This window comes from Amblyomma mixtum, chromosome 5, assembly GCF_055824585.1.
Source record: "Amblyomma mixtum isolate Tamu chromosome 5, ASM5582458v1, whole genome shotgun sequence".
NCBI classification, from domain to species: Eukaryota; Metazoa; Arthropoda; class Arachnida; order Ixodida; family Ixodidae; genus Amblyomma; species Amblyomma mixtum.
This window is the reverse complement of record NC_143016.1, coordinates 19429233-19572232: the sequence shown is the minus strand read 5'-3', so window position 1 is coordinate 19572232 and position 143000 is coordinate 19429233. Positions and strand designations below refer to the sequence as shown.

Genomic DNA, 143000 nt, shown 5'->3' with positions numbered 1-143000 from the left:
CAATAGGATGCATGTATCTGTGTGCATCGTCTGCTGCTGAAATAAATAAAAAACACAAAAGAATATAAATTTGTCTGCCAATGACTCTGCAAAACCGTGTTGCTACATGCGTTAATACATTACCATAGTGCCAATTAAAAATTCTTGTAGTGCTTCTCTAAGGGCTTTATAACAATTTTTTTTCTTTCTATGACTGCCGAATCAGCTCTATATTACTGCAGAGCCGTTATACGACTTCATATGCGACGATGAGCTACAAATGAGTTAGAGCTCATCAGCTTTTCGAACGAAGGTTTTGCTCTAACTGCTGTGTCATGTGCCGTCATCCCATTAAGAGTTTCTTGGAGAGAGTGGGGCAGAGCGCCAATTCAAGGGTGGGTATTTTTAATGGAATCTTTTTGGAAAGCTCCAGGCCAGCATGCTGCCTTAGGACATGCAGTCTGTGGTTAAATAGTTTGCCCTTGCACACAGTTATTGGACGCCAGCGGTTAGATTTGGTTAGTGCGCTAACAGCCACCTTCAGGAAGGAGGGTGATTAATGACGCAGGGCATCGTGACAATCTTATCAGAGCACACAGCAGCAGAGGCGCTTCCACAGTGAAGGATATCTAGGCAATCCTCCTCACTTTCTCCATCCTCTGGCCTAGTTTCTGTACGACGTACAATAACACTGCATGAAAACTACTCTTGGCAGGTCGAGTCTGCAACTTGTAACTCCCTTAGCTTGGAGTTATATCGTATAGACAGTATGATAACTTTGCCACCAATAATCCTGGTTATGTCCAGGCTACTATTAGAACGTACAAACTGCGTCGGAATTCTCACTGACTGAACTATTCAGAGGGGAGGCCTTACAACTCCCATTACAACAACGCCCTACCTTCGGGAATTGCACTGAAAGAGACAGATATCGGCATACGGACACATTCCCAACTTGGACCTTTTTCATTCATGTTGTTCTCTCGAAAAACTTCTAAATGAATAGGTAGCGCGCAATTTCGTGGGCATACCGGGTACGTAGGCGGCTTCAGCTTTGGTGAACAGCCTGTCAACGATCTCCCTAAACTCATTAAATAAGACTTCGATTCTCTTCTCCCTTCTGCGGTACAAAAGTGCCAGCCAGGGCGCGATGTCGCTCGGAAGGCCATTGGGCGCAACCTCGAGGAACTCGTGGTCGATCTCTTCAAGGCGACGTATCTCTTTGCTGTCGTCGTCGAGCCTGACAAAAAAACCCGACACGGTTCAAAAATGTTATTAAGGGAGTTTTATTGACAGTTGTTAGAACGACTGAGTGGCAAAGTACTCTGGCAACCACATGCAGCAAACGTGCCATTATGTTCCCGCCGAACTTGGCGTAAATGTGTATGTTCGTACAAATACAAAGGCAAATAACACCGAAAGCTAATATTTTACTTGCAGTCGTTTGGTACTACGTGCTTCGAAGGTGAAGTTGAATAAATTATGCCGTTAAAACGTGAATGCTTATCAGAAAATTACTCCGAATGGCAAATGATAAAGATCTGTGCCTAGATCACGAATAATTCCTGCAAAGATCTTGCTTACTCATCTAATAACATGTCCACTACGGAAGCTCTTAAAAACATCCACTTCATTCAATAATTATTAGGCGACGTCGAGCTTCTTCTTGAGTCTATGTGTTTTCAGTTTGTGTTTTTTTTTTTGCCTGGAGACGGGCGTATGAGCTCAGGTTCTCCACTTCCCTATGCATGTGAGCAATTGATGAGGCGCAGATACATGCGCCGCGTTGTCTTGAGTTCACGCTGCACGCTTCTAATATTGTCACGTTGGTAATCGGCGGCTGAGGGTCCACAGCGGGTCAACAGACGTGCGCTTCCAGATCACTTTCACTTTCACACCCACACTTCCTCTTCTTCTTGAGAGGCGCTTCCTTCTGCACGAGCGCTGGCGTCATTAGCCCCCCTCCTGCGAAGGCATCGACCCGATGCCTCCACGAACGCAGGGGTGGTCTCGAGAAGAGTCAGTGCTCCCTTGCGTAGTAGGGCTTCAGGCGAACGACGTGGACCACCTCGGGGCGGGGGTGGCGGCGAGATTGTTGGGGCTCGTGAGGGACGACTTCATAATTCAGGGCTCCAAGGCGTCGCACAATTCGGTAAGGACCGAAATAGCGGCGCAAGAGCTTTTCACTTAGGCCGCGTCGTCGGATTGGGGACCAAACCCAGACGAGGTCACCCGGGAGGTATTCAACAAGCCGCCTCCGTAGGTTGTAGCGTTGCGCGTCCTGGCCCTGTTGATCTTGAATGCGAAGCCGTGCGAGTTGGCGGGCAGCTTCGGCGCGTTGTAAGAAGGATGCAACGTCGTCATTTGGGTGGTCTTCGTCATGGGGCAGCATGGCATCGAGTGTTGTCGTCACGTGACGGCCATAAACGAGGCTAAAGGGCGTCATGTTGGTGGTTTCTTGTACGGCTGTATTATACGCGAACGTGACATAGGGCAGGACGTCGTCCCAGGTTTTATGTTCCACGTCCACGTACATGAAAAGCATGTCTGTAAGCGTCTTGTTTAGACGTTCCGTCAGTCCGTTAGTTTGGGGATGATAGGAAGTCGTCCTACGGTGACTGGTGTGACTAAAAACTAGAATATGGTGCAAGAGCTCAGAGGAGAAGGCAGCACCTCTGTCCGTAATCAAAACTTGTGGTGCTCCATGACGTAAGACGATTTGATGCACAAAGAACTGGGCTACTTCGAGGGCGGTGCTACTCGGAAGGGATGCTGTCTCTGCATAACGCGTGAGATAATCAGTGGCTACGATTATCCACCTTTTCCCGGAGCCTGATGTAGGGAAAGGTCCCAGCAAGTCCATGCCGACTTGTTGAAATGCTTGCGAAGGCGGCTCAACGGGCTTGAGGAATCCGGCTGGCTTCACGGGCGGGACCTTACGGCGCTGGCAATCCCGGCAAGTGCGGACGTAGTGTGCAACGTCATGACCCAGGCGCGGCCAGTAGTACTTCTCTTGAATTCTGGCTTGTGTTCTAGTAATCCCAAGGTGGCCGGAAGCTGGTTCGTCATGGCAGGCGTGAAGAATTTCATTGTGTAGGGACACGGGGACGACCAGCAAGTACGGCCTAGTGTTGGCAGCGAAGTTCTTTTTAAAGAGAACACCGTTACGTATGCAGAGAGACGACAAGGAGCGCCTGAAGGCTTTAGGAACTGTGCTGCTGGCTCCTTCCAGATAACGAATGACGTCACGAAGATCGGGGTCGGCGCGTTGATGCTCGGCGAAATCGTTGGTATGGACGGCACTCAGGAATATTTCTTCGTCCTCAGCAGCATCATCCGGAGCTGGGTGCACGGGAGCACGAGATAAACAGTCTGCGTCTGCATGTGTGTGACCGGATTTGTAGATGACGGTGATATCGAACTCTTGAAGTCGAAGGCTCCATCAGTCGAAGGCGGCCGGAAGGATCCTTGAGATTGGTCAGCCAGTATAGGGCGTGATGATCGGTCACTACTTTGAAGGATCGGCCGTAAAGGTATGGTCTGAACTTGGAAACTGCCCACACGATGGCGAGGCACTCTTTTTCAGAGGCAGAGTAGTTGGCCTCTGTCTTGGAGAGTGCACGGCTGGCATAGGCGATGACACGTTCTTGGTCCCGCTGAACTTGAACAAGGACAGCACCCAAACCAACGTTGCTCGCATCGGTGTGGACCCGTGTTTCAGCAAGCTCATCAAAGTGCGCCAGCACGGGGGGTGACTTTAGGCGGCGTTGAAGCTCTTGAAACGCCTTCTGCTGCGGAGGTTCCCACTTGAACGGTACATGCGCTTTTGTCAGATCAGTAAGGAGTGAAGCAATTTTAGAGAAATTCTCCACGAAGCGGCGGTAATATGCGCATAGCCCGAGGAAGCGACGAACTGCCTTTTGGTCACGCGGCGGTGGAAAATTGGCGATGGCGAATGTTTTTTCAGGATCCGGAAGAACTCTTTCTTGGTTGACGACATGGCCTAAAAACTTTAGCTCTTCATAAGCAAAATGGCATTTTTCGGCTTTGAGAGTAAGGCCTGATGACGTGATGGCCTGCAAGACCTCCTCGAGGCGACGAAGGTGCTCCTCGAAAGACGGGGAAAAAACGATGACGTCGTCCAGGTAGACCAGACAAGTTTGCCACTTCAAATCCGCAAGGATGGTGTCCATGAGCCTTTGGAATGTCGCGGGTGTCGAGCAAAGACCAAATGGCATCACCTGAAATTCATACAACCCGTCTGGAGTGATGAATGCCGTCTTTTCGCGGTCTCTGTCGTCTACCTCAATTTGCCAATATCCGGACTTCAAATCCATGGAAGAAAAATATCTGGTGTTGCATAAGCGATCCAAGGCGTCGTCAATTCGGGGCAGCGGATACACATCCTTTTTGGTGATGTTGTTTAACCGAAGGTAGTCAACGCAGAATCGTAAGGTGCCGTTCTTCTTCTTCACAAGCACTACAGGGGCCGCCCATGGGCTCCTAGAAGGGCGAATAACGTCGTTTGCGAGCATTTCTTTCACCTGTGTGGTAATAGCCTCACGTTCTTTGGTAGACACTCGATAAGGTGACTGTCGGAGTGGCGGAACATTTTCGTCTGTAATAATGCGATGTTTCGCAAGATGCGTCCGCCCGACGCGTGGCGAGGACGCGAAGGCACCACGGTAGCGACTGAGCAGTTCCCGTACTTTGTCTCGCTGGTCGGGCGGCAAGGTTGGGTTAATATCGTACTTAACACCAGCAAGTCCGTCGGGCTCAGTTGTTGAAGCAGATGTTAAACTGTGCACACACCTATTTTCACTAAGAGCGTCAATATACGCCACAGTCGTTCCCTTGTTAAGGTGTTGGTGTCCGTTGCTGAAGTTGGTGAGAAGAACGTTGACCTTACTATCTTCAAGGAAAACAACCGCCCTGGCGACGGAAATTCCTCGGTCCAGTAGCAACAGCTGCTTGCTTTCGACGACACCCTCAATTTCCCGTATGTGCTTTGAGCCGACGGTTATCATCACACTGGAACGTGGAGGCACGGTCACGTGTTCGTCCAGAATGTGCAGCGCCGCAGGGAGAACACTATCCACGGATGTGGCCTTCTCGGTCGAGAACTTGACGGACTGCGATTGCAGATCAATAACTGCACCGTTTTCGGCCAGAAAGTCCATACCGAGTATGACGTCCCGGGAGCACTCGGCTAACACTACGAACGTTGCCAAGAATGTTTGGCCTTGCACGGTTACCCTCGACGTGCACGTTCCCGTAGGTGTAATTAAATGTCCGCCTGCAGTACGCATATGTGGGCCATCCCAAGCGGTTGTGACCTTTTTTAGTGCCGCGGCGAATTGTCCACTAAGTACTGAATAATCGGCACCAGTATCCACCAGCGCGGTAACATCGGCGCCGTCAACCAAAATCTCCAAGTCGGCAGTTGGTGGTGTCTTACTTTGGGGATGTCGAGGCGTTCGGTCTTGGCTGCGGTGCGTCGAAGGAGGTCGGCATCGAGGAAAGGCGTCGTGGCCATGGAGGGGTGCGTCAGGACATCGGCTAGTTTTGAGGTACGTGGGCTCAAGAATCGTCGGGACGGCTACGGAATTCGGCGTTGTTTGAGAACTGTCTTGCGGCGATGGGGGATCTTGTATACTTTGTCTTTGAGCAGCCGCACCTCCAGAGGCTGCTGTATCTAGTTTCCCCTACGGGGACTCGGAGACTGGCCTCGCCCTGGGGAACTGTAGCGACGCGGCGATGGAGATCGAGAGAAACGGCGCTGTACGGAGTCCGCTTGCGAGATGTAGTCCGCGATCTCCTGCGGTCGTTCTCCACACATCGGACGATGACACCCGACGGGGAATCCTCGAAGGCCCATCTCCCTGTATGGGCAGCGACGATAAACATGTCCAGCCTCACCGCAATGGTAGCACAGCGGCTGATTGTCTGGCGCTCTCCAGACATCCGTTCTGCGGCGTCCTAGCCGCTGTGGAGAATTCGGCTGGGGAGGTGGAGTTCGTGCAGCGGCGGAGGCAGGTGTGTCGTAACGTCGGTTCGGCTGCGATGGAATAAAACGGCGTGTGACGGCGGCGTAGCTGAGATTCGGCGGCTGAGGCTGCACAGGGCCGGCAACAGGTAGTGCTGTACAAGTGCCTAGAGCTTGCTGCACCTCCTCACGGACAACGTCAGCAAGAGTGCTAGGCTGAGGTTTTTCCTTGTCCGGAAAGAGCTTTGCCAGTTCCTCCCTCACAATACATCGTATCATCTCACGCAAGGAGTCTCCCGACTTCACCGTGGCGTCCTCCACAGTGGCCGTGAGCATCGACGCTGTTGTACGGTCGTACTGCCGGGCCCTCATGTCCAAGGACTTTTCGATGGTGCTCGCCTCCTTCACGAAGTCAGCTACAGTGACTGGAGGACTTCGAACCAGGCCGGCGAACAGCTGCTCCTTGACACCTTTCATAAGGAAGCTCACCTTCCTCTCCTCCGACATGTTTGGGTCGGCACGCCAGAACAGCCTCTTCATTTCCTCAACATACACCGTCACACTCTCGCTGGGGAGTTGATGTCTGGCTTTTAAAAGCAGGTCGGCCTTCTCCCTGCGCGACGTGCTGTCCTTGAAAGTTTGGAGGAACTCTGTCTTGAACGTATCCCACGTTCCAAGGCCAGATTCATTGTTCAGAAACCAGGTCCTCGCGTAGTCGTCAAGGGCGAAATAAACGTGCCGCATCTTGCAGTCAGCGCCCCAACCATTGTAGATGGCCACCCGGTCATACTGGTCCAGCCAGTCTTCGGCGTCCTCGTGTGGTTGACCGCGAAAATGGGGTGGCTCTCGCTGGTGGTGGAGCAGGACCGCGTCAGTCAGTTTTTTGAGCATGCAAGAATGCCTGTTTAGTGAAACTATTAAACACATATCGCATCACGCATCTTTTGCAATAAGCATCAAAACTCCTAATTTCCCGGTCCTGTTAGCAATTATAATTTCATGTGTATGTGTGTCGTGTCAGTCTTTCATTGACACATATTTCACTTTGGCGTATGTGGCATTTCCGCAAGAAAGCGGAATATCATAGACAAGCCCGATGGACCAAGAGATAAACTTACAGAGAGAGAGAGAGATAAGTTTAATAAAAAGAAGAGAGAAGAGGTCGGCCGAAAAGATGGATATCTGGCCTGCTACTCTGCACTGGACAAGAGGAAGAGGAGAAGAAAGAGTACAGTGATGGGTGGAGATTTGAGGAGAAGAGAGTTGAGAATACGTGCACGCACATTTGATGGCATGCCAACCGCAAGCCTAGGCCCAAGTCGCTCATGAAACGTGAAAACGCCCGTATTGGCTGGAAAGATAAATTAAAACTTGCGCTTCATTTTGATAACCTTGTGCTTAATTTTGCGTGTCTTTGCCTGTCCTTTGTAGTTTTTCGCATTCATCTTGCACAGTTGTTTCAGCTGCACCGAGACTATCATCATGACTGTGAATTTGTGTTTTGCTGCAACCTTTCTGAGTCCACGTATTGCCTTGTATACGTCATACCTTACGTAAACAAGCTACCGTTGCTACCTGCGGTTGTCTCTGTGTACTTCGTCCTAACCTTTACGTTGTCTTGTCAGTTTATAAGCAGCGCAAACGTTTTACCAATATACATGTGTTCCCCCGACGCGCATAGTGACCTACGACTAATTCACTGCCGACAGCTGGGGTTTAGAGCCTCTGAAACGTTGTCGCGTCTATCAGTCCTCGGAATGTTGTGTAAAACTTGTTGAGCAAGTTCGGGCCTGATTAGATAGCCATCCGGGAACCCACACAAACAACAAGAGTGATATTGCGAATGCTTTGGTGCTTTTGGGGCACCTGTGACACGTAGCAATATGGTATGTGTGATTTTTCGTGATGCCTAATCTGATGGCCGCTGGCTTAAGCTATATCGTGCAGGGGCTGGCCGTGGGTAATGAAATCAAAGAAAAAAAGATAGCACTTCCGTGGGCGAGTTACTTTCAAGGTGTTACCGCACTGTTGAAATGACATATATTTTTTAATGCTGCACGGCACAATTATAGGCTGACCTGTATTTCCAGAAGCAACCAGACCACGGAGTTAGTTTCTAGGGGATGTAGAAGAGCACTTATGGCACCTCTTAAGATCTGAATATCTAAGATAAGGATAACCCTTTCCTTCACCTTTTGAGACGTTTTGGCTCTTAGGATTGCCGTAAGGTCTCCACTGTAAGCATTGCCGGGTTATTCCTGGCAAAGACGGTACCAACGGTATCTTTCCAGTAACCATGCCGGATTTAACGTGTTTGCTACTTCTGCGGCAGGAGTACTTGAAGTCTGATGCAATAAATGCTTGCTCGATTAGTTATTTATAGATTGGAGGCGAAATAACGCATGTATCATCCAACATAAATAGTTTACAAAAGTCAGATCGGCTTCTGCGAATTTTGTGTGTGGATGACAATAATAAAACATTGATTGATTGGTTGACTGATTGACTGAATGCTTGGCAAGCTTTGCGGGTGGTCCGTGTTGCAAGCAATATTAGTCATGTACAAATTGCGAAGTAGAAGAAAAATATTCGCGTTCTAACCTTGTCCCGTAGACCGACACTCCTATGAGGTCGTACAGGATGCGGAAAAATGGCGTCCTTGAGTCGATAGGCTGCGGCCCGTGTTGCAACGAGTCCACGAAATTGTCAACAACGTCCGTGCAAAGCTTTTCGAGTGAATCGCTGACGGCGTATTTTCTGTAACGATTGAAAGAACAGGTAGTTATGAAGGATCAGCACCCGCAACAAGGCGCACACACTGGGATGTCGCGGAAAGAAACAAAACATTGAATCTCACTGTTTGCATCATTATCAGGAGAGATGGCTTCAGTGCAAGAAGCAGGAAGCTGTAATGTCGCCAGCACTAAGTACACACTCTTTCTGATCAATTCGGTTGAGGTCAGTTACATATTCTCTTGTGTTGCATGATGCTTACCCGTAGCCTCAAACGTTTCGTGTTTGTTGACGTGAGATTTCAACGCAGGCACCCAGAAAACTTTGACTGATGCTTGTGCTACCAAGCTTGAATATTCTGATAAGTATGCTTCATATTTTGGCCTGACGCCACTTTGGGTAGAAACACCTTTCTCGTTTATTATTTGTTGGGAAATATGTATTCAAAGCCGCGCAGCTTCATACTACAAGAGGTCCATATTAAGCGTTCTCGCCACTGCCTATTTATAAGAGTGAGAAGGTTAAACGGTGCACGCAAGCATTTTAAAGGTAATGATTATCTTCCAAGCGGGTGCAAGCGTGGTAAAAATGCCTGCCCATTGCAGGGCATCAGAGAAGAAGGAAATGTCGCTGGATATGTGATCAAGAAGGACTCGCCTGACGGCGAGCAGAGCAACCTTGCGAAGTGCCTTCCATCGGGGGTTGTAGTCTTCGAAGAGAATGTCATGATGCCCTTGAAGTTGCAGTTCGCCTTGAAAGTAAGCGCACCAAATCCATGATTAGACAAAAAACGTTGAAATGGTAGTCGTGTATTGCGGATTCCAATATTGATATGTCTATGGCCCGTTTAACACGGAGTTAGCTGGCTAGTAGGAAAAAAAAAAAACTCTTTTTGGCTTCCAGGTTTGTACATCCAACCGAGGCTGAACGCGAAGAAAATAGGCATGAATGATCTAAAGCGTCTATTTAGCAACACGCAGCTTTGATAGGTGCACCTATATGTAAACCTGTTTATATATAGAATCGCGCGGTTGAACTAAGCAAGGTATGATATGCTGAGAAAAGCTGAAGTGCGATGAAAGATGTGAGTAGGTATAGTAACTTGTAGCGCTTATTATATTGTGTAACCAGAATCTCCACTGCTATGAGTTTCTGTGACTGCGGAGCGCAAGCTCTCCAGTTTTTCCGACAGCTTTGTCGACTTGTGGGAGTCGTTGGAGAACCGATCATGCACACAACAATCTTTAACGAAGTTAAGATTAAAAAAATATTTCGTATTTGTCCTTAACAGAGGATGCCATGGCCAGAAGGGTTAAAATACATACGATGAATAGGAGCCTCACCAATAATTTTATTAGAGAAGTAGCTCGCTGTGGAGGATACTAATCAATTGTCCCAGAAGAAGCACCATGTTATGAAAGTTTCGAGCCCTATAGATAAGAAACCTTGCAGAAATGTCGAAGGAAATCACTTAGCGTAGGTTAAGGGGCATAACGTAATACAATATGGAGAGGATCGAGCTAATTGTAAAGTACGAAGGTAGCTTCAAATCACTAAAGAGAACATTAGGTGGGGCGAAGATGAGATGTAAGCACTTAGAGACAAGGAGGGCGATTTAGTTCGCGAAATTTATAAGATTGGTAGAATAGTATAGGATTTCTATGAGAATTTTTGTAGTAGTAGAATTAATCATGCCTGTAGAAACACTACGTCAATTGCACATTTTTTATTCGTTGAAGTTATACCTAGGAAAAAATATGTACTTGCTAGCGAGTGGAGCTGCGCGACAAAGATTCTATAATCCATATTCGGAGCTCACCCATCCTGGTGTGGATGCGTCCGGCGAACTCGTGTCTGCGCTCAAGAAACGCCTCCCGTATGGCGTTGTGGCTGTTGAGGATCACCATGGGCTTCTCGGCCATCCAAAGCGTGAAGACGTCGCCGTATGTTTTGGCCCACTCGGTTGCTTTAGAGTGCAGGTCATTGACGTTGCGAAGCGCTGCGCGATGCATGGGCGACGTGCACGATGAGTAGGAAGAACTGCCATGGGCAATTTCTTCTACACATGCTAATAAAGTGGCAATGGCCGCCTAAGACACACTCGGCTCCATCTCCCCCAACCTGTGGGCAAGAAATGGTGCAGTGCTGTCGCAATTATGGAATGGGAATGTGCAGGACCACTGGAATTAATTCGCTTCGCAACCAAGAAACCCTGAACGTGCGAAATATCGCGAGCAATTGCTTTCCTTGGAAGTCTTTTAGCCTAAAGACATTTGTTTCGTGTGTCGGAGGTAAACTAAACTACCACCAATACACTTAGAAGCTGCAGTACAATTTACCACATCTACCCTACTGAAACATCTTTGGCGCCTATTTCGCAGTCTAGTGGAGTAAACGGTGGTTGTAGGACCTATGTCATTAAAAGACTTCGGAACTTAGAGCTTCAAGAAGGTTAATCCTTACACGTGTCCTGGCGGTTGGTAGAAAGTCGTGGTAGAAAAAGAACTTTTAAAGCTGTTGAGTACGACAGAAACCCTAAGAGTTAATCAGTGTCTTGTCTGCAGCTTTTCTTTTGTTTTCTACTGAGGTGCCTCCGAAAGATATTCATCGCTATGGCCATTTTAATGTCCGTGATGGCTATTGATTTTTCGACCTCGTCACATTCCTCGCAGTCCTGCCATTAGCTAATAGTGGCGCGGCTTTGTGGAGGCCTTTTGTAGGACACATGATCCTCTCTAAATGTTGATTTCTCGCCGGCTTTGAGTGGAACGCCTTCAGATATCGTTGTTTATGGCATTGGCCTTAGGCGGCATGTGTACATTCCACGGAATGCACGAAGGGTATTTAGGGCATTCCAATATCTGCAAAAGCAGAGAAATACTTTGTGCGGGTGTACGACGGTCATGTAGAGTGCACTTGCGTTCCTGGTACTTAAACAGTTCTTCGCTGAAAATTAGAAGTATCCCCATATAAAACAATGAAATGACATTTGCAACCACCGTTCTGCTGGAAACTGGTACTTTCATAATGACACCGCGGAAATGCTTCGAAAAATGGCATCTTTAGAAAGTCATTTGCTTTGCCCAGCCAGAATAAATTACCGAGGAGGTTCCCGACTAGCGGGAGCGGGAATGGTCCCCTTGGGTACTTGGACACCTTGTGGTAGAAGCGGCCCACCAGATAGGTCAGGGCAAAGACCAACGCCGTGGTGATCCATCGCCAGTTCCAGAGGAAAAAGGCGAGCTTCTCAAGGAGAACGCTCATGGCTGCGTTTGCTGTAAGGAATGGAGAGTAGTCGAAGTGTAGTGTGACATGTAAACGCAGTGTACGAAGTCACATTAGCACTGCATCGATCTTTAAACGTCAAGCTGTAAGCAAAAAGCGAGACATCGACGCTATTCTGTTCACTGGATTAACGATGACAGCTGATCCGGCAGGCAAAACTGCTCAGAGTGTTTTTCGCTCATTTGCTCAAGAGTCGTTTTGAGGTCCGAACGCGATGTTTCTCCACGATCTTCTCTGTGATCTTCAGCCATTTGTTTCGTGATTTTAGGAGATTTTCGGTTTTCATGCCGTGTTCTGCTATTATTTTACTGAAAAGCACGTCTTTTGTTGTTTAATAAGGACTTTTAATTTATAATTTGTACTTTTTAATTAGTGACTAATAGTTAGTTTAATCAGTACTTGTTGCCTCAGCTTATCGTTTTGTGTTAAAGTAACCACACGCCAACTGTTTGTAGTCAAGGCAGGCAGAAGGCAGGCACTTGATTTGTGACGTTGGGGAAGAGGAATCCATTCCTGAAACTGTTGGCGAAATAAACCTTAAGCCTAAGTGTGGCGTTTGTCGTAACGCCTTTTCTTACTTAAAAAACAGGCCCACTGGAACCTTCACTTAACGCTATATATATAATGGTAAATCCTGTGCCTACCTCCTTCTGAACTGTTAGGTTCAAAACAGTATAGCGAAATTCAGGGGTAATATTGCAATTTACCGCAAAAGGTGTAACAATTAGTACAACCAGTTCCTTACGAATTTTGTACTCACTACGTCAAGTGTAATAAGCAAATCAAAGAAGTTCAATGTATAAAAACTAGTACACAAAGCTGTCATTTAAATAAGTCGACTATGAGCGATTACCGGATTAACAAAAACGATGATCGCAATAGTTTCTTCAAATTCGTGACAATAGTTTCTTCAAAGTAGCCTTACTATTCGATTACGCAGTGAAGAAATTTCTCAGCCGTCAGCCTAAGAGTGATTTCCTCCTCCCCTAGATGCATAGAAACTCGAAAAATTGCTTATCTGCGCTTTCGCAAGTAGACAGTCGCCACGGCACTGTGCTCTGCCTTATTCTCCAATTTGCGAAACAAGTCTGCAGGTTTCCCCCACCCTGTTTTCGGAATAGGACGCTTATTTTTCGTAGTGCGACGTCGTCTCTATACAGCGGACAAGTGCAGGCAGTGAAGTTTTGCGCTACCAAGGGCGTCCGCAGAACTTTTTTCAGAGGGGGGGGGGGGCACCCGATGGCCGGGTATGGGGGAGGCGGTAGGTTAGCACCAAAAAGGGACTATTTGTAGTCTAAACTGCGCGCATGAAACAAAAATTAGAAAGAGCAAATTAGTGCTAGGCTTGGAGAACCTACATTGGAATTCATGAACAAAGAATTGAACTTGATAAGCAAAATACTGGAAGTTAATATTACATAAGCGTGCTAATCAAGCTGTGTAGTTGTTTTCTAGTAGTGCATAACAAATATCCGAAATTCCAGGGGGGTCAACCGCACCCCTTCTCCCCCCTTCCGGACGCTCATATGCGCTACTGCTAACTTCCATTGCGTAGGATAGCCGACTCAGTCGCTACAGTACCACAGCGCTGTCGCCTGACGATACGTTGCACAGAACGCTAGAACACGTTCGTCATGACCTTTCTGTTTGCTTTCTGTATAGAGCGTCTATGTTTACCACTGTGTTCTTTAACATTATGGCCGAAAACTGAAATGATGCTTTTTGCTTAAATGCGCGCATAAAATTTTCTTTCCGATTCGTAAAACTGAACTCCGAACAGTAACAGATTATAGAGGAGACTTGTGAAGTGACCAATATAATTTTTTGCCCGCAGGCGTTTCCAAAAGTACACAAGGACATGTATTGCGTCTGTACACCACAGCTCATGCCTGTTGTGCAGGACAGCCGATTCAGACAGTAGAGTACCTCGAAAACAATGCCTTATACTGCTTCGCGAAAAAGGCAAGAACATGAGTTGTTACTATTTTGCTGCTTGATCTAGACATTCAGAACATGAGTACATTTACGCGACCTCTAGCGACGTGAGGTTAAAAGTAAAGAGAACGTAAAAGATGCCTTTAAGCTTAAAGCCCGAATTCCAAGTTGATCCTGCATGGATAACAGAGCAGAAGAATCTTGGCATCTGTACTTGGGGTCATCTTGCATGTTAAAGAAGAAAATAAAATTAAATGACATGGTTAGGGACGGTGAACGCGTCAAAGAACGACTGCTGAAACTTACCCTGTCGAAGGCTTGCAGCACCGAGTGAAAGAAAAGCCTCGTACGCATTGGTAGGAAAAAAAAGAGAAAGCTGGAAAGACAATGGCTGTCCATTTGTGCAGATAGGCCAGATTTCAAGTGCTCAGATACCTCGCCACGCCACGTGGAATTGTGGGTCACGTCAAGCTTTTACAAATAACAAGGTGAGCCTAAAATAGCTCGCACCTCAAAATTCAGCATGCCTTATGCGGCCTTTGCGTCACGGAGGCAGGTAATAAATTTTATTTATTCGCTGTTTCTTGTTTGTTCTACCGGTGACGTCAGGCTGTTGTTAAATCTGACTACGTAAACAGAGGATTATTGCGGGATGGATGCTACCGACGTCCTCTGGACTCTCAATCGTTATCGCCTTCTTATCGAAGCTTTGGGGCCGTTATCATCAAATAGTGGTGACGGCCATTACTATTGCTCCGCAAACGATAACGGTCGAAGAACAAAGAGCCCTCTTAGAGATCAGGCTTAGAGATCTGTTCTCAACTGCGTAACCTGGTACGTCTGAATTCAGGAAACAGCGCTGGAAAACAAGCATGGCAGCTGAGTTGGAGGCTAACGAAAATGCTTGAAGTTAAACCGAGGTAACCGAGGTTGTCGAAAAGAAAATGATTACGGTATTGCTGATAGAAAAAGAGCAACATGATGGACAGAACAAGCTCGCGTCAATTTTATATCGGAAGAAAGAGGCGGAGGGAATTAACTTGAGTGGCAGTCGCAATTTGGAGATCAAATAAGCGATGGCTTGTCACTCTAACGGAATGGATTCTAAAAACAGTAGTGGAAAGCTGTGGACTACGGACGAGAGAAGGTCGTATGGACAGAATAGGTAAGGAATCTTGTGGGCATAGAGCAGCTGCAGCTAGCATGTGACAGGGATAACAGAGTATTGCGAACAGCCTTCGTACTGCCAGCAGAAGACGTAACCTTGTTTCTGCTGTTGATCCTGGTGCCGGTGATTCTGATGAGAAACTATTTTCTCTGCGCGCTGAAAAATTTTCTGGAAATGAAAAAGTTTGTTCACTCAAGACGATCTGATTTCAGTACCGAACAGTTCCGAATTTCAGAATCAATCTAAATATTGGCCAGAACATACTATAAAAACTCTGCAATTCCTTCACAGCAATGTAAAGCGAAACGTATGAACAACTCCCCATTCGAGCGGCACAATGCAGGAACCTACATAGGAAAAATAAGACAATGAAAAAAGTGGCTCTGTTCTGTGGCTTGTCCTCAGAGCGCTATACTTGCTTAGAATTGCCGGGTTTTCTCGAGATGCTCTTATATGCTTTCGTGAACTGAACTGGTATTTTCATTTTAATTTTTGTTGCTCCATTCTCTCGTTAAAATGTATTCATAATTTTTCTCTTTCATTATATACTGAACTTCTGCTCGCTTGATTTCCACTCTCAAGTTCCGACCTCAAATGCAAGTACTGAGGAGATGCATCGGTTATGTTCGTTCCTTTTCAGGGATTCTTTTCTAGAAAAACGAACGGAAAATTGCAAGAAGCGTACTGCAACACAATGCAACACCAGGAGATGGCTTCTGCAGTTGTTCACATTCTGGTGGCCCTTATTGTGCATCAGAAGTGGCTGTCACCTCCTGCTTCCGTCCGTAACTGCCACGCTCCACTCTACGACGCAGACCGGGCGGGTGACAGGTCTTTGAAGCCTGTACTCGCCATGCTGCACCGTGTTTGAAACGACTCTCTCAATTATTTGGAGCACGGATTGATTTCGGTAGCAGATTTCCCCAAAGCGAAAACTACGAATTTTTCTGTACGATTTTCATTACCTCTGCCTCCACCACCAGAAACACATCGCCACTCCCACCACACTGGCCAACACCATCGCCATCATCATCCTCGTAACAACAAGCAAACAACACACACTCTGAACCTCGCATGCGATCTGCACTTGAGTGAGTGTGTGCGCTGCACAAAAGAGAAACTGAGGATGTAAGTCTTGCTTGCACGCCTTGCTTCTTATTATGATTCCTTTAATGTGTATCCTCTTTGTGAGGACACAGACTGACGCGAGACATTCTTTAATTCTTCCTCGTGAGCACGATGTTCTGCTTCACTGGCAGCAGAAAGAGGCTTGAACCCCCGCCGTCCATCCTGACATCCGAGGGCTTCCAGGGTGCGCTGCAGCTGAGCCTCTGCATGAGTCGCACGAGGATGTAGAACATGTCCATGTGTGCCAGTTTCTCTCCGGGACAAGTGCGGGGACCCATGCCGAAGGTGAGGAGCGGCCCCAAGTCCTGACGCAGCTTCCCTGTGGAGAGGTCCAGGAATCGCTCCGGGCGGAACTCTTCTGGATCGTCCCAGATCTTGGGGTCATGGTTGGCGGCGTAGATGTTGTACATGATGCCAGTGTCCTTGGGTACAGCAAGCTCACCTGTAAAACAGTGAATGGAAGAACCGATTACAACTCCCGCCAAATATACTGGCGACGGTACGCGATTTGAAGCCCACCTGTGCAAGTTTATTTGCTTCTCTTAACTACAGTCATGCTGCCGAGCCGGGTAACTGTGAACATGCTAATGGATATGCGGCAAGAAATTGTGAAGGAACTGCTCATATTCTTATTTTCTTCTTTGTTCGAATAATGGATGATGTTAGGCATTGGGACAGTTTCCTGCTATCATGGTCGTGTTTGCTTTATGGATTGCAAGCAGTGCTGTGCCGTTGTCCTCAAGCTGGTTATAATATGGCGTTTCCTTGCTTCTGGCTAACGATTTAGTTAAGATATTTATTTAGTTAATGTGCGTAGGGCCCTTTAGGTGAGGGCCTTGCATGACGAGTGGGCTTATAAAATTGTATTAAAAGAGTGATTCGATGGCTCCTTTGATATGAACCGGGTTTGTATGGGGAATGGCACTTCTAGCAAGATTGTTCCCGTCTTGTGCTGTTGGGCCAGTAAAGGAGTTTTAAGGTGTGTCGTAGTACGGAGTCGAGATGTGTTCACGGCCTTGTGGTTACTTGTACGGACTGGAAAACGATGACCAGGTTCAATAGGAGATCAAGACGGAAAAGCACGCGCGGTAAATGTCATTACACTTTATGTCTCGCGATTTTACTGAAGTGTTGAAGGTTAGGCAAATGTGCTTTATTCTTAACGTATCACTGGTGGATTTCGAGTAATTTGTCTTGATGAATGCAACAGTGCAGTTTTGAACGAGATCAGCAGAATTCATTAGGTTAAGTTGAGCGAGGTCCCAGATGGCATATGAATGCCTAACTTCTTCCTGATCAATGTTTTATAAACTATAGTAATTAAAACTAGGTGGGAGCTAGATTTAAATTTCTACAAGAGTAGCCGTGTTAGTTCGCACTGTTATCTATACGAAAGCTATGAGCAGTGGGGTAGCAGTAAAACAAAGTTCAGCTAGTTGGAGCGTCAAGTCGGGTTCTGCGAAATGTTAACGCCTGAATACATAATAAAATTAGGTATCCTTTAACAAAAATTCTTCCGGTATTTTGATGTGAGGGCAAGGTCTCTTCAGTTAATGTCGGGCTAAGTTAATGCCACCGATTGTAAGGATTGGACAATGAGGGCACTGGATTTCGCTGAATGCACTGCGCAGATTTATTTATTTATTTATTTATTTATTTATTTACAATACTGCTGGTCTTATTGCAAGACCATAGCAGGGGCAATTAGTACAGTGCAAAAAACAAATATAAACATATTATTCAAAGGCAGCAAAGATGGCATAAAAGCAAAGGTAGGGAAAAGTGAATTGGCCATAGCAAAAGGATATACAGAACAGATCTTCGACAATGGTAGGCACAATTTCAAAATGCACTCAAAATCGCATACATGACAAGTTAGAAGGGGTTGTCTTCTTGCCTAGATTTGCAGTCACGGTTGCTGCATCGCCACTGTGCATTACGACAAATGCTCTATCTGCGACACGAATGGTGATAAGGATTGAGTGCAGGTGATGTTACGATCCAAGCGATTCCATTCACTAATGGAGAGAGGGAAAAAGGAATGCTTAAACGTGTCATTATGGCACACATACTCGGTTAGTGTGTTCGTATGTTTGTGCCGTGAAGGTGGCGATTGTGAGTACGTCACGTATTTTTTCACATCTATCCTGTACTGCTCGTGTAATAATTGAAACAAAAATTTTAAGCGCGCTTGTTTTGCTCTTGCGGATAATGTTTGGAGACCGGATGAAGCTGCAAGCAATGTTGGGGAATCTGTGCGCTTGTATTTATTGTGAATTATTCGTAGGGCTTTGCGTTGTATAGCCTCAAGTTTTGTGATGTTAGTTATTGATTGTGGGAACCAGACTGTGTTCGCGTATTCTAAGACTGGCCTTACAAGGGTTTTGTAGGCCAGGAGTTTAGAAGATACTGGTGCGGACCGCAAGCGTCTCCTGATAAAGAGAAGTTTCCGTAAAGCAGTAGACGTGATGTTAGCAATGTGAGAGTCCCACCTCAGGTCAGAAGACAGCGTAATACCTAGATATTTATGGTGTTTAGTTTTCGCTAATGGAACGCCGTTTACAGAGTAAGAAAAGCAAAACGGGAATTTTTTTCTTGTTACTGTCATACAAACGGATTTTTTAGTGTTTATTGTCATTTGCCACGTGTTACACCATTCTGTTATTTTTTTTAGAGAACTGTTTAACGACAGATGGTCTTCGCGGTTGTTAATAGTTTTGTAAAGAATGCAGTCATCTGCGAAGAGCTTAATGTTACAATCAATGTCATTAGTTATGTCATTGATGAAGAGCAGAAATAACAATGGACCAAGGACTGATCCCTGAGGAACGCCCGACGTTACTGGAACTGTTTTGGATGAAACATACTCAAAAACCACAAACTGAGACCGATTTGACAAAAAATCTTCTAACCAAGATAGTAAGTCGCCTTCCCCGATAACAGTTTTTAGTTTTCCTAGCAACTTATTGTGTGATACAGAGTCGAATGCCTTTGAAAAATCGAGCAATATTATGTCTGTCTGGCTACAGTTATTAATATTAAGTGCTAGATCGTGTACAACCTCTGTTAGTTGAGTAACGGTTGATAACCCGCGTCGGAATCCATGCTGATGGGGTGTCAATATACTATTGCGCTCCAGGAATGAGGTTATGTGCTTCGAAATTATGTGTTCCAAAATTTTACATGATGTACTTGTAAGAGAGATTGGCCTATAGTTTGAGGGTGAGGTAGTGTCCCCTGATTTATGAATAGGTATGATCTTTGCCATTTTCCAGTCTCTGGGCAGCCTTGATGATGAAATAGACTTGCGAAAGATAATACCAAGGTACTTGCTACACCATTCGGCATATCTTTTTAAAAACTCATTTGGAATATCATCCGGACCTGTTGATTTTTTTGGATCTAGGTTCAGCAGAAGATTGAAAATCCCGTCATCGGTAATTCTGAGTGGTTCAATATTTAGCAGGGGCAAATTGCAGGAGTCGGGGATGATGCCGTTATCTTTAGTAAAGACTGAAAAGAAGAAATCGTTGTACATATTAGCAGTATTGGCCTTATCTTCTACAGAGAGACCGGACTGCACCGTTTTACGGCCACGAAAATGGCTCCAAAACCTGTGTGGATTATTTCTCAAAAAACTTGGGAAAGTTACGTTGAAGTAGTAGTCTTTCGCTTGTTTCGTGACCTGTTTGAGCTTTTCAACGGCACTGCTTAATTTAGATTTCCTCACATGACTACCACCTTTGGTCTTGATAGCTCTGCGTAACCTCTTTACATGACGCTGCGCGTGAATGACGTCTCTAGTGATCCAAGGGTTATTTTTAGCGATGCGTTTGATCTTGAGCGGGACAAAGTTAGTCATACAGTACTGTACAGCGCGTTTAAAGATAAGCCACGTAGCGTCTATGTTTGTAGATCTATCTGATGCGCTCTCGGCAAAGCTGTCGAATTCATGGGCGAGATAAGTTAGGATAGCTGCGTCGTCTGCCTTTGCAAAGTTTTTTATGGTGGTGGTTGGACAGTGGCATGTCATGGTGCATTGTAGCGGTAATTCACAAACTGGGATTTTATGGTCTGAGATGCCTTCGATGACGTGGGTTGCAACACGATGGACGGGGAAATGTTCACTGATTAAAATCAAATCAAGAATGTTTTTTGTTGAGCCTTGTACGCGTGTAGGATCGAGAACTATTTGATGGAGGTTAAAGTTTATCATCAAATTAATTACAGCGTCGGAGATAATTGAAGTGTGATGCATGGTAGTCCAGTCGACATCTGGTAGGTTAAAATCGCCCATTAGAATGATTCGCGAGTTACAACAGTATTGCTGGAGGAAATCTTGAATTACCGATATGCATTCGTGTCCAGAAGAAGGGCTTCTGTAGAAGCTGCCAATTATAATGTTGGTGTTGTTGCAAATAACTTTGCAGAAAACAGCTTCAGCGCCGGTTACTTCAGGAAGCATGACAAATGGGATGCGCTTTTTTATCATAAGTGCCACGCCACCACCGCGGGAGGCGCGATCCTTTCTGACAAGTTCGTAGTTCGGTGGAACAATTTCATCGTCGCTGACATCTTGGGAGAGCCAGGTTTCAGTAATCGCAACTATATCTGGTTCGTGCTCAAGCAGAACAGTCTCTAGGGATTCGACCTTATTTATAACGCTTCTCGCATTGATGTTGATAACCGTCAATTCTTTGACCGTGCTCCCCGTCGAGTCATTGGTGGGCTTAGATCGGTAGAGTTTTTTTCCAGAGGTGGTTGTTTGGTCTTCCCATCATGTTCTTTCAGAGGTACTCGATTATTCTTCTCATAGTCCCAGACATATGCACGGCCGTTGATGAATAACTTGTCGAAGGCCAAGGACACCTTTTCTTTTCTTTCGCGTTCATCTTTCGCGCTCGCCCAAAGATTTTTCCTGATTTCACGAATTCTGGGGGAAAAATCCTCGCCAATACAGAATCTTGTGTCCTTTAGCTTCCGACCGTTCCTCAATATAGCTGTCTTCTGTCTCGAATCTAATAGTTTAAAGATAACCGGGCGGATCTTGTTGCTCTCTGGTCGTCCTAATCTATGAATTCGTTCGATGGCGACCTGGTCAAGCCCCAGAGTATCTTCAATAATTTTTTTGTTAACAGCCTGCTCTAGAGTTTCGCTGTTCTCTTCATCCTCCTCTTCTAAGCCATACACTATTAGATTCGATCTTCTGCTCCGGTTTTCCAAATCGTCAATCCGTCTTTCTAGTGTATCAATAATTTTAGTCATGCGGGAAACTTCATTCTGGCAAGACGTAATCTTGGTTTCTAACACTGACAATGCATCCAGTTTTTTATCTATTTCTGTGAGTCGTTTTTCTTTTATGTCTTTTATGTCGCAAGCAATGTCCTTTAGTTGTTTTGCAATCTGCGCAAGTTCAGGGCCAGGGTTAGTTTCCACATCACCTCCTAAAAGCAACAATTTTCCAAGAAACACTGCAGTATCGTGCACTATACTCTGAAGCTGCGGGCACGGCAGCACTAGTAGAAAGCGGTCATCTGAACGGTAACAATTTCCAAATTCTTTTCTTACCTGCACAATGAAGGCAAAATGATTATTCCACCGCATGCCGGTAGTGCCGCCGTGCCCAGTGACAGCGTGATGTTCGGGGAGGCAGTATATACTGTTGATCTGCGGTGGCGCTGGCAGATGAACAGGGTTACGAATAAGCTGTCAGAATATGGTGGGTGGTAGCATGAGGCTAAGATAATATGAGGAAGGCAGTCCTCCAGCATACAAACACAAATTTATAATGAAATTTAATTGAAAAGGTACGTGGTAGCCATTCAAGAATGATGACGCCACCCCGTCTCGTATGGCATATAAAGAAAATATTGTCAATGCTCACCAACTTTAGTGTCCGTAGACGTGTTGTGCGGGATGCCAAGTGGAACTATTGGCCGGAACCTTAGTATCTCCAACAGGCAGGCCGCGGTGAATGGAAGATTGGCTCGATCTTTGTACACAGGAGGGGTGCTTCCTGGAGAAGGCATATAAGGACGCTTTTCTGAAAAGTGGCGCTTTGCCGGACATGAAACAATGCAAGACTGATTCCAAGGTCGTAAGTTAATTTTTGAAATTGTGGACAAAATGCGATGATGCTTTGTTTTTCACATTTCACTTGGTATGCCTTGCGATGTGTTTTTCAGAATGCATGGTGCCTTAAATTTAGCAGCGTAAATACACCCAGGCTCGCATCCAGTGAAAAAAAAAAAATCTTATGCGAAATAAGATCTTGCCAATGTTTTCCTCAATTTCTTTCTGGATCTTTTCTTGAATCCTTGGTTCCTTTGCCAGAATAAGAAAGAGCCAGTGAAGTTCTCCAGCCGATGTATCGGTGGCAGCTGCAATAAAATCAAATGTAGTATAAAAGCCATTCATCAGACCCAGCTTAGGAAAGTCTTGATGGCAGTTTTATAAATGTTTTTGTACGTTGTATTTTTAGAAATCCCGTGTATTAAGGTCGGAAAATGGCCTAATATTACAGTGCTATTTATAAAACTTTTGATTTAGGAGACAGGAAGGGAGTTACGGAATGGCACACCAACAAACAAGGTTGGGATTCTGAGAAAGTCACTACGTACCGCCAAAGATGTTCAAGACAACCTGCACCATGTTGCCTCTGGTCAAGTATTCAGCGTCGCCTTTTTCCTCCTGTATGGCTTCTTCTCGAGCGGCAAGCATGGCTTGTGTGAAGTTCTCTGTTTTGCCTATACGAATCAGAAAATACTTTGGCATCGATACTGCGAAAGTCCGTAGAGAAAAACTCGCCAACAAATAAACCAATTGTTGAAGCTATGACAAAGTGGTTGTTTATAAGTAAACTTTGGCATCTACTAATTGCCTTCAGTGCCCGCAGTTTATTACAAAATTGTAACATGCAACTGCTGTTCGTCGAAAACAAATCAATCAATACACTGGCCCACGAGTGCATTGAATCACACCGTTATCTCTTTTTGATGCAGCTAAAACTTTTAGCCCATATTTCTGCATCAGACAATGTATATTGTTAACTGTTAAAAGAAGTAAAAACACAAGAATTAGATTTTTTTTTGTTTTTTAGGAAAGGAAATGGCGCAGTATCCGTCTCACATATCTCGGTGGTCACCTGAGCCGCGCCGTACAATTTTAATCTGCGCATGCTTGTGAATGTCTCTGTATGGTAAAAGGAATTGCCTCACGGCCAACTAAAGTTTCTTGTACTGCTTCTCCGGAAGCTTTAACGGATGTTAACTTTTCTCTTTTTATAAGCAGCTAATAAGCTTCAGCTGCCTGCAGATGTATTAGAGTGTTAGAGCACATTTCTATATTTCTGCTTGGATGTAGCTGAAAGAGCGGGGCAGAATGGTGTTTGAAATGTGGGTGCTTTAAAGGAGATCTCTTCCGAAAGCTCTAGTATATCATGCTGCCTTAGCAGATACTGTCTGGCGTTCAGCATGTGCCATCGTACAGAATTATCTGGACGTGAGTAGTTTTATTTGGCTAGTCCATTAGCACCGTTCTTCAGGAGCGCGAATAAATAAGCATTTCAGGGCACATCATCCCATCGGAGCGCCCAAGAACAGAAGCACATCTACAGTGAAGGATATCCAGAACATAATTTCTCATCCTAATACGTAAGAACATCCTATCGCACAGAAGTACACAAAGAACTTCACAACACTTCCTTACGCACGCATGTGCCTGAAATACAGTGCCTAACCATTATGAGTTCGCCACTTCAAAGTAGAGATGTGAAGGCCTGAAAAAAACACTGCAATTTGGGAAAAAACCCGTTTTTTTTTCGTTTTTTTCAGACGAGAAGAAATGGAAAGAAACATCGAAAATTTTACAATGCAATTTCAAGGTTTTATGATTGCTTGCTTTTTGTTTAGGTTTTTGTTTTCGCTTTGAAAACTATTACAGCGTGCATCCTTGAACGATTGGAGAGCAGTAGTCATCGCCGGTGCCAGGTAGTGCTTTTATAGCGTTCGTGCTGCGAGTACGCGGGTTGAAGGCCAGGTCACATATAATATCCAGGCTTGACTTAAAAACACTCTAATACTTGAACTCACGGCTGAAGTAGAACAAAATGGCTTCAAATTCTACAGTGCTACACACATGGCATAAATAACATAGGCTGCTGTGAACGTAAGCGGTTTTAGCCAAATACAAGCCTAGCTTCTTGATTTCCAACGTAGCAGAGTACAGGACAACCGCAGGAATTTGGTCCAAGACAGGGGTTTTCAGCGAAGCACGTGGCCCATCTACCTGGTGGCAAGGCCTTTGCACCAACCAGCCGCTAACTCGTCTGGCTTGCCGACTGCTGCAGATACCACCATCATCCGCTAGCTGCAAACGAAACTGGTCACGTTTCGGAAACGTCCGTACAAGGATTCGCAACAGGCTTTCAGGGGAACGCGTTCGAAAGCTTGTGTATGTGCAGTCGAACCTAGCTGTGGACACAGCTTCAATCCATGCTGCTGCGCGTAGTGCCGCATCCAGCGACAGTGACTCTGAGTCCGATATGGAGTGACTTATAGATCAGTTTTCATGTTCCCTTTCTCGGTGCAATAAAACAAGAAGTTCGTTACACAAATATGACATTTATATCTCCATATTCGCCTGAAGTGCAAATCATCATTTATTTTCTCGGTGCAGTAGAACAAGAAGTTCGTTTCGCAATATGACATCTATAACTGCATATTCGACTGAACTTCGGAGCATTATTATTGATCGTTGTGCTGTTGCAAATAAATCTGTTTTGGTCACGTTTTGCAAAATTTCCAATTTATCATGAAAAAAAAAGCCTGAAAAAAAAACGTTTTTTTTTCATGCCATTCAAAATTTCTTGAAATTTTACATCTCTACTTGAAAGTGCATTAGGTTGGAGTTGCATTAGATTGAGAGTGATATTGAACAAAGCGCAGAAACTGAAACATCACGAATCCTTGCGATACTGCGCTGCCGAGGCTACCCCTTCATCATACCAACTGTGTGGGAGTGCTCACAGGTAAAACTATTTATTTATAAGGCCTTACGAAAACTCTCTTTAACACTTCGTCCTAATTTTAGGAATAGTTGGCTGCACTACATAGGAATACAACCTGTGGCCATCAGCAGGAATGATGCGAAAAATTGGTGAATACGCAGAGCCAAGAAAATTAATCAATAGTATGATACGGACCAGTGCTGACAATATTGCTCCGTGAAATAATCCCTGGGTCAAATATTGAACGCGACCTGGGAATAGAATTTACAGTTGTGCTTCATGTTCAGTAAGGCGCAAGGCACATCTCAGGTGATCGAAACATTAGATACTTGGACCTTTATCATTAGTGACGTTCTATCGAAAAAATTTCTTGGTGGAAAAGAAGTGCCCAGGCCTCTGAGCATACCTGACACGTAGGTGGCTTCAGCCTTTGCGAACAGCCTTTAAACGATGTGCCTAAACTCATGAAACAAGGCTTCGATCTTCTTCTCTCTCCTATGATACAAAAATGCCAGCCAGGGCGCGATGTCGCTCGGAAGACCATTGGGCGCAACCTCGAGGAACTCGTGGTCGATCTCTTCAAGACGATATATCTCCTTGCAGTCCTCGTCAAGTCTGTAAAAGAACCCGACATGATTCGAATAAAGCTATTCAAGGGAACGTTGTTGGCGACTAGGGGAACAAGTGAGTTGCACAGTACTGTGGAAACAACTTTTAGCAAACGTGTCATGTTCCCACCGAACTCGGCATGAATGTGAATGCTTGAACAAATGTAATAGTCGATGGGAAAGAAAGACAATATTGCACGTGCCTGCCGAGTTTGTGCTCCGAACTGCGAAGGTGACGACAGAGAAACAATAATGCAGGAAAAGATGTAAACCTTGATGACATAGTTGTTCTGAATTGAGAATGATAGACTGCTGCAAGTAGCATCACGATTACCTCCTCCAAAGCGCTTGCTTGATCATCATCGTCATGATCGCCAATCTAATTATGCCCATTGCAAGGTAAAGGCCTCTCCTGTATATTTCCAAGTAATCATGTCTTGGGCCGGCTGCGACCACCTGATCTCCGTAAGCTTCCTAACCTGATTCGCACATCTGATGACCTGCCATCACCTACTGCGCTTGCCTTCTTTTGGAGTCCACCCCATTGCGCTTAACTGCCATTGGTTATCTGCCTTTTCTTCAGATGTCCTGCCCATCTGCATTTATTGTACTTGATTTTTACTAGGGTGTCATTAAGCAGCATTTTTTCTCTTACCCACCCTGGTGTTTTCTTATCTCTTAACGTTAAGCCTATCATTTTTCTTTTCATACGTCACTTCGTCGTCCTCAGTTTTGCAGTTATTTTCTTGAGGCTCCACCTTTAAGCCGCATAGAAAAGACCAGCAGGATTCAGCTTTCATATACTTCCCTCTTGAGGAATAGTGGTAAACGGGCGCACATGATCTAAGCTTAGTGACTTATTCATTAACATGTTAATTGTGTAATGTATTTTCATATCCTTGACCTACGTCAAAACGACAATTGCGTTCCGCAGCTGGTGTTTTCAGTTTCCGACTGCCTGCCGCAAATGCTTATCAGTTCTCGGTAGGCGCCGGATGTTTAAAACTTGCTGAGGAAGCTTGGGCCAGAATTTATGTTCCGGAACCCACTGCGAACCGCTAGCCTGATTGATGTCTATAATTCTTTGGGGCCTTGAAGCACCCGTGACTAGAGTAGCACTTGGTTAAGTCCGATTTTTTCTAATGCGTAGTCTGATGAGCGTAGGCATCCACTATTGCATTTTCACAGAGACTGGAAGTCGGTTGCAAAGTCGGAGAAAAAAAGACCGGGCCTTTATCTACGTCCGTTAATTTCAAACATTCAACTGGCGCACAGTGCTTATGGTATAAGTTTACGATGCGCCATGGCGACAGTGCGGGACGTACTTTACTGATACCGTGTGGCCCAGTGAACATGTTTGTAATGAAAGAATAATTATGCATTAGCAAAGGAAACGGTACGGCCTTCCCAGAAACTTTGTAGTTGGTGACAAACAACTTGTCCTGGTGCGGGGAATGAGCGCGGAACCAACACCTATTCAGGGCAGTCGCTCTACCAAATAAGTTATCCCGGACGGCTAGCAGATCGTAGGACGAAAGTGAATTGTGAATGCATCAACAACTCGACTGAGAACTGTGCTAGTCAAATGGCTTTTAAGGGGATCCCCCAAGATGGGGTGCATATTTATTAAAGGAATAATTACTCATGAGCATCCGCCCTAGCGCAGCCTTACGGCTACAGAGGAAAGCTGAAAGGAAAGCAAAAGAAAACTAGAAATCTGGAAATGAACATGTTTACCACGTCAGCTGCACGTATACTTGTATTTTGCAGCAATGAATTCGTGCGTGAAGGATCATCCACAGGCGCGAAGGGGAAGTAACATAAGCTTCTTCGAACATGAACATTTGATTACATAGCTTGTGCGACAACGCTGGGCAAACTTTGCAGAAGGTCAGTGTTGGGAGCAATTCTTATTATGTACAGACATGGACAAAACTTTGCGGAATGCGGATTCACGAAAAAAAATTATTGCTGCATTCTTTCACTGGAGCTAGTAATCTTCTGGAGTATGACGCACACATGTTTCCTAATGTTTATGTGCTTTTCTTTGACCTGCTTTGAATCGTCACAGAGAAATGAATTTTTCCTCGCTGACTCGCATCCCGCCAACTATTGTTAATGGCTGTAACGGGTTGGACACCATAACGTGAAATGACAGAGTGTTGACAGACAGAATCAGTAGCGTCTCCTTGTAGCAGCGAGAACACGATCAAACAACGAGGCACGGCGCTTCTCTGCCCTCCTGCCGGTGTTTCTCTTGCTATCCGGCTGTATTCTAGTAGTTGCACGGAGTTATCAAAGGTTAACTATCCTCGCTGCGTAATGTCACGTTAGCATGTCCAACTTTTTTCAAATTGCGAAGTTAAGAAACATCGCCGCTCCAACCTTGTCCCGTAGACCGACACTCCTATCAGGTTGTAGAGCATGTAGAAAAACGGCTCTCTTGAGTCGACGAGCTGCGGTCCATGTTGCAACGAGTCCACGAAATTGTCAACGACATCCGTGCAAAGCTTTTCCAGGGAGTCACTCACGGCGTATTTTCTGTAATGATTGAAAGGCGGGCAGTTGTCAAAGATCTGCACCAGCAGCACAGCACATTTGTATGTAATTACTTCCTTAGAAACAACTATTGCAATTACGAATAGATTACTGCGATAAACACACCAGACCTTACTTGTTTTCAGGCCGGCTACTTTTACTAGGCGTACTTAAAGAAGACGTATTTTGTGGAGGCGGAGCGGAAAGGTTCAAAAAGCCATGTGTAAGAAATGAAGGTGATTTCCCTACCCTTGTGCAATCGACGTTTATATCAAAGCGTAGATGTGTGACAGGCAACCTAAAATATGAGCGTTCAGGTGGTAAACAATAACAAACAATTTTTTTTCGCTGTTAGCATTCTTTTCAGGAGAGATGGCTGCAGTGCCAGAAACAGAAAATGTGTAAGGTCGCATACACTAGCTATACCGGGTGTCCCAATTAGTTGTAACCAGTCTTAAAAGCATGGAGTGTCCTAGCCCAGTGAAGCCAGTTGAGGGCTGTTGCGAGTCCTAGTCGGCAACTTTTTTTCGTTCTGCAAAGCGAAAAAGTTAGTAAAGGCTAACTACCTAACCTTTTATTTTAGGCTTCATAAAGAAAGTGTCATATGAGAAGTTGTAGATAGTTTTGGAAGAGAGCTGAGAAATGTTTGCGTGCATTTTTTTTTTACCGGCATTAAAAGATAATTCACACAGCTCCCGCGTGTGTCTTTGAATGTTCCGTGCATCTCGTCCCTGCTCTGTTCCCTAACCATGCAAAGGAACCAACTAGCCCGCCAACTCGCTTGTCTAAACAATGAAAAAAGCTGCTACATGACACATCTGATGCTTCGGCGTCCCAAGACGCGTGTCGGAGATCAAAATCCACTTTTTTCTGGAGAGCTGTCCCAGATGGACCTGCGTAAGCTGCGTAAGCGATACCTTGGTGCGAACACTGCGGCCAGCTGTATTTCAAGACGATCTACAACTTCTGAAATAACGCTATGCTTCTGAATCCAACAATTAAAAAGTTAACTAATTAGTATTTACTAATTAACTTTCGAGAAGAAAAAATGCTGCAGGCTGGGCTATGTGAACCTCATTAGCCTGAGTTGGTTTCACTGATTTAGGACACTTTGTCGTTTTTAAAAGCTTGGTTATATTAAGCCAGAACACCTGGATGTCCTACTTCCCAGTCATTACATTAAGGTTCGCCACATATCCAGTCGTGTTACGCGATGTATTCATGTAGTTTCTAATAAGTGTCTTTCATGGCTGTAGCGTGCTTAATAGCTTGTGGCCTGATACAACATTGGTTGGAACGCGAGTCGTTTGTTTGTTAGGAGCGGTATATCTAAAGCCGCGCATCGTTATTCCAAAAGTTCAAATTAATCATTCTCGCGGTGCCTGCTCCTGAGAGTGAAAAAGTTAAACGCAAGCATTTTCAAAGCATAAAATAGTAGCCTGCCAACGTATCATCGTGCGCATACGAGGTGAAAATGTCTCTCTACTGCAGTGCATCACAGTAGAGCTGAAATGCGCTCTATATGCGGCCAAGCAGTACTCGCCTGACTGCAAGCAGAGAAACCTTGCGAAGTGCCTTCCATCGCAGGTTGTAGTCTTCGAAGAGAATGTTATGATTTCCTTGAAGTTGCAACTCGGCTGGAATGTAAACGCATCGGACTCATCATTGGGCAACAAGCGTTGAAGCAATGGTGTGCAGGATGTGCGCTGTCGAAACAGGTGTTAATGACAGGTTTTAAGCGCCTATTCTGCAAAACGTGGCTTTAGCGTGTAGCAAAACGTTGTTCTGTTTACATATAGAAGCGCACTGTTAAATTATTGAAGGTATGAACACTGAGAAGGGATGAAGTGGGTGAAAGATACAAACCGGTATAGGAAGGAGTACAGCTTATTGATCTATGTGAACGGAATCGCCGCCGCTTAAATTTCTGTGGTTGTGCTGTAGACGTCCTCCATCGTTTCCGACAGACTCGTAGACTTGTAGCATTTGCTTGACAACCGATCGTGAACTCAACGGACTTTCACGAATAGGAGGCGTACAAACTTTTGTTTGTCCTCACTTTAGGAACCACGGCCCAATGAGATAAGGAGCAAGGGGTGAATGACAGCATTATTAATATTATTGTGCAGTATGCAAGGAAATTAGTGGGTACGGTAAATCTGAAGGATACTAAAGGGATCTCCCAGAAAATATAGGATATAATTAAGAAACACCAGAGAGTGAAAGATTGGAGCCCCATAGATATGATAGAATTGGCAGAACTGCTAAAGTTAATCCGTTTGCTTAAGATAAACGAGATAACGAAGTAAAAATTATGTTACAGAGAGGATTAAGCAAACTCAAGCTCACAGGTAGCCTCAACGAAATTCAGATTATAAAAGGCAGGAACAAAAATCAGATGTACGCAATAACAGACAACCAAGTCACTGTAGCTAGCAAATTTGGATATGGTTTTTGGAGAAGCAGATTGGTTCTATGCGGATTTTTCCTGCAGGAAGAATCATGGCATCGAGCAAGACTGCATAAATTGCGCATTCTTTATTCGTTGGCCAGTGTATGCTAGTGAGACAATCATCCATGTCTGGCGCTCACCCATTCTCGACTGGAAGCGTCCAGCAAACTCGTGCCTCCGCTCAAGAAACGCCTCTCGTATGGCGTTGTGGCTGTTGAGGATCACCATGGGTTTCTCGGCCATCCAAAGCGTGAAGACGTCGCCGTATGTTTTGGCCCACTCGCTTGCTTTAGAGTGCAGGTCATTGACGTTGCGAAGCGCTGCGCGATGAATGGAGGACGCGCACAATAGGGATGAAGAAATGCCATGGACAGGAAGAAATTGCACGTGCGATTGAAGCAGCAATGGCCACCTTATTTGGCATGTTTGAAAACTGCCCTTACAAAAATGTTCTGTAGACAATCCATAGGCTTCTTATACATTCTATTGACTTCCTATATGCATTTTATATTCTGTATTCATAGTCTGTAGACTGTCTACAAACAAATCTACTAAAATGTATGACAATAAATCTATGGATTGTCTATAGAATACCTATAAGGACTCGTATTGTCTTATACTAGTCTTTAAGGATTTTTCATAGCAGTCTATAAGCTCTGTTGACAAAAGTGCAAAGACAATCTATAGACTGTCGAAAGGAACTTTGGTAGAGAGAGGGTGTGGTAGATGGTCCTTGGCGATCACAAAATGAACAAGGGAGGGGAAAACCTCAGGTTGCTTCAGCCAACGTTTCGACAAGAGCACTTGTCTTCGTCTGGGCGCGTGAAGACGGAACTTTTGTAAGGGATGCTAGAAAATAACGATACTCCAAAAGAACGGCCCTCCTCCTCCTCTTCTTTTCTAAAATCTTGGATCTTTAGTTGCACTTAGAATCGGAATGGACAGACTCACTGGAGTTATTTCAACTCTGAAAGCCTTAACGTGTCAAACACCGCGAAACATTCGTTACTTTGGAAGTCTTTCAAGGTAAACTCATTTGTCCCGTTCAATGTTTGTAAGCTTAGCTAAATCCAGTGCTCTTAGCACATTTACACTATAGCATTTGCACATTTATTCTTGCATACTTTACCACTTCACCCTATTGGAACATCTCTGGACCTTATCTGGCGCTCAAGTTCAGCAAACTGCCGACACGCAACATGCGGCGTTGGACGAGCTTGATAACCTACCATCAAGAAACTTGATCCTTGATATCTGGGCCAACAACTGACACACAGTGTTGATTGAAAAGAAGTTTCAAAACTGTGGAGCATGTATTCTGCACAAGATGCCTTTGTAAGGTATTCGTTGCCATGACCACCATAATATGCGTGTTCAGCGCTGCCAATGCGTAAGCGGCGGTCCCCGTCTGCAATTACAAATTTTGCGGTGGCTTCGATCTAGAGCCCTTTAAAAAACTCATCGTTGACGGAATTAGTCTTAGCCTGCTATTTGCGGCGCACACAAGGCATAATGTTCACTGACACCATTTCAATGGTCACAGACATAAATAGAAGTACTTTGTATAGCGGTAAAACGGTGATACAGAGTGCATTTGTGCTCCAGGTACATCAAGAGTGGCAGTAGGAAGACAAGTTGGGCTTATGCGTGACGTTCATTTTGAATGAAAAACACAGCGCGAACGGGGGCGTTGGAAGAACAAGAAGTGCACATTACTTACTGAGTTCTCCGCTCAAAAGTACACGTACCCACTTTTAAAGCAACACAATGACATTGCAACCACCTTTCTTCTGGAAACTGGTAATGCCGAGATGATGTTGCGGAAATGTAACGTAATGGCATGTTTAGAAAGACATAAGCTTTTGCGCAGACAGATGACATTACCGAGAAGGTTCCCGACTAGCGGCAACGGGAACGGTCCCCTGGGGTACTTGGACACCTTGTGGTAGAAGCGGCCTACAAGGTACGTCACGGCAAAGACCAGCGCCGTGGTGATCCATCGCCAGCTCCACAGGAAAAAGGCGAACTTCTCAAGGAAAACGCTCATGGCTGTGTCTGCAGTAAGGGAAGGGGAGTGATTGAGGTGTGCTCTGACATGTATACGCAGTGTAGCAGTGGGATCAGCTTGGCATATTGGCGCTTCAGGGTCAAACTGTAAGCTTAACGCGAGACATTGACTCAGTTATTGTTACAGAGAAAATGAGGACGACTGTTTTAGGAAGAAAACTTACCAGCGTGTGCTTTTCACCTGCGTGCTCAGAGTACTGCGCAAGTCCCACATTTCATGTCGCTATTATCGTCTGCTATTTTCAGCCATTTACGCCACATCTTTGGAAGTTTGCAGTTTCATGGCATGTTCTCTTATTTTTATACTGCAGCCTTTGACAACCGGATTTTTGTTTAGCGCTTGTTGGCCATATTTATCATTTCCTGTCAGAAGATTCACGTGCCACTTCTGTGTTACGTCTCAGGTAAGATGTGCTGTTCCATCTTTGAATCCTTGGGGGGAGGGGGGTGCTTTTACGCTGTTTATAAATGAGTACTAATATTCAGCTATATCTAGACAGGTAGAACAGAACAGAAGAGAAATGGGTAAATGGGAGCATAGGTTAGACAGACTTCACGCAGAAGGTCAACCTTGAGGAAATGACGAGCGAAAGAAGGAAGGCACAATGTGAAAGGTACTTTTAAATAGTCCAAGGAAGTACTTTTTGAGGGAGTCGTAAAGTGTAGAGAAAGAAATGAAATGACAGGGTTCGATAAGGGGTAGTTTTCAGCATAGCGAAAGGCAGAGAAAGGCTCTCCAGATGCAACTTTCACTGGCGCTATCAGAAAGCACGCGGGGTTGTAGATTCTTGCGAGTTATGATCGAAATGGGATGTGCGTGCTGATTTGCCCTTGTGATCCGAAGAAAGAGAGACCAGGTTACGGCACTAGAGGCCAAGAACTACGCAGGAAGAAAGGTGAAACAGGAGATGCCGTCGTGCCCTACCTGTCCACACCTTTACCCGTAACTACCAAGGAGCTCAAAAATGTGTCCACACACCAGTGGGGCGTTCTAACGGCTCAGAATTTTGAACCTCTTCTGCGATATGCAAATAGTCAGCTTTCCAAGTGCGCTTCAATTATGGGCTGCGTTGGTTCGCACAAGTTCCCGCGCATCCAAGCCCACACAGCGAACATGAAAGTGGGGTTAAATGAAAAGCTGCAAGTATTCGGCTCTTCACAATCGTTGTTAATTGCAAGCCTTGACTTTGACTTGCCCGGTTGGTTTGAAATGTTCCTTTTCCGCCTTTTCTAACACTGCCGCTGATTGTGGTCAAGTTGAAGAGCTTTCTGAAAACTTAAACTAAACTAACTGCTTGAAATGCAGAAACGCGTATCGCAGTCTAATCTCTTCCTGTAGGTAGTTATTGTGATTGAAAACACTTTCTTTAAGCCCCTGCCCTGAGGCATAACTTTTGCTCCCTTCTGTAGCACGGTTTCTGACAGTGTCTTAGACTAAGATGTAAATTCCTGTGCGCTAAATGCGTTGTAGTGATTATGACACCCACAGCCACCTGGCGTTTATTCGCTGACAGCCATATGCAATGATTAGGAGTCGAGAGGTTTCCATTTGCTCACTTGAAAACTACTTTGAAACGATATATACTGAGCCCAGCCCATTCAGTGTTTTTTGTTTCAAAAAGTGAAAGCCATATTCAGAGATACTTTGGGCATTTGGTACAATAAAGGTAAAAAGTTGGGCATCCACTTCTGTGCCAGTTACAGGATATGTCCAGTGAAATCAATTAAAAAGCGAGGACAATGAATACATAGACTGATGATACACAAATCTGCCATTTAAATAAACAAACAATGGTTCATTACGGGTTTAACAAAAACGACCATCGCAACAGTTTGTTCACTTTTGTGATACCGCAGAGCCTCATTCGTCACACCGTTTAATAACGCAGTGAACGAATTTCCCAAGTGCAGCTTTTCTGCAGTTACCCCTACCCCTAGCGACGTAAAAAAAGAAAAAAAATCATCTGTGCAGTGCGTAAAGATAGACATTTAAACGGCTCTGTGTTCTGCCTTGTTCCCTAATACGTGGAAGAAGGCTACAGGTTTTTCTTCCCCGCTCCACAGTGCCGTAATAGGGCGCTTATCGTATACACTGTATGTTGTCGGCGACCTTCCGTGGAAATGTTCTGGCAGTGAAGCTTTGGGCTACTTCTCATCTCCAATCAGAGTGGGGGGGGGGGCAGGGTTCGATTTCCAGTGGCGCTTGGTACCCACCGGTGATACAATGGCGGGCACAAGCTTTCCCCTAACCTCATTCTTGGCTTTTGTAGCGAGAGCTACACTACGCCAGCCGCTTCGCGAGGTCAGCGTGGCTGCGTGGCACCATGGGCAGGGTGTCGCACCGAACGGGCGATGTCGTTCCTTCATAAAATTTAAAACTGGTTTTTGAGGCAAGGGAATACGCAGTAACTGTCTCTAATATCTCTAAGGACACCCGAACCCTGCCATAGGGGAAGAGATAAACAGTGGGATCAAATAAATGGTTTATGGTTTATGAGGGTTTAACATTCCAAAGCGACTCAGGCTATGAGGGACGCCGTTGAGAAGGGCTCCGGAAATTTCGACCACCTGGGGTCCTTCAACGTGCATTGACATCGCACGGTACACGGGCCTCTAGAATTTAGCCTCCATCGAAATTCTAGCCACCCGCCACGTCAGTTGTGCGCATGCGCGGAGTGTCGTCAGAGATGCGGCGGGTATATGTATCACAGCGATACGGAGCCTGTGGTAGAAATGGACAGCTCGGAGGAACGTAGGGCTCGTCCTAGGAACGAAGGAGGAGGCGAACCGAGGAGACCGAGGGAGAGCGCGCTAAGCGTCTTGATAAGCGACGTAAGGACAGCGTGGCTATACGGGCTCGCTTAGCCGACGACAGTGAATCCACGAAGACAGATGACGATGAATCGAGTTCTGCACCTCTGAAAGAAGCTAAACTCTCGCTACTCTACTATGTTTAACCAGGGCTAAACCACAGTCAATTTTTTTTAGGGTGAAATGCTTAGGAAATGGACCTTTGACCTCATCTTTAGTAGGTGAAAAAGCCCCTTGTGCAATGGCGCGCTATTTGGCCAGAAATGCACTTGCACCATATAAATTAATCATCATCATCATGAATGAGCTTACTTGGACATTTTTGACAGCATTAAGGATAAAAGCAGAGACGACTGTTTTCTTTTCAAATCCATGAAACAGAGCTCTGAACAGAAACAGAACAGAGTTGAGAATTATAATGTGAGAAATCGAATGACTCCTTGAGCGCACGAAAAAGAAATCAAATAAAAAATTGTGTAGGTGATGAAAGCGGTAAGTGCGTCAAAATATTAAAGTTAGAGGGAAATCGCTCGTAACGCTTACCTCTCGAAGGCTCCTCAGCAGTGTAATAAAGCACCTAGCGGGTGCTGCGTCGAAAATAATAAGAAAGGCTCGCAAGATAATACCCTCGTGTTTGGGCAGATAAGTCATATGCCAGGTATGAAGACACGCTGCCTTGACGTCATCTGTCGTTGTAGGTCACCTCCGTTTTCAGTGAATAACAGCAAAACAACATAAAAACTCACCGAGTACATTATCAGCGGGACGTATCACGGCGTTAGTGGTGCGTATGAGTTTTTCTTACCGTTTCGTCTCGTGTTATCGCTATTGTTGGGAATTTATCGAAAACACTGAGGAGGCTAGAACACAGACAAACGTGCAGTAATAGATAATATGACTGAGCTTTTGCGTTTCAATTTTTATTGTATCGTTATTGAAGCCCTTGCATTACAAATAAGAGAAACAGCGAGCGCAAGTACTGTCGCTGCTGAGATAAAACCTTATCTGGAAAGGAAAATTCTATGCTTGACGCGGAGCCTCAGCCTCGTGATTTAGAGTGCTGAATGTTTGTCGACGAAATCATGCGACAACAGTGTCGAACGATTTCTTCACTGCGCGCTTTAAAATGCTTTTTTTTTTTTCAAAATTAAAGTTGGTATCTTAGCCTAACCATGTAGCTTTTTGACAACTCAACACTTGATTATAGTTACAAATAATGACAAGAACTTGTAGTGGGGACGACTCAAGGTATTACTACAGTGAAAAATAATGACAAGAACGTGCAGAATGAGCTTAATAATTTTTCATAATTTGGAAAAGCGTAATGTAGTACACGCATTTGAGGTACTCAGTAGAGCATTCTCAAGAAAAACAATGCCGACTCTTGCCTCTCAGGCACGGCTGCTGTTCAGCGCTGGTTGGTTTGCTTAATGACTGTGCACCGATGACGGAATACAGAGGCTGAAGTTGTAGAGTGTAGATCATGCTTTGTTGGTTTTTTTATGGAATAATAAATGGTTTTAAAAAAGGGTGACGCAATGCACAATAAAGTTTGTTACTGTTGGTATACATGGTGGGTTAATGGTAAAATATTAAATGATAAATGGTTGTATTTTCTTCAACTTTCTAATTAATTATCTTCTAAGAAAAAAAATATTACAAGTACTAATTTTTTAATTAATAAACACCACAAAGACAAAAAGAAAGTCATTATTTTATACATTCTTTCATTTTTATCAGTGTTGTACTGTTGTGAAAAGCTGATTTGTGACGAGGTTCTTGTAATAGCTGACAATTATGTAGCGACCGTACTCGTAAATACCGGAGCTAATTTTTCTGTGATGAGCATCTGGCTAGCCGCGGTCCTCAAAGAGGTTATAGTGCCCTTTTCTGGAGCGCAGATCCGTACAGCCGACAGCCATGTGGAGACGCCGATTGGCATCTGCACCTCGCGAATACAGGTCCGCTGTGTCAGTTTCCCTGGCAGCTTTGCTGTGTTACCTGAGTGCTCCAATGTCTTGACACTTGCTTTTAATTTCCTTCGAGAGTACGGTGCAGAGATCGACCTTCAAGACCTAATCGTGCTTTTTCAGCCCCGCGCACGGTTGACGACGAAAATGAGCCACGCAGGAATCAGTTGCGAGTATGTGACGATCACGTATTGATAAACTGATACCGTCAAGAGGCAGCACGTTTTTCAGTGCGGAGCGCAATAACAGCTCCGGATTTCATGACACCTCTGAAGCGAACATGTCGTTGCTTCCGGGTCGCCAAGTTTGTGCAGCTCGCGGACATACTGAACTGAGCAATAGGTGAACCGAACTTTAGGCTACGAATTTTGGTTGTGAACCTCAACGTTTGACGAGAAAAACTGTGATTGCGTTGTTAAAAGAACTCGGTGAATGCGCCAGACAGTACGCGTTGTCCGGAACCACGAAATTACTCGAGGAACCGACCTCTTTATTTATTACCGACGGGAACTCGAATCTTCTGGCTTGTCAGAAGCCATGTCTGAAGAGCAGCACTGGCGACTCTCTCCACGAGTGTTACGCCTTGACCTCCAAGCTTAGACAGACACCACTCACAAAGCACCGAATTATAGCCAACAAAATCCAGACACCGTGATATCAGACGCCTTATCTGATTCCTTCACAGGTACTATCGCGCTCAATATGAGTTGCAACGCACGGTCATCGACCGGGGCTCGTTCCGTGGTGTGCCTCCTCAAAACAGTCGCTCGGAATTCTGGGAGAAACTGCTGTTCCAGGAAAAAACAGCACCCCCGCTCAGAAAAAAGTTTCTCCCAGAATTCCGAGCGACTGTTTGGAGGAGGCACACCACGGAACGAGCCCCGGTCGATGACCGCGCGTTGCAACTCATATTGAGCGCGATAGTACATGATTCCATTCTCTGGCGTGTTCAAGAAATACTCCAGTACGACGTTTTGCGGCTGTCCACGAGCCCATGGGCACCACCTCTTGTTATAGTGGCAATTAAAGATGGAACCCTACTTTTCTTCGTTGATTCAAAACGTCTAAATATTGTCGTAGATTAAATACGTTTGTCCTCTGCCAGCGAAGTCGATTTCATATTATTATGCGAAGCATACTACTTTAGCTACCACTTCAGCCCTTCACCGTGGTTATGCGCCTCCAAATCACGTGATACATGACGTCACACCTCTTGACACGATGACGTCACGACAGTGGAGAAACGGGGGCCCACCACGCGCCGTCGCTGTGGTTGTGCGCCTCCAAATCACGTGACACGATGATGCCACACCACGTGACACGATGACGTCACGACAGTGGAGAAACGGGGGCCCACCACGCGCCGTCGCTGTGGTTGTGCGCCTCCAAATCACGTGACATGATGATGCCACACCACGTGACACGATGACGTCACGGCAGTGGAGAAACGGGGGCCCACCTCGCGCCGTCGCTGCGGTTGTGCGCCTCCAAATCACGTGATACATGACGTCACACCACGTGACACGATGACGTCACGACAGTGGAGAAACGGGGGCCCACCTCGCGCCGTCGCTGTGGTTGTGCGCCTCCAAATTACGCGACAAGATGATGCTTCGCATTCTCCAGGCTTAACCAAGTTAAGCCTCAGCCATTTTTTTAAGGCGAACGCCTTTAATGGCTCATACTGTCGTGACCAAGACGTGCTAGCAAATTTGTCCGCGTTTCAGATTGGTCTAAGTGGTCGTGACGTCACTGCGCGCGAATTTTGACGGGTATGCACCGAAATATGTGACAGTTACTGCTCAATTTCCTTTCCTCAAATACAACTTTCATTTTCTTCATTACGGCCCCTCTTTCTCTTTCTTCTTTCACTCCCACTTCCTCCCTTCCTGTATGGTGCGGTTCAGGTGTCCACCGATCCACCGAGGTGACAGAGAATTACAGCGCCATTTCCTTTCCTCAAAAAGCGTTGCGTTAAAAGGGAACGCATCGCGCCGAACGGGTGGTGGCGTTCCGTGGACTCCCTGGCAGCGCTACAACACGCTGTCGCGTTCCACTCCTAAAGGCGAAGCCTAAGCGTCATTAATTGGAAGTTAATTAATGCACCAAAAGAATGTGCACTGAACAATCGCGTAGCAGAATGCAGCACTCAGGCTTTCGCCTTACACCACTTTAGCCGCTAAAGTATCTCGTAATTTTTTTTTGCCTAGCTCACTGTGCTATCCGTTACACAATCTCAAGCTCCTTCTGGCAACGTCTAATTTTCATCCTCATAGCCAGCATTTGCGGATTATACCTGTTGTATACTTTATTTTCCTGGCAGGGTAGCACCTCCTGACGGTTTTCTGTAGAGTGGTATTGGCGTATTGCTGTTTATAGCTTGCGATAGCCCATCAAGTGCCTTACAACCCTTTCCTGTCTTACCGGTAATGTACTTATTACTGTCTGCATCGGCAGTAACTACTTCTGGATATGTTTTGTTCACCCTATTGCTTCATCTCGATTCTGCTCGTATTATGTTGTTCTCTTTCCAGGGTTCGGGCTGGTGGGTAGTCAATGTGAGCAATCATTGCGCGACAAACTCGCGGGGACACAGGCGAGAAACCACAGAACAAGAGCACTAACTTCCACTAAACGCTTAAGCGAGCACAGGTTTTTTTTGTAGCCTATGTGAACAATCTAAAAGAAAACCCCGTGCGCGCCAAAAAGCGTTTAGTTGAAGTTGGCGCTCTCAATCTTTTATTTTATCACATGCGTCTCTGTGAGTTTTTTTTTGCGCTATCAGTGCTCACGTGATTTTCCCACACTACTGAGCACTAGTTTCCTTGCTATTGCACCTTGAGAGACTGGCTAATGCAAGGATCAAGACTTGTGTTCTTGCATATGCGGCAACATACACAGGAACACTAGCGCAAACTGACTGATTCCGCTACAAACGAAGAACGTTGGCTGAAAAGCGCGCGGCGATCTCGGGTACCTGTCATCCGAGCGCCGCATTTGTGCTCGTGGCTTGACTGAGCATCCCCCATTTTTCTCCCTTGACCCTTTTAGAGTTTGTTGCTTCGAAGGTTTACCTCGGCGAGACCAGAAATATACGACCGTTGGTGTGGGATGAAATTGACAACCTAATTGGGTCGTCTGACATTGTGCCCAGTACTCGTCAGGGGAGCACTGGATATAAAGAACACACACAGATTAACTGAAGAGAGCAAGTTTAAGCCCGTGCATCTGAAACTTATCAAAGACGACAGTCGGATAAGCAAGTACGACAGGTCAGATAACGAATGTGGAACTTTGATATTACAGAGAATATAGCCTAAAAATAAAAATAAACTCTTAGGCGATCATCGGTGGATAGCTTGAATGCCCTAGCAACGAAAGGTTCGTTATATCTTAGGCTAGCACACGTAAGTTCTTTATATCTGAGGTAACATACTTAAACCGGTGGGCAGTTTGCCTCCTGTAACTGGCTATTGACAAACGGCGGTCGCCGCTTCCGTTTGCGCACACCTCTGTAGAGCTAACTCATTATTATTCTAAAAATAAAAACTGAAATTTATAGAGACACCTTATGGGTCGCTTTTGAGTTCACCAATAAGGACAGGGGAGCAAACCATACTTACACATTTTTTTTAGTGCAGTGAAGGCGATGCTTTCGGCGAGTGAGTGAGTGAAAACTTTATTGTATCTTTCAAGGCATTCGCGGTTGTGAAGTCTCCGTCGTCTTCCCTGGCGCTGGCGACTTGAGGCTTCTCGTCAGCTAGGGTGGGCCCCTATTCCAAGGCTCCACTGAGTCGTGCTGCATCAGTCGCGTGCTGCACTAAGGCCCTTTGGGTCGCGAGCTCGCCGCTGGTGAGCCGACTCTCCCATTGCTCCGCACTCGGGTGTTCGTGTTGGTGGAATGCTTTGTTGCGTTCGCATTCCCACGTGATATGATAAAGTGTAGGTGTGGCATCGCACAGCTCCCGGCTCCAGAACTGTGTGTCTGCCAATTCGCTGGAATAGTGGTGAATAACACAGCTGCGGACGCTCCGCTCCTGTAGCCTTCCTTTAATTGCCAAAAAAAGCTATCTTGAAATGTAGCAAAACGATTCCCCATAAAGGTTACGTTGCAACTTTTTCATCTGTTGAGTACGAGAGTGAATACTGAAGCAAAGCTTTGTTATTTGTATTCCGAAAGTTTTCTTTACCGCTTCCATCACGCGGCCTTTTCATTGTTCCGCTTCGTGAGACCGGACCAGGGCGCTCTAGGAGTGTCACGATTACGTGTGGCGTGGCGACTTCTACAATGTTCAAGTTTTTTGTACGTCACGCACCTGATATCAGAAGTTAGATTTACATTTAAATTAAATGGTCCCCGAGAACGGCGAGCAGTCTGATCCCAAAGACCACCTTGTGCACTTGCTACTATCGCCATCGCCAAGACCTTTTCTATTATTTTCTATAAAAAGTGGCAAAGCATGTTTCTATACATTTCGTCCGGTTGCCAGATAGACGGTAAATTATGCTTGGCTGACGCTACGCAAGGACACCCTAACGTGATTACGTTCATGAGACCAAGGACTGTACGGATACCACGTCCTGAAGTACTGTCAAGGAGGAACCACTCAAAAGCTTCATTGTTTGTTTCTTTTTTTTTTGAGGGGGAGGGGAGGGGGGAAGGGGATCTTACTGCCCCAGTTCAGAGAAGCGATGAGGTTCTTGCTCCCTTTATTGATTAGCCTCCTGTAACGTGCAGCCGGCTGTTCGCAAGAACGAGCGGGCCACATAAACTTTTTAATTCCTCCTGGTAAGCACAATGTCCTGCTTTATAGGCTGCAGGACTATGCTTGAGCCACTTCCGTCCATGTTGACATCCGAGGGCTTCCCGGGTGCGCTGCAGCTAAGCCTCTGCATGAGCCGCACCAGAATGTAGAACATGTCCATGTGCGCCAACTTCTCCCCGGGACAAGTGCGGGGGCCCATGCCGAAGGTGAGCAGTGGCCCGAGGTCTTGACGCAGCTCTCCCGTGGCGATGTTCAGGAAGCGTTCGGGCCGGAACTCTTCTGGATCTTCCCAGATCTTGGGGTCATGGTTAACGGAGTAGAGATTGTACAATATACCTGTGTCTTTAGGTATGGCCAGCTTGCCTGCGGAAGAGGGAACAGCGTCTCGATCAGAACTTGTACTGAGTGAACGCCTGGCGACCCGAGTGTTCGACCTCATCTCTGATAGCCTGTTCCTAAGACAAGCACCAGCAGTTTTTAAAGCACATCGTGGTGCAAACAGCACTAATTAGTGAACTAGAAACATGCTGATAGCAACATAAACAGATTTCATGAAGGTGCGGTGAGTCGATGACGTTGGTATTTCTTCAGAGACTTTGACCAGTAAAGGACGCAATCAGAATACGCTGTTAACGATTCATGCCCTCTTGATCGAATTCACTGCGCGTAGCAAAAACAGTGATTGCCTTTTTACTTTATGCCGGTAATGACTGCTTCGGTCTTTGTTCTCACTAAAAGCTTTACTTGCGACATAATGAAGCCGCAGTGGACATGCTTACCGATTTTGGTGTCCACAGAAGTGCTGTGAGGCAAGCCAAGTGGAACTACAGGCCGGAAGCGAAGTGTCTCCATGAGGCAAGCCAATGTGAAAGGAAGCTTGGCACGGTCTTTGTACACGGGCGGAGCGCTTCCTGGACAGGGAGACAGACAACCGCCGCTGAACATGACACATTACCACACTTGGAATGCGTAAGGCTGATGCGATACGTTCTGAGCAAAATTGCGGAGAAAGTTTAGCAAAACATGTAGATGAGCAAGATAGTACATATCTTTTGGAATGAAATAATAGCGCAGGACACACTAAAGAACAAGGAAAAGTTATTGAACTTCTTGCATGATGGAAGCACATTATATGGAACTGACACCGGTTTGTGGAATCTTGATGCTTTCAAACATGGAAACTACACTGAACAATTACGAACGTACTTTGAAGCATAGCAAAGGGATTCATTCATTCATTCATTCATTCATTCATTCATTCATTCATTCATTCATTCATTCATTCATTCATTCATTCATTCATTCATTCATTCATTCATTCATTCATTCAATCAATCAATCAATCAATCAATCAATCAATCAATCAATCAATCAATCAATCAATCAATCAATCAATCAATCAATCAATACTTATTTAATATTCTTCCGCATGTAACCAAAAAAATGCTAGGACAAGAACAAACAATCTGCTACGAGCAGCTTTACGAGGTTCTTGCCCCTTATGCTGTCAGCCCAGAGTGTTATACACAAGCCAAATACATAGTGTTGAGCATTCCAACATACATAACGCACGTAACACAGAAAAGCAGGAGAAAATACATGCATGCATGCATTACATCCTACATATAGGCTCATGTGTTTAAAATCGTACAGGGTAGAAGCAAAAGATAAATGAAGAAAGTTCTAATCCAACATTGACCTTTTCTTTGAATACGTGCAGGCATACACAAAAATACTTAGCGCAAATATGCATGCTAATAAGAGACCGTAAGCAAAGTTTGTTCTTGCCGACGTTGTCCTCGATTTCTTTCTGAATCTTCTCTTGAATTTTCGGTTCTTTAGCCAGCCTCAGAAACAGCCAGTGAAGTTCCCCGGCCGAAGTGTCGGTTGCAGCTGGAAGAAAATGAAATGTCGCATAATTGCATCAAGCTTGATTAAGAGAAGTCTGGGTACATCAAACACTGTGACTTCTTTCTCTGATAGGCTTGAGCGCATCTTTCACACTTTACTTTAGTCCTTTACTAACTTGGAAAGAAAAGCTGCTTAGTGTTCCAGGTTAATAACTGTAAGTGAGAGGTGAAATAAAGTATCGTCGCCGGTGATAATGAATCTGGCGAAGAAAACAACGGAACTCTAGGGGCCATGATAAAAGGAGGGAGGTTGGGATAGTAGTTCATTTTTTTTTGTAATTTTATGGCACGATGAAAATGTGGCGATTTTTACGCTATATTCTAACTTTTGAATAATAATCATAGTAAAAGCAAAGCAAGCAAAGCAAGCAAAGCAAGCAAAGCAAGCAAAGCAAGCAAAGCAAGAAAAGCAAGCAAAGCAAGCAAAGCAAGCAAAGCAAGCAAGCAAGCAAGCAAGCAAGCAAGCAAGCAAGCAAGCAAGCAAAGCAAAGCAAAGCAAAGCAAAGCAAAGCAAAGCAAAGCAAAGCAAGCAAAGCAAGCAAAGCAAGCAAAGCAAGCAAGCAAAGCAAGCAAGTAAGCAAGCAAGCAAGCAAGCAAAAACAAGTAAACAAGCAAACAGCAAGGTCGCGAACAAACCATCGTAAAGAACTTTACAATGCTTCAAACCCTCGCAATGTACTATTTGAGATACTTGTTGAATCAAGAGCTAGAGTTCTGGCAGTGGACTCCAGAAAAGTTAAGGGCATCTTTCAGTGCCACCACATACCGCCAAAGATGTTCAGGACCACCTGTATCATGTTGCCTCTGGTGAGGTGTTCAGCGTCACCTTTCTCCTCCTGAATGGCTTCTTCTCGAGCGGAAAGCATGGCATGAGTGAAGTTCTCCGTCTTACCTACACGAAGAAAAAAATTCAATCCAGTGAGCACCGCTAAATACTGTACATCAATGGTCGTCAACCCTCTTCTGGCCGAGTGCCGCCAATATGTTGCAAACAATTTGTGAGCTCCTCCAACGAACGGGAGCGCACGAACAATACCCTTATTTCAGAGATTATTTGGAGACGTTCGACGGCCACATTATAGCGAAGTGGCAACTCACGCCTCATAAACGAAGTTCTATACTCCGTTCCTTGGACGGAAAAAAACACAACAGGAGCCCCACTTGCTTTTTTTCACTTTCATCGTCATCGCAGCAATGTGATGAACTGAAGAGCAGCAAAAGAAAACAAAAAAAAATGTATTCTAGTTCATTCGCTCCTATAGAAGATCCTCTGTTCTGGAAAAAAAAAATTAGCGCTTATGTTACATTCGGGGTTAAACTACGTTGGGAACGGTTTATTAACAGGCTAAAGGAATCATTTAGATGCATTTTTTTCTGCCTAAATTACGATTGAACACCTTGAAATCACGTTATATTAGGTAACAAACAATTTCTTTAGGTTTGAAGATGGACCCTAAGACCTTTATAGAAAAGGTGCCATGCGGAGACGAGAGTGAAAGCAGTTGTCTTAGCGATAGGGACAGGAATTGGGATAATCTTGCTGACGTAGGGGATGCTACCAATGGGCCAAACGTCGCATCGGGAGCACCTGAGGGCGAATTTTTACCTGCCCTTTGGCCAGCGGTGCTGAGTGAGGAAAAGAAAGAGCGGAAGTTACGAAGAGAAAGAAGATTAAGGTGATAGATTAGAAGTGATTATCTCAATATGGTGGGACAAATGAGGCGGAACACTAACCAGCACAAGCGATAGCGCTCTGGCAATAGGGCAACACAAGAGGTATGACAGGAAGCAAAAAAAAAATCCGGGATGTGCTCCAGCCAGCAGTTTCTACCACATACACCTCTTTTATGGTTTTGATTTACTTGGCGAACTGATGGCATGTTACAGAATTTCTCTGAAGTGGTGTTGGTTGAGAGAGACAGAGGAAAGTTGTCGAACACGGGTGAGCCTTGTAGGTCAGAGCTCCAGTGTTGAGGGCCGCGTATCGTCGGACAATAGCAAGCCATAAATGAGAAATGGCAGCACTTCAAGATGCTAAGATTCAGAGTCAACCAGGGTTCATTTGTGCTACATACAAGCGTAACTTTTGCATCAATAGCAACTGTTTCACAGGTTTCCGCACGATGGGGGTCGCAGCTCATCCAAGTAAAAGGAAGCACTGCGGTAAGCGGAAGTCACTGTATAGATGTATTTTTTTACGCCTGGTGCAGCTTTTTCGCGACAAACCTGCGAAATGAACACAATGACATCAAATGGTCAGAAAGATTTTGCATGTTCCCAGAACGCATGCAAATAGTCTGAGGAAATAATCTTTTTTTTTCTTCAGATAAAAATAATTCAGGCCATAAGAAATTAAAGGCAGCCTTTGAGACAAGCTGGATGTCCATGAGTAAACACTTCGTATGCACTTTGTTAGCAGCGTCTAGGGATTGGCAGTCTTCACCTGGAAGCTACTCGAGCCTGGCATCATGTAACCCTTGTTTTGTTATTAATAATTGTTTGTTCATTGATGAGTGAACTAAAGTGGCACTGTTATTCATACAATGAAGCATTGTATAGGCAACAGCAACATGTATTAGTGATTCAGATCTGTGAAAGCACGTCTACGCCTGCATAGGGTAAAGTTCATCATACTGTGGACTAAGGCTTGCAGTAGTGTTTGTCGCGAAGCTATAAATCAAGAAAACTTTTTCTGAACTACTGAGCGACTGTGCCACATTTGGCCAGCAGCGCTGGAATTTGTTGCAAATTACGATTTCCGAATTTAGCTTGTGCTATAATTTCGGCGTCGTGGACCATAATTGCCGTGTCGCTGTCTACCCGGGAATAGCTGAAACACTGCAACACCACGCCTATTTCAGTATCATTCCTTTGAGGACCGTCTCTGTCGACAGCGCCAGGATAACATGCCGCATCATCACATGCAGTCTGTCAGTTAACAAGATATAACCACTCAGTGACAACTGTCTTGGTGCGAGTGGCTACATCGGGTAGCTGTTAGTCCCTTGGGTGATTAACGATTTGAATCGTTTTGCAAAAATGTCAAATATGCGCCGCCGATTGGTGTGTCCGGTTTATACTTACAAACATCCAAATGGACATGAAAAAAGATAAGAAAAGTGCTAGAATTCTGCCAGCGTAGAACAGTCTCTACGCCAAATATTCAAAAGTTCAGTTATAGAGTCAGTGAAGACCTTCAGACTCATCTCGACCACAGCACAATGACGTGGCTCGGCTAACCGAAACATTCAAGACTCATATCGCAGTGAAGTTTTGATAAAAAAAGTTTAGGCGGTTTGTCGCTTTCTTCTCGACAGTAATACATAAATACCTGGAACGTAAGTGGCTTCAGCCTTGTCGAACAACCTGGAAATGATCTCCCTAAACTCGCGAAACAAGTCCTTGATCTGCTTCTCTTTCCCTCGGAAGAGAATTGCCAGCCAGGGTGCGATGTCACTTGGAAGGCCGTTGGGTGCAACTTCGAGGAACTGCCGGTCGATTTCTTCCAGGCGCCGGATCTCACTGCTTTCACCGTCCAGGCTGCGAAACGTCGTAGTTTCAGTTGCACCAGCTCTTCTTCATTTAGTGGTAAAAGCGATGGTTAGAGAAAGTCAGTGGTGCAGTACTATTGAAATGCATTGCAAACATACAAACGTTTTCAAGCTGAGCTTAGTGTGAATGCGCGCAAAACTACCAGAGAAAGAACGCTCTGCCTTAAGATGCGCGAAACAAGCCGTTCGCTGTTCATATAATACTTTATATAATTGAGCATTTATTGATACTCTGGTGGTGCTAAAAAGCGCACGACTTAATACTATCTATCTGTGGTTGTGCTCCCTACTTCGCAGATGACGTTCAAAAATTGACACCTAGATATAAGATTATAATTATAAGGTAAACTTATTACATGAGTAATGACGGGGCTTCGCCTGGGTTGCGATTAACTTCTACCGAGAGCCTCCTTACTATACTGAATAAGGAGTACATTCCATGCGCAATTTGTTTCTGTAATCTGCTCCATTTTACTGATGTCTTGTCAGCTGGAATTTCTCCAGGGCACACCGTGACTCGTCACTGTGTCACGGCCTACTACTGTTTTGTTTTTTTGGACGTCAAGCCGTGTTGCTTAAGGCCTTTAGTTTGCGGTTTCATTGAAATGTGTTTAACAAACCTTATTACAAGCTTAGCCTAGCAGACACAGCGAACTGTGGCATATTCCAACATGCCGAACAATATATGGTACACATAGTCTAGCAAACACGTTGCGCCGTCTTTTAAATAAGTTTAATACTGAAAAAGTTCGTCTATCACGAGCATGCCGCAAAGATATATACGATGTATGCGCTACGTTTTAGATTTCACCGTGCTTTCATTGCTTCTTTATCTCTTCACTGCTTCTTTATCTCTTTTGTTTCCGTATAGTGTTGACCTGATTTGAATAACCGAATTCCTGTTTTTCGATGGCGTGCATTTTTCTGTTTCCTTTTTTGTTACCATTTTTTGTGTACACTTCATTCCTTGTAATTTTTCTAATAATGCGCAAAACCATTTTTGATAACTATTGTTTGCATTTTGGGATGCTACTTGTGTAAAACATTTATATGTTACCTGCTGCCCTGCAATGTGGGGGCCGAGGGGCACGTCAAGCCACAATTTCTGACTTTTTTCCCTCGGCCCTTACCATGTGTACATGGGAAAATAAATTGAAATTGAAATTGAAAATAGGACCCGATCGGGTGGCCTATCAGCCAGTGACTATGTCTCGGCAACGCTACTAATATATCTGTCGCAAAACAGCTTTATCCTTCTCTGGCTCTGACCGGGAAAACCTTCGGTGCTTTATTTTGTATGAGCTTAAAATGAGGTTCAGTGCAGTAGCCACGTAACTGCTGCAAGGCAATATTCACAAATAGCCACATTCATTTGATGGAGAGAGAGCAACTCGAAAAATATGTGACTTAAAAAAGAACATCAAATTAGTTATATTACAAGGGTTTGTCAAAGCCCACGATTAATCACTGGCTGTGTCATTGATTACGACACATTCATTCATTTTGGACCGTTTTTATGTGTCCTCAACTCCGAATCATGCTACACTGACATTGACATGTCTTCTCCAGAGAGTAGGTTTAAAACTGAACAGCTAAGCAACGCTACGCTCCTGCTTAACAGCAATTTCGAGCGAAAAGCTATGCTGCTGCCACTCTCTGCTTCGGTTTTCATCATTATATTTCCGTTTTAGTGTTTTATTGTATTCCTTTACTTTTACTTTAATTGTTATATCCTGTCCATAGCGCTGGGTAATGCTGTTTTCTGCTCTTTGGCTGTGGCTTAGCCGTGCTTGGAACAAACATCGGGCCAGCAGTAGCTGAGGGCTCCTTGCAGAATGCTATCGCATCGCGGATAAGTTTCCTGTAATCAAAAGGGTGCGTGAGCCACCTTTAGTGGCGCTCTGCTCAAGACACCGTATCAAGTTGTTAACCAAATAAAACAGCGCAAGCTTCCTGCTGAGACCACCAGCTGCTTACTGAAGGCCGCCATCGCGGTTGATGGTTTGGTTTAATTGGGTTTAACGTCCCAGAGCGACTCAGGCTATGAGGGACGCCGTAGGGAAGGGCTCCGGAAAGTGCTTCCTATAAGAGCTTTTCGCTGTCAAATATGATGACTGCTATATGGCTACCATTTTTGTCACTCTGTTACCTGCGCTGATAAACGCTCGACAAACCGGGCCTCATATTCTAATTTTCTGGTGAAGTCTATAAGGCTGCACCAGCATGTGGGCGAACTTCTAGCGTTTGGCCCCCATGACCCACATAGTACGAGAGGAGTTGTGGTTTTTTTTGTTCTTAATCGGTCATCATATGTCACAACTACTGCACTCTAGGTTAAAAAAAATGCATCGCCTTCAATTCTCCCCAAATTCAGCTGCGGAACAACACAAGGTGTTTATGAAATTTTTGTTGGATGACAGAGAAAGTTCACTGCTTAATTTTTCACTGTCCCATAACGCAGTGAACGTGTAAAAATGGTGCTTGTAAACGTGCGAATCGATACTTTTGTGTGCATGGGTTGTGAACAGGTGGAAAGCAAGGTCGCACGTGCTTCCCCGATTTCAAAACGTGCACAAAAACATTACGGGCAAGTAGTTCTCGACAAAATTTTCTCTCACAAAATGTAGTGCCTTGTCCTGATATCTACAACGCACACAGTTTATGAGGACCGCCATGCTTACCTTGTTCCGTAGACAGACACTCCTATTACGTCGTAGAGCATGTGGAAAAATGGCTTTCTTGAGTCGACAAGCTGCGGCCCATATTGCAAGGAATCCACGTAGGCGTCAACAACGTTTGCACAAAGTTTTTGCAGGGAGTCGCTGATGGCGTACTTTCTGCAATCATTAGAAGCGTAAGCAATTATTACAGGTGTGGACATGCGAAAGGACGCAATATAGGCATTTCGCGAGTTGTATTGAGAATGTACTGTAGTCAACCTGTAGTCACACGCGCGCTAAATCCGTTTTTGTAGCAGCCAACAGTTCAATGAGATATGTGCAAAAAAACAAAAATGTTGATGTTTGTCCTTGCTTGTACGACCGACCTTGTACGAGAGACCGCCTGTGGATATACGACTTCCAGAGAAATACTTGCTCCTTACTTGTATTCTTTCATAGGACAGATACTTTGAGTGCCAGAAGCTCGGTGTCTGCTGGCGTACGCTTTCACGCGTACATTCCTTCTGATCTGTATCGATAGTGACACAAGCTGGCACATATTTCATCGCATTTCACGTTGTTCTCGTGTGACTGTGACTTAGACTCGATGCTCCGTGCTCATTAACGACGGGAGTTGTAAATGGTGAATTCCAGGTGGTTTTTTCCTCTCATGATCCACCATGTTTTAAAGCGCAGCGCTTCTGCGTCCTCTGTAAAAGGCTGAGGAGGAAATGTCGTAAAGGAAAGTACTGAAGGGATCTATGGGTCCCCCCTCCTTCCTATCACGTGCAGCTGAGAGATTCTGTACTGTGTGAACTATATAAACGAATATGGGATTAACGTTTTATTGTGAGTCCGAAAGAAAATATCTGTCCACGGCTTCTCTGACTCCCGCATTACCGCGTGTAGTAATCGTCCTGTGATTTTTACTGCATGTTATGAGTTTATCATGAACGATGGTGTCGTGATGCCCTTTGGGTTGAAACAAAGCGGCCATTTATTTCGTGGCGAACTACAGTGCAAAGTTGTATGTCCTTTTTGAACATGTATCAGGATTAATCTCGAAAAATAAAAGTACCAACAAAGACCTCTCCAATGTCTTACTCTAAAACAGCAAAAAAGAAAAAATAAAGCTGAATATAAGCACTTCAACAAATTGTCAACGTATGTAGATGTCGAAAATGGACTCAGCTGCAGTACTACAAAGAAGTGACGAAAGTTGGCCGTGTGATTTTGAGGGGTACTCGCCTGACAGCAAGAAGAGCAACCTTGCGAAGTGCCTTCCACCGGGGGTTGTAATCTTCAAATAAAATGTCGTGGTTTCCTTGAAGTTGCAGCTCTCCTGGAATGTGAACTCTGTAAATTCATCAACTCGGCAACAGCTATTTAAAGGAATAATGCAATTAAATTTTGCTGTATGATTTCTGTTCTCCTTTAAAAGAGAGCTTTTTAAAATTCGCTTAACATTAGTTTTTGAATAGGAGCCTACAGCACATTTTTCGCTCATTTATTTCTTGAACCGGCGCACCTGGTGGTGCCGCCTGGAACGACCCCGGATACAGGTGCGTGAAAGTATAGAGATACATGTGCGCATGTGTTCCTTCGATTTACTTTTCGTTAGTTGTCACTGTTACTTTCTGATGGAGCCTTCGTTTTGTGTTGCACGCCGCTGAGCAGCTGCTGCAAGACTCCATGAATCAATCAATGAAAGAAGCAAGAGTGCCGGAATTCGAGTAATAGCCGGCATATTCTAATAAACAGATGCATGGATTGCTTTCGTGGTTCGCTTAACTACCGTTGCCACTTTCTCGTCCACTTCACGCTACCCAAGGTTGTGTGGGCAGTAATGCTTGAATTTTAAGCGCTCAAGTTGCAGTATATCCCTATTCACGAACTATAGCTGGAACAATGGGCCGTTGTGAGGTGCGCATAGTTAACAGTGTGACGCTTTATTTTCCTATCTCATGTCCCTACCCCGATCACCACATATAAGCCTGTCGAGGGTGTAAAATGGATGAATTAGACTAAAACCAGATAAAATGTGAAAATAAGTTTTCTTACTCTAGGCAGAAGACCGACAAAAATAACAGCGGTGGCGTTTACGGGGAGCACCGCTTGCTTTCTTTTTAGCGCAGCGACATTTAGGAAACCGTACGCAGGTGCCATTCGGAAAGTTTCTCCCGACCGCGTGCCTGGCTGAGCAGTAAAAGTGCTCCCGTTGTGCATAAAATTGTGGCATATTTTGTACTGGCCCAAACACTAGATCTAGCGAGGTGAACGGATTTTGTGGTTGTCGGTGCTTACGTGATGGAATAGTCATATTTTTTACTCCCTTTTGTCACGATTTACGCACACACGATACACTCGGGTTCCACGGCTGCTTTCTGTGCCGACAAATTGATGAACGAAGGCGATAACGCCGGCTTCTATACTTTATTTCTATTCTGAGAAACAAATTTTGATGCTCGATCAAATGCTTTACTATGATAAGTGCACCTACCGTGTTGGTGGCCCAACACAACTGTCCTTACTGTCGCGTCTATGGATATTTGGGTCATTATCATATGACGAAACAGTGGTGTCATAGCTGTATGGCTGCACTGTGAGGTGTCTTTTCATTGGAATCACTGCGTCCGAATCGCAATCATCATTTCTGTGACAACTTTCAAGAAACGATATTCTATTGCAAACTGGCAGGAGTGGCAGATGACGTCACGGTTGGTCGTCGCGTGCATGAACGGGGACTGGCACGCACCCAAGAAAGCTTACAAATAAACGTGGTGGCGGAAAAATGTTGAACAAAAAATTGCAAGTATGCATAATGGCGACACCCCACTAAGGTTTCAACAATTGGTCGAAAAATCCCAGTTATGCAGCAGTATCCCTTTAAGTGCAGAACATCCTTTTATGGATTCCTTAAGAAGGCACTTATGGATTCTTTTCGAGGGATCAATTATTGAGCGAAAAATGTCTAATACGAGATAAAAACTAAGAGAGATCGGCGGGTTTGATTAAGGCTTATGACAGCTACTACTCTGAGGGAGCGCCTCGTAGCGCAGAAATTATCGCAGGGCTCTGAAGTTCCGGCACGAGTCTTATAATTCGCACCTCGAAAACCTTTAAGTTATCTCCACCAAAGTGATTGTTATGGATGCAGTGAAAATGAAAGCAAATGCAGACTGTGTAGTTGACGCGCAGCGACAAAGCAATCCCCTGAATACAACCTGACATAGGCCTAGCAAGGGTACATAATAGAGGACATCATTTCTCAGGAAAGTGGTGCAATCTGTGCATGTACACGACGCTTGATATCCAATTCAGAGAATGGTGCCAGAGCAGACTTTTTGAGCGAGTTGTCACAACACTGTCGACAAATTACAGCATGTAGTCTCATTATGTTATCTTGCCTGTGTGTAACGTGCCGATGGCTAGACCGTGACATCTTTATTGACCTTCTTTAAAGTTCTACAAAGCAGTTCAGTGCAAGATTAGCTTGAAGAATTTTATCTTCTTTAGCGTCACAGCTTTGCAACCATGGAGTGTTCTCTAGTCGGCCATGTCCCCGTTTCAGGAGTTTTTGGAAAGCTTCAAAACTTCCGTAGCCACTGAAGTAGGACAGAAACAACGTGACTTCAGTTATATGGAACCGTACGACTCCTCCAGCAGCAGTTCGTCGCGATTTTTTGTCTCTAAATACCTAAAGACTATCCTTCTCATATTTGTGACTGCGCACACATGTGCAGGTTAACCTGCGAGTGCCAGCGTTTACACAGCGTTTGTCGTTTATGTTGAACACTCACCCAGCTTGGTCGGGAAGCGTCCGGCGAACTCGTGCCTCCGCTCGACAGACGCCTCTCGTATGGCGCTGTGGCTGTTGAGGATCACCATAGGCTTATGGGCCATCCACAACGTGAAGACATCGCCGTATGTCTCGGCCCAATCGATTGCTTTAGAGTGCAGTTCCTTGACGTCGCGGAGAGCTGTGGTGTTAAGAGGCGACGTACCGGAGGGGCATGCATGAGGCATGGGCGTGTGCTACCGAAAGTGTCAATAAGGTAATGATAGCTTTATTTTGCTTGCCTTAAACATGTCTTTAGAAAGAACAACTGGTCACAGTTGTTATTGCGCAACTATTGCCTACATGAAAAAGATGAAGTATGGGGCTAAAGTATTATTTTCCTTCCATTGACGAGCCATTAGTGTTGTAAACGCCGATAAACACTGCGAAACATTCGTTACTTTGGAGCTTTGCAAAGGCATACGTTGTCGGCTAGCTAAAAAGACAGCATCCTCAGTATCTGTAGGTTACTAGGGCGCACGATGTGAATTAATAGCACGATGTGAATTGCTTTGTACATCGCCATTCAATTAAGCGAGTTGCGACCCCACGCTTTGTTGCTTTAAGCTTAGTGCCATGCGATACTGGACTTACACGCTCGCTTCAATATCGTTCACCGTTCCTGCAAATATCTATCGTGGTTAAAATGCTTTGAAAGTTCTGGGCTCAGCGGTCACGCTGATACAGCGATAAGTGCACTGGTCCGTCTTTGCAGTTCTGTTATTTTCTGCATCTAATAATCATCATCGTCACATAGCCTTCCTATGATATTTGTCGCTTCGGCACTTTGATATCTTTCATTAGTACTGAATTCGTTCAGCATTTTCTCACATCTCTTGCAGTGCTGGACACTGTCACTTATTCCTTTGCAGCGGCCACTACGTAAGGCAGCCAGTTCCACTATATGACGATGAAACAAGCTTCATCTATTCGGTTCGGGGTGGTTCAAGAATGCATGTTTAATTTTGTTGGTGACAGCTAGCTTGGTTTGTGTGCCACATGAAAGGCAGTGATCTCAATGAAATCATTCTAATAGAAAGTGTTGTTATAAAGCTCTATGGATGTTTGGCACACTATTTTCCTTTTAGAATGCATAAAAAGTCACGTTTGAACCTGCAACAAGTTTTGCATAAAGGAGCCTTTGTTCTGAGGAAAATCAGAGGTCCTAAAGGCATGCGATGCCTTTTATGGGATACTCAGAGGTGACAATGATTGCTTTATAAAGGCTATATCTGCTTGCAGTAGCCAGATGAAATTACCCAGAAGGTTCCCGACTAGTGGAAGCGGGAACGGTCCCTTGGGATACTTGGACACCTTGTGGTAGAAGCGGCCCGCCAGGTATGTTACGCCAAAGACCAGTGCCGTGGTGAGCCATTGCCAGTTCCACAAGATAGGCGGGATCTCCTCGAAGAGAACGCTCATAGCTGTGTCTGCAGTGTGGTATGGATAGTGGCCAAAGAGGTACACTTAAGCGACTGATGAGGTTAATGGCGCCCTGACGTATAGGCAAGTAAGGATGAAAAAAAAAACATAGTCCCTTCTCTCTTCTTACCATGAGACGACTGTTGATTGAAGACACACTTAGGCGTCAGTCTGTTCGCTTGTTTGCAGTGTACCGTAGGTATCTTCCATTACGTGGTTTCACAGTCTCTTTGCGATTTCCAAGAATTCACACCGCACTCTTTCCATCTCTGCTGTTACGTATGATTGCAGCGTTTGTGTATTTCGGTACTGGTTTGATCGTGGAAATAGAAAACTCATGGACATGATCGGCTTAAAACATTCTGTGGTGTACCCGTCGGAGAGGGGCACCTGTATAGCTGTTGAAATCAACATATGTGATAAAGCGAATAACTAGTGCTTTAAAATGTTACAGTATTGTTGATTTCATTAGAAACTGAAGCTCCTGTTGTGCGTAGTTACTGCTGTAAGCGATTGTAGATGACGATGGTTGATGATGGTGTGTGTCGTATCAAGAGAAATGGCAGAATATAGCGCTTCTGAAAGCAACTAGATCCAAGTGACCAGCACCTGCCACATGTAGGAGAACAGGAGGGGGTGCCAGCACGAGCTACACTAAACGCTGGGACTTTCCTCCCGATTCTTGGCCGATCCCCCAGTGTGGGTACGTGCCATCTTTTGAAAGGCTGACAACAACAACAACAACAACAACAACAACAACAACAACAACAACAACAACAACAACAACAACAACAACAACAACAACAACAACAACAACAACAACAACAACAACAACAACAACAACAACAACAACAACAACAACAACAACAACAACAACAACAACAACAACAACAACAACAACAACAACAACAACAACAACAACAACAACCGCCGCGGTGGCTCAGTGGCTATGGTGCTCGGCTGCTGGCCCGAAAGACGTGGGTTCGATCCCGGCCGCGGCGGTTGAATTTCTTTGGAGGAGAAATTCGAGGCCCGTGTACTGTGCGATGTCAGTGCACGTTAAAGAACCCCAGGTGGTCGAAATTTCCGGAGCCCTCCACTACGGCGTCTCTCATAGCCTTAGTCGCTTTGGGACGTTAAACCCCATAAACCATAAACCAACCACAACAACAACAACAACAGCAAAAACAGCAGCAGCAGCAACAACAACAACAAAGAACTTTGGCCGTCACCACGCAACTGCAATGAATGTGGTCGCGTTCGTGCAGCCCCCAGTGACAGCGATCTGTAGCGCGTGCTGACGCCAGCTGCTATTCTTCGGAGCCCAGCGCTGGTCACGCGGTCGCCACACCCAAAGAAGCGGCAAAGGCAACCGCGCGCAGACGCTAGTATAGATAAGCCAAGGAAAGCTAAGAAAAGTGGCTCTGGACGAAGATTCCAAGACTCGAGTGCGGCCACTATCATCTGTGAGCGATGCTAGAATGCGTTACTCATTTTCGGCAATGCATTTTATGCTTAAAGCTGCCCTCAACGACGAGATAGGCTACATTTTCGTACGTCTTTTAAACTAATATATGAGGTGCCAGTGGCGTATTTAATTGCTCCGCTTACCTTCGGTGTGAAAACTGACGCTGACCCGTCGGCTCTTCTACCCACTTGCCCAAAGCTTTCGACGTGGCTTTTCTTTCAGTACTCGCTGTTGAATCTATTCCTCCAAAGTTGTTTGTGCTCCTGAGTGTGAAGCTACGATCCTTTAGAGTACGGTGTGCGCATAAACGCTTTCTAGTTTTTTTTTGTGACAGCTGCATTGAATTCAGTTGAATACAAGGCCACGTGAGTGCGTGACAGGAGCAATTTATTTCTTTATGACACCGCGATTTTCCAGGACTGGCAGTACGACGCGCCGTACGTCGAGAGATAAAAATGCATTGCTAGCTGTCATTTCTCTTCCATGTAAACGCAGATGTGCTGCTGTCCTTGATGTAGAGGCTGCGTCACCCTTGTTGTAGAGCACTCGAGCGGCGCTTTGTACCGTGATGACCAGAGCTCATGTCGCTTTCAGATAATAACCACTATGTCGCTGTGTACCGCTAAACTTGTGTTTGTATACACGAAACTTGAGCCAGGCGTGTAAGGATCGCCCTCTGCCGGTGCATTACCGGTTATCATTTGTGAACTGCCCTTGAGCCCTGCTTGAGGGCATGCATATATATATATATATATATATATATATATATATATATATATATATATATATATATATATATATATATATATATATATATATATATATATAATAAGTTGGGGAAGTCACATTGAAAAACTTAACAGACTTATTCAACGTTTCGACCAGGGACTGGTCTTTTTCAAGAATGACCATACAGTGCACGGACGCATCTTCCTATAGCAGTGAAGATGCGTCCGTGCACTGTATGATCATTCTTGAAAAAGACCAGTCCCTGGTCGAAACGTTGAATAAATCTGTTAAGTTTTTCAATGTGACTTCCCCAACTTATTATATATTTAGTCAGTTGCCTTGAAGATTTTCTTATTCCTTATATATATATATATATATATATATATATATATATATATATATATATATATATATATATATATACACGAGGGGGTACCCAAAAGAAACCGGACTTCTTTTTGTTTGAACTTATTTGTTCACATTTTAAGCACAGACCTTCAATCTCCTTCAAAGTACTCTCCACTTGCAATGATACGCTTGTCGAATCTTTCATTCCATTTTTCAAAACATTGTTTAAATTCATTTTTTGTGATGCTTGACAGTCCCTCCGTCGTTTTTTTCTTCACCTCAGCAACACGAGCGAAACGCTTTCTATTCACCTGTCTTTTCATTCTAGGAAACAAAGAAAGTAGCACGGGGCAAGGTCGGGTGAGTATGAGGGTTGAGGAACAGGGGTCATGCTATTTTTGGTCCAAAATATTCGTAGAGACAGGGCTCTGTGAGCAGGGAGGACATTGCCATGGTGGAAAGTCACCCGTCTGCCACAAATCAGGCCGCTTCCACCGCACACTGTTGCCCAATCTTTTCAAAACATCCAAGTAGAAAGCCTGGTCAACTGTTGACCCTGCGGAACAAATTCTGAATGGACGACTCCTCTCACGTCGAAAAAACAAATCAGCATATTTTTGAGGTTTGGTTTCACCTGACGAGCCTTCTTGAGGCGAGGTGAATTTGAAGTTTTCCATTGGCATGATTGTTGCTTTGATTCAGGATTTGATTCAAGAAAACTTGAGTTGTTCCCATAACATCGTCCTTGAACGTATTTCTGAATATTTCAAGAGTTTCCGTTCCACTTTTTCTGAGAAAAAATTTGAATTTCACCGGCGCACGCTGTTGACGAAAATCAGCCATTGCAAAAACGACACTCACACAAAACAGTCGTCACTCTAAAACTCTGCCTAAACTAGTCTGCCCTCCTTCAGCGACGGAACTCGCCTTAGTGACTCTGGAAAGTTCGTTCTATGTGCTGCTAGTGACAAAACACGGTACCACAGAAGCTCTGCCGTTTAAAAAAATTAGTCCGGATACTTTTGGGTACCCCCTCGTGTATATATATATATATATATATATATATATATATATATATATATATATATATATATATATATATATATATATATATATATACCGTATTTTGTGGTGTATAAGACGCACCTCAATTTACCCAGTTAGGCTTAATTAAACATGCTGGTGCGACCATCGCGAAGTGCTAAGTGATGGAAAAAGGCAACACTCACGCCATACCTGCCCACGTTTTAGCCAAAAGAAAAAAAAAACGAAAACTCTCCTTTTGTCCATAACAACATTTTATTTTTACTTAAAACATTCGAAGTCTTAATCTTTGCATGCGCTAACAAAAAGTTCGCCCATTTTTTAAGGCAACGTGGCTGAAACATTATCTTCGCACTATGTACATACTACGTACACGAAGCAAACAAAGGTTGAATAAAAAAAACACCGGCTTGTCTTGGCTTATCTTCACAATAGATGGATGACAATGAATGGCGATTGTCGCCATCTTTTGGCATTTCGCATTAATTTTGCTTGGGGCCTCCGAAACGGCCGCACGTTTATGAACCCGGAAGTCGTCATCCCCGCCGTTTCATGATAAAGTTCACTTAAAAAGGTTGCGCACGGCGGTCCTCGTACTGAAGTATTAACCGTGTTTAAAATCGCGTCATTCGTAGCGATATTTTTTCGGTGAAAAAAGCTTGAACATAAACCTGAGTAATTTCTGAGCTCGCAAAAAAAAAAAACAGCTAAAAATTCGCGTATAAGGCGCACCCTTGTATATGACGCACCGGCAAGATTTTTGGAAAAAAAAAGCCGCGTCTTATTTACCGAAAAATACGGTATATAGCATCATCAGTTTCTGTTTTACGCATGAGCAATAAGGATGTCCACAGGTCAGTGCTCGGACCGCCATGGTTTGGTTTTTAACTAGTGCAAAAGTCAAGGAAACAGCGAAAAGCCGGACAACCTGTCGTCGGGAGCAGCGAGTCATTTCTGTCAAAGCTAGACTTTGTTTGCGCAGCGTCTTCGCTTCGGCTAACCCTTGCCGGAGCATATTGGAAACGTTGACGCTGCTTTGCCACATCGGGAACGTACCAAGAGTGCGGATAGGATGAGGCTACGCAACCCTTCCTGTTCAGATGCATGAGGACGAGGGCAAACGCAGCAGGCGTGCGCTCAGCTGGCCAGCACCTGGCACCATCTCGCGCTTTCAGGGCGACACGCGCGAACGCAGTGGGTCCTCGTGGAACCGGACCATGATAGCGGCCGCGGATCGCGTTATGCTAAATCTTACTATTACGCTCGACTGAAACGCACATAGAGCAGCACTGCGTACTGTAGAGACCCCTCTGAAATATCAAGGGTCCTTTTAAGTATGCTTGGCGACTGGTGTCAATTTTGTTAGTGTGATCAATGCACTCTATTTCTTCACTTGTGTCTTCGTACCGGCCATACCATATCAGGGTGATGAAGGAATTATAGGAGCAGGCGCCAGGAGAGCTTTTAGTCATTCTGGTCGAATAAACAAAACCAAGAGACCACACATATGGGCTGCAGTCAAATAAACATGTTCCTTTAAAACACAACAGGATCTAATTCACGACTTTTCGGCTCGCTGGCCCTCCAGCCGAAACGTCGGGAATTAAATCCTGTTGTGTTTTAAAGGAAACATATTTATTTGACTGGACGTTTCGATCGCAAGACCGATCTTTTTCAAGAGTGAAAAAAGATCGGTCTTCCGATCGAAACGTCCAGTGAAATAAACATGTTTCCTTTAATGGAAAGTATAATTCGATATATACTCCTTCGTGGGTTCGGATCCCACTGGCGGCGTGTGGTTGTTTTTCTTCTGCTTTTCTATCAATTAGCTTTAAGCGGTAACATATTCAGTAATATTCTTAATCGAACAACAGCACAAAATAAATAAATAAATAAAAAAAATCCCTCGTGTCCCTTGGTTTCTGTGGCTGTTGGCTTCTCTCATATTTATAACGAGCCCCTCATCCCCCCTCTCTTGTTTGCTTTAAGCAGTCAAGCTCTTTAAGCTCTCGAAACCAATATATATATATATATATATATATATATATATATATATATATATATATATATATATATATATATATATATATATATATATATATATATATATATGATTAGGGAAATCGGCCGCCGAGGACAATAATTCGAAGTTTCTAAGGATGTCATAACGAGTAGATCGAGTTCCCGCGGTAAAAAATCGAGTTCAGATTCCTCTTAGTGCACATTTAAGGCCGCCAGGAGCGCTGTGAGTGAGTGTGACGTCACAGTAATCCTTGAGGAAGCGGAGTAGGAACTTTCCATTGCGCACGGAGGAATCTAGGACCAGTGCCCGTAAAGGGGATCGTACAAGGAGCGGGCGCTCAAGCGTCTCCTGGTTTTTTTATAAGATGGGTCGCGCGGTCTCAACAAGGAATCGATAAGCGTCTGGAAACAACCTTCAGGAAAAAATCCTGAAATTCCTCAAGTCCAGTCACATGAATTTCAATCGCATTTTGCGGAATCATAATTTTTGCTGACTTCATTGCCGACGTCACTGGGCACAAGCGGTCGGCCCTCGACGTCGCGTTACGGCACTAAATTGACTCTCGAAACCAATCCACAACAGTCAACACGATCACGAAACACATGCAGTGAACTTGAGTTCAGCAGGAAGGCACTGCAGTGCAAAAGCGATTACGCCCATATGCACGCCAATCACTAGCCGTAGAGCAGGTATTTAATTAGGATACAAGAAACGGAAACGGACACAGACAACAATACATACGCGCTAAACGCAGCAATGCGTTTCTTTTTATCTGTTGGTTAACCATGGAGCACCACCGAAGAAAACATCCCTAAAGTCGTCATTTCGTGAATTACTTCGCGAATGCTTACCTGTCGCTGTACCATGGAGGTAAGTGGCTGTTATTTTTACCATAATGCTTGATCGGTACTCTTACGTTTTGAAACACCTGTGAATGCAGCCCAGTTCCCAAATGTGATGCCGTCGAAAAGGTTCATCTCACACCAGTTTCTGAAATCGCTTTTAATAGAGGTCCTGTGTCTGTTTGAAAAGAGCAGTCAGTGCTAAAAATTTGAAATACAATCTTACAGCCCCTAGAGGTCCTTCACTACATAAGGATGCAAAAAGATCTCTCGTGCGTTGTTGCACTTAGCTAATTATTGCGAGGAGTCTAATCCTTCCTTGTAAACACGATGTTCTGTTTGATGGGGAGCATGAAGAGGCTTGAAGCGACAGCATCCATCTTGACGACCGATGGGTCACCGGGCGCACTGCAGCTGAGCCTCTGCATGAGTCGCACGAGGATGTAGAACATGTCCACGTGTCCCAGTTTCTCTCCGGGGCAAGTGCGGGAGCCCATGCCAAAGGTGAGCAGTGGCTCACCGTCCGCACGGAGCTTTCCGGTCACTGGATCAATGAAGCGCTCGGGCCGAAACTCTTCATGGTCATTCCAAATGTTGGGGTCATGGTTTCCTCCGTAGATGTTGTACAAAACTCCGGTGTCCTTGGGTATGAAAACCGCACCTGTGGCATGACGCACAGGTACAGACATTAAAACAGATTTATGGGTTCAGCGCTTATTGGGCAGAGATTTTTAATGTCATTTTGCAAGCGCTTTATAAAGTTATAAAGTTTCTAGCGCAGTGATTTTTTGATCTGTCCTTCAACAGCCAAAAGCCACAGCGTCACACTGTTGGATTCAAAACGACTGCTGTCCAACTGTACGGCCAAAGCGCTGTAAGCGTGTACAGAGGGCAAAACGCATGTCTAGAACACGTTGTGAGCGTGTTTCGGGCTCAACACGCAATAACTAGCGATAATATTTGGTTAAAAATGGTCTGGATGTTAACATGTGCAGTGAAACTCATATAATTTCATCATCATTTTTTGCCTTCTTGGGTGCACGGGCTTTGGGAGGGGTAAAACAGACAGTTTGGTTGTTCTAGGCATGTGTTTTGCCCTCTGTACGGCCGCTAACCAGCGTACAAGGCTTACAAGAAGTTTCCTGGGATGCCTAAGTGGCGGTTGCCCCTGCAGGCAAGACGAACTGCTTCAAATATGCAGTACATCCCGCTGCGTCGCAAGAACGTGTAGAGAGATTCCAATCCATCTGTTCATCAACCTCTGAGAGAGGTTGGATCACGTTGTTCGAGTGCAATCGGCGGCCTGCAGGCTGGTTTTGTCAAGAGAATGTAAGTGAAGCTGCTATTACCTCAAACACACCGAAACTCAGTTAGCCTGTCCTGAATCCCAGCTGAGGGAATCGCTACGGATGTAGAAAGTAAGGTAACTGATTCATAGTCTAAGAGCACTTGCTGCTGGGCTAGTTGGTTTTGGTACATATTTGAATAGGTTTTAGGCGCAAAAAACAGACGAGACACATAGGAAGGTAACAGGACGAAGCGCCATATCCGCTTCGTCCTGTTACCTTCCTATGTGTCTCGTCGGTGTTTTGCGCCTAAAACCTATTCAAATACTAACTGACTCAGGAACCCTTAAAATTAGCCACTAGAAGCAGATACCATAGCAGTCATATATTATATACTTCTTGTAGCCTCACACGCCGCAACTGCAGACAGCTCACCGTGCTTCCCCGAAGGATCACCGCATGTCTCGCATTTGGACGGAAGAACACAGTGGCGTGAAATGGATGATGATGAATTTTTATGGCGCATGGGCATAAAAATTCATCATCATCAATTTCAGATCACTCTACAGGGTATATTCTATAGCCTGAACTTTCAACTCACGACTGCTTTTAGAATAGGAATTGCAGCAAATGCCATGTATTGTAGTTAATTACACAGAACACCGCAGTGTCATAGTCTTTGTTCTGATACAGTACTTCTGAGTGCTTACTGCTTTTTTTAATATATAAAAAAGATTCCAATGCTTTCTTTGGTTTGAAACACTCTGTTATTTGGCCTACAGGGCAGTAAGTCCTCACAAGTGAAGTATAACTACCTCTGAAAATATGAAAAAAGAATGTAGATGCTCCTTCATTTTTCTTTTAGGCTCATCATCCGGGCCCTTAGCCGGTGTCCACGTGCCCGTTATATGTCTTGAATGCAAGCTCAGGCAGCTCGGGTGTCGAGCCATTTAGTGTCGGAAAGCTAAATTCTAGTGATTTGTCGTGCGAAGAAAGAAAAAAAAAAGATTACCCCATATTCGAACCATGCCACAAGAGAGTTGACGACATCATCTGCGTTTTCGTCTGAGATCAGATCACAGGAGACCCTGCACCTTATGCTTAACATTGATGTAATGTTTCGCTCTCCTTGCTTATAGCATCCTCCCGCTTTGCACGTTACGAAGACGAGTGCGTGCTCACCAACTCTGGTGTCCTTCGTCGTCATGTGGGGTAAGCTGAGGGGGAGGATAGGGTGGCAGCGAAGCGTCTCCATCAGGCAGGCCACGGTGAACGGAAACTTGGCTCTGTCTTTGTACACAGGAGGAGTGCGTCCTAAGTGTGGCACAGAATGAATTTACTTTAGGAAAAAACGTAGTAACCTGTGAATACAGAATGTTCTGGCTCTTGGTAACTGCGACACCTTTTCTGCACATCACTGGAACCATCTCTTGTGCTCTACAAACTTGCGACAATCTGCCAATTTTTTTACGGATCCCAATATTTATGTGTGTTTGTAAGCAGGCAGAATTCTGGCTTGTAACATCTTTTTACTTTTGCTCTCTTTGTCTTCACGCGAAGTTCTTGTTAGTTTTTGCACGCGGAGACTCTGTAAGCTCTTCCTCTGTGAGCAATAAAATAAAATGATGTCGGTTTCAGTACTGTGCAAGGAAGGAAATTGAAACTCCCAGCGAAAATATTATTTGCTGGACTAGAGAGCAGGCGCCTGCCTATAATGTGCCTTAATGGTCATGGGCACGTTGGCCTTGATTGGAAGGGTTCTGAGTGCGAACATGAGTTTCGGAACTTTGAGGATTGTAACTTGTAACTGAAATAATTGCAGCCAAGCTGTTGCGATGTTCTCAAGTGTTTTCTTTCGAGTACCTTTTTTTTTTCGTGCTCCCCACTGGGCGAAATGGTCTTGAAACTTTGTTAAGCCGTTTTCTCGTGAGCGTTGTAAACGATGGGAAGAATTTTAACTGAAGGTTGTACTTGCCGATGTTGTCGTCGATTTCCTTTTGGATTTTCTCTTGGATTCTCGGTTCCTTGGCCATCCTTAGAAACAGCCAGTGCAGTTCCCCAGAGGAAGTGTCTGTAGCGCCTGTAAGGCAGTCATGATTGGCATGAAAAGCGATTAGCGGAGAAGGATGCACGTATTCAAGCTTTCACAGAGCAAAGCAGAATGGCATTAAGGATCTCTTTAATAAAACGTTGAGGGGCGTCTTAGGACTGCAACAGCATAATATGAAGTGACGCTCCTATACAAAACAGGTGCTGCACACCGCACTGCACATTGCACAACACACGCATCGCGCATGCGCGTGTGGTGTGCGTGTGTCTACATTCACCCTATTTGAGATGCCCTATTCGTTCACAGTCTTTTTGTCGCTTAAAGTCAGTCTGAAGAATTGACAACTTAGCCTACTGGACACCAAAATATGGTTTTAGGTGTGCGTGCATCAACCCCCAATATGTACGGAAAAACGTACAGTCTTTGTCAAAAGTAACCAGGCTGCATGTTTTTCTTCTCAGTCGTATATTAAAGCTTTTACGCCAGCCCTCAAGCTCTAAATCTCTGTATGGTAAGAAGAACCCCTGTTCTCACCTTCAAAGTACTTTTTGATTTTTAGAGAAGCCATGAGGGCTCTGTTATACGAATGAGAAGCAAACCATGGTGACTGGTTACTTTTGACAAAGACTGTACCATGCTGACATGCGTCGGTAAATCTTTGACAGGCATTATCCTAGCTGAAGTTGCCCCCCCCCCCCCCTCCCCCTTCCAGACGAAGTTGCACGAAGTTGTACGAAGTTCCGCACTGGCCCTTCAAGAAAGTGCCCATCAAATTGAAAGTGGCAAAATTACTTCTCAGTTACTTCGCAATTTGATTTTCCTCAATTACTTTAAGATTACTCGCACGCACGAGCAGAAAAAGTGAAGTGTAAGAAAGATAGAGATAAGGACAACCAACTTGAAGATCAGTTTAAGAAGGACACACTCCGAACACGGGTACGTCTATATGGGAGTATAAAGGGAATAAGATATTCTCTAACACACTCCCTTCTGCAAGAGGGCGTTCGCTGAGGAGGGGTCTTTTTAATCCTTCCTGCTTGGAGTTCAGGAACGGCCGACATGCTCGTCCGTACCGGCAAAGATGTTCCTGACAAGCTGAATCATGTTCCCTTTGGTCAGGTACTGGGCGTCTTCTTTCTCCTCCCGGATGGCCTCTTCCCGTGCGGCAAGCATGGCGTGCGTGAAGTTATCCGTCTTACCTGCGAGAAAAAGAAAACGTGCGATAGGTCAATATCGTGACTGAAAAAAAAAAACCCCTGTAGCCTGAAACTACGGTAGTTTGGTAATTAACGATTGGTGAAGAGGGGCCCCTAGTTCACTCTGACGATTCCAGTATAACTCTTAATGCTGGCTCCAATTAACTTTTATTTTGGGCAACAGTCTTAAACCGTGCATTGTCTTTGCTGCAGCCGAAACGTGAACTAATCGCAAAAACTGTGCCTCTCCTTCGAGAATACGACTCTATAGCATTTATCTTGCTCCTTTGCATTTGTTTTCGTCCAGATATGCAACCAGAATAAGACATAAGCCAGCTTTAGCTGGTTTCCGTGCGCTAGATAACTAGTGTAAGCATTTTTTTTTACAGAGCTATCCTTGGTTGGAAAAACCTTCTCAACAGAGAATGTAACAGCTGTCACAGACGTTGTTTGCACACCAGACTGCGTAGTGCGCATTATTGCATTACCTAAGTTGCTATTTTATAGTTGCGTTCTTTTGATATCGCTTTGAAATGACTCTATTTTCTTGGGGGTGCTAGCTGTACGGCTCCGACTTCTGCTGTAGTATTGGTTTACAATTTTGCCTGTATTGTATACTGAGGTTCCTTTTCCCATTCTGCTATAACCTCGAAAATTGGCATTGCTGTGTTAAGAAATAAAATCAATAAATAATAAAAACTGAGCGCCGTCCACAGCCTGGAGAACTCTACGAGTATGAGCAAGAACTGTTTTTTGCTTGGAATATGCTGACGACTACGGAGTGTCCTGCCAAACCTGCCTTACAACAGAATCGCTTTTAATGGAAGTTCTGCTATCGATTCTCTACTTTTCCCCGAAGCTGATAACTAGCGAACGATGTCATGGATATAAAAAGCTGTATCAATGCCTAATGGCAAGGATAAAAATGCTGAGTGAGAAAAACTTTGAGATCATTCCAGTGACCCGCACTGGAGCAATGCGAAAGCAAAATGTCCACATACTATATCGACGTCCGTGGTTGTTCTGACGTCCATGCACTATATCGACGTCCATGGCTAATTTGACGTCTAAGTTTATTTTTTCGCGTTTAATTAATTAACTAATTGCACCTTTTTCACCAAATTTTCCCCACGGCAACATTTTACCACAAACTATTTGTGGCATTCACGCTTTCACACATTTGTCGTCAGAGAACGATGGAATCGTGCGGACAAAATTGCGGACACGTTTTGCTGACGCGACAGAGGCATATAACACTCGCATTAAAATAAAATGGGGCTCCAGATGTCATACGGGCCAGTTATGATTCGGCACGCACTTTAGAAGTAACCTCACTGCCCACACCTGGGCTAACATCAAGGGTCGGCGACGATTACTCCAGACGAGTCGGTGAGTCATTGTAATGAAATAAATGAAGCCCTCAAAATTTTCAAGTGGTTTTAAATTATTACTTAAATACATTTTATTTTGATTTTGCTAAGATCGTGAGAGCTATAAATATTTTTTGTTTCCAGAATTGGTATCTTCTTGAAAACGATAATATGCAAAATGAGTGGTCGGTTAGAAATTTCACTTTAATATTATCAGTAAGAAACAAAAAGGTCTTTATTTTCTTGAGCGCTGTTTCCTTATATCGGAGCTGCGTTATGGATATACGGAAGAAATGGAGCGGATTTACTGGGGCGTTCCTTGCGGGAACTAGCAAACCGCCCCACGGCATGGATCATGTCATGTCTAGTCCAGAATTTTGTGGAGCGGGCGTATTATCTATACACTTATTTCTTCATTGGACTTCAGAGTGAATTTGCATAGCCAAATACCTATGCTGTGACAAGGCTAGGGCTGGTATCGAGGCCAAATACGGCCAAAAGCTTGCATCTTTTGGGACCTTATCAGACTCGTAATTCTTTCCTCCGTCATGCAAGCGCACTCTATGTGCGTCTATTGATAGCTTGCAGAGTTGGGCGCAAGATCCGCCCCAGAACGTTCAGAATCTTGCGTATTTTAAGCTATTTTTCATGATTAATTACCCACTGCAGAGACTCAGAAAGATATCTCGACGGCAGTGAACACGCCAAATATGATTTCTAACTTCGGCATAAGTATTAGAGCTAACTTCCTGGGGCTACTACACAAAATAAAGCTCGCGACTGCACCTAATCTTGTATTAGTAACTTTAACCTCGTATAAATACTGTAATTGATTCACCTCCAACCCCTTCTATTTCTTCTGTCATCCTAATAAGGGCGCTATATATACAGTTTGTTTCTTGCAGTCGGAGAGTCGGCGTATGTTGGCGTCTTTCAGAAAAATTTCAAAGCAAATTGCAGTCGCTAAATTGTATTTACAGTGTGTTCCATGATACAGAGCGTAGCAACCGGAATAATGAAGGATAGTTCTTCAAAAGCGAACATCTTTCACTGTACCTATCACGGCGTGATTAGAAGCCTCGCTTCAAGATCGGTGATTATTTGTAATTCTTCTTTGCTACCTTTAGCTGTAATAAATGATAATTGTTTCCGAAATGCTAGCTCCTTGTTTATACGACTGTTTTAGGGTTGACTGAAGAAGAAGGCTGCTTCGCTGGATTGACACTACTGACGACGTGCTTCGAGATACCCGTCGTCAGTTTTAGTGCCAGATTGATTTTGGTCCGTAAAAAGCTCCGCTCACAAAGCCCGCCATATATGCCCTGTCTTTTATTTCTTGTGATCATCTGAAAGTCAGTGTCTTAGGTTTAGATGGCGAAGACCTTCTGGGCTCCGGAAAGGACGCCGTGCATCTGAGGCAACAATGAACACCGAAAGAGACCGGAATGTAGATAAGTGAATGCGCACCCGGAACGTAAGTAGCTTCTGCCTTGGCGAACAACCGATGAAGGATTTGTGTGAACTCGCAGAAGAGGGACGCAATGCGGTTCTCCCTCCGGCGGTATACCACTGAAAGCCAGGGTGCGATGTCACTTGGCAGGCCGTTTGGGGAAATGGCTTGAAACTCGTGGTCGATCTCTTCAAGGCGTCGGATCTCCTTAGTGTCACCGTCCAGCCTGTGCAAAGAACTCTGTAAGAGCAGCTTAGGTACTTCGGAAGGAGCGGCACAGCCGACATCGCGATCACAATAAGACGATTGCAGACCAGTGTCACAAATCCTTGTTTAGCCGGCGTTTGCTTTCGAGGCCATAGCTCCTTCTTTAGTTTTATGTCTGCGGAGATTGTTTTTTCTACAAATGATCCAAAATTCAAGAAGCACGAAACCTACTCTATAAAAATTTAATTTTCCTGTTTTTTTTTAAAAAGCGGATATGGGTCTTAATTTTTCTGTTTTGGTGACATAAACGTTGCAGGTTGCAATCCTTTGTGACCTCCACTATTGTTGTTAGAGGACTTCGGAAAAAAAAGAGCAGAAGGATTTCAATAGACAAATTTCTGTCAAAATTTGCCTTACTTATCAAATAAGTTGTACGAAGCAATGAGGGGAATGAGGTACAGAGCATTCCTAAGAACTGACCAGGTCTGCTTTGTTCTGAAACGCAATAAATGCGAACACAATAAAAGCAAACACAGTAAATGCAGATACACAAGAAAAGAAAACCATGGTTATGCTGTACCGAGTTGGGTCGTGGTATCGACAGTTGTTTGGTCGTTGCGCAAGCATTGCAGACATTCTCACGTAGACCGCGGTTTTTTTATGCGAAGGGTGCCATAAGGACGCTAGTGAGGATACCGTACCTTCTTGCACTATCAGGAAATAAGACGACGTTAGCGTGTCTGTGCACTAAAATTTATTGAACACCATATTACTTTTTAACGTTTTTGGACGTCAAAATACCCCGCGGTTGCATCTAGTTTCCCTTTAACCTACCGTGTTGATCTCTTAAAGATCTTAAGGCCACTCCTTTGCTAGCCCCCTAGCACTCGTCATCAACCTGTAACTTTTGTCGCGTCCACATACTCGCGTCCACATACACGGGCTAACGCCCGTGTTCTCTGTTGGTACCAAAGGAGTGGAAGGCTTCATTCAGACCTCGTGACAGCTGCTGCTTTAAAACGGACATCCACTGCCCCGGCAACAGCTCGAACGGTGATGGGAAAAACTGTGACAGCAGATGCCGCGAGCGGTGCGAAAAATAAACCCTCCACTTTTCTCTCTATCTAGAGATGAAAAAGTTGCGGCTACGTCAACGTCGCAAACCACGTCGTGCTCATTGGAGGACCAAGGCCTCATCCATTGATCTCCAGCTTGCCTTGACCGCTAAGCTTCTGCTTGAAAGTGCTAGCCAAGTGCCTTCAAAGCGTTGTGGTACGTAGGGTTCAACGTCTCAAATCGACACAGGGCTATGACGGCCGCCGTGGTGGAGAGCTCCGGATTAGCCCAGACCACTTGGGGTTCTTCAACGTCCGCTGACATCGCGCATCTCACGGGCGCGCGATCTTAGCTGACGTTAAAACATCGTTATTCTCATGATGGTTACCGTGAGCAGGGTGTGTTGCTGAGCAAGTTGGTTTGACATTCCTAACATTGTAGCGCTGGCAGACGAGGGACGAAGGAAGGACGAGACACGCAGGTCTCAATAGACGTACTCCCTTACTGCATCCAATAGATATTTGAAAAACGGCTGTTCCCTGTCCAGCTTGTTTGGAACTACTTTCATTTTAGTGATATAAAATTTTGTTCATCAATTATGCGCTCCAGTTTAACTCCTAAAATGCCTAGCAGGCCTGTTTAATTAGAAAGCCAGGGTCTCGTTGGTGTTCATTTTCTTTTACGTATAGTCCCTCTAAATTCAATGGTCCAAACAGCTCCTCTAAACATGGAGTAATTAACATCATTATAGGCGTCATTCAATGAACAATAATCATTTGCTCATGCATATATTTCATACAGCGTGATTATTATAGCAGCACTGGTTAGCAAAGGTTAACTGCGACACTCTTGTACACTATTAGATGATAGAATGGCTCGTAGTTGGTTCCGTACACAGAGACTCCAATCAACGTGTAGAGAATGTAGTAGAACGGCTTTCTGGAATCGACCAGCTGCGGCCCGTGCTTCAGAGAATCCACGTAGTTGTCTACAACCTCCGTGCACAGTTTTTCGAGGGCCTCGCTGACGGCGTACTTTCTGCAACCATGTGAAAAAATTTAATTTACTGACCTTCATACGTAGTGAGTGGCACAGAAAGTGTAGCTGAGAGCAATCTTCAGGATAGCAGTTATGCTCCGGTCGCCACCAAGTACGAACGATGCATTGTCCGTTTGATTTGGGTTGATGGACTGTTTATGCCGGAAAGGACCACTAAAGGATTTGTATTTTTTAAACATATTAAGCTTTTTGCATTAATGTACACGCCAGTGAAATATAATCTTTCGGGGGATATACACGGGGGACAAGAAATAAAGAAAACAACTCCGTTACAATAGTCTTTTTTTACACCGCGAGTGCAGTTATACTCTGCCCTCGGAATGTGGTCCATTCCTTTCCGCTGCTTCGCACAGTCATTGCGGCCATAAAAGCCTTGAGTTGTGTACCACTCAAGTTTCAATGGACGCGCGAGGGAGCTCGCCAACAATGCGTCGGGAGGACATCTGCCACACCACTGCAAGCATTGCAAGTCCAACGTCTGTTCACCTTTAATTAAAGCTCGATCTTCTTTGCCGGAAATAGCGATTAGCTAACGCGTCAAGTTGCGGAAGCTAACAGAGAAGGCTGCACGAGTATCACGCCGATTATTCTTGCCAAGAAAGAAAAATGATACCTTGGACAGTTTTATCTGTTTCAGTGCTGAGCGCACCGCCTTCTTACAGAAGCCGGCTATCCTTAAATGCCCTTTTTATCCACTTTCGCAATATGTCTTGTTTCATATTCATCACTTTTTGCCGCATTTTCACATTTTGATTTCAGCTTAATTTAGTGTATCATTGGAAGATCAGCTAAAGCTCATCTACCAGGTTCGCGAGGCAGCTCGGGTCATTGGAGTTCTGGAATGAGAACCCCACCCATCTGATTGTCAAGCAACTCTCAAGACCAGTTTCACAATCTCTCTTCCTTCCTGAAACGTCGGCTCCACTCAAATAACTGTATGTAATCTCGGTCGAAAACGTTATTAAAATTGCACTCTTTCTCGTCGTTCAGAGTAGATGTCCGCAATAAAAGATTTGCGGTAACGGAATACGTAGCACTGGGTTGGATGGGTTATAAATGGCGGTAGCCGGATTCTTTAAATGGGTCCCATCCAGATCACGCGGCGCCACACCCCGTCACAAAAAACTGCCGCTGACGTCGTATCGCGGAACGAGTCAGAGGTTCACCATCCAGCGACCCTGAGGGAGCGACAGATGCCTCTGCGCTTATTGCGTCACGAACCAAACTAAGGTCTGTCTTCAGGTCTCGTCCCTGCCAGACGCAATACTGACATCCGCCGCGCCGTTCCGGCCGTAGAGCGCGTGTCCCAGAACACGCATTTTCCTCCTCACTCTTGTTTTCTACAGACGTCCCGTGTCTGTTTATTATTCAGCCGCAAGCTGGTGCGCACAAATAAGACCTTGCCATTGATGCCATTTCCCTGTTGGCGGCCAACGGGGGTTGGGAGCGATGACGAGAAGGTAGCTCTGTAACACATGGAGTGCTACGCCGCGATCGCAAAGCCTTCGAGGGCAACGCGCAACGAACTTTCACTAACGGCGCACCTCTACCTTTACCGTGTGCTATCTGCTTGCCATCAGGACGGACAGGTTCAGAAAGTTTGCTTGATGTTCACCTGAAGGTCTCCGCAGTTGCTGGATGATATTCGCGTTAGTTTACTTTGAACGGGAGCTTAAAGCATATCAGTCTGAACAGCCTCAGCAGCGAAAATGCCGGCGCCGCTCCCATGCCCTCTGACGGTCACTGGCGCCCCTAGCGGCAGCTTGTGTCTTCAGTCAAACTTCCGACGAAGCTCCATTACCGTAAAATTATGAAAGATCTCTGGTAACGCATTAAGACAACAGCCAGCATAAACGTGATTCCGCTCGCCCTCCTGAGGCACGAGCACCTCAGTGTGCTCTCTGGGACAGACGTATTTCCTCGGAGAGGCGTACTCGAGTGGCGCCGTATGAAGCCACGTTATCGAGATTCACCTGAAAGCGGGTGATGTGCAGCGTTGTTTACAACTTACTTATTCGCCCCGTATAGAAAGGGGAAATTCCGGGAGTCTTTCGATCATCGTGCTGCGAGTATTATCATGACCAACGAGGCATTACTTGCCTCACAGCCAGAAGAAAGACCTTCCGAAGTGCCTTCCAGCATGGGTTGTAATCTTCAAAGAAAATGTCATGGTGTCCTTGATTTAGCAACGCACCTGCAAAGTAAGAAAGCAACTATTGCTTAATATGCCTTGTGAGGCACAGGGGTCTTTTCAACTCGGTAAGGCTATTTTAGATTTAAAAGTAAATTTCCTAGATAGCCCCATCCAGTGTAATGTGATGTTAGCGAATATGAGATGCCCATATGGATCGACTATAAGAGGGAAGCAGTTGACAGACAGCGCTTTTCTCTGTCATCCTTTATTTAAAATCTGTTCGCGTGGTGAATAAAACACACGATACTCATGTTCGCGGGCTGACAGACCACATATTGATGGAGCGTAAAGCTATACATCCAGATATCAAGGAGGCCTTCTTTAAACTTTATCTTCTAGGATAGTGAAATGATAATTAACACAACAGCAGTGGAGAAAAGCAAGGGAAGACCTGAGTGCTGACGACACAAAAGCAAATGGAAAAATTCCACAAGCAGGTCAAATGTTTAGAGTAATCTCCCAAGGTGGAGAAGATTTGTAATAACGGAATAATTACTAATTAGCATGCACCCAAGCGCGCCCATAAAGCCATAAAAGAAGGCCATGCACCTTCCCAGGTAGTGACCGCAGATTCAGAGCACGAGAGGGAAATCACCAGAAGAATAATACTGGGGTGGAGCGCATTTGGCCGGTTCTCTCAGATCACGAATGGCAGTGTACTAATATCCCTCGAGATAAAAGTATACGACAGCTGTATCTGACCTTTTGCTCACCAATGGGGCCAAAACTTGGAGGCTAACAAAGAGGGTTCAGCTTAACTTAAGGACAACGCAGCGAGCTATGCAAAGGAAAATTATAGGTGTAACGTTGATATACCGGAAGCGGGCGGAGTGGGTGAGGGAACAAACGTGGGTTAATGATATCCTAGTCGAAATCAAGAGGAATAATTGGGCTTGGCCAGGGCATGTAGTGCGAAGGCAAGATAACCGCTGGTCCTTAAGGGTAACGGAGTGGTTTCCAAGAGAAGGCAAGCGTAGCAGCGGGCGCCGGAAAGTTAGGCTAGAAGAAGGTGGGAACGGAATTTACTTTATTCAGTGTGGGTGAAACTGAATATTTTGGCACTTTTTGCTAGTCTGCAGTTCGAGCCAACTAGTTTATCATCATTCCAAACAGAAATATAGAGCAGTGGCATCCGTTGCCGATAGGATGCATTCAAGGAGGAACACCTCCCACCCGTTTTAATTTTTTTTTTCAGAAATCCTTGTTTCTTGGTATAACAAAAGGAGACTGCGGAGATAGAGGTGTGTCAGTAAATATACGGCTTGCATTCATATCAGCTTATTAGTTTACGCTTGTCCATGCTTCCAACGCGACCATGCATGCTTCAGATGACTTTTTTTATTTTCTCGTTATCAAACGAGTTATATTTCAACAATGCAGTGCCATAATTTAACGTGTATGCTATGCACATTTTCTTTTCAAAGTAAGGTTGCTACAAGAATGTGTTCTGTGCTCAGGGTAAGTATCCGAAAGACTATGCGTACGTATACCACGGCAGATGTATGTCTGCACGAAATATCTTATTCTCACTCACCCATCTTCATCGGAAAGCGTCCAGCGAAGTCATGCCTCCGATCGAGCAACGCCTCTCGAATGGCCTTGTAACTGCTGATGAAGACCATTGGCCTATGGGACATCCACAGTGTGAAGACATCGCCGTACGTCTTCGACCACTCGGTAACTTCACAGTGCAGGTCTTTAACATTGCGAAGTGCTACGGTAAGCAACAAGGAGAACAGTTATTAATGCGAGAGCATTATAAGGCTGTTTCGCGTCAGCAAAAAGTGTCCGCAATTTTTTCCGCACGATTACGTCGTTCTTTTAAGATAAATGTGTGGGAGAGTGTGATTGCGACATAGTGTGTGATAAAAGGTTGCCGTGGGAAATATTTGATGGATGGGGTGTAATTAGTTAATTAAATAAAGGCGTTAAAAACGCAAAAAATTATGCTGACACGTAAAATAGCCATGGACGTCGATATAATACATGGACGTCACAACAGCCACGGACGTCGATATAGTTTGTGGATGTTTTGCTTTCGCATTGCTGGAATGCGGGTCGCCGCAGTCATCTCAGTTTTTTCGCCTATGTGTGCGACAAATGTGAACGAAACCATATAGCATTGATTACCGTTCACGTTATCCTGTTCTGCAACGCACAGAATATGGCAGGAAGAACAAAAAACAAGCAGGCAGCTGAATTTTAGAGTTAGCAGTAGACGGCGGTCTTTACCGTTTTTAATACGAGTTTCAAGGGTCCCTTGTTGACACGCGATTCTTCGTCCTAATAGACCTTAAAAATGTTTATTCATGTTCTGTTCCCGTAAATTCCGAAAATATGACACTGCTTTTATTAAAAAGAGCAATTTTCGCAAGAATCCTCTCTTGAAACCTAACGTATCTGGTGTGCATAACCTCCACGCTTCGTTTTTTTAACACCAGATGTTCGGCGTGAGTGCTAATGCAACATAAGTTTTGCTGTGTGACACGAGCTTGAGAACTTAACTTCGGTTAAACTAAAGCATAGCATACTGACAAATATTACAACTCTCCATATACGCCCACTGCACAAGCAGCTCTGGCAGAGGAAATCTAGCGTAGAATTTAATATTTCGCACTGAATGCATCTCAAGCTGCAGTATTAAAATAAATATAAAGTCTACAATATTGCGTAAAACAGTCATTGTTTTTATTGAATTAAAAAAAAATAATCAGAATTAAAGCTACCTCATACTCTTTTCGCAAGTGCATTGGACACCATGCTTGAAGCAATGGACTCTAGGTGCCAAAACCGGGATTGCACTTGCGCAGGTGGGCTGGTATCGCTTATGAATGATGTTCTGCTCGTCCGTCGTGACCTGGTCTGACGCGTAGGAAAGGGAAATTATGTTAAACAAAAAACAAAGCAGAATCGCTGCTGAGGTATCAACGATAAGGTGGTTCGCACGGGCTATCGAACGAGTACGTTAACATGGCCAGGAAAGGGGTGGGGCCTGCGGAAGCGGTTATTTTCGGAAGAGAAAGACGAAAGAGAAAATAAATATTACCAAAGAACAATGCTCTCCAATCCTTCCTCGTGGGTATGTGACATGCCATCAGAGGCGAATAATAGCAACGACTGAGGAAGAGATTACGCAAGCGAAACGATGTAGCCTGCACCGGGACGCTCAGGGCGTTGTTGCGTGTAAGAAGCGTTAGTTGAAGTGCGTGACCACAATACACTTACCCAGTAGGTTTCCGACCAGCGGTAGCGGGAAGGGCCCCTTGGGGTATTTGGACACCTTGTGATAGAAGCGGCCCACGAGGTACGTCGCAGCGAATACCAGTGCGGTGGTGATCCATCGCCAGTCCCCAAGACAGGAGATGAGCTTCTCGACTAGAACGCTCATGGCTGCGTCTGCGAAATAAAGGAAGTGCTGCCCGTCCCGTTAGGGGGAATGTAAATTAGTAACTGACTGGCGAAATATACGCAGAAGTAACGCACAGACTGGGAGCATATGTGTGCGCTAAACAGCAAGAATATTTTACATCGATGTGGGACGAACAAGTAACTTGATTAGGCTAAAGCTACCAACTAAAGGTTTATCCTTCCCTTCAGTGAAGAGAAACAAACACAAAGCAACACGCTAAATAGACAGTGGTGACTGAACAAAAAAAAATAAACTTGATATGTTGCCTTTTGCTCGTGTGGACACCGCACCGTTGTCAGCAAACTGTTAGATGAAGTTTTTTTTTGGTTTGAGTTCGCGTCAATTAACGTCAATTATCAACCATGCTTGAAAGACCCAATTGAAGCTTTCGTGTCTAGAGATTAAATAATATTTCTCGTTGCTATTATGAAGATATCGAAACCCAGGAAATGTCATTGTGTTGTATTGCTTGGTGTAGCGGCGAGCGCAAGGATCACCTGCATTACTGCAGGAGTCTTTCTTGTCATAAAGTGCAAAAATTTATTAATAAAATTAAAATGAATGATTTACAATTTAAAAGAAGTGACTAATGTTTCCCACAATATACTTTTAAATTTTATGAGAAGGTATTAAAGCTGAAGTATTGTAAATAAATTGTAACTTCATTCATATGCTAATCAACTATTGCTAAATGACTTCTGCAACAGCTGAGAAGTGTAGATTCCGATGAAGCATATGTACGCTCAGTCTAAACATCTGGAAGAATTGAGCGAGCCTCAGCGATATTTCTTGCCCTGACTATTCATGTTAAATCCCTCAGAGCACTAAAACGGCGGCTGACACGAATGTCACTTTTATGTAATCTTGAGCATTTAGTCTCTTTTCAAGCTCTGCAGTAATGCGAGGGGGCGAGGAGAGGTATGATAGACTGGGAATTAGTATAACTGCTGTTAAGAGCGGAGCCTGGTTTAGGGGATACGGCTGGAGTTGTTGGTTGAAAATGAACAAAGCGAGCGCGTGAGAGAAGAAAAACATTCTCTGCTGGCACTCACCCAGTCCAAGTCTTGTCTGATGACGAAATGGATGTTCAACTCATGCTCGAACAACTAAGGGCTGCTTGCGAAAAGTAATGGACGCAAGAGTAGAGACAATAATCTCGCAGGGTTCTGGTATGGCTGAATACCCGTGTTGTTTATCGAAACAGGCCGCTGAACGTCTCCGTGACAGCGGAAGCTCAACGTTTCTGCGCCGTCGATTCGTGACCTTGTGTCGCGTACCTTGTGTCGCAAACTCATCACTCGTAGCTCCTGGAAGGCCTCCAAATGCTGCTCTGCTCTTTTGTGTTTGTTGACACTCACTCTTTCATTGAATAGTGCGTTTGTCGCTAAGCTCTCATCAGCTCCTAAAAAAGAGCCCGCACTCTAGAGAGTGTGATACAAACCAGCACGTGACTTGCACCCATTATCAACACCTTACCAGTGTTCTTGTTGCAACTGCCGTTATAATAACAAGTGATAGCCTCGGTGTTGTTGAAAAATGAGAAGCGCATCTGCACGGGTATTGTCTTCTTCACTCCTGTGATAATATCCAATTCAGGTTCGATAGAGCAAGCTGTCGAGCGAATTGAAGACGATCTTTCAGTTACAGCGTGAAAGACAGAACAAGAGAGGACGATAGCACACAGCCCTGTGTTCTGTCATCTTCTATTGTCCTGTCCTTTGCGCCGTAACTAGGGTCAGTTGAGGTTGTCATAGTCAATGTGAGCTATGGCTAAAAAAATATATTTGTACTGAGTGCCGCAATGAACAAGTAACTGTTTTGCTAGGAACTTGCTAGAAGATGTCTAAGCTAATTCAATCGTTAAGGCAAAAACAATAACCAGCTTTGAAGCCACTAAATGAGAAGATTTTATGAGAGGTTGCGGGGAATCGAGAGAAAGCACAAGTGACGTAAATTTCATTGCATTAGCTTCATTATCCACATATTTATGACACTCTAGTGATTGGCGTGGCATATAAAACGTATAAATTTCAAGAAAGAAGCGCTCTCGAATTGCTCATTGAGAATGTGCGCCGAAGTTCAGTGAGCAGTGGTGGCCATCCGCGCATCCGAGCAGCCGAAATTATTATTGTTCTCTTCTGCGGCTTTGCGCTGCTACCTTCTAGCGTGCGAATTCGCTGCCTTCTAGCCAATTCCGAAGCATGCTCCCTCAGAAAATAAAGTTCTTAATTTACAAATTACTTTTTCTAGCCATTTAAATTATGCTGTACTATTATGGGGAACTACAACGTTAACAAACATAAATAAATTACAGGTCCTGCAAAAAGAGACAGTGCACAATATACCCAACACACCCTATGACTAACCCTCAGCCAGTTTATTCGAGCCACTTAACATCATCTCAGTGCGTCACCTGTACAGGCGCTGCCATAAGTAAACGGAGCACGCTATTGCGCTCGAAGTGCAATCACGATTTCTCCATTGGTAATGAAGAAGCGTTGTTTGTCTACAAGACAGGCCACCAACCTCCTCTACCAGCATGCGCGCACCACTGCTAGAAATTTCAATTAGGTGACGCGTGAAAAATATTCGAAGACAGTTGCGTGCTCTATTTACTTTTGTCCGCGCCTGTACATGCACACTCTCATGTTATCCTTTATTAAAGAAAGAAAGCTGCACAGAATATTTCTGGAGGAAATGGCACAACAAACGCAAAGCATAAAACTAAAGCAGGTCCGTTACATGCCATATTTGAAGGTATCCTTCATGAGATGCAACTATGGTCAGCAGAGATTACGACGCCAATTACCTGTGTTACTTAATAAACTAAACACTGCAAACATTCCCATTGACACACTAAGTCCTTGATCTTGGAAATTGCAGTGTATCCGATATGCTTCCGCCCATGTGCTACAGTCGTCTCTCCCAAGTAGTGCTGTTTAGACTTTTTGTTTTCCTTTTTCTGTGATTTTATAGTAATGCAGGCTACTGCATTTTTGGGCTATTGTAGGCTAATGTATGCCACCGTATTACTTGACGAATAATGCTATTGTGTCTATATTTTCCCCCATAATTTGTATCTTAAAATGCGACTGTGCTCTCGTTTCTATTGTTTTTCCTTTTTTCATATATAGAAAACCATTGCAAAGCTTGCGCAATTCTGTTGTTTGCTCCTGCTTCCGGTTGTTAGCTTTTGCTGCTGCTGGGAAAAGTGTAACCGGCAGCGTGGTCCTCGTCAAGCCAACAACTTTGTCGGCTTTTTGATCACGCTCCCAACATCACCTTGATGGATGCAAACGAATTGATTGATTGATCGATTTATTGATTTAGTTACAAGGAAAGGGATAATGAGGGGCTCGTTCTAACATACATATGAATAAAGCCAACAGCCACGAAAATAAAGTTGTATAGGTGAGTGTTCCTTTTTTTTAAATTTGTTGTGTTGATAAACAGGAAAATAACGCTCTGGATAAATTAATCAGAGGATTTCGGGGTCGGGGGATCTCGCTCGTTCTCGCCGCCTAATGCCACAAGTGTTCACGAACGAGCCTCAAGGCTGCCGCTGCTGCCGCGTCTCCGTCGCGTAGGAAGTACGGTAAAAACCTTGCGCAAGCTTTCCGCTTTCCGTGGAGGCCACCAGGAGCGCTGTGAGCGAGTTTGAAGTTGTCGTTCGTCCTTGAGGAAGCGGAGTCGAAAGTTTCCATTGCGCACGGAGGCCTCTAGGAGTACTGTTGTGTGATGCCGTGAAGTGGATGGTATAAAGAGCGGGCACTATCGCGTTTCACGCGTTGCACTGTGAACATGGAGCTCGAGTCTCCCGTGTACTTTATCAGATGGCGCGGACGGTCTCAACGAGGAGCCGCCGAGCGTCTAGAAACACCCTTCAGGAAAAAAATCCTGAAATTCCTCAAGTCCAGCCTCACGAGCTTCAGCCACATTTTGCGGATTGATATTTTTTGCCGACATCACTGTCGACGTCACTGGACACAAGGGGTTGGCTCTCGACGTCACGTTACGGCATTAAATTGATTCTAGAAACCAATCCACCGCAGTCAACCCGATCACGAAACACATGCAGTGACCGGGAGTTAAGCAGGAAGGCAGTGCAATGTAAAAGCGATTACGCCCATATGCACGCCAATCACTATCCTTAGAACAGGTATTTAATTACGATACAAGAAACGAAAACTCACAGAGCCAACACGACATACGTGCTAAACGCAGCTATGCGTTTTTTTCATATATTGGTTAACCATGGACCATCACCGGAGAAAACATCCCTAAAATCGTAATGAACTGCGTCAGCATTTTGACAATTATTCCGCCAACAAGGAAGTGCTGACCTGTCGCCGTACCATGGGGTAAGCGGCTGCTATAGTTACCATAACACTTGATCGGTACACTTGCGTTTCGAAACGCCTGTGAATAAAGCCCAGTGCCCATATATGATGCCCACGAAAAGATTAATCTCACACCAGTTTCTTAAATCACCTTTAATGTAGGTCCTGTGTCTGTTTGAAGGGAGCAGTGAGCGCTCAAAATTTCTAAATAAAATCTTACGGCCAGCACAAATCATTCACTGGATAAGAATACAAAAAAAGATCTCTGCTCCATTGTTGCGCTTAGGTGATTACTGTCATCATCATCACCATCATTACCATGACTACGCCCACTGCAGGGCAAAGGCCTCTCCGATGTCTTTCCAATTAACCCTGTACTTCACCAGTTGTAGCCACCTTATCCCCGCAAACTTCTTAATCTCGCACCTAACTTTCTGCCGCCCTTAGGTGATTACTGTGCGAAGCCTAATTCTTCCTTGTGAGCACGATGTTCTGCTTGACGGGCTGCATTATGAGACTCGAAGCGACAGCGTCCATCTTGACGTCCGATGGGTCACCGGGCGCACTGCAGCTGAGCCTCTGCATGAGTCGTACGAGGATGTAGAACATGTCCACGTGTCCCAGTTTCTCTCCGGGGCAAGTGCGGGAGCCCATGCCAAAGGTGAGCAGTGGCTCGCCGTCTTTGCGTAGCTTTCCGGTCACTGGATCAATGAAGCGCTCGGGCCGAAACTCTTCAGGATCATTCCACATATTGGGGTCGTGATTTCCACCGTAGATGTTGTACAGGATTCCCGTGTCCTTGGGTATAAACACAGCACCTGTGGAAAGATGCACATGTTTTAACATTAAAACTGTTTTAAGAGTTCGGCGCTTATTGGGCAGAGGTTTTTATTGTTTTACAAGCGCTTTATAAAGTTATAAAGTTTCTCTATCATCTCTATCCCTCAGCAGTCGAAAGCCACACCGTCATACTGTTGGGTTCAAATGGACTGCTGTCCAGCCTGGGTGGTATTCTCCCGGTGGCGCCTTTTGCGACATGTCGCTTTAGGGCGGGGCCTAAAAAAGGGCGTACAGTTTCTCGAAGAAACGGAAAACGCCGCCGGCACTTTCGTCTGCGGTGCTTTCATTCACTCCGAGAAGCGACAATTTACCACTGCTGATTCACTAGCTACAGTAACACGTTTTGGCGGGCTAGTTGGTTAAGCATCTTGAATAAACAGCGCGAACGAAGACGAGCACAAAAGACGAGAAAACGGACGACACAGCGCTGTGTCGTCCGTTTTCTCGTCTTTTGTGCTCGTCTTCGTTCGCGCTGTTTATTCTAGCTGCAGTAGTTTCCTATTTTTGATTAGTAGTTGCTAATAATAGCAGAAATGATTATTTTTTATTTCATGCAGCCTAATGTACATACTACAGTCAGTGAGTACTTATAATGCCATCTCGTCGCTGCGGGCAACGTCTGCTTCGTCGTCTGTTTACGACGGTGCAAAGTAAGTTCGCATGGCGAGCGGCAGCCCGGCCCAGCAGACGGTAATTTGGTCGCGCGCCGCAAGAATCCCTGCTTCACTGCTGCTCGCCCCGATGGAGTGCGAGGAAAGGAGACCCAGTGTTGTCGTGTGCCGACTCGCACGATAGCCGCGGCGACATCGAAAAGCTTCGTCGGTCAAAGCAAATGGGTCGCGGTGTCCGCGGACACGGCACTCTATTTAACGGCTCAAAAACCTGGCAAGGAGAGTGGGATCCATGGCGTCTAGTATCAACTTCCTAGCCCGTCGCCCGCGCGAATCGCTTCAGCGCATTCCGTTCTTCGACTAAGCGTAGAAAATTGGGGCGACGTCACGATGACGTAGCAGGAAGGCGGATCCTTGTCGTCACGCCGCCGTCACCGCGGCTAGAGCAAATCAGCGAAGAGCGAGGGCGACATGTCGCAAAAGGCGACACCGGGAGAATGCCACCCCTGTACCGCTAAAGCGCTGAAAGCATGTACGGCCGCTAACCAGCGTACAAGGCTCGCAAGAAGTTCCCTGGGTTGCCTAAGTGGCGGTTGCCCCTGCAGGCAAAACAAACTGCTCCGTATATGCACTACATCCCGCTGCGTCGCAAGAACGTGTGGAGAGATTCCAATGAATCTAATCATCAGCCTCTGAGAAAAGTTGGATCGTGTCGGCCGAATGAAATCGGCGGCCAGCACACAGGTTTTATCGAGACAACGAGAGTGAAGGTGCCATTATTAAGGTGAAAGCCTTTAATGCCTCATTGTTGTCGACAGAAGGTTGTCAGCAGAGATGACACGGTTTCTCTAGTCAGAACAGAGAAGAAATCTTTGTGCACGAAGGGATTGGAACCACCATCCTCCCGTTCCGCAGCTGAGCTGTTTATGGCTACGCTACTTCCTGCAAACGCATATGCAGTTCTCCTTGTCTAGGACGCTGGAGAGTGTTTGCAGAAAGGCGTCGAATCAGATGGATGCCTCCCAAACGCCCTCCAGTGTCTCCATCATGTAAGATTCACAAACAACTGTGCACCTAATTAACATCTTAACCACACATCAGTGACACAAGCAGCAACACCGCGCTAAAAGCTTTCGCCTCACCGCACTTTAGGTCAACAAAGTTCCCGCTTGAATTTTTTCCGACCAGAGATTCCGAAACTCATCCGCCCTGTTTCGAATCCCAGTGGAGAGAATCGTAACCAATGTAGGAAGTATGGTAACCGACACTGGAACCCTTACAATCGGCCACTGGCAGCAAAAGTATGTCAGGAAATTATTGTAGGTTTGCTGAAGACTCACACTCCGCAACTGCAACAGCCTGCGCTTTGGCTGTGAAGGATCACCGCATGTCTCACATTCCAATGGAGGAATTTAGAGGAGTGAAAACAAGTTGTATATTTAATAGCCTTAACCCTGTAACTACGGTGGCTCTTGCAGGCAAACACGTGGCTCCTTTTACTGTAGGAATTGCTGCTAATGTCAGATTGTGGTTAATTCGGTAGTACCGCACTAACATAGTCTCAGTTCTGACAGATACCTGCTGAGTGTTTAGTGCTTTTTTTAATCGGAAAAGAAAGATTCCAATGTTTTCAGTAGTTTCAAACACTTGGTTATTCGCGTATGCGTCATAAAGCCTCATGGGCGAAATTACGTACCTGCGAAAATGTAAAAAAAAAAGTAGGGGCTTCTTCCACTTTTTTTTCGACTTATCTCCCGGCCTCCATGCCGAGGTCCACGTGCCCGTTAAAAGTCCTGGATGCAAGCTCAGGCATCGCAGGTATCGACTCATTCAGAGTCGAAAGATCCATTGGCGGCCATTCACGTGCGGAGAAAAATCTATTATCGATGATCAAAGCCGCGCACCTAAAGCGATAAGCGTGTTCTTCGCGTGGTTCGGGCCATAAGCGAGTTCGACACTCGCAGAATTTAGCAGTTTCGTCTTCTCGGCGGCGTTTATGAACAACACGGGTATATTGTTCCGTTCTTCTGGCTGCTAGTTTTTTCCCGCTTTTGACGTTGCGAAGGCGAGTGCATGCTCACCAACTCTGGTGTCCTTCGTCGTCTTGTGGGGGAAGCTGAGTGGGAGGAAAGGATGGCAGCGAAGTGCTTCCAGCAGGCAGGCCACGGTGAACGGGAACTTGGCTCGGTCTTTGTAGGTGGGAGGAGTGCTTCCTGGAAGAGGCTTTGTATGAACTTTCTCCCTTAGCTACGTAGTAACCTCTGGGCTACATAGTAACCTCTGGATAAGGAATGTTTTGTCACTTTGTAAATGCGATAGCTTTCCTGCGCACCAATGGACGCATCTGGTATGCGCTGAAAAGTTGTGAAATCAGTAATATTGTTTTTACGCATCGCGATACATATAGTGGTGACCATGTTAACTATTAGCGTTTAGAAAGTTATTAGAAGGTTAACTATTAGAATTCAGTTAATCACTTTACTAGTTAGCGTGATTCGCCTGCTTTTTGACGTGCGTCAACACTGGTATTACTATGCCACAAAAAGTTTCTCTTTAGGACAAAAACCCTATTATTAATGATTTTGCGGCTTCCCTGAAACAACTGATATATATGTAAGAAGGCAGAATTCGGGCTTGTAGCAGCTTCTTCCTTTTGCTCTTCACGCTAACTTCTTGCTGGTTAAGAACACGGATGCTTTTCTACCACTTTGACTCTGTAAGAGCTTCCACTGTGATAAAATGAAATTGTATCGGTTTCAACACTGTGGGAGGTTGAAAATTAAAAGTGCCAATGAAGAAGTTATTAGCTGCACTCGGGTCTAGAATGTGCCTTAAGTGGTCGTGGGTACGTTGGCCTGGATTTCGAGGGCCTTTGGGCACAGATATAAATTTTCGAACATTTAGGGTTGCAACTAATAACTGCAATTATTGCAGCCAAGCTAGCTTTCGCGTTGTTTTCGACCACTTTTCTTTCAGTACCTTTCTCATGCTCCGCTCTTAAAAAAATGCAATCTGCACTTTGTCAAGCCATTTTCTCGCAAACATTGTAGATGGGAAGAATTTTAACTGAAGGTTGTACTTGCCGATGTTGTCGTCGATTTCCTTCTGGATTTTCTCTTGAATTCTCGGTTCCTTGGCCATCCTTAGAAACAGCCAGTGTAGTGTCACAGCGGAAGTGTCTGTAGCTCCTGTAAGGCAGTGATGACTGTCATCAAAAGCGATGAGCGGAGAAAGGTGCACGTATGCAAGTTTTCACGGAGCGAAGCAGACGGGCATTAGTGATCCCTGTAATGAAGTGTTGAGAAGCGTCTTCGGATTGCAACGGCAAACTATGACGCGACGTCCCAAATACAAACACGTGCGCACACGCTACACACGGCACCGCAGCACGCCGCACTACACCGTACCGCAGCGCTGCGCACAAGCACTACACACACAAATGCACATACGCTCGTGGTTTGCGTGTGTCTGAATTCATCCTATTTGAGATGGTATCCTCATCCCCAGTCTTTATGTCGCTCAGGACATATCTGAAGAATTGGGAATTTAGCAGCCTACTCTACACCAAAATATGCTTTTGGATGTTCGTGAAGCAACCCACATTATTTACCCACCGCGCTCGTATGTGTTGGTAAATTTTTGGCACGCATTACCCTTGCGGAAATTGACACCCACCCTCCCTTTCCCTTAACGACCCTTCCAGAAGGTGTCCGTCAATCTCCATCAAATTGTCCACGAAATTGAAAGCGGCAATATTACTCCTCAATTCATCATCATCATCATCAACCTAACTATTCCCACTGCAGGACAAAGGCCTTTCGCATGTCTCTCTAATTAAGCCTGTTCTTTGCCAGCTGCGGTCACTGTATCCCCGCAAACTTCTTAATCTTACCTGCCCGCCTAACTTTCTGCCATCCCCTGCTCAGCTTGCCTCCTCCTGGATTCCACTCCGTTACTCTTAAGGTTATCTTGCCTTTGCATTACATGCCCTGCCCAAGTCCATTTTTTCCTCTCGGTTTCGACTAGGATGTCGTTAACCCGCTTTTGTTCTCTCACCCAGTCTGCCCACTTGCGGTCTCTTAACATTACACCTATCATTTTCCTTTCCATAGCTCGTTGTGCTATCCTTAAGTTTAACCCTTTTCGTTAGCCTCCGTTTTTCTGCCCCGTAGGTGAGTAGCGGTAATATACAGCTGTTGTATACTGCTATCTTCAGGGATATTGGTAAGCTATCATTCATGATCTGAAAGAACCTGCCGTATGCGCTCCACGCCATTCTTATTCTTCTGGTTATTTCTCTCTCTTGATCCGGATCAGAGGCCACTACATGCCATTAACTACGTTAAGATTATTCACGCGCACGAGCAAAAAAAAAAAACAACAACAAACAAACAAGGGCAGTGAGAGAGCGAGAAATAAGGAGAATAGATCTCTACAGGAATTAATGAAGCAACAAATCATCCGACAGTGCGTACCACCAAAAATGTTCCTGACAAGTTGAACCAAGTTCCCTTTGGTCAGGTACTGGGCGTCTTCTTTCTCCTCCCGGATGGCCTCTTCTCGTGCGGCAAGAATGGCATGCGTGAAGTTATCCGTCTTACCTGCCAAGAAAAAGAAAATGCGCGATAGGCCGATATTGCGAGTGGCAAAAAAACTGCGTAGCTGGAAACCATGGTAGGTTTGTAATTACCGATTGGTGCAGGGGGCCCGCAGTTTACTCCGAGAAATCATTGGTTTGGTTTGGTTTTATGGTGTTTAACGTCCCAAAGCGACTAAGGCTATGAGAGACGCCGTAGTGGAGGGCTCCGGAAATTTCGACCACCTGGGGTTCTTTAACGTGCACTGACATCGCACAGTGCACGGGCCTCTAGAATTTCTCCTCCAAAGAAATTCTAGCCGCCGCGGCCGGGATCGAACCCGCGTCTTTTGGGTCAGCAGCCGAGGACCATAGCCACTGAGCCACCGCGGCGGCGAGAAATAATTTGTCGAGTATTGCAGTTAATGTTGGCTGCAATTAGGTTTTATGTGCAGCCGAAGCACGAACCAATAGAAACAACTGTGCCTGGCCTTCGAGAATAGGACTATGCAGCTTTTACCTTCTGCTTCAGTTTTCCTCCAGATATGCAGCCAGACAAAGGCACCAGCCAGTAACTGGTTTAAGCACTTTTATTGTTTCCAGAGCTATCCTCGGTTGAAAAAAAAACCCTCTAACAATTACTGTTACATCCGTCACAAACGTTATTTACACACAGCACATCGCCTAGCGTGCGTTACTGCATTTACCTTAGGTACTGTGTTATAGCTGTCTTCTTTTGATATCGCTTTGAAATTTCTGTATTTTTTTTGGGTTGCTGGCTGCACAGCATCGATTTCTATTGTCATCTTCTTTTATAGTTTTGCCCGTTTTCATATCGAATTTATTGTCTAATTCTGCTATAATCCCAACACTTGGGATTTTAGTATTAATAACAAGAATAAATAAATAATAAAAATCGAAGCGTCGTTCACAGCCTGAGGAACTTCTTGGGCACGATAACCTGCTTTACAGCGAAACCACTGATGCGCTCACAAGCACCGACCAAGACTCTTGTCATATCTTTGGATCTTGTGCCGTTGCTCAGCAATAGGGACGCCAAGTTAAAAAAAAATTAAATCAATATCCATGACTGGCAGTCGAACCCGCGGCGGCGCGAACCGATCTGCTTCGCAGGCCGCTGCGCACTACCACTGCTCGTGTTAAACTGCGACACACGCTCGCGCTGTGCATTGCGCAGCGTCTTCTTCGTCCACTCATACTGCTTCGGGGCCAGTGCTTTCGCCCTATAATAGGTTTAATCAAGTTAAGACAATGCCACTCTTTCTGCTTAGAATATGCTGACGACTGCAGAGTGTCTGCAAAACCTGACCCCCCCCCCCCCCCCCCCAACCTCTCTCTCCCGGCACCAGAGTCGCCTTCAATGGAAGTTTGGCTACCGATTCATTACTTTTACTTAATAGCAAATGGGCGGTTCTGGGACCCAAAAGCTGGCAGCAAGCGAATGATGTCAGCCACCAGCATAAATATAAAAAGCGCGGAATGACCAATGGCAAATATACAAAATGCCTAGTCGGAAATATATTATAATGAGGCCACGGATGTCATATCGAGTAGTTATGGTTCGGCACATACTTTAGAATTCACCTCACGGCTCATGCCCTGCATAGGCTAAGGTCAATGGTCGGCGAGGATTGTTCGAGACCAATCGATGTGTCATTACAGTTATGTAAATGGCGTCATCATAGTTTAAAATAGTTTTGAATTATATTGAAATAAATTTTAATCGCATTATGTTAAGGTCATGGGGAAAAATATTTTTGTTTCAAATATTGGAACCTTCTCAAAATAGATAACAAGCAAAATATGTCGTTGATTAGAAATTTGGCTTCAAAATTGTGGATAACAAACGTAAAGGTCTCTTTTTTCTTGAACGCTCTTTCTTTACATCGAAGCTGCCTTTACGCAAATACAGAAGAAACGCTGCAGAATTATTGTGCCGTTTCTTGCGGAAGCTAGCAGACCCCCACGGCATGGGTGATGTCCGCTCCAGGCGAGGCTACGCCACCAAATCTTCTTAAGCGGTCGTATTATCTAATGGAGGTTGCAGCTAAGGTGTTCTGGAATTTTTAAGAGTAGGCGCTATTAATTAAAATGGTGCTTTTTTGGCATCGCACTGTGGCAGGTGTAGCGCATCAGGATATAGCTTAGAAGAGCTAATTAGTAGGCTGGATAGCTGTTAACGAAAAGTTGGTTTTTAGCTATTGCCGTCATTGAGAGGCGTGCAGCCCGCAGTAAGTAACAACCGCATAAAATTTTAGAATTTCGAAAACACAGTTATCCTCGGCCCTGTAGCAAACAAATTTTGAATATTTTGACGAGTTACGTACAGTAGAGAGGTTGCTATGCCTCCAAGATTTCCGAAAGCGCATGTATTTTGGCGAGCCGTAGCCAAAATTTGTTGAACCACAGCACCGAGGAAAACTGTGTTTTCGGAATTCTAAAAACTGATATGCATTTTACTTGCGCTTGCGCGACTCTCAATAAATCAAGAAATTAATTTAGCTCTTCAACATTAGTCAACCAGCCTGCTAGTTGGCAAATCTTAACTGCATTTCGATACGTTGCACCGCTGATAATACTATGCCAAAAAAAGCTTTGTTCTAACTGAAAAAGCCCAGTTTTGAAAACTGCAGAACATCCTAGGCGAAACACCCAGCATATTCCTTCGACGGCATTAGGGTTCGGAGTGAGTTCGTATAGCCAAAGACCTCGGCTGCTGCAAGGTTGGGGTTAGTGTCGACGCTTGCGTGCTCGCCAAAAGTTGCATCTTGCGGTACCATGTTAGACTCGTTATTATTTTCTCCTTCACTCGAGCGCACTCTACTTGCTACTGTTGACAACTTGCGAAGTCCGGCGCATTTCCACCCTGGACATTTGGAATATTGCGCATATGGATCAATTTCTGATTATGGATTACATTACTGCAAAGGCTCGGCAAGATACGCTGACGGCAGTGAAGGCGCCAATCATGATTTCTCATTTCAGCGTCATTATGAGAACGGACTTCCTCAGGATACTTCGCAAAGTCATGCATGCCCCTCGAACTAATCTTGTATTAGCAGCCTTAAACTCGTATAAACGCTGCAAGTGATTAATCTCGAATGTCTTTTTTTTCTTCTATCTGTCCAATAAATGCACTGCGTATGTACCCCGTTTCTTGTAGTCGGAGAGTTGACGTTTATTGTTTCTGCAAAGTGTACCTTTTACAGCTCATGGCAACCGAAATAGTCAAGAATTTTTCTTCAGAAGCGAACACCTTTTATGAAACCCATCACGACATAATTAGCAGCCTAGCTTTAACAGCTGTGATTATTTGAAATGTTTCATCGTTAGTTTTAGCTGCAAGAACTTACAATTGTTTACGAAATGCTACTACGCTGCTCGTTTGCACGAAAGCTTTAGGGCTGATTGAAAAAGAAGGCTGCTTCGTTGGATTGACGCTACAGACGACGCGCTTCCAGATACACGCCGTCAGCTTGACTGCCGGACTGATTTTGGTTGGTTAAAAACTCCTTTGACAAAACCCGTCATATGGGCTCCTGCCTTTGCTTTGTTGTGACCGTCTGAATGTTAATGTCTTAAGTTTAGGTGGCGTGGACTTGGGAAAGGGCGCTGTTCCTCTGAGGCAACACTGGACGCTGAAAAGGACCGGATTGCAGATAAGTGAGCACGCACCTGGAACGTAGGTAGCTTCTGCCTTGGTGAACAACCGACGAAAGATTTGTGTGAACTCGCGGAAGAGGGAGTCGATTCGCATCTCCCTCCTGCGGTATAGCACCGAAAGCCAGGGTGCGATGTCACTTGGCAGGCCGTTGGGGGAAAGCGTTTGGAACTCGTGGTCGATCTCTTCAAGACGTCGGATCTCCTTGGTGTCACCGTCCAGCCTGTGCAAAGAGCTCTGTATCAGAACTTGGGTGGCCTAGCTGAGATGATTCTGATCAGAATACGACAGTTGCAGCGCAATGCCGCAAAATATGTATTTGGCCGGTGTTTGGTTTCGAGGCGATAGCACATCCTTTTGTTTTAAGGCTGCTAAAATTTTTCTTTGGTATTGAATTGATCCAAAATTCAAGAAGCTACAAAACCTATCTTTATCACAATTTAATTGTCCTTTTTTTTAAATGTGGAAACGGTTCGTAATATATCTATGTCGGTGACATAAACGCTGCAGGTTGTAATCGATAATTACTTTCATTAATGATTATAGAGACATCCAGAAAAAAATCAGCGAGAGGATTTGACTACATGCATTTCTTTCAAAATTTAATTCTGCAAAAAAACCTAGTAGAAAACACTAGTTAGGTTCGCTTCGCCGCATCAAATGGCCTCCGTTACGCATTGAGGGGACGAAGGCAGAGGGCGCTCCTAACCAATAACAAAGCCTACCCTCCCCTGAAACACATAAATGCAATCACAATAAATGCGAATGCAGCAATTGCGCAAGAACAGAAACCCACAGTTAAGCTGTACAGAGTTGGGGCACGGTATCGACACCTGTTTTGCTTTTGCGCAATGATCGGAGACATTCTCGCTTAAAGCACGGTTTTTAATGTGAAGGGCGCCATTAAGGGCGCTAGTGAGGGTATTGAAACTTTCACGGCACTAACGACCTACAAGGAAATCAGGCGACGTTAAAGTGTCTATGCATAAAAATTGTATAAAACCCATTACTTTGCTCTGACTAACGCTTTTCCAACGTCAAAATACCTCATGGTTGCAGCTAGTTTCCCATTAGCTTGACTCATGTCTCTAAGCGACACCGGCACTAACAGAGTAACGAGGAGATAGCAAAGAAGCGGCCCCTTATTTTCTAACTCCCTAATACTTGTCATCAGCCTATAGCTTTCGTCACTTCCACATACGTCATGGGTGAAGCTAGCTGATTGTATCAAAGCAGAGGAAGGCTTCATTTTGATCGTATGACAGCTGCTGTTTTAAAACGGCTATCTATATGCCGCGGCAACAGCTTGAATGGCGAAGGGGAAAAGTATGGCAACGGATGTCGCGATGGTGTGAAAAATAAACTCTCCATTTTTCACCCCATCTCGAGCTGGAAAAGTTGCAGCGACGTCAACGTCCTCAACTACGTTATGCCCATTGGAACTCAAAGGCCTCAACTATTGATCTTTGGCTTGCATGGCCGCTAAGCTGCTAGTAGAAAGTGCTAGCCAAGTGCATTGAAGGCGTGGTGGCATGTGGGGTTTAACAGCCCGAAGCGACACAGAGCGGATGGCTGCCATTTTGGAGGGCTCCGGATCAGCTCGCATCATCTGGGGTTTTTGAACGTGCACTGACATCTCAAAGCACATGCCCGCGATGTCAGCTCGCGTTAAAGCATTATTATTCCTATAGAGGTTTCCTTCCCATATTGTAGATCTGCGATTACTGCGTGGTCCCAATAAACGCTCTCCCTTACTTCACCCAGTGAATATTTTAAAAACTGCTGTTTCCTGTTCAGTTGCTTCTGCCCTACTTTTATTTTCGTGATATATAAAATTTTGTTCCTGAATTATGCGCTCCTGTTTAACTCCTAAAATGCTCAGCAGGGCCATTATGAAGGAGCACAGCGCTAAAAGAAATGGGACAGAAGAGATTACACGCACATGAACGCTCGTGTGTGTTTGATCTCTTCTGTCACGTTCCTCTAGAGCCGTGTTCCTTCATAAACTTCAGTCACCAACTGGCCCAACAACGTATCTTAACTTAGCAGTATGACAGAAGCCAACAGCCACAGAAACCAAGGGGCACAGGGGATTTTTTTTAAATTTTATTTATTTAATTTGTGGTGTTGATCAATTTAGAATATTACTGAATATGTTATCGCTTAATGCTAATTGATTAGAAAAGCAGAAGAAAAAACAACCACATGCCGCCGGTGGGATCTGAACCCACGACCTCCGAATTACGCGTCCGGTGCTCTACCTCTGAGCTACGGCCACGGCTGTCAAATCTTCTGCTTTCGGGGGTATTGTTGTTTACAAGTAACCTAACCTTGAGAGTGTTCATCAGCGCCACCCGCGTTCATAAGCGGCGGACGTGGAACGTCCTGAGTTACCGCAGGTGTGACGTAGAACGTCATCGAACGAACAGCGTGGAAGCTGCGTGAGAACCCTCTTATGCTTCCTATGGCGTCAAGGCTGCCAGAACCGAGGCCCTCGCTAAGCAATTAAGCAAACAAGGGAAGGGGAATGAGGGGCTCGTTATAAATATGACAGAAGCCAACAGCCACAGAAACCAAGGGGCACAGGGGATTTTTTTTAATTTTATTTATTTAATTTGTGGTGCTGATCAATTTAGAATATTACTGAATATGTTATCGCTTAAGCATAAGAGGGTTCTCACGCAGCTTCCACCCTCTTCGTTCGATGACGTTCTACGTCACACCTGCGGTAACTCAGGACGTTCCACGTCCGCCGCTTATGAACGCGGGTGGCGCTGATGAACACTCTCAAGGTTAGGTTACTTGTAAACATCAATACCCCCGAAAACAGAAGATTTGACAGCCGTCGCCGTAGCTCAGAGGTAGAGCACCGGACGCGTAATTCGGAGGTCGTGGGTTCGGATCCCACCGGCGGCATGTGGTTGTTTTTTCTTCTGCTTTTCTAATCAATTAGCATTAAGCGATAACATATTCAGTAATATTCTAAATTGATCAACACCACAAATTAAATAAATAAAATAAAAAAAAATATCCTGTGCCCCTTGGTTTCTGTGGCTGTTGGCTTCTGTCATATTTATAACGAGCCCCTCATTCCCCTTCCCTTGTTTGCTTAATTGCTTAGCGAGGGCCTCGGTTCTGGCAGCCTTGACGCCATAGGAAGCATAAGAGGGTTCTCACGCAGCTTCCACCCTCTTCGTTCGATGACATTCTACGTCACACCTGCAGTAACTCAGGACGTTCCACGTCCGCCGCTTATGAACGCGGGTGGCGCTGATGAACACTCTCAAGGTTAGGTTACTTGTAAACATCAATACCCCCGAAAGCAGAAGATTTGACAGCCGTCGCCGTAGCTCAGAGGTAGAGCACCGGACGCGTAATTCGGAGGTCGTGGGTTCGGATCCCATCGGCGGCATGTGGTTGTTTTTTCTTCTGCTTTTCTAATCAATTAGCAGTAAGCGATAACATATTCAGTAATATTCTAAATTGATCAACACCACAAATTAAATAAATAAAATTTAAAAAAAATCCCCTGTGCCCCTTGGTTTCTGTGGCTGTTGGCTTCTGTCATATTTATAACGAGCCCCTCATTCCCCTTCCCTTGTTTGCTTAACTTAGCAGGACTATTACAATTAGGAAATCGGAGTTACGTAGGTATTCGCTTCCTTTTACACACAGTTATTCTAAATTCAATGATCTAAGCAGCTGCTGTAGACATGGAGTAATTAACATGCTTATAGGCGGCCTTCAATGGCCAATCATCATTTGCTCACGCATATATTTTACGCAGCGCGATTATTTTAGCAGCTTTGGTTAACCAAGGTTAACAGCGACACTCTTGCACCCTATAAGATGAAAGAATGGCTCTTACTTGGCTCCGTACACAGAGACTCCTATCAAGGTGTAGAAAATGCTGAAGAACGGCTTCCTGGAATCGACGAGCTGCGGCCCGTGTTTCAGGGAATCCACGTAGTTGTCTACAACCTCCGTGCACAGTTTTTCGAGGGCTTCGCTCACGGCGTATTTCCTGCAACCATAGTAACAATTTAATTGAGGGACCTGCATACGTGGTGAGTGACACAGAAAGTGTAGCCCACAGCAATCTTCTGGACAGCGTTTATGCTCCAGTCGCCCCCAAGAGAGAACGATGCGTTATCCGTTTGGTTTGAGTTGGCAACCTGTTAATTCTGGAATAGACCGGTAAAGGTTTTGTGTTTTTACAACATAGTAAGCTTTTTGCATTAATGCAGAAGGCAATGAAACACAACCATGACACAACCAAAACACCACCATGGTCATTAGTATTATCATGACCAACATGTAGGTTTAAGGCATTACTCGCCTCACAGCCAGGAGAAAGACCTTTCGAAGTGCCTTCCAGCATGGGGTGTAATCTTCGAAGAGAATATCGTGGTCTCCTTGGTTTTGCAAGGCGCCTGCAAAGTAAGAAAGGGGCCATTGCTTGAAATGCCCTGTGAACCGGGGGTCACTTCAATACGGTAAGACTATTTAGATTTAAAAGTAAATTTTCCAGACAGCCTCATCCAGTATAAAATGATGTTAGTGAATATGAGATGTCCATATGAATTGACTTTAAGAGGAAACAGTTGACAGACAGCATTTTTTTCTTTGTCATCTTTTATTCAAGATCTAGAGTATGCTGCAGCAGTGTGGGATCCCTTTCAACAAAACCTAATTCACTCATTAGAAATGGTCCAGAATAATTCTGCTCGTTTTATTGTATGTAATTATAACCGAACTGCCAGCATCTCTGCAATGAAATTAAATCTCAGCCTGCCATCTTTAGCATCTGGCCGTAAAGCCCTTAGACTCTCACTTTTTCACAAGATATTTTATCATCCTTCACTTCGCCACGAACTGATCTCCCCTCCCCAATACATTTCATCAAGGCTAGATCACAATAACAAAGTCGGAATTCCATTTTGCAATACCAATGCCATGTTTCAGTCATTTCTTCCGCGCACAGCTGCTGAGTGGAATCACCTTCCTGCATCTACCGCTACCATTACTGACAACCAACGCTTCAAAACAGCATTAGAAAACTTTGTATAAGTAGGAGCATCATCTTTTTTTTTTTTAATTCTATATTCTTGTTGTTTTTTGTACGAGCGTTTTGTTTGTTTGTTTTTCACTGTATTGCTGCGCTGTATTTTGTGTATTTTGTGTATTATATACTATTAACCAGCACACCAAGAACCCAACAGCTAATAATGTATAACTAGGAGCAATCATTTTTGTATTACTAATTAGTTTGCTGCACTGTACATTTTTTTTTCTTAAATATTTGTAACCACTCCCCTCTATAATGCCTCTGGCCCTGAGGGTACACGAAATAAATAAATAAATAAATAAATATTCGCGTGGTGCATAATGCACTCGATACTCATGCATGGTTAAGCATACACGGAGGAGATAGAGGAGAGGTACTAGGGACAGCTGGCAGCCATGACAGCTACAATATGACAGAGTGATGGATTTAGTGGATGTTAATGAGCATCCGTTGTTCATTTGTGATAGCTGCTTTGTCAACAGGAATGCTATGTTGTAAAGGTCGCAGTTTTTGTATTACATTTTCGGTATGCCCCCCCCCCCCCCCCCCCCGGCCCCCCACCTCAGATGAACCTGTACTTGGGGCTCAGTAACTTCATAACGTTCGTTACTGACTTAACGTTTTATGCCACATGGCACCTTTAGCGTCAAAAATAACAATAAAGTGATAATAAAAATATGACATAAATATTTATCCCCTTATATAAAACCCCTCCATATTGGAGGATTCACCCAAACGTTGGACCAGCACTGTTTTCAATTAAAGTTGTTGATTGATTCACTCTGACTCTACCATATGACAGCCGACCCGGTTAGCTCAGTTGGTAGAGCAACTGCCCTGGTGAAGCGGTGGCCCCGGGCTCGAACCCTTGACCAGAACGAATTTTCCTTCAACTACGAAGATTTGTGGACGCTTTGTAGCTGTCATGTGTAGCCGTACCGCTGGGCTTGGGTGAATGCTAATGTGTAGTTGCATAAAATGTGGCATAAATAAAAGGAATGTAGCTTAGAACATAGGAAGAAGGCCGCTTAGAATGGCAAATGACCAGTATATAAACAGATTCACACAGCGCAACAGAACGAGAACAAGAAGGAACACGAAACACAGGACGAGCGCTGGCTACCAACTCTTTATTGCGTCATAAAAACCAGCACACATTTATTCCATTTTTCTGGACCACGTGATACACTGTCCGCCTGTGGACGTAGCGAACGAACGCCTTACAAGCTTGGGGAGTCATTACACAGCTCAACTGAACTCACAAACAGTGCATGCACTAACATGCTATAGCATAACTAAAATAACGACAAACGGACCACAGATAAAAGGTGTCCATGACCCAGCTACAGCCTTCGACTACTACAGCTCGAGCGAGAAAGAAGAGTACGTCAAAGCAAATGGAATCTTTGGGCTACATAAAACATTTAAAAGGGCGAGAAGGCGTAAAAAAATGGCTTTGGCTCAACTTGGTTAAGCCGGGAAATCGCGAAAGCAATACCCATGGATACGCCCTCGCTCACATGATAGTCGTGCTGTTGTGGTGGTTGTGTGAAACTTGTTGAATACCTTGGTGCTGCTGTGGTGATCACTTGGCTAATCTATGTAGCTCGCACGTTCTCGCCGAGCCGCATACTGGGCACGTCGCTTAGCGAGTACAGTTTCACGCTCTTCCTCTGTCTCTGTAGCTCGCCGCTCTCTTTTACGCGCATTACCACGAGCCTCCCTAGTGGTAGGCGGCATCGCCGCGAAGCAGTGTTAAGGCGCTGGTGGTTGGCACAGCTACTGCTTTCTAGCGACGTGAGTCGAGCCTAAATCTCTTCAGCGTAACGCCACAATCGCGCTCCCAGCGGAGAGCGCAGGGGATTGGCGCCCGGGGTCGTGGCCACCGCGATCTGCTCCGGCGGCGGCGCGCGCCGTTGCTCAAAAGCGCGCTTCGATCGCGGAGGCCACGCCGTGGTGGCACCGCCGCGGCTTGCGACGGCGCGAGTCGGTCGCCCTTCTCTTCGGCGTGACGTCACAAAGCACCTGTTGCGCTCCTAGCGGAGAGCGCAGGAGTTAGGCGCCGGTGGTGGTGGCACCGCCGCGCCACGGCAAAGGCTGAAAGTGCAAGTAGTAAAGCTTTCGCTTTAAAACATGGTAATTGCTCAAGTTCCTCTACCATTACCATCGGCGGTGCCAGGGGCAGTATCGAGTTAATGAAACGTGACGATGACAGGGGTGAAATGACAATAAAAAGGGGTATAAAATAGAGTACAACGACAAATGAAAAGTTGCTAGGCAATAGGCACAGTCAGTAGGCTAAAAGCTAAAACGAAAAATCCGACACCAACAAATAACACGGCAAAAAATGAAATCATATAAAAGAGAAACTAACAATAAAGAAAAAACAAACCACCGGCCAAACAATTAAGATATCAAAACCATTAAAAGCCTTTTAAATACAAAGGAGAAACGATCCGCATAAGGCCAACAAACAAAACAACGCGGCAAAACGACTAAAAGCAAAATAAAAGAGAATGAGGTGAGGTGCGAGGAAAAATCGTTTATCAGGATGTGTATTAGTTAAAAGGGGAAAAATCGTTTATCAGGATGTGTATTAGTTAAAAGGCAAGAGTCGCGCCTGTTCCAGGATCACGCCCGTTCCAGATTTTATATAGCCCAAAGATTCCGTTTGCTTTGACGTACTCTTTTGTTCTCGCTTTTCAGAGCTGTAGTAGTCGAAGGCTGTAGCTGGGTCATGCACATCATTTATCTGTGATCCGTTTACCGTTATTTTAGTTATGCTATATCATGTTAGTGCATGCACTGTTCATGAGTTCAGCTGAGCTGTGTAATGACTCGCCAAGCGTGTGAGGTGTTCCTTCGCAATGTCCTAAGAAAAATGGTATAAATGTGTGCTGGTTTTTAAGACGCGATAAAGAGTTGGTAGTCAGCGCCCGTCCTGTGTTTTACGTGTTCCTTCTGTCCTCGTTCCGTTGCGCTGTGTGAATCTGTTTTTTAAAGCATGAACCAACTAGTCCACACTAGAATCCTCTTAGACTAGAATAGGAGTGAAAGGTGGAAACAGTATGAAAAAAAAAATGGAAGCGACACTTAAACTCGGCCATAAGGGTGGGGCGCAATTGCGCTAGTGCGTCCCTTCAGTGGCCTTCGGCCCTCTTTGGGTATCACTTAACAGACACGGACGCTGTTCTTTCTTTCACCATCACGTAACACTTAACCGACCCTTAAGTGCACCTTGCGGTAGCATTAGAGATCCCTCCCGCCCAAGCACTACATCTCTGTTGCCTAGGTTTTGTCTATATGCCCATATGGGCAAAATTTGTCATTCTCTATTCAAGTTCGTAGATACCCGGGGCCGTCACACTCGTGATGCAGTGGTACAGCGGTTGAGTTGATGCGCCAGTACCCCGGCAGGTGGCTGTTTCGAACGCAGGCACCTGGGGGCTTGTGGGACGGAGGTTGCTGGGCAGCGGAGCAATCTCTGGAGACCAATAGTTTATTTAACTGCTACCTTAACATGGTGGGCAGTTTGTTCAGTCCGTTGGACAGGTTGCCACCTGCCACAGTGGACAGGTTGTGATGACGTCGCAAGGTCACGTGACCTAACAGGCAGGTGGGCCACCTGCTCTGGAGGTATTTCGCTGACACTTCCGGCGCTGAAGGAGATGACACTGAACGGCACCCTTAACTCTATCGCGTTAACAAATGAGGTTGCGCTTACCACCACGCCGATACTGAAGAGATGGCAAGCAAATTAATTCTTCTAAGTGGCACAGGTGGGCTCGAAGAAGATAGGAGTGGAATTTACTTTTCTCATTGAGCGTGAAAATGCATATTCTGGCAGGGTTAGGTAGTAAGCAGTTCCAATCAACTAGTTTATCTTCATTCTAACTAAAATATAGAGCAGCGGCATCTGTTACCGATCGATAGTGTGTATTCAAATAGGGACACCCCCGCCCTTTAATTTTTTTCAGATATCCTAGTTTCTTGATATAACAAAAGGAGACTGCGGAGAGGGAGTCGAGATGGTTATGCAAAACAGTTGAACAGTCGTGCGAAAGCTACATCAGCCCATATCCTACGTGTATTAATATCAGCTTATTAGTATACGTTTGCCGATTCTGCAGATGCGAACATGCTTGAGATGCCTTTATGCTTTCCTCTATTCCGAACTTGAGTTACACTGCAGCACTGCACTGCCATCAGTTAATGTGAATACCCTACAGCCTTTGTTTTGAAAGTAAGGCTGCTACAAGAATGCGTTCTGTGCACAGGAAAAGCATACGGAAGACAACACACCTATTCGCACTCACCCATCTTGGTCGGAAAGCGTCCGGCGAAGTCGTGCCTCCGATCCAGCAACGCCTCTCGAATGGCCTTGTAAGTGTTGAGGAATACCATTGGCCTATGGGACATCCAGAGTGTGGAGACGTCGCCGTACGTCTTGGACCACTCGGTGGATTCACAGTGCAGATCTTTGACATTGCGAAGCGCTGCGGCAAGCAACAACGACAGTTATTCCCCTATATATACAACAAGTGCCAAAGAAGACATATAACATTGCTTACTGTTCACGCTATTCCGCTCCGCAAGGCACAGAATATGGCAAGAACGACAAAAAACAACCAGCCATCTGGTTTTTGAGTTAACAGTAGGCCCGTGGTCTTTTGCCGTTTTAACATGTGTTCCGAGCGCCGCTTATCGACACCCGAATCTTCGTCCCATATGTAGCGTGAAATTATTTGTTCATTCCGTATTCTCGTAAACTCTAAAAAAAAAAAAACGACACAGCTTTCATTAAAAGAATAAATTTTCGCAAGCAGCCCCTCTTTAAACACAATGTTTATGGTCTGCTTAAGCTCTATGCTTCGTTTTTTCGAAACCAGATGTTCAGCGCGACTGCTAATGCGATAAAATTTTGCAATGTGAGATGAGCTTGCAAACTTCGGTTAAACTAAAGCATAGCATACTGACAAATGTTACAACTCGCCATATTTTATTATTTATTTATTGTTTCCTCAAGAGTCCACAGGGGACATTACATGAGGGGTGGACAAACAAAAGAGTTAATATAAACACAGATGGTCTTCAATGGCGGTTTTGAATGGAACAGGATTGATGATGGTCGCCACTTCGGATGGAAGGTCATTCCAGTCATTGGCTGTTCGAACAAAAAATGACATTTTATATGTTTCGGTGCGGGCCCGTTCAGGGTAGACGGCGTTAGGATGACTATTACGAGAAAAGCGATGAGCGCGTGTTATCGGGGCAGTTTCATGATCGGAAGTGTGATAAAATTTATGATATAGCGAAAGACGGGCGATTTTACGCCGAGAGGCCAGTGTTGGGAGATTAAGCTGAGATTTTAGTGCTGTAACGCTAGTATAATGAGAATAGTCTGAGCAAATGAATCTGGCGGCGCGGTTTTGGACTGCTTCGAGCGTGGTGATTAGGTTAGTATAGTGGGCATCATATGCAGCACATGCGTAATCAAGTTTAGGACGTATTAAAGTTATGTAAGCAAGAAGCTTAATGGGAGGGGGAGCTAATGATAGGTTACGGCGCAAATACCCTAGAACTTGATTAGCTGAATTGGTGACGTGGTGGATATGATGCGACCATTGCAGAAGCAACTGGGTCAGTGGGAATCTAGAATCTAGAATATAGTATCGAATGCAATCCCAGTGACAGTGTTAAAAAAATATCAAGGCTAGAACATTCAGTAAAACGATAACTGTTTTTATTGCAAGCTTAAGAAATAATCAGCATGGACACCAACCTCGTACTTTTCTTCGTAAGGGCATTGTACATCATGCTTGAGGCAATGGACTATCGGCGCCCGAACTGTGATTTTACTTGCGCAACCGGGCTAATTTGATTTATGAATGGCGCCATGTCCTGCTCGTTCTACATGACCTGGTCTGACGTGTAGGCAAATCAAACTATGACAAATAGCGTGGCAGAATCCTGCTGAGGTATCAGTGACAAGGTGGCTCACACTGGAAATCGAATGAGTACGTTAGCATGGCCAGGAAAAGGGTGGAGCCTGCTGAAGCGGTTGTGCTCGAAAGAGAAAGACAAAGAGAAAAGAAAGATTACCAAAGAAAAATGCTGTCCAATCCTTCCTCGTAGGTATGCGACGCGCCATCAGAGGCGAATAATAGCAACGACTGAGGAAGAGATTACGCAACCGAAACGATGTAACCTGCACCGGGACGCTCAGGGCGTTGTTGCGTGTAAAAAGCGTTAGTTGAAACGCGTGACCACAATACTTACCCAGTAGGTTTCCGACCAGCGGTAGCGGGAAGGGTCCCTTGGGGTACTTGGATACCTTGTGGTAGAAGCTGCCCACGAGGTACGTCACAGCGAACACCAGTGCTGTGGTGATCCATCGCCAGTCCCCAAGACAGGAGATGAGCTTCTCGACTAGAACGCTCATGGCTGTGCCTGCGAAATAAAGGAAGAGCTGCCCGTCCGGTTAGGGGGGATGTAAATTAGTAACTGACTGGCGGAACAAACGCAGATGTGATACACAGACTGAGAGAGTATGTGTGCTTTAAACAGCAAGAAAATTTTACTCTGATAAGGAGGGGACGAGGAACAAGGCACAAGAAACACGTTTAAACCCACGCTACTACCTGAAGGTTTGTTCCTCACTTCAGTTAACAGATAAAAACACAACGCGGAACACTTGCAAAAGAGCGGTGACCAAATACAGAGAACTAGATAGCATTGATATGCTGCCTTTTGTCGGTGCGGACAGCGGAAACTGTGAGATAACCAGTTTTGCGATAGCACTACTTCACGAGGTCAAACCAGGCTCACCGGTTTGTGTGAAACTTAACCTGGATAGTGACGTTGGGCAAACCATAAATTTTATTTATTTATTTATTTACAGGATACTGCCAGCCTCAGTTTGAGGCCTTAGGCAGGAGTGGGCATATCAATAATACATCAGAAAACTAACACAACAAAAAAAAACATCGCAAGAATTTAAGTGAGAATAAGAGACGAAATCCAGCAGTAATAATAGTAAGGAAAAGTAAAGCGCGACAAAAACAACAAGGCGTGTACACAGCAGCATGACACAACCACGCATGCTCAGTCACTTGAGCAAGAAACGAAATGTACAAACAATGAAAACAATCATGCATATGAAGCACTCAAGGCATTGCGCATAACGACACGATGGTAATTCTATTTTGCTTCAATACTGTTAAGCATGCCGCAGAATGACTGGACCGTCGGGCATTCCACTGTACTCGAGGTGAGCGCATTCCACTCACTTACTGTCCGTGGAAAAAATGAGTTTTTAAACACGTTAGTCCTGCAAGAAAATTCTTTTAATTTTTTCGAATGATTAGATCGTGTTGGGCGCTTAGAAACTAAATTAATGTACACATCCTTATCTATTTCCAGCATATCATGATATAGTAGGTACATATATTTCAGTCTGTCCATATACCGTCTCAATTTTAATGGCTCTAAGTTTGCATTGTTTAGAAGAACCGTCGGAGATACTTGCCAGCTATAACAGTTGAATATAAATCTGACCGATTTTCTTTGAATGCTTTCTAACTGTGTTATGTTTTTCTGGGTATACGGGTCCCATACTACTGAGTCGTACTCAAGAATTGGTCTAATGTACGTTTTGTACGCTAAAAGACGGATTTCTTGTGTTGATTGTCGAAGCGACCTCCTCAAGTAGCCAAGCTTGCGCATTGCTTTCTTTGAAATATATGATATATGCTCGTTCCATCTGAGGTCAGATGTAATTACAAGACCCAAGTATTTGTAGCTGCTGACCGTAGACAGAATATTACCGCCAATGCTGTAAGAAAATTTTAAAGGGTTTCGTTTTCGCGTAATTGACATAGCGACCGTTTTCTTTGCATTCATAGTCATTTGCCATGTGGCGCACCATTCTTCTACGCTGGCCAGTGATGAATTCAAACAAACCTGGTCACTGCAGTTATTGATTTCTTGATATAGTATGCAGTCATCTGCAAATAACCTTATTTTCACGTTCACTACTTGTATTATGTCATTGACGAAGATAAGAAAGAAAAGGGGCCCAAGGACGGATCCCTGTGGAATGCCCGACTGTACCGGTGCTGAGTCAGAGCGCACACCATCAATAAACACACTCTGTCGCCGTGATGACAAATATGCAGAAATCCATGCAAGCAGCAGATCATTTTTAAGTATTGGCTGTAGTTTTAAAAGTAGTTTAGAATGAGACACGCGGTCAAATGCCTTTTCGAAATCTATGAATATCATATCAATTTGACCCTGCTTGTCTAAAATTGCTGCGAATTCGTGAATGGTTTCGAGAAGCTGCGTTGTTGTAGATAATCCCTTTCGAAACCCATGCTGCCTGGAATCAATTATGTTGTTGTCATTCAGAAAGACCGAAATATGTTTGAATATAATATGTTCAAGTGTTTTGGCACATGTGGGCAGCAATGAAATTGGTCTGTACGAAGTGATAAGCGACCGGTTTTCTGTTTTGGGTATTGGGGTAACCTTTGCGTACTTCCAGTCATTTGGAAGTGCTGCACACGATAAAGACTTATTAAACAGAATACACAAATACTTCGAGCACCACTCGGCGTATCTCATAAGAAATGCAGTAGGTATGCCGTCCATTCCAGGCGATTTCTTGATATTTAGATTTAACAAGAGGGATAAAATGCCTTCTTCAGTCACTGAGATATTATCAATGGGTGGGCACTCAATTGAAGGATTAAAGGTTGGCTTTCGACCGTCATCATTCGTAAACACCGAACAAAAAACTGATTGAAAGTCTTTGCAATCAAACATTTATCTGTTATGGTTTCTCCGTCTATGCAGAAACTGGATAGGGGCTGTTTTTTCGAAGAAAAGTGTCGCCAAAACTTAGCAGGGGAGGAAAGCAGATAATTCTTCAAAGATACACTTTGGTAGTATTCCTTTGCATTTTTAATGGCCATTTTTAGTTGGAGGCGTATGTTAGAAAGTTTACTGGTGTTAATCTCTGTTGGACGCTGACGGTGTTGTTTTCTTATTCGTTTAGCTTTCCGCCCTATCCGTACTATTTTCTTCGTCATCCATGGACGTTTGCTCTGCTGTATACTTAGTTTCGTGGGAACAAAGTTCTTGACGCATTTCAGGACTAGGTTCTTAAAGAAAGACCATAGCTCGTTCACACAGCACGTGCTTGATTCAGAAAGCGAGATAAAATCCGACAGCGACCTATCCATGGCGTCTAAGATATCGACGTCTTCAGCGCGCGAAAAGTTTGGAACGAAACTTTTTTTTCTTTCAATGTCAGTGGTACGGCGAAGTTGAACTGTTAAAGATATCATTTTGTGGTCAGATATTCCATCAAATATATGTACTTCGGGATTACGGTTGAGCACTGCATTGCTTACAAGAAATAGGTCTAAAATTGAAGCTGTATCGTTTTGAATTCTGGTGGGCACTTTTGCAAACTGAGCCAAGTCATGAAATATTACGAGGTCAACAAAAGGTTCAGCTTTGCTTGTAAGGGGTTCGGAAAAATCGCTACTCCAGTTTATTGACGGCATATTGAAGTCGCCACCCAAGAGGACATTGCAAGAATAGCTTTGAATGGAACAAAGAAATTCGTTGAGCTCGGAAAAAAGGTTTTCTTGTGTAGGTGGACGATAAAAGCCACCCACAATTAAATTGTGCTCATCGAACTGTACTTTAATAATGACGCACTCGATTGCAGGTATATCAGGTAACTTTGAAACAAGCAATGATTGTTGGTAAATAATTGCAACCCCTCCGCCTCGCGAATTTCTATCTTTCCGGTGAATTCCGTAACCTGGTGGTGTTATTTCGTCGTCGGAGATATCAGAGTGAAGCCAAGTTTCTGTAACTATAAGAATATGCGGTTGGTGCGTCATAATAATACTTTCAATGTCATCTGATTTATTAATGATGCTGCGTGCGTTAACGTTGAGGCAACGGAGTGGCTTTTTGACATGGGTTTCGGTTCACTGGGGCGGTGACGGTGGGTTATGTGCGTCTACTGTTGGTCTGCCTGTGGGAATCCTTCCGTTACTTGCACTATCCCAAAGGAACAGTTCGCCGTTAATTCTAATTTTGTCGTACACTAGTTGCACTTTCCCTCCAGCTGCTCTAATTTCCGAAGTACTATCCCAGAGTTTCTTTCTTTTGAGTCTTGTAGGTGCTGAAAAATCTTCCGAAACTGAGAATGCTTTATTCTTCAATTTGGAACAATTCTTTAGAATGGTCATTTTTTCGCGGTGGTCGAAGAGCTTAATTATTACCGGGCGCGGTCTAGTCCCTTGTTTGCGCCCAATCCTATGTATACGCTCTACCGAAGACACTTGCACTCCAAGGGTGTTCTCAAACACGCCCTCAATCACAGCTTCCTTCAAATCGTCTTGAGTTTCTTCATCTTTTTCTTTGACCCCGAAAACTAGAAGGTTGTTCCTCCGGGAACGGTCCTCTAGGTCAATAAATTTGTCTTGCAAGCTGCGGACAGTTTTTTCGAGACCAGAGACTTTTTTGCTAATTTCCTTAACAGCCGAGGCTGACTCCTCAACCACCTTTAGCTTCATTTCAATTTCTTCTAACCTCTAAATAAATAAGTATTGCCGCGATTGGGATACGAAACCACGGTGGCGGGAATAGATCAGGCCTCGTGTTAAACTGCCGCAAACTCTCGCATTATGAATTGCATTTAGTCTTCTTCATCAACTAATACTACTATCAAACTAATATTCGCACTTGGAGCTATGTGGCGGAAGTGACACGTGCGCTGGTGTTGACAACTTTGCAGCTGAAACGGGGCATTGTAGCATAGGCCACCGGCGAACATAGGGTAAATTGGCTTTGGTGATGAAAAGGTTTAATCTTCCCTAGTGCGCCACATGAATTGGCCATGATAGTAACCTCTCGAAATCAGGCCTCGCAGCGCCATGAGCAAGAAGTCGCCTCAGATCTCTCTCGGATCTTTCCTTGCCATGCCTGCTGACGCAATGCATGCGGCGACGAAGAGGTGACTAGCAGAGTCGTCATGCCTGCCACTATTCGTTTGCTTCTTCACGTCATTTTGGATTCCTCACGAGTCACGTCACGGCCAAATGAAATGAAAACAAGCTGGAGCGTTACAAAATACGGCCACAGGTATTCTCCCTGTGCTTCTACTCTGCGATAAAATTTTAACGAAAACTTTACAGATTTGTAATGACCATTCACTACTTTAAACCCAGCGAATGTAATTTCTCCTATATTGCTATTTTCAGTTCTGTGAGATGATGTGAAAGGTGAGGGATTGTACATTATTTCTAGCATTATTCGTATGAAAATTGAAATTTAGCTTAACGACTTCTGCAGCAGCTGAGAAGTGTAGATACTGATTAAGCACACGTTCGCTTACCCTAAGCATCTGGAAGAATCGATTGAGCCTCAGTGATATTTCTTGCCATGACTATTCATGCTAAGTCCCTCAGGGCCCTAAATCGGCGACTGCCACGGATGTCACTTTTATGTAATCTTGAAAATTAGTCTCTTTGCAAGCTCTGCAGTAATGCGAGGGGGCGAGGAGAGGTATGATAGACTGCGAACTAGTATTACAGCTACTAAGAGCGCAGCCTGTTCCAGGAAGGCCAGATGGAGTTGTTGGTTGAAAATGAACAAACGAGCGCGTGAGAGAAAAAAAACATTGTCTGCTGGCACTCACCCTGTCTAAGTCTTGTCTGATGACGAAATGGATGTTCAACTCATGCTCGAACAACTAAAGAGGGCTTGCAAAAAGACGTCGACGCAAGCGCAGAGGCAATAATCGCACTGAGTACTGATAAGGCTTAACCCGCGTCTTTTATCGAAATGGGCCGCTGAACATCTCCGCGATTGATATTGGAAGAGAAAGCTCAACGTTTCTGCGTCGTCGAAAGGGACCTGGTGCCCCGTTCTATGCGACTCGTGGCTCCTGGAAGGCCTCCAAATGCTGCTATGCTCTTTTATGGTTGTTGGCACTCCCCCTTTCATGGAATAGCGCGTTTGTCGCTATGCATTCAACAGCTCATAAAAAAAGGGCCCGCACTCTACCGAGAGTGATAAAAACCAGCACATGACTTTCTCCCATTATCAACACCTTATCAACGTTCCTGTTGCGACTGCCGCTATACTAACAAGATAAAGCTTTGGCGTTGTCTAAGAATGAGAAGCACATCGGCACTGGTATTATCGTCTTCACTCCTGTGATAATATCCATTTTAGGTTGTCGTACTGAATGCCGCAATAGAAAAGTAACTATTTTGCAAAAAAAGTTGCTTGAAAATGCCTAAGCTAATTCAAGAAGTAAGACAAAAATAATAACCAGCTATGAAGCCACTAAGTGAAAACATTTTATGAAAGGTTGCGGGAAATCAAGAGAAAGCACAAATGACGTAAATTTTGTTGCATAAGCTCTATTATCTACATGTTTATGATGATGCAGTGATTGGCGTGGCATATGAAACGTATAAATGACAAGAAAGAAGCGTCTCGTACTGCTCATTGAGATTGTGTGCCGAAGTTCAGTGAGCGGTGGTGGCCATCCGCGCATCCGAGCAGCACAAATTATTATTGTTCTCTTCTGCGGCTTTACACTGCTGCCTTCTAGCACGCAAAAATCGTTACTAACAGACTACCCAATAAAACATTTGGAGCTTGATAGATTCTTCTGACCGTTTCAGAATTTTCTGGTTCATGATTTTGGTTTATATAAAGAGCTATGAAAGTCTGGTAGTTAGCGTTGAGAGATAAAAAAAAAGCATGAATTAAAATAATACCGACCTTAATGCGCTAAGTGGCGAACGGAAACCGTTTTTTTTTTTCGTTCTTCAGAGCTGTTAGCGTTCATAAGCAAAAAGCTCACTCTATGAGAGACAGACTTCATAGGTTTGAACCAAGAAGCCCTTCTGAACGCTCTTGTCAATGCCATGCAGAAGTACTTCATTTTTCGTGTTTTGTGTAGGGCGTAACATCTCGAATTCCCACATGGGCTATGAGAGTTGCTATAGTGGAGGGCTCCAGATTCATTTCGGACGCCTGATGTTTTGCGACGCGCACTTCCCTCGCACAGCACGCGGGCGTTTTCGCCTTTAGCTTTACATGAAAACGCGAGAGCCACGACCGGGATTCGGCGTGACCTTAAGTGCAGTAGCCGAACGTTAGAGTCACAGCGCTTCATTACCCAGAAATGTGAGGTCGCTTTGCAACATATGACATGGTCGGAGGTACCGCGTGTTGACCGACAGGTTGTTTTCAGAGAAGAGTGGGAAACAGATGCCGTGGTTGCTTTCCGTTCAAGTACAACTTTATTTTTACTCGTCAAACGACGATTCCTGCATTACCTAGGGACCTCCATGTCCTTTCTTCTAATATCTGCCCGGGCAGATTCGTTACAACTGCCCTGTGAGGAGTAGGGTAAGAACAGTTCTTTTCATTATCTTCGGGATATCGCACTGCTTCTCTTCGCGCCTTGGAATTCAGGAGGATCATGGCAGCGTGGTCCACTATTCCAAGCAGACAACTATAACTTTGCAGCAACTGCATCTTGTGCTACCGTTTATGGGTTGTTTATTCTTTTATGCATCACCCCGTAGGATATCAAGGCAAGGGGCCACAGATGTTAAATAGGCGTGCCGATCAATTAGTTCAAAGCTTTAAAGAAAGCGTCGTTTTATGTGGTATATAGAGTGATGGATGGCGAACAGTTCTAGACTGAGAATGTTCAAACTAAAAAGGAATAACGAAAGACTTCACCCATTTAAAAAAACTGCCTGAACTTGAAGGCGTGGTCTCATCTCCTGTATATACTTATCGCGGTTTGTAGCTATGATAGAATAATATTGAAAAGTTTTTTCTAACATTTCTTCTACGATCCTTTAGCTGTCGCTATCTGAGTCTGTTTCTTTCTGTCATGGTAGTTTTCGAAAACAAATTTCCAGAGCAAATCTGACTGCGCTCTTGAAAAATTTTTCTAACTTACTTATATGCTTCGATATATGTGAGTCTCAACAAACACACCTGGATTCATTTATCGCGCGTGACTTGAATAGACCTGTGTTTTTAGTTTACATGGTAAATGATTTTTATTCCACCGCAAGAAATCCAGAACTTATGCTGCCTTTTTGCCATTGTAATTAACATGCTTACTTCATCGTAAGGCAGGTTTTAAAAAGACGCCTTGATATTTAAATTCATTGCATGTGGTTAAAGTAATATTTATTATGCACGTACGTAGACGGTTATTGCCGTGTGATTTTACATATGATAAGTTGAACTCTTTTGCGTCGTCCTGGACCCGAGCTAATATTACAGACAATTTTTAGTACGAAACGAAAGAAATATTTCTCTTCTTATCTACGCAGCAACGCGCGCACCAATGCACTGATTAGACAATAACTAGGAATCGTTGGAATGACGGCGCTACTGGCTAGTAAGGTGTGGAAATTGGTTTAAGTTGGTCTGGCAATATGAGGTAGCAAAAGCCAATTTTTTTTCCTAGACGACGGGATACAGGAAAGCAACGTGTTGCAAAGAAAACGTTTACGTTGACTCCAGAAAGGGGGGATCCGCTGCACCACCTGAATGGCGTATTATGCAGTTACGTTGGATGGGGCACTGTTTTATGTTTACTGCGACAGAGAACAGCAGATCGATGATTTTATCGACGTTCTAAGAGCCATTACTGACCTAAAGAGCATCAAGTACCATCTGCAAATGTAAAGACCTCGGTGTCGCAGCTTTTGCAGCTAGAACCGGTTCCAAACTGAAGTCGCTGGGCGCTGCTTGCTGAATGCCGCCTGGGATTCGCTAATTAACTTCGCGGTTGACGTCGTGCGCGTCTCCGTCTTGCACATGCCACTGTGAATATTGAGAGAAAGAAGTAAGTCCCATTTTTGAAAAAGAGGGATTATCACATGTGTTTTCCAAAGAAGCTGATACACTGCGTGAAATATTTTAGCTGAGAGCAGACAGTCATGCATCTTCGACAGCTTCCATCAAGGGTGAAGTATGCGCCGACTATAGCGCCCTATCTGAAGAGACGCCATGCAGGGACCACTGAATTATATGGGCCGCACTTAGTAAACAGTCACACTGGGTAACGCCTCTACAAAAGCGTAAATTTTGTTAAGCCGAGCACTAAAGGAGCATTGAAAATGAGTAAAATGGATACTGTCATCGTTTTATTGTCCGAAATCTACAAGGTTGTATTCACATGACAAATCAGTAAGTAAAGCAGTACAAGGATCATAATGCTTGCAAAACGCTGCTCAATCCTCACTCCTGCGAGCACAAAAATCTCAGTAAATCTGAGCCCACATGCTAACGCATTCCCTACGCATAAATCATACTGATCGCTCGTGAATTTTTTATTCAGTCCTTCAGCGGTTACGCATTACTCTTGTTGAGGTTGTAGTTTGGGCACTTAACTAAGTCTCTACGCTGTTCATTCGACTGTGACATAAGCAGTGATCGGTTCATGCTTGACGGATGCTACTTCAGAAACTTACAACATGGTGTTGGCCAAATCCCCCTCTGCGCCACTTTCCAGCTTATTGAAGCAATTAGGCAAAACGCTCCGTTTACTCAGATCCTACGGCATCACGTGGCGGAAAGATGTGTGAAAGGTGCCTGAATCGATCATGAGGCATACACGTGTTTGATTCTTCAGCTTGTTCGATCACCTACAGCTACTTCGAAACAAGCTTCTTGAGTACCGCAGGCACATCCTTGGTGATCTGTTCGCTTTAAATGATAGCTTGCTCATCGCGCGAAGGATGAACACGCCAAATAACCGTTTTAATTCCGGCGTGTTAGCACAATGTTTTGCTTCGATGGCAGCAGAAAGAGGCTCGAACCCCCGCCGTCCATATTGACGTCCGAGGGCTTCCCGGGTGCGCTGCAGCTGAGCCTCTGCATGAGTCGCACGAGGATGTAGAACATGTCCATGTGCGCCAACTTCTCCCCGGGGCAAGTGCGGGGACCCATGCCGAAGGTGATGAGCGGCCCGAGGTCTTGACGCAGCTTTCCCGTGGCGTGGTCCAGGAATCGTTCCGGCCGGAACTCTTCAGGATCATCCCAGATCTTGGGGTCATGGTTCACGGCATAGATGTTGAACAAGATGCCTGTGTCCTTGGGTATAACCAGATTTCCTGCGAAAAAGTGAACGAGTATCGTGATTTTAACTTCTGCTATATGGAAGGATGACGTCTTCTGCTAGCTTGCTTTCAAAGAGACGCAGCGGAAGTTGGTGAAATCGATCGTGTGTTATGCGGTCCAAAGTAGCAAAATGCAAACGTGCTGAGGATAGCACTATAGGGTGACATGAAAGTCTTGTAAGCCTGTACGCGCGTATGTTTTCCCTACAGCTTTACTGTTGTGTCCCCTTATTGCTTTTGTGTGTGTGCGCCCCCGCATCCTCCTCCTAACGACCACTCGCATCCTCCTCCTAACGACCACTTGCCCTTCGTCGCACGCTGTCGCCAGATGCCCCCCCACGGTGCGCCCCCGCACCCTCCTCCTGTTCTGGGAAGCTACTCCCTCCCGTGGACGCTTCTCCGCTCCCTCCTTTTCTTCGGGCGGCCAGTTCGGCTCCTGCCTCGGTCGACGCTGGTCGCACCCTCATCGGCTTTAAATAAACGAAGTCTTAAAGTACCGTGTGCGTCTTTCGCTGCATTCAACACAGCGACCGGACACGACAGTGGCGACGAGAAAGTGGATTCGACCCGCGCTACGCAACGCTATTGACAAGCCATGGCTACGCGAGGGTTTCCCAATCAGATACCAGAGTTCAACGGCTCATCGTGGTCATCGTGGGTTGGACGCCTTCAGTTCTACTTTGAAGCTAACAACATCACAGACCCAGCCTTGAAGAGGGCCAACCTGCTGACGCTGTGCGGGGAGCAGACCTACGATACTGTCTGCGCCCTTATTCAGCCAAGCACACCAGCGGCAGTGTCTTACGACGACATCGTAAAAGCGCTGCAAAAGCACTACGACCCAAGGCCATCCGAGGTCTACAGCCGGGCTCGCTTCCAACGACGAGATCAACTGGGAGGAGAAACTGTGAGCGCCTACGTAGCCGCGCTCAAGAAGCTCGCTGCCGACTGCAATTTTGGAACGCTGTCGACAACAGCTACCGGGCAGGAGGGAGACGCAGCTTCTTCTGCTAACACCACCATGCTTCCCTTGGACGTGATGTTACGCGACAGATTTGTGTGCGGACTGAGTGACGAGTCACTGCAGCAGCGCCTGTTCGCTGAGAAGGACCTCACATTCAGCAAAGCTTACGACATCGCAGTTCGAGCGGAGAGCGCCGGTCACCAGCAGAGAGGGATTCGCCGGAACACCGAGCCGGTACACCAGACAAGCAACCAGGTGCGCAAGCCTTCTGTTGTTGTAAAATCGGTCAAAAAGGCACAACGCTGCTGGCGGTGCGACGACCAACACAACCCCCAGGGATGTCGATTCCAGTCAGCCACGTGTAATTTTTGCCACAAGCGAGGGCATATCGAAAGAGCATGCATTACGAAACGGAGACTTGCCAAGATAAAGTCACCTTCCCAGCCTAATCACAGCGTCAACGCCTCAGAGAATACGCCGCTATCTGATCTCCATGGAACAACATCAGCAACACCATCTGTGTTGTACGACCTGAACACCATGAATCTCGGCACGCGACCGAAGATTTTTACAGAAGTAAGCGTACATCACCAGCTGATTAAGTTCGAGGTGGACTCCGGCGCAGCCTGTACTCTGATCAGTGAGGACACGTTCCGAACTTCATGGCCATCTGACGCACCCGCCCTGCAACAAGACGACACGCACCTGCGAACGTGGTCAGGACAGAATCTGCCACTATTGGGCTCTGCCAACGTGCAGGTTAACTACAACGGCCAGACCCATACGCTACCTCTGCTTGTTGTGAAGGGCACAGGATCAAGCCTTCTAGGGAGAAACTGGTTTTCTCCACTAGGCGTGATGATATGCGGCATACACCAGACGCCGAGCCAGAACATGGTTGAGCAACTGCAAGAGAAATACGAAAGAGTATTCTCGGAAGAGATTCCAGGAAACGAAGGGCCCCCGGTCACACTGGAGTTGTTGGACAACGCGCAACCCAAATTTCTGAAGGCCAGGCCGGTGCCGTTTGCTCTCCGAGATTCAGTTGAAAAAGAGTTGGACAAACTGGAGCAGCAAGGTGTCATCGAGCCGACGCAGCATTCAGAATGGGCCACACCACTTGTCGTAGTTCGCAAGAAGAACGGAACCATACGCCTCTGCGGAGACTACCGGAGCACCGTCAATCTTGCGACTAAAGCGTCCTCTTACCCGCTACCGACACCTGAAGAAGTATTCAGTGTACTACGTGGCGCAAGAGTCTTCAGCACATTGGACCTCACCCAGGCGTATCAGCAGCTGAAGGTGAGCGAGTCAACTGCTGAATTATTGGCAATTAACACACTGAAAGGCTTGTACAAAGTCAAGCGACTGCCTTTTGGCGTAGCTGCAGCCCCGGCCATATTTCAAAAATTCATGGAGACAGTGCTTCAGGGCATCCCAGGAGTTTGTGTCTACCTTGACGATGTCATCATCAGTGGCACTTCCACTGAAGAGCATGCAGTGCGCCTAGAGCTCGTTCTCGAAAGGCTAGCAAACGCTAATTTGTGCATAAGCAAATCGAAGTGCTGTTTTGCGGTGCCAGAGGTGCAATTTCTGGGACACCGAATTGATGCGGAAGGCATTCACCCTACCGAGGACAAAGTGCGAGCGATCACAGAAGCACGAGCTCCAACAAACAAGCAGGAGCTACAGGCTTTTCTCGGACTCTTGACGTTCTACGACCGGTTCTTGGAACAAAGAGCTACCGTGGCCAACGACTTATACCAACTCCTTCGGAAAGATGTGACATGGACATGGTCGCCACGCCATCAGCAGTCATTCGATGCCCTGAAAGACCTGATTCGAAGATGTACAGTCCTCCGCCACTACGACGAAAGGAAGCCTCTGCTTTTGGCTTGCGACGCATCACCGTACGGAGTCGGCGCGGTTCTATCGCAAACTGACGAGCAAGGAAGGGAAGCTCCCATCGCCTTCGCCTCACGTACGTTGTCGCAAGCAGAACGCAACTACGCGCAACTTGACAAAGAAGGGCTAGCCATCGTCTACGCGGCGACACATTTTCACCAGTACATTGCCGGCCGGAAGGTGACCTTTATAACCGATCACCGACCGCTATTGGGCATTCTGGGACCACAAAGGCCTATGCCACCAACTTTGTCTCCGCGAATGACACGTTGGTGCATCAAACTCTCAGCGTACGACTACGCTCTGGTCTACCGCAATGGGAGTAAACATCAAAACGCCGATGCGCTAAGCCGTCTGCCACTAGACGCAACTGTTGACGAACCATTTCCACCAGGAGACGTTCTGATGTTCGAAGCACTGCCAGAACCTCCGCTTACAGCAGGCACAGTTGCAGCATCTACGCAGAAGTGCGCAGCTCTCCGGCTAGTTTACACAGCTGTTCAACAAGGCAACGTGCATAAACTCAAAGGGGACAACTTCGACGCTTACCGCAGGCGAGCTACAGAGTTGAGCACCCATCGCGGCTGCATCATATTTGGGTCCCGAGTTGTGATGCCGAGAGAACTACGCGCACAAGCTATGTCTCTCATCCACGCCGGACATCGGGGCATCGTTGCAATGAAAAAGTGTGCCAGAAGCTACATGTGGTGGCCTGGCATTGACAACGACATCGAAACAGTGGTGCGAGAATGCAAGCCTTGCCAGAGCAGCCGGAGCGCCCCGCCGAAAGCTCCTGTCCCAGAATGGGAAAAGCCAGACACACCATGGCACACACTGCACATTGATTTTGCAGGACCAATTGAGGGCTGCACTTTCCTTGTGGTCGTAGATGCCTACACAAAGTGGCTTGAGATAAGGCAAATGGGACAGACGACTTCGGCAGCAGTCATTGACAACCTCCGATCACTATTTGCAACGTTCGGCCTGCCGCGCAAGGTAGTGTCGGACAACGGAACACCGTTTGTGTCTGCGGAGATCCTCAAGTTTTATCGCGACAACGGGATCTCATCAGTTACATCGGCCCCCTACCACCCAGCGACAAACGGACAAGCCGAGCGCTACGTAGCCGAGCTAAAACGCGCCCTTGAAAGAGATCAGACAGGCTCGCTGCAGCGCCGCCTTGCGCGCTTTCTCTTCAAGCAGCACACGACGGTTCAGAGCACAACAGGCGAGACCCCCTCGAAAATGATGTTCGAGCGTGAAATGCGAACCCAGCTCACAGCCATCCTCCCCGAGCCAAAGGCAGAGACGTTCCGGGAAGAAAAAGCAATTCCGCGCTGCGGCACGCTTAATGAGGGGCAGCGCGTCCTCGCCCGACAGTTTCTGAAAAAGCCACGCTGGGAGGAAGCTACAATTGTCAGACGCATAGGCCTGCGCTCTTGGCTCGTCAACATACATGGCACAGTAGCACGCCGACATCTCAACCAGCTGCGTAGATTTACGACGCCGTCTGAGAGCTGTCCGCCAGCGGAGAGAACACGTGCACCATCTTCCCACATAGCCTGGCACCTCTTCCCCGAAGAAGAGACTTCGCCCAGGACAGACCTAGGAGACACAGCGAACAACAGCCAGCCTACAAGTGTTTCTCCCCCGAGCGCACAAAGCCAGCGCGCCTACACGCGTGAGCGCCGACCCCCTGCACGATACCAGGCAACTTTCTAAGGGGGAAGGAAGTGTTGTGTCCCCTTATTGCTTTTGTGTGTGTGCGCCCCCGCATCCTCCTCCTAACGACCACTCGCATCCTCCTCCTAACGACCACTTGCCCTTCGTCGCACGCTGTCGCCAGATGCCCCCCCACGGTGCGCCCCCGCACCCTCCTCCTGTTCTGGGAAGCTACTCCCTCCCGTGGACGCTTCTCCGCTCCCTCCTTTTCTTCGGGCGGCCAGTTCGGCTCCTGCCTCGGTCGACGCTGGTCGCACCCTCATCGGCTTTAAATAAACGAAGTCTTAAAGTACCGTGTGCGTCTTTCGCTGCATTCAACACAGCGACTGGACACGACATTTACCAATGAGAGATGTAATTTGGCATAACTGACGCTTCATTTTTCTATACCCAGCAATTTCGGACAAAAGTATTTTTGAACTGGAAACCGTTTATGAACGCCATCTTTTCATATAATTTAAGACTTCACTATAAAAATCAATATTTCCGCAGATCGCCCGATGGCAGACTTGTATTTTTTTCGATTAACGTTTTTGCTATCGTCAAAAACATTTCCTATTTGTTTTTTATGGCAATCTGAACTATTCGATGCGATCGCTGGAAAGATTTAAACGAAAGATTTTTATACTTGTCAGAAGAATAGACTATTGCCACCAATATTTCTATAACAACGTCCTACAATTTCCCAATTTAGAAACTTTTTGTCTGAGAATATTGGACATGCGCTATGCACATATTGCATAAAGTTATGGGCCTTTAGGCTTATAATGTTAACAGCTGCTGCTACATTTGCTCTTATACAATGTTTTCCCTTACATCACAACTAGACAGCAGTGCGTGCTTACCTAGTTTTGCGTCCGTGGAGGTATTGTGGGGCAAACCAAGAGGAGCTATAGGCCGGATGCGGAGTGTCTCCAGCAGACAGGCTACAGTGAAGGGAAGCTGGGCTCGGTCTTTGTACACCGGTGGATTGCTTCCTGGAGAAGAAGAGCGATCTGAATCGTCCGGGATTATGTCGCGTCCTCAACCATGAGACGTGATACGACAAACTCTTAGGTTACAGATGAATTATTGAGAATGAAAGTTATCGGAGGGCTCTAATAATTCACTAGCAGATTCGATTGCGAGTATTTCACCTCCTGGAACCTTTTTACTTGGACATAGTTCTTTTGATATGGGTAAAATCTTGCTTTGGCGCATTCTAAACTTAGCTGCTTTGTGCATGTTACCAACACCCTTCAGTGTCTTCGGGTTCATAAGAATCCTTCATAACGCTATGGCACAGCGTTGCATGCTGCCCAAGATGGCTGCGCAACGATGATGGCGGGGATCGAACGGCAGCGGTGTGGAGAAACTAGTGTTAGCTCTCTGCCATTCTCCTGGCTTTCATTGTACATTCATTTGTGTCCTTAGGACAGCACTCTCATGTTCAGTACGGAAGTGTATGAATACGGGCTTTAGTCACGTTGAGTCGAATAGTTTCTGTGAAGGGCCTCTTCCACTTGTGTGATGATCACTTCAATTTAAATGACGGGCTTTCCTTTTGTTTCACGCGGAAAAAAAACCTAAAGATCTGGTTCTTCCGTGTCCTCTCAAACGCCAGATTGATTCAAGTCTGGAAACGCGCCATTTATTCAAAAGATGTTGATGTCTTTTCTCTTGATTCGAGGCATATGGGCGTATGCAAACTTTTTGACTCCACAGATGGCGTTGAGACAAGGTATACACCGTAAATGGCACACTGTGTTCCAGTAACTAGGGCTGCTCAAGCTCCAAGCTGAGAGTGTGCGAAGAACAGTGTAGTCCACGCTACCGTCATTATGAAACTCTTGCCAGGATCGTGCTATATGCTGATGATGAAAGTTCTGGGAATAATATTACGCGTGTGCACACATAAGACCAAAATGCGCAGAAAATGCAATAATTTACTATACATATTTTCTCAGAAATTACCCTGTGTAAATTTCTTGCGTAAAGACGTCGCATTTCATAATGGAGAACTCCGCCAGCAGCGCTAACGGAACAGTGAAAACCAAGACCTTTCGCATACTTGGCTGGCTAAATAACAGAGCTACGCAAGCCAAAGGACACCGTTCGAAAGCTCGAACCGTGAGGACATCAAAGGCACCATTGCTGTGAGTGAAAAGAGGCACGATGTACTCTTAGAAAGCGGAATATACGGGCAGCAGTAGCAAGCACAGCGTTGTTACACGGCGGGCAGGTGCCTCCACCGCTGCGAATGCTCAGTTATGTATTTTCATCCCCATAAAAATAGCGGTCCTGCTAGAGCTGTGCGCCACAGAGTAAACGAATGTTGTATTAAATCTATGATAGCCTTATAAAAGCCGCCAAGCTTTAACTACAACACAAAAAAACGTAAATGTACACGACTTCTTTTGGGACTGCCACACTGCGAGTTCAACAAGGCTTGCACACGTTTCAACCAATCCAGCACATTGCTCTATGAGTGTAGCCAGCTACTGTAATAAAATTAGGATGTGGACCTTACCACTAGTTCTATAAAATAGAAATTTCAGTAGTGTTATGCAAACAATTTCCTGTAATACAAGAAATATCATATGCCGCCTGAGCGAGCTGACATTCGTAGCACTTCTTTAAGCGTTGAAGCCGCTAGCGGTTGCCTTCTCCTCAAGCCAAACAACGCCTGGACTTTCATGGCCAACAAAAGTTTCAAAGGACCCTTATACAGGTGTCCCAACTAAACGTAACCATGCTTTTAGAAACAAGGAGTGTATTGGCCCCTTGAAACCAACTTAGATCTGTTGGGAGTCGTCTGGCGTAGTTTGCAGTCTTTTTTTCTTGTTATCCAAGCTTTACTTCTTAGTCTAGACAAATTACCTAACATTTTAATTATTGGCTGCAGCAACACAGTGTCAATACAGAAATTGTAGATCGTCTTGAAAAACAGCCGACTGAAATGTCTGCATCAAGCTATTGCTTACGTAAAGCAGCCTTTTTACCGGGTTTAAAACATAACTTGCACTATATAAAAAAAAAAGTTCCACGTGACAACGGTGCCAGTTTAACGTCCGGAGACGCGTTTCAGGGAATAAAATCAGCTCTTTTCCGGAGCGCTGTCCCGGTGAGGCCTAGCGTGCGCACTGAGGCAGAGTTGTGAGCCAGCAGCTAGTCATGTGATGGCTTTCTCTGAAGGCCAATAAATAAAGGTACGTAAATCGTACCTTAGTGGAAATAGCGCTGCTAGCCGTTTCTCGATACGAACTACAACACCTGCATAGATACTTTGTTCCTGAAGGCAATAACTAAAATGTTAGCGAATTAATATTTATTAATAATTAACTTTGAAGAATGAAAAACTACTGCAGGCTAGGCCACGCCAATTTGAGCTACCCGCAGCTGGTAAACACCACCATTTTTTTTTAAAGATTGGTTTCATTCAGCTGGAACACCTGAACATGAAAAGAGATCGCAGAAAAAGTGTTCTTGCCGATGTGATCGTTGATTTCTTTCTGAATCTTCTCTTGAATCCTCGGCTCTTTGGCCATCCTCAGAAACAACCACTGGAGTTCCCCAGCCGAAGTGTCCGTGGCAGCTTGAGTGCAAAAAAAAAAAAAAAAAGATGCGGCATCTGTTCATATCCAACATTCTCGAACGAAAATTTTGAATATTGACCATATAGTAAGAGTATGGAAATATTGAAGGTAAGGATCAATTATTCTGCTGTGCAACAATATCGTTCTTTTAACATGTTTCAATCGACCGCATCGAGCAGTTGACAGTGCCATCGAAAACCAAATGGGGAACCTTTTGACGATAGCAAAAACGCTTATAGCAAAACAAATTCAAGACTGCCTTCGGTTGGTCCGCGTATATACCGGGTGTTTTTTCTAGAAGGTCCAAAATTTTTTAAAAAAGGTAAATTGCTTTACATTTATTTTAGCACTGGGGCTATACTAGAGGCTACGGCGGGCGCCAGGCAAGAGGAAAACTGCTTTAATTAGTTCGCTCATTAACTAAATATGTTAATGAAGTTTTCTAATTTTTATGTTAGGGGTTATGTTGTATTCGCAGAATCGGAGAGTGTCCTCCAAACAGTCCAACCGAGAAAAAACAATTTCAATTAAAAATTTTTCATGCACGGTACGAGGCACGAAAAAGTCACCCTGGTAGGCATCTTCACACTGCAACTCAGCGGCGGGGAGCGCCTCTGACGTAGTTCGCTCCGCCCTGCGCTTTGCGTCACACGGCGGCTGATATCACCTGAAGCCCGGACGGGCGGCCTGCGCTATCGCTGCTTGTTTCGATTCGCTCCGCGGCCACACGGAATGCCGCGTTGGAACAAAAACGCACTGACACAAAGCGCAGGGCGGAGCGAGCTACGTCACAGGCGCTCACAGATGCTGTGTTACAGTGTGAAGCTGCCTACCAGGGTGACTTTTTCTCGCTTCGTAATGCGCGCAAAAAATTTTTTTCATGAAATTTTTTTTTCTTGGCTGGACTGCTTGGAAGACGATCTCCAATTCTGCTAATACAACCTATCCCCTAAAATAAAGATTATAAAAGTTAATTAACGTATTCAGTTAATCAGCGAACTAATTAAAGTAGTTTGCCTCTTACCTGGCGTCCGCCGTAGCCCTCAGTATAGCCCCAGGGTTAAAATAAACCTAAAGGAATTTACCTTTCTTTAAAAATTTTGGACCTTCTAAAAAAAAAACACCCGCTGTTGATCGTTATACTGAAATCTTATATAAAAAAATTGCGGTCACAAACTGTTTCCCGCTCAAGAGTGCTTTTGTCCAGAACTGTTGGGTATGTATATCGAACATCATAGCGAGTGCACATGGATAGGTTAGGCAAACTGATTTCTTTCCGTGCCTTTCATCTGAGGCACTCTTGCATATAGGTTTCCTACTTCCCATACGCGCTCTATACTGCACGTTGTTGTGCTCGTAAGGTGAATCTATCAATTATTTATATTCGAAACTGAAGCTGAAAACTAAGATGTTTGTGGTTCATGTAATATAACTGAGAATAAAAATAGGCTCTGCTTGCTATATTTAGTACTGCAGTGCCACCGATTCTGCACATGCGAGGAATTTGAAGAACCTTGAGAGCAGCCCAAGAGGAGGCATCAGGCGTCTCACTGTCACGGCAGTCATCACGCTACTCTCTGCGACTTGCCACCCCACCTGAGGCCATAAATGTGGCCACTCTGCTTCCCGTATCACTGTGCGCCACAGTACGTCAACTGAAAGAATGCATGCTGCGTGTTTTTAACTTACGTCTCGCTTAAATTTAAAGTGTTTGATCGCAACTAAGACTTCCATCCCGTCCAAATTCTGTACGTCTTAGCGGGTTAATATGCAATGTAATTTGAACACATGACCATAGTCAAGTTTCCTGAGATATCCAATGGCTGCATTTTACTCGAATTTCATTAGCAATATGCAACATTGCATTTTTCTTTGCAGGTTTGCAAATAACCTTGCATGTCTTCAAACTTTCGCGATGCCCTGGGTGAACTAAGCGTTCAATAAAAAAAAAAGAATAACAGTGTTCGTAGAAGAACTTGATAGAGTATGTGATAAGAAGCCGCTACGTACCTCCAAAGATATTTAGCACAACTTGTACCATGTTGCCTTTGGTCAGGTGTTCAGCGTCGCCTTTCTCCTCCTGAATAGCTTCTTCTCTAGCAGCAAGCATGGCGTGTGTGAAGTTCTCCGTCTTACCTAAGCGAAGAGAAGAGCACGACATAAAATACAGCAAGTCAATACAGCACGGCAGAAACTCTTAAGTCAACTTATGTCCACGATCAAGCCAGTTTTCTATTAAGTGAAATCCTCTAGTGTGGTGCTTTTAGTACTAAGAACTACCAGTAATTTACAGAGGCTGCACCGGCCACTTACGTGACCTGACAACATATAGCTTTTTACTAGAAATATTTATTCGTTTACGAACCTTACTACATGAGTCCACTGAATGAGAACACATAGAATTCGGGTGGTGGAGAGGGAGCGCTGTGTTCTGGACACAATTTTTCAGTGCAGGAGAGCGCCATGGTTCACACAGGATGATTAACGCTTGAATGAGCATATCTGAAGAACTACGCACATTCATCTAGTCTTTTACCAGTCAGACATCATTAGCTAGGAGCCAAGTTGCGATGACCGTACTTTGTTATTCAGCGCAGAAATACAGAAACTGGATACATCTGATCAATGCACCTGTTCGGCTACAGTTCGTGAAGCGTCGTTCAAGGTAAAATATCGAGAGGTCTGATTATTGAAAAAACCTTGAGTCAAGACATTGCTCAGTAGCTTCAATAACTTCAGTGACTAGGAGCGCCGTAGATAGGCTGCGTAGGGGAGTTTATTGGCCGTTTTGAAGGAACTTTAACAGGCGTCAATTGCAACTTAACGCTTCGTCGCTCATGCTTCACTCTGTTGTAACTATTTAAAGATGCTGAAACTCCCAAGTGAACACAATGAATACCGCCCCATCCGCAGGCTCTCTTTCGACAAACATACAATGTAGATATAATTACAGATGAAACGAATCATAACAAACTTATTACACCCACTTTCCCACCTATGCCCTACATCCGGGCATGTCTTGCTCCACTCTATGCCTTCAGAGGCCGGCGGCTGTAGTGGGCCACTCGGCAGGACCAGATTTATCGGTACTTTTAAGGGTCATTTGGGAAGGAAGAGGTACCATGTACCATTGCACACATGGTACCATGTGCGCAATGCATTTAAAACTTTATTCGCTTCGAAGTAGGGGTACGTTTTGGTTTTAAACAGGAAATTTTCAGATTAAAAATGCACCCCCTCTCCTCACTCCTCGCCTTCTTCATTGTTAAATTCACCTCTACCACTCGGTGTGCCCAGTTTTCGAACGAGCAGCGCCCAGTTGAAGATTATACAGCCGATGCAGATGCTCTGGCGGCGCTGGATAACCTTGAGGCCGAATATTCAGCAAGACCAGTGGACAAGGCCCAGCCTTTTCTGAATCAGAGTGCAAGGACCGAGACTGTGTTCACTAAAAGGTTCATTACTTGCGCCTTCTCCTGTTGTCTCGCGAGCACGCTTTCCTGAAAGGCGTTTCTCGGATCCTTTATACGGGCAGAAGAAGCCGCAAAGTGAACGCTAGTAATCATGAGCATACCTGGGACGTAGGTGGCTTCAGCTTTGGTGAAAAGCCTGTCAACGACTTCTCTGAATTCACGAAACATGGCTTCCACCTTCTTCTCTCTACTGCGGTACAGAATAGCCAGCCACGGGGCGATGTCGCTTGGAAGGCCATTGGGCGCAACCTCGAGGAACTCACGGTCGATCTCTTCCAGACGACGAATCTCATTGCTCTCACCGTCCAGCCTGCGAAACGGACTCGTCGCTGTAGATTAAGTGGCCACGAAATTGAAATACAAATACAAGCAGTGCGCGCTAACGTAGGTGCAAAAAAAATAAAAGAGAAACTTGCATTGTAATATTTGTTTAGTATTGTGCTTCATTTTGCACTGCGAAGAAGTCATGCAGAAAGAAATGGCAGCGTACTGAAATAATGTTATAAATCATGAGTGGCAATTGGTCTGCTTGGTTTACGATTCAGCTTTGCCTCGAAATTACTAGGAAAAGTACGTAACATAATTCAGCGTTGTCCCACAAATTAGTAATTTTGCTAATCAATTTAGTTGCCCGTAAATTTGCAGCCGGATGCGACGAATTCTTACACGATGGTCCACTCAGATTTGAGGGAAGATGAAACGTGCTAATCTGAAAGCGAGCCATTTATAAAAGATATCGCGACATATTTGCGAAACTTTTCTGGAAGAAAATAAAGAGAGCAATCTTCATCATCAGTTCTACAGATGATTGCTGCTCCAACCTTGTGCCGTAGACTGAGACCCCTATCACGTTGTAGAGCATGCGGAAAAACGGCGTTCTTGAATCGATGAGCTGTGGTCCATGCGGCAAGGAGTCCACGTAGTCGTCAACAACGTTTGTACATAGTTTCTCCAGGGAATCGCTGACGGCGTACTTTCTGCAATGATATGAAGCACGAGAGATTATGTTGTATCTGCAGCCGAAAAGTACGCAGCGTCGGCAGGCAGCTACAATTTCGAAAAAGAGTAATAGAACCAGATTAACACGTAAAACATGCCAGATTTTCTTTGTTCCATGGGCTCCGTTCTATTACTTTTGCACTGCGATGCGAAGGATTGCGGTTTCGTTCTCGAGCCCCATGAATTCAACGAGAAATGCGGAAAAAGGCAGTGGTGGTGCCTATCCATGTTTGTACAGCCAAATTTCACCTCATAAAATATAAACTGAAGTGGAGACTGTCGGATGTTTTTTTTTTCATTCCAATATTTTTCTAAGGCCAGATAGCGCAAGTAGAATGAGGAGAGGGTAGCTTTAAGCACTAACACTATGCACTCTCTTGTTTTTCTATCAGTGATTGGAACTTTCTCGGCATTACATGATGTTCTCTGCTATTCCTAACTAGAAGTTTTCTGTTCCCAAGCCGAGGTACCAAATTCGCGTCCGGATTTTATTCGCCGGTTTTATGGTTATTTCCTTGCTTTCAACTATGGTCGAAACACATTTCTTGTGTTATTCTTTCTTCAGGGGGGATGACAAACTATGTCTGTACCTAGAAATGTATTAAAAGTGTGTATTAAACAATGTATTGAACGTATTAAAGACGAAAAAGAGCGCAAACCTTGTTTGTCAAATGCAGACCCTACAGAAAAAGCAAGAACCGTATCGCAAGAGACAAAAAGAAGCCCAAATATTCTTAGATCTTGGGGACCTCTGTGGTAGTACATCTTTCCTGGCGTTTTCGGGCAAAGATCCGGCGTACTTGTAAGGGGTAAAAGGGTAATTACCTTCGGTTTTCGGCTTGCGCATCACACCTGTTTCGATTAGTCACGCAACAAGCCATGTATATATATATATGTGAATTTCTGCAAATAAATCAGTTGTAAATTAGCGCTGCGTGTGTTCTCATCTGTCCACTCCCTCGTCCCTTGCATTGCTTCATCAAACAAGTATTAAACTTGGCGCAGCATTATATATAAAAGAAAAGGTGAAAGAAATCACTGTCACACTGCATATTCCTAAGAGAAGCTCAGATGCAAGCAGTTAAAGAGCAGCTGCTTATTTTTTGCCAACGCATTTGTGCTTGTGGACGTCGTCAAAATGTATCTGAAAAATTAGGTTTTAAGGAAAGAAACAGCCCAGTTAACTTTCTCACTTCTCGGTGGTCACCTCAATCGCACCGTAAGGGTAAGGAAGAGCAGTGAAAGAAGAAAGAGAGGAGATGCCGTAGTGCACTCGCCTGACGGCAAGGAGAGCGACTTTTCGAAGCGCCTTCCATCGTGGGTTGTAATCCTCGAAGAAGATGTCATGGTTTCCTTGAAGCTGCAGGTCACCTGCAAGGTGAAGGCGGTAAAGTCATCCCTGGGATACACTGGTTTAAGCGCAAGAGAAGTTTTTTGAACTGTTAAGAGGGGAGTAGATGGTTTGCTTCATGGGTTTAACCTCCCAAAGTGACTCAGGCTGTGAGAGACGCCGTAGTGGAGGGCTCTGGAAATTTCGACCACCTGGGGTTCTTTAATGTGCACTGACATCGCACAGTACACGGGCCTCTAGAATTTCTCCTCCAAAGAAATTCAACCGCCGCGGCCGGGATCGAACCCGCGTCTTTCGGGTCAGCAGCCAAGCACCATAACCACTTAGCCACCGCGGCGGCAAGAGGGGAGGGGAGTAGAATAGCCGTTGTTAGGAGCTTAAAAAAATTATGAGCATAATGAAATAAGTATGATAAAGATTCGGAAATCGTAAGAGGGACTCAGCTATTCAGTCTGGAGTGTACCAGCGACAACTGCGGGGTCATTCCGCAATTTTAACCAGTGTGCTGAGGGACGTCAGTGCACGGTTAAGAATCCCCGGCGGTCGAAATTATCCGGAGCCCTCCACTACAGTGTTGCTCATAGCCGGATTCTCTCTGGGACTAGGACAGCTGGTATGTTGCATGAATTTTTTTGAATCTTGAAAACATCGTTTCCAATTGAATTATTAAAAGCATAGATTGATTATTTGAAAGAGCAAAACAGCGTTCTACTTTCACGAGACGTAGGACCTGCCTGTAAGAACAGCGCACCAATTGCATGCTTTTTTTTCTCTTGACGCTCAGATCTTCTAATGGGGAAATCACATATGGGAATATTTACACACAAACATAGATATTAGTTTTGGACACTCACCCATCTTGGTCTGGAAGCGTCCAGCAAACTCGTGCCTGCGCTCGAGAAAAGCCTCTCGTATGGCGTTGTGGCTGTTGAGTATCACCATTGGCTTCTCTGCCATCCACAGTGTGAAAACGTCGCCGTATACTTTCGCCCATTCGGTTGCTTTAAAGTGGAGGTCGTTCACGTTCCGAAGGGCTTCGTGGTGCACGACGAGGCGTATGACGAGCAAAGAAGAGATGTTACGAGCAGAGGTTACTCTACTGATTATTAGATCAACAGCAGGGGTGCTTTACCTTACACGCAGCAAAAACTGCCGTCAGCAAAACGCCACATAATTTGCAATCTGTGCATTTGCAACCTCTGATTTGCAAGCACTGATGCGGCGCTTCCCCAGTGTTGGAACTGGAGAAACGCACTGATTGAATAATTCTCCTCAAACCAAGAAATAATTCAGCACAAGCCGCTGCATGTGCTAAACATCTGGAGACATTCATTTTTACGGATCTTTGCTGCGTTAAAGAAATTTTTGCCTCTTTAGGAGGTGTGCTAAACTATACCCAGCGTTCACATCAGCTGCAGACAAAACAGGCGGCCCGTTTTTCTCAATTGCAGGATGCGAGCTTCGCTGTACCTTACAGTCAATGGCGGCAATCTACGCGTCATGTGATGAATTTCGGGCGGGCGGCGTCTGACCTAAGCGAAACATGGCTTCCTTAAATAAATAAATAAATAAATAAATAAATAAATAAATAAATAAATAAATAAATAAATAAATAAATAAATAAATAAATAAATAAATAAATAAATAAATAAATAAATAAATAAATCAGATTTATTTGCCATCAAAGATCTTTGAGGCGGGGAGAAAAGGCCTCAATGTGCAGGTTTGACGTAGCGTTACCGTTCTCTATAGAAGCTTCATTATGCATACAATCTAAAATTACGCAACGATAAAGCACACGTTATGCCTGTCGACATGTTTATAACAGATAACTGGGGTGTGTTTTAGATATACTCTTTACCAAAGCAATAATAGGGACATAATCATAAAGCATTCAAATTGAGAGGAAAGCACCATACCAAGGATAAACTTCGTAAAAACACAGATAAAGAAATGCACTCTAGGATAAAACAAAATACTCCATATTAATGCTATTTTTAGATTATGCACATAAAATGAAATGTGTCGTACAATTTTATTTATGGTGTATGACTGCTGGTTAGAATTAGCGGCAAATTAGAGGAAAGCATTTCTCTGCCATAGTTATTTTCATCCGGGGTGAAAACTAGTGATCTGTAAAACGCGTCCTATACGGAGGTTCTTAACACACTAGCCTGGACAACTTAGTATAAAGCACTATGCCTTTATTAAGGATGATGCGTACCTTTTATGCAAAAGACAGTGTAGAAATGCGTAATAGTCAGGTTTTGGTATGTGCATCAAGAGGGACGTTTTGAATTATAGGAACTAATTTTTTGTAGTACTGATGTTTTGTAATAATTGAAACGTTCGTTGTGACCCAGACTAAGGGGCACTAATTAATAACACTTGAAAATAATGAATCATACATGAGTTTTTCTTGCTTTGTTGTAAAAAGTACCTAAATTTTGATAGGATACATACTACAGTTGAAATTTTAGCAGCTATCATATGGGTTTGAATAGCCAATGGTACTGTCGCCTAAAATATAATACATGGACTATTTACCGTAGGAGAAATGTGTATTTTTGATGAAATAATGATTTAATCAGCTCAGAAACGTACTTATTTCGGGTCTCGAGAGCACAGCTTTTGTTTCAATTATGTTGATATTCATTATAAAGGGGCAAGTGCTGTAAAGAACGCAGGCCTCTTCTAGCATCTACTTCATGGTTCGACGCACATATCGCACTAAAAAGGGGCTAGTGCTATTAGTGTATATGAAAAAAAGCCGTGTTAGGGCCAATATTTGCAGAATCATTAATATAAATAAATATGCTTAAGCCACAACATAACTACTTGCAATACAAGGCAATATCGTGGAATATCAGCAATCTTAAGTGCTTAAAGAAAATATGAAAGCTCAGGAAAGAGGAATAAAATAGATATCACTCTGAGCTCACCTCTGCAGGTTTAAATATTTCGTTCTCTTTTTTCACACTATGCTTTCGTGTGATATTTATCGCGTCTACTGCCTTGATACATCTGATATTACAGAGCATAAACTTTGTCGCATTTCTTATGCTCTTCGACAAAAGCATTTAGTGTTGCTTTCTGTTTGCCGCCGCGTAACGCAGATGGTTTCGTTATTTTTGAAAAACAATGCGGCTCCTCTCGGATTTAGGACGATTAAAAACAGTATAGCTTCTTATGTTTGTCACAGCCAGCTATAGGAAAGGAATTGAAAGGTATTGAATGAACGTGGGTGGCGCTGATGAACACTCTCAAGGTTAGGTTACTTGTAAACACAAATACCCCCGAAAGCAGAAGATTTGACAGCCGTCGCCGTAGCTCAGAGGTAGAGCACCGGACGCGTAATTCGGAGGTCGTGGGTTCGGATCCCACCGGCGGCATGTGGTTGTTTTTTCTTCTGCTTTTCTAATCAATTAGCTTTAAGCGATAACATATTCAGTAATATTCTAAATTGATCAACACCAGAAAATAAATAAATAAATTAAATATCCCCTGTGCCCCTTGGTTTCTGTGGGTGTTGGCTTCTTTCATATTAAGAACGGGATGTTTTTATGCAGAGCATTAAGCTTGGCCACACTTTATTCTTTTTGCGGATTCGTCACCAGTTTATTGATGAAAAATGCAATTAGCTTTCTCGAAAGTTGCATAATTGCTTTTGAACCTTAATTCTCTAGGAAAAGGAACTCTTGAAGCCTCAGTTAGTTTTTTTTTGTGATATATAAGAGGTAGGAAGGAATCACGTGCTTTTAGCAGCGAGTCGAAATTACCTAGGAGGTTTCCGACAAGTGGCAGTGGGAACGGTCCTCTGGGGTACTTGGACACCTTGTGGTAGAAGCGCCCCAACACATACGTCACGGCGAAGACAACTGCCGTGGTGATCCATCGCCAGTGCCAGAGAAACAAGGCGATACTCTCGAACAGAATACTCATGGCGGCGTCTGCGGGAATTGGGTGGGCCGGAGGGGTGGAGAGACGGATGTGCGTTGTAGCAGTTACGTCAACGGTGTACTGAAACTTCAGGTTCAAGGAAACAGGATGAGAGGTATGTACAGAGGGCAAAACGCATGTCTAGAACACGCTCTTAGCGTGTTTCGGGCGTAACACGCGATAACTAGCGATAAGATTTGGTTAAAAATGGTCTGGATGTAAACATGTGCTGTTAAACTCATAGAATTTCATCGTAATTTTTTGCTTTCTTGCTCGCAACGGCTTTGGGAGCTCTGGAACACACAGTTTGGTTGTTCTAGGCATGCGTTTTGCCCTCTGTACAGGTATAAGGTCAAGTAGCCTTGATGAAAAAGCACATTAGCTAATGCGTACTGTGTTAACTATGCACATAATACCGGAGAATGCAGTTTTGAGGGCAGATATAAAATAATGAGGAAGATGTAGAAATTGAGCGTGTTTTATAAAGCGAAGTCTTCAAGGTGGTGTGGAAATCCTTGCTGTCTAGTTGGAGCATCCTAGTGACGCTAGTCTTAGATAATGAGTTCTGAGTTCTTACGGACAACGCTGCACGTGTGGCCTCTTTGCACTGCTGTTTTCTCTTACGAAACTAAGAGGGACTGGACTACATTACTGCCTCGAGTATGAAAAAAAAACATTAAAATTCTTAATTAGAAAGAACTGTACCGCCGCTAGAAGAGCAACTACAAGTGAGAAAAGAAACTGCTAGCTTATCGTACAGCAAAACGACGCAAAAGGAAAGTCTGACAAGTGGGCGCGGTAGAAATAACGACGATAATATAGGGTTCAAGGAAAGTGCCAACACAACTTTCGTCTTGGTCTCTTTTAGTGCGCTGTGCTGGCTTCGCACTTGTTCCCGTGCTGGGTACCTTCATCTAGTCCATGCTGTAAAGTTTATTGCAGCTCGTTTCGAATTCTTAGTAAGTACGAAAGCTGAAAGATAACGAAAGAGGAAACGCTGCGCAGCGACAGAGTTCTAGCCCGGGTAAATGGCAACCCGGGCTAGAACTGTACTTGAGACTGACTGTACTTGAAGGAAATGCTCGATTTCAGCATTTTAGAGTAATTCGTCCGAGGATGACACGTTGTGCAGTGTTGTCACTATAGCTTCTATTTAAAAGATTGCCCTTCATGAAGACCGTGTAAGCGTACTTGCCGTAATAGCAGAAATCGAATGATGTACGCTTAAGTGAGAGTTGGATAACATGCTGAATTTTCTTTCTGTTATCGCTTTAAATGCATTTCTCAAGCAGCCACACGGGAGTCAGTGCGTGCCCGAACTTCCCTAATTTTGAACTGATTGTTTGCAATGGCACAGACAGCCTGAAGCTAAGAATGCCATCACTGCGGCACAGTTTCATTAAGTGAACTATTCGTATGCGGTGGACGTTACAGGCTTCAACAACAGACAAACTAGCAGGCACCGAAGCTATGACCTTAAGCGATATTTACGACAGGCAAATGAATCGCAACAAAGCCGCTGCGCTACTGCATCGTACTATGTGGCGCAAAGCGCTGGAATAGGTTGCGTTTACCTACTAATTTATCGTCTGAATTTACTTACAACTTTAACATCATTAGGACTGAACGCAAAAAAAGAAAGAAATTCTGTTAAAGGCGGACCTGAAAACTGTTTTCGTTTTGTGATGAAGACGAGCAGAAAGCAGGTAAAAGCCCTTTCAGCAACGTTCAGCATGCACTCAAAACAAACAAAATAAACAGGTGCGGCTATAGGTTGCTAAACGACTCATAGCTTGACGGTGATAGATGCGAGCCGCTGCTGACGCCTACCTTTGGAAAGCTTCAGTTCCGAGTGAAGAAACGTCCAGCTGGTGTTGGCACGACTGTGCTCGCAAAACAATAATTGTCCATATCAGCAGGCAGGTCACACGTCAAGTACCAAGATACGCAATCTTCGCGTCGTCTGCCCTTTGCGAAACCTCAAGTTCGTGCGAAACACAAGAGCCCATAAGACCTATGATCCACCTTAACGGCATGACGTAGTGTGGCGTTTGTGGCACACTGAACTGCATTTTTTCCCTAGCTCCGCTAGACGAATTAACCTTTCCAGTAAATATATCTATCGTCTTACTTTTTCCTTCCCTGCTGTCATGTTTTCTATCTTATTGCAAATTTTTATGAGGCTATAAAAAAGAACCGTATTCCGTAACTGAATCTATAAATGATCTCCTGGATTGACCTCCCTGTCGCGTCCATATCAAAATTTTGTCGTAGCTCAGATCGAAACAGCATGTTCCAATACTGCAATCGCTCGCATGACGTCTTCCATGGCTAGAAAGAAAATCCAGGCTTGCATATTAACTTTCTCTATGCGTTCTAAACCCTGCAGCGGCGTGCAGCTGAACTTACAATACAGCAGCAACGCAAGAAATCTTTTTGCACGTGACAGTCATGATTACGAAGTTGCATCCTCTGCACGGTAAAAAGTTTGTCGGCGGAGAAAATAGTTTGCTGATTTAAAAGACTATATAAGAGAGCCTACAAACGCTCAGAATTTCAGAATTGATCAGGACGGCGCCAAATTAGGACTCGGTGTTGCTAACTTCTCCATAATAAAGGAGGTGAAATCCCTGTTTCTGATTAGAGTACAGAAAACACAAGAAAAATGTGTGTAAGAACATTACTGGAAATAGTTTGAGCGTGTAATTTCAGGCTACTCCTGAAGCAAGAAGGTACACAAAAAACGCGGATGGATGGATGAGGAGGAAGAGGAGAGACTTTAATGGATAATCGAGAGGTCTGCCTGGTTATAGACCTGGCATGCTACTCCAGATGAGGATGAAAGAAGAGGGTGAAAGAGAGAGAGAAAGAAAGAAAGAAAAAAAAAGGTGACATCAAACATACTCAACACTCACGCACTTTCACACACACAATGATTATCAAAGTATGTCCACTAAAACCGTGTCCCTTAGATGACTATCAAAGTATGCCCACTAAACCCGTGTCCCTTAGAAAAACTAAGAAAGCTTTTGTCCCTCGCTCAGCCGAAGTCGCATCAGTCCAGGGTCCAAGGACATGCTCCAGGTGCACGGGGTCGTCCTGACGAAGTCCTAAAGCACCTAACAGTGCCTTGCGATGAGTATTTAAGATTTGGCAGTGGCAGATCAAGTGTTGGATATCTTCGCGCACACCACATGTAGGGCACAGAGGGCTGCTTGATACGCCAATTTTATAAAGACAGAATTTAGTAAAGGCAAGGTCCAGACGAATTCGATGCAGGCAATTACAGTCACGTCTATTTAAATTCCGGGGCATGCGGAATTTACAAACGGGTCGATGCGAAAGAGGGGTCTGTATTGACGCCGCGGATCACACCACAAAGAGCGTTGCGTTTGCCAGGCTTTAGTAGCGAGAAGTCTCGCGCCATCACTACGAGAAAAGGGTATCGGTAGAAACAAGGAGGTGTCGCCATACGCCGATCTTGCTGCACCGTCAGCACGATCATTGCCTGCGAGGCCACAGTGAGCGGGTAACCACTGAAGCACAACACGTGACGTAACTCACAGGCCTCGGTGTAACCTATTCAAGTCATCGACGATTTGCTCTTGAAGGCTTCCTGGTGAATTTATCGCCTGTAGTGCAGCGCGAGAGTCACTGAAGATAACCCACGCTGTTGGAGGTTGTTGTAGAATGTAAGTAAATGCAACACGCAGAGCAGCCAGCTCGGTAGCAGTAGTCGAGGTGCGGTGACTGAGTATCGCTGTAATTGGGGTGCACGTTGACGGAATCCAGACGCCAATCGCAGATGATAAGGACGTTACAGAGCCATCAGTGTAGATGTGACGGTGCGCATTGTAGCAACTATGAATGTGCTCAAGCGCAAAGTATTTAAGTGCAGGATTGGGGGTATCTGTTTTTTTTTTAATGCCAGGGATTGTGATCTTAATTTGCCATGCTGCATACCTCCAAGGTGCGGTGGAGGTTGTGACAGGACGCTGGTACTGTGATGGGAGAATGTTAGAAATATCCTCCATGCAGTAGTCAGCGAGTGGGTGGTTTGGTACACGAGCCACAAACCGCACCTGGGCACGAAGGAGCTCCTGGGTTAAGAGCACTGATGCCGATAGACGTCTGCTCTCAGCTAGAGTACCCATTGTGGAGGTGTTTTTGGAAAGGCCCAGACAGATTCACAAGGCTTTAGCTTGCATGGCTTCAAGGATTTTAATATTAGTTTGCGAAATACCCTCCAGAGCTGGGAGACTGTAGCGCAGAAGGCCTTCACAGAGCGCTCCATACAGTCGAAGTAATGATGGTGGAGAACAGCCTCTTCTGCTGATGGAGAGCATACGAAAAATAGAGGCGTAAGAGCAGAGCTTGACTTTCATCTGTTGCACATGTGGGGACCATGACAGTGACCTGTCAAACATTACCCCCAGAAATTTATGGGTTGTGACATATGGTATTGGAGTACCAGCAACTTTCAGCACGTAGCGCGAAAGATCACGTCTTGAAAATGCAATTGCTGAGCTTTTATCGGACGACATGGCGAGACCGCGCTTGTTTAAGAATGATTCAATGCATCCTATTGTCCTCTGCAGACGGGCATGCACAATGCGCCTATTGCGTCCGGAACACCATATACAGATGTCATCTGCATAAAGGGAGATTTCAACTGTCGGTGGCAAGCATTTTTCCAAGCCAACAAGTGAGAGATTGAAAAGGGTGGGACTTAGTATACCACCCTGAGGTACTCCGCGAGATATTTGATGCGGAGCTGTGTTACCTTCACTTGTTGACATAAAAATCGATCTTTCGTGAAGATAGTGACGCAGCCAGTTATAAATGCGTCCGGTAATGCCAATTGATTGTAAAGCTGAGTGAATTGCCTCATGTGTGACATTGTCGAATGCTCCCTTCACGTCAAGAAATACTGCAATGGTCATAGACCGCACTGCTTTGCTACGTTTGACACAATTGGCAAGGGCAATAACATTGTCAATGCTGCTGCGTCCTTTTCGAAAACCAGACATGGTCGGAGGATAAATTTTCCTGTTCGTCAGGCCCCAGGTTAAACGGGAGTGAACCATTTTCTCCATCAACTTCCCGACGCAACTTAGAAGGGCTATATGACGATAGGCGTTTAAGTCAGTTGACGGTTTTCCAGGCTTGAGGATGGGTATGACACGCGCACGCTTCCAACACATTTCAAGGCGGCCGAACTCCCAGGAGGTGTTATAAACTGCGAGGAGTTGAACCTTGGCGCTAGTTGTCAGGTGAGAGAGGGTAGTGTAGCTTATGCCATCTGGTCCAGGGCAGGATCTTTTATTTGTAGTTGCCAGAGCCGCATAAAGTTCATCCATAGTGAACGGTTCGTCAAAGAGGGTGGTGTTAGGTGAAGAGATAAAGCTTGCGGAGATAGTGGCACCGATACGGCTGATGAACGAGCAATTATCTTAGAACAGAAAGCCTCCGCTGCGTCGAGACGAGAAATATTCGCATTCAGAGCTACGCACTCAAAAGGATTTAATGGCGCCGGCTGACTACTGAGGCTGCGCACAATGCTCCAAATCTTCGAAAGAGGCTTTCTGGGATCAAGCTTTGCGCAGAAAGATCGCCATTCCCGTCTTTCGAGTTTGTCCAAATGCGCTGAACATGTTTCTGTGCACGCCTAGCAACGCTCATGTCTTCTCTGTTATTGGTCCTGCGTGCTCGTCTTTCTGCTCTGCGGCGAATTGCTCGAAGTCGCTCATATTCAGCATCTACACTTGAGTACACTGTTGGTATGGTTATAACTTTAGTGCTGGTCGTTTTAGCACGTGCTACAGCATCAATAAAGTTTTCATAATCAAGGTGGGAGAGCTCCAATTTCTCTACCGTGTCAGAGAAAACATCCCAATTCGTGTAGCGTACCTTACGCCGCTCGGAACTTAAAAAAGCACCACCAACATTAATGTACGTAGGTAGGTGATCGCTGCCATGAGTTTCTATGTCTACATTCCAAGTTGCTGAAGACGACAGATGCGCAGAAATCATAGAAATGTCAAGGGCACTGGACCTTGCACCTTGATAAAACGTTGCGAGGCCGTTGTTGAGGAAAGTTAAATTGTTGCACTGTGCAAAATCAAATAACTGTTGTCCTCTGGCTGTTGATCTGGTGCCTCCCCAAGCAGGATGGTGTGCATTGAAGTCGCCCGTTATGATGTGTGGTGCAGGAGTACTGCGTACTATATCCTGAAGGCGGTCAACGTCAAATGTGACACGCGGGGGTACGTAACCAACGATCACTGTGAATGACATGTTCATTATCTTGACGGTGGCTGCAACATATTCATTCCGTGAGTCGGCAGGTATCGGATGTGGGATGGAGGTGACGTCTTTCCGAACAGCTAAAAGAACTCTGCTGATGTCAGTGCCGGTCATCGAGTTCTGAACGGTATAGCCTGAAAGACGAATGGTAGTACGCAGACGAGATTCTGAAATGGCAACGATCGGGAAACTGTGTTTTGAGACAAACTGTCGGAAATCAGACAATCGTGGACGAAGGCTGCAGGCATTCCATTGAAAGATGGTGGCCGTGTAACGGATGCTTTGCACGCTAGGGAGAGTAGCTGGTCTATTGACTGCTACTGCCATTCTGCAAGTAGAGGTGAGATGAAGTCAAGGATTGTAAGGATGGCCTGTGCCACCGGCGAGGAGAGTGGTTTAAGAAAAGCGCGGATGGCCTCAACAAGCGAGCACAGTAGGGAACTGGTACCGTCGGAGTTTTGGCGAATAGATCCTTCGCGCGAATGGTTCCAGGCTGCATACTGCGGCTGCCGTGGAGTATTCAGACTTGTACTCGCTATCGGAGGTGGCTCAACGTTTTGGCGCTCTGGAAGAGGAGGGAACTCAGCTACGTCCTCAATGCCCAGGTGACTCGCTTTATCTTTATCCGATTGTTGAGGAGCTTTCTTCCACGGCGATGATTTTTTTCTGCTGCGACTTCGCCGAATTTTATTTTGCTCAAGTAAAGCAGATTTTGCTGTCTTATAATCTGTATTATTGGAGTTCTTGTATTTGTAGATGATCTTTTCCTTTTGATAGGCAGTGCAATGGATAAACGTCGCCTCATGCTGCTTCCCGCAGTTTGGACAAAGGGGGTCATCACTTGCACATTCATTTCGGCCATGGCTCCCACCACAACGGGAGCAGCGCAAGGCAAGTCGACAAGCGCTAGCCACATAGCCGAAACGCTGACATTTGGTGCATTGGCGCGGTTTTTGAATGTACTCGTACACACAGTATCTTGTATAGCCAAGAATGACGTATTGCGGCGCAGATTCTGTAGCAAATACAATCCGGATGTTTTCTGAATTGCCAAGAAGGCGGACAGATTTGATTGGAGCTCTCTGTAGCAGCGCAGAGTAAATCTCTGATTGAGGAAGATCCAGGGGGACACCCTTGATGACACCAACACCACAGTTGCTGGGACGAGGCTCATAGGCTTGAACGGCAACTCCAGCTATGCTTGTTATTTGCAGAAGGTGTTCTGTAGCGTGCGCTGTACGGGTGTCAACTGCCAGAAGGTTTAGACGCTCGTTGGGACGAACTTGAAGAACACCGTCTGGAGCCACAGATTCAAATGCTTGTCTCAGTGTCGATGGATTAAAGCGGGTAATGCGGTGTCCAGAATCCACTGGCTTGATGACAACTGTAAGGTTGTGCCTAGGCGTTTGAGTTACGTTCGAAGTGTTTACACTCAAAAGTGACCGCTTTGAGCTGCGACGACGCTGTGAAGGCACATGAAAAAATTTCTCAGACCTTTCTCCGGACTTCGCAGTGGTGTCCATGTAGATGATGGTAGACGAATCTGACGAATCAGAAAAATCATCCTGACCTGAAAGTAGCGGCAGATCACGGCTTAAGTTGGAAGCTTCAGGGGTGCGATGTCCATGGGGGTCTGGATATGCTGGTCCTGATGCAGCTGGAGCAGGAGGGTAGCTGCAGGGCACCAGGTGTGAGGCAGCAGGTAGGGCTTGCACAGCAGGTATGACCAGCTGAGCTGGGCCTGACGGAATGTCAGGAGAACATTCAGGTGTTGAGACCGGGTGCGGCACCGGCGGAGCCGCACCCACCGCCGGAATCATACCACGATGTTGCAGTGCAGGATGGATGGATGCATGGATGGAAGATAGGAGCGTCCTCTCTGAAACAAGGTGGTGGCGTTTGCCACCATGCTCGGCTGGTATTTTTGTTTAACTGTGTTGCAAATTGTTATTACAATTCGCAATTTTCTTTCACTATGGTTTCCTACACTTCTAACATTATGTAACCCCTCTGGTTTTCAGCCATCAATCTTCCAATCGCTTTTTGCTAACTTCCATGGCAGATTTGTTCACATAACCATTGTTATCTCTAAACTCTAGGGGCTCAGGAAGAGTGACTGTGTCTTCATCGACATCCGGATGGATACCATCACATTTGAGCATGAGGCATTCAATTGTTTCTACAGATTTACCACACTCGTCCGGGTTAACGGCAGCGCCCTTTACGGATTTAGGATACACTAAGCAAAAGTTGCCGCGTTGAACTGCTAGTAAATGAGGATGTCATCTTACAGGGCCAGGGAGTCAGTGCTATCCCTCCATGGTGTCTTGGTCGATGGACGATGTGAGTCTCCGAGTGTTGCGTGATACAACAGCCTGCTTCTGTCCTTCACCTGGTAAGACGTCTAGCAGGTCTTTTACAGCACTAAAGGAGTAGATGGTTGTTTATATATGGCAGTTTCTATATAGGGTTTATATATGGCAGTATATAGGGTGAACGGTTTCTATTCCGCCATTAGCGTACTGATTGACAAACCAAGCCACCTTTGTTTTCCTCCTGACCATGGAGAAAGTTGCCGAGTCGGCCTTGAGTCATCAGCTACCTCATGCAGGGACAGCTTCCTGTCGAGAGGGTGTGGACGTGCGATCTACGTAAGCCTAGTAATGGGCCGTCAGGGAAAACTTTGAAATCAGTGATTGCCAACATAATGATCACAATCGTCAGCCTAACTACGTCCACTACACGAGAAAAAGACCTCTGCCGTGGGGGCTGCATTACTCCTGTCCAGAGCTAGCTGTGGCCACCTAATCACCGCCAACTTCTTAATCTCATTCACTCAATTGGCTCTCTGCCACCACATGCGGGGCTTTTCTTCTAATGAAATCCAAGGGACCATTGGTTATCCTTCCTTCGCATTACATACTCTGCCCGTTCTCATTTGTCCTTGATTTGAGCTACGACATCACTGACCTGAAGTTTGTTCTCTATCCTATTTTTCTATCTAAAAAGCGCAAGCGCGGGCTCGGGCTCTTGAGAGACAACACGGCTCCCGACCCGGTGTATATTATGTAGACGTAGCAGGGCCACCGCCCACGGGATTTTACTCGGCCGCTGTCGTTCACCAGGAAATGCACGTTGATGGACTCTCCTTTCGAGCCCCGAATTCAATGCGGGCCGAGGAAGTAGCGATAGCGCTTGCTGCCGCCCACGCCAATTCGAGAATAATCATCACGGACTCCCGAAAAGCATGTGAACATTACTTGGCAGGGGAGATCTCCCCCTTAGCTGCTTGTATTCTACGACGGACTGCCACTGATCCAACACCCAAAGGAATCATTTGGGCTCCTGGCCACCAGGGCTTACGAGGTAATGAGGCCGCTGACGCGGCTGCCCGAGCGCTTACTCACCAGGCTCCTCATCCCAGCTCTTCTGGCTGGGAGACTAACCAGCCGCTGCTGCGATTCAGGGAAATATTAACACATTATAGCGACAACCACCGCCATTATAGCGACAACCACCGCCCTACAAAAGGACTGAGTAAGACGGAGGAGCGAACTTTAAGGCGCCTGCAGACAGGTACTCTACTCTGTCCTGCAATAATAAAACATTACGATCATAACACGGATGGGCGATGCCCACACTGTGGGGAGATCTGCGATATCATCCACATGGTGTGGGCATGTACTCAAAATCCCCACCTCCCCCCTTCCCCTACCCCTTCCAGAGAGGCATGGGAGACTGCCCTCCTCAACTGCTCGTCGCTTGAGTCCCAAAGGGCTCTGGTGAAACGGGCGAGAGACGGGGCCTCGTCATGCGGTGTCCCGGACTAGGGACGCCGACCATGTAGCGGGGCCACTCTGTGGCTCCCAAACTCTTTTTCACAAAATAAAAGTTTTCACCACCACCATAAATGCAGCCGCTGTTTAGAGCAGAAAAGGTCATTAAAAACTCTCTCTCTCTTTTATCGCCTTTAAACTTAGTAACTGCCAGACTATATTCACAAATGGCGCACTCGAAGAGTACGATTTCTCGACTTCCAGGCAACGAACTCGCAGCGTTGGAGCAAATTATGGAAAGCGCCATACGCTGATCTGGTTACTTACCAGTTTCCAGCGGCTTTGGGAGCCAGCAGACGTAGTTGGAACATTCGTCTCAAGGCAACACTGTTTCATTTCTAGTGAGTCAGAGGGCAGCTCCCACTATCAAATCTCTACGCACTAAAAGCCTTTACCGTTCCCTCCTATGCTGATTTCTTAGCCAAATGGTAACGCTTGGGTTCAGGTGGTTTGCATTTTAATCTGTCCAGCTTCCACCGCTCCAATCGTATGGCCCCGAGCCGAGTTGAATTCGGCCTTGGTCATCGTTGTAATGGAGTACCATAGATACGGTGTCTCCAATCTGCGTGTGCCACTGTTGAAGGGGGAACGGGGGGAGCGCTCTTCATGTCAGCTTTGTCTTTCTACAGGTGCGGGAAACATGACCCTCCATTGTCGCACATAAGAAGTCCCTGAATCGTCATCTGTGTAGCACAGCTTGAGCTAAAGCAACCTGCTCCTCACTTCTTGGCGATGTTGGGCTGCACAACCGTGTATGACTAGTAGGGCTGTGCAATTATGGATGACTAATGGACAGAGTAGAACGTGTTTTCCCGGTGCCTTCGGCAAGGCGACGTCGGCAAAGGCCGTTGGAACTTCAATGCTCCCAAAGCGAGATGTGAAGCGTCCACAGCAAAAAAAAAAAGATCTATGAATGGGCATGCGATAGCCTATTGGCCATGACCGACCCCACGTGCTGCGGCAGTCAGCGGCGCAAAACAATCTCAAGTGCCTTTGAGATCTCCGAATCATCTATCCGAAGTGCAAGCGACGAACCACTATGCAGCTTCCTAGCCTGCTTTCAGCCACGCAAACACTGAGACCCGCCGCGAAGCCCAAAAGAGGAACCATCGACAAGCGGTGAGACGCCTCCGCAACCATCATCCAAAACTTTTTGTAGCTCACTGTCGACGAGAACGAGAACGAAATGACAAGTGAAGACACCTGGAACCTGATTTTATCCTGGATGCCAGTTCCAGTTGCTTTACAAAGTTTTGACAGCCACGTATAGCATCAGAGCTTAAGCAGCCGCCGACTCGGGCGAATCGCGTACGTACCTGCTGGTTGGGATCACATGGCCACGACAGAGAATCGTTGCTCTTGATCTCAACAGCGAGTACATGAGTCGGAGCTTAAAGCTTTCTCAATTGTCTGTCCCTGGACACAATATTATCCAAGCAGATTACGTAATTCGGTGAGCCATGTCACCGCCTCTTTCACCCAGGACAGCACAGTGCGTTGATGTGGCCTGCAGATGTACTCCGGAGGCCGCTGCTTATTCTTGGCTGTCACACATGGGGTGCACGAAGGGCTTTCAGGGGCTGCGAAGAAATAAAAAACAAGCAACATGGATGGTAATTCCCTGTAAAATGTGTGCGGCCTGAGTTGTTAAGGTTGTACTTTATGCTTATCAATACGTTTGCAGCCATTACATTCTTGAGTTCTCTTTCCGTCTGCCGAACAGCCAGTAATAATTGTATGCTTTACTACAAGGCATAGACTTTTACAGCTGCCATCAAAAAGCAGACGACGCCCATCCTGCGCTCGATGCCCATACAACTATTTACCACGCACCTCGAAAGTTTAATAGGAGATGTGACCGGCTGGGTGGCGGGAGAAAGTTAGGTGGGCGGATGTGATAAGACGCTTGCGGGGATACGGTGGGCGCAGCTGGCAAAAGACAGGGTTAATTGGAGAGACATGGGAGAGGCCTTTGCCCTGCAGTGGGCGTAGTCAGGCTAATGATGATGATGACGTTAATGACTGCAGCGATGGTATAGTGCCGTCGTCCAATAGCCAATGAAGCAGATCTGTTC

At 45.2% G+C, this 143000-nt stretch overlaps 5 protein-coding genes and 1 pseudogene across 12 annotated transcripts in view; all 6 read right to left on the bottom strand.

Moving 5' to 3' along the window:
• Positions 1–14377, bottom strand: part of LOC149341431 (steroid 17-alpha-hydroxylase/17,20 lyase-like) — a 17731-nt gene extending 3354 nt beyond the window's left edge. The window contains exons 1-6 of the mRNA XM_089543529.1: positions 14225–14377; positions 11800–11973; positions 10518–10697; positions 9356–9449; positions 8567–8722; positions 1011–1219 (exon numbers count right to left, since the gene is read on the bottom strand). Of these exons, the coding sequence (XP_089399655.1) occupies positions 1011–1219; positions 8567–8722; positions 9356–9449; positions 10518–10697; positions 11800–11962 (802 nt within the window). The 5' untranslated portion in view covers positions 11963–11973; positions 14225–14377. The remainder of the gene's footprint in view (positions 1–1010; positions 1220–8566; positions 8723–9355; positions 9450–10517; positions 10698–11799; positions 11974–14224) is intronic.
• A 1861-nt stretch (positions 14378–16238) lies between these two features.
• On the bottom strand, positions 16239–36286 carry LOC149341430 (steroid 17-alpha-hydroxylase/17,20 lyase-like; annotated as a pseudogene). Its single transcript, XR_016282929.1, has 10 exons — positions 36241–36286; positions 32704–32874; positions 30960–31139; positions 29911–30004; positions 28215–28370; positions 25628–25836; positions 22835–22960; positions 22490–22594; positions 22099–22230; positions 16239–16656 (listed from the first exon to the last, which is right to left on the bottom strand). The product of XR_016282929.1 is annotated as a steroid 17-alpha-hydroxylase/17,20 lyase-like (transcript).
• Positions 36287–42411: 6125 nt separating this feature from the next.
• LOC149341429 (cytochrome P450 2B4-like) lies at positions 42412–58032 on the bottom strand. 3 transcript variants are annotated; one of them, XM_089543527.1, is made up of 10 exons: positions 57426–58032; positions 55652–55822; positions 54355–54534; positions 51803–51896; positions 50576–50731; positions 47675–47919; positions 45110–45235; positions 44222–44326; positions 43213–43344; positions 42412–42796 (listed from the first exon to the last, which is right to left on the bottom strand). In XM_089543527.1, exons 2-10 carry the CDS (start codon positions 55812–55814, stop codon positions 42444–42446), a joined length of 1554 nt encoding a protein of 517 aa, XP_089399653.1. In that variant the 5' UTR covers positions 55815–55822; positions 57426–58032; the 3' UTR covers positions 42412–42443. The 3 variants fall into 3 exon arrangements, with proteins under 3 accessions (XP_089399653.1, XP_089399652.1, XP_089399654.1); XM_089543526.1 differs by lacking the exon at positions 57426–58032 and having other exon boundaries at positions 55652–56970; XM_089543528.1 differs by lacking the exon at positions 57426–58032 and having other exon boundaries at positions 47675–47883; positions 55652–56967.
• Positions 58033–62409: 4377 nt separating this feature from the next.
• On the bottom strand, positions 62410–81870 carry LOC149341428 (cytochrome P450 1A4-like). 4 transcript variants are annotated; one of them, XM_089543522.1, is made up of 10 exons: positions 78598–81870; positions 77362–77551; positions 75671–75850; positions 74039–74136; positions 71766–71917; positions 69638–69846; positions 66678–66803; positions 65530–65634; positions 64737–64868; positions 62410–62929 (listed from the first exon to the last, which is right to left on the bottom strand). In XM_089543522.1, exons 2-10 carry the CDS (start codon positions 77522–77524, stop codon positions 62577–62579), a joined length of 1518 nt encoding a protein of 505 aa, XP_089399648.1. In that variant the 5' UTR covers positions 77525–77551; positions 78598–81870; the 3' UTR covers positions 62410–62576. The 4 variants fall into 4 exon arrangements, with proteins under 4 accessions (XP_089399648.1, XP_089399647.1, XP_089399650.1 ...); XM_089543521.1 differs by having other exon boundaries at positions 77362–77532; XM_089543524.1 differs by having other exon boundaries at positions 71778–71917; positions 77362–77532.
• Positions 81871–82019: 149 nt separating this feature from the next.
• On the bottom strand, positions 82020–108699 carry LOC149341427 (cytochrome P450 1A1-like). Of its 2 annotated transcripts, none has more exons than XM_089543520.1 (10): positions 108385–108699; positions 102942–103112; positions 100979–101158; positions 95934–96027; positions 95463–95618; positions 91609–91817; positions 87812–87937; positions 86416–86524; positions 85418–85545; positions 82020–82703 (listed from the first exon to the last, which is right to left on the bottom strand). In XM_089543520.1, exons 2-10 carry the CDS (start codon positions 103102–103104, stop codon positions 82351–82353), a joined length of 1518 nt encoding a protein of 505 aa, XP_089399646.1. In that variant the 5' UTR covers positions 103105–103112; positions 108385–108699; the 3' UTR covers positions 82020–82350. The 2 variants fall into 2 exon arrangements, with proteins under 2 accessions (XP_089399646.1, XP_089399645.1); XM_089543519.1 differs by having other exon boundaries at positions 102942–103131; positions 108385–108696.
• Positions 108700–111858: 3159 nt separating this feature from the next.
• On the bottom strand, positions 111859–132737 carry LOC149341426 (steroid 17-alpha-hydroxylase/17,20 lyase-like). Its single transcript, XM_089543518.1, has 10 exons — positions 132614–132737; positions 130624–130794; positions 127699–127878; positions 126771–126864; positions 125316–125471; positions 124596–124804; positions 123032–123157; positions 120916–121020; positions 118292–118423; positions 111859–112849 (listed from the first exon to the last, which is right to left on the bottom strand). The coding sequence occupies exons 2-10, from the start codon at positions 130784–130786 to the stop codon at positions 112497–112499; spliced, it is 1518 nt and encodes a 505-aa protein (XP_089399644.1). The 5' UTR covers positions 130787–130794; positions 132614–132737; the 3' UTR covers positions 111859–112496.
• Between the last annotated feature and the right edge of the window lie 10263 nt (positions 132738–143000).

Coding starts and splice junctions, on each gene's coding strand:
- LOC149341429 (XM_089543527.1), bottom strand. CDS start 55,814: ATGAGCGTTCTCTTCGAGGAGATCCCGCCTATCTTGTGGAACTGGCAA. Junction 45,236..47,674: donor TGAAGCCACTTACGTTCCAG/GTATTTATGTAT, acceptor TTCTTCGTGTAG/GTAAGACGGAGAACTTCACT. Junction 43,345..44,221: donor AGAAATCGAGGACAACGTCG/GCAAGAACAAAC, acceptor CTCCCTGTCCAG/GAAGCGCTCCGCCCGTGTAC.
- LOC149341428 (XM_089543522.1), bottom strand. CDS start 77,524: ATGAGCGTTCTAGTCGAGAAGCTCATCTCCTGTCTTGGGGACTGGCGA. Junction 69,847..71,765: donor GTCTCTGTGTACGGAACCAA/CTACGAGCCATT, acceptor TTCTTTGCACAG/GCTGGACGGTGACACTAAGG. Junction 65,635..66,677: donor TGTCAGGAACATCTTTGCCG/GTACGGACGAGC, acceptor ACTGCCTTACAG/GCGCTACAGACACTTCCTCT.
- LOC149341427 (XM_089543520.1), bottom strand. CDS start 103,104: ATGAGCGTTCTAGTCGAGAAGCTCATCTCCTGTCTTGGGGACTGGCGA. Junction 96,028..100,978: donor ACGCTTTCCGACCAAGATGG/GTGAGTGCGAAT, acceptor CTTACTTTGCAG/GCGCCTTGCAAAACCAAGGA. Junction 82,704..85,417: donor GACGAAGGACACCAGAGTTG/GTGAGCATGCAC, acceptor ATCTTTCCACAG/GTGCTGTGTTTATACCCAAG.
- LOC149341426 (XM_089543518.1), bottom strand. CDS start 130,786: ATGAGTATTCTGTTCGAGAGTATCGCCTTGTTTCTCTGGCACTGGCGA. Junction 127,879..130,623: donor ACTTGTCGGAAACCTCCTAG/GTAATTTCGACT, acceptor TGCACCACGAAG/CCCTTCGGAACGTGAACGAC. Junction 121,021..123,031: donor TGTGCTAAATATCTTTGGAG/GTACGTAGCGGC, acceptor TTTGCACTCAAG/CTGCCACGGACACTTCGGCT.